Source organism: Pelecanus crispus, chromosome 5 (assembly GCF_030463565.1).
Source record: "Pelecanus crispus isolate bPelCri1 chromosome 5, bPelCri1.pri, whole genome shotgun sequence".
In the NCBI taxonomy this organism is placed as follows: Eukaryota; Metazoa; Chordata; class Aves; order Pelecaniformes; family Pelecanidae; genus Pelecanus; species Pelecanus crispus.
This window is the reverse complement of record NC_134647.1, coordinates 56002764-56114067: the sequence shown is the minus strand read 5'-3', so window position 1 is coordinate 56114067 and position 111304 is coordinate 56002764. Positions and strand designations below refer to the sequence as shown.

Genomic DNA, 111304 nt, shown 5'->3' with positions numbered 1-111304 from the left:
CAGGGCCCTGTTGACACCCAAGCCCACCCGTGGGTGCAGGAGGAGAGGCGGCAAGCCGTGCCTGGAGGCGCAGTTCATGGTTCAGCTGGGATTGCTTTATGATCCAGCCTGGCTCCAGCCTCCCTTCCCAGCAGGAGCCCTCGTACCGCCGCTGCTCCCCGCTGCTGCCCTTGGTCACGCTGAGATGGTGTCTTACAGCATGGCAGGAGGGAGGTGTCCGGCAAGGGCTGCTGCCTCCACCCTGCCTCCTCCCCGTCCTTCCCGCCCCGAGGAACCACACACATACAAGCGCTGTATTTCAGCAACGCCACGTCCTCCTGCACCGAGCCGCAGTGCCCGAGTGCCCGGCTGCGTCGCCCGGGCCGGGACACCCTCCCTGCACCACCCAGGGTGCAGCTGACACCCTGATGAAATATGGGGGACAGGGCATGTCCTCTCTGGTGGCCCTGCTTCCCCTCCCACATGGTGCCAGGCTGCTTTGAGGCCACTGCCCGGCTAGGACAGCTGTCTTCAGCTGTGCTCCCTTTTAAGGCAGGTTTTGTGCTGGTGGGCAGCTGAAAACTGGCCTCTTGCAGGTCTCCTCTGGCTGGCCCGGCCCTGCGGCTGGTCCCCACGGACTGCTCAGCCTGCGGCAGGAACGCTCCTGTCCCAGCCAGGCCAGCCCGTGCCCCCGCATGGCACCATGCACCGACTGGCCCAGCTGAAGCTGAGCCCAGCTGCCCCCTCCCCTCGGTTCCTGCATTCACTGGGGACTGTTCACACAACAGAGCGGGCACAAAACTGGGGGCAGCTCTCACAAAGCAGGCACCGCCAAGCCGCACGCTGCTCGCTGCCAGCCCTGCCGGCACAGGGCTTTATGCCTGGCAGCCACCCCCCAAAGCCCCCCTGGTTTAGCGTGGCCCGCCCTGCTGCGGGGATGCGCACACCTTGGGCTACCCCCAGCCTGCTTCACGAAGCGGTGAGCCAAAGCATGGTGTCAGCGTGTGGTGCGCCGTGCAAACCCACTGGAATTACGGTGAACCAGTATGAGGGTGAAGGTTGCCACAGGTCAGTAGCCCCAGTTTCCATGTCCCGATGGGGCTGTGCATGCATCCTGCTCATCGCCACTGCCTTGCTCTCATCCCATCAATCAGTAGGCATGCACGGCAGCAGGGCAGCATGGCAAAGCTGTCTAGTGGAGGGCTCCCGGCAGGGAGGGAGGAAGGGCTGCAGGTGCTCCCGGAGCACAGCAGCATCTTGGGAGCCCATGGGATGCGGCCTCTTGCTCATTTTACAGGGAGTGAGTCCATAAACACTCCTAATGCTGGTGTGTGAAACCCATCAGCGTGCCGTGGCAGGGCTATAAACCAAGTCCCCGCCGTCCTGTGCTGGAGGGAGCTGGCTGGAAACACTGCAGCAGCCCGGTGCTTGGGGTCACTGCTCCTTCTGCCATCCAGGGTTCCCCCGGGAGCCAAAACCATGCTGCGACGGTCTGCAAGCTGTTTTGGAGAAGCAGTGAGCAGCAGCCAGCTCATCCCTCTGCAGCAGGACGCTGCCCACGGTGCCATGCCCACAGGCAAGGGCAGGCAGCGGACAAGCTCTGGTGCTGGGCAGAGACGGCTCCAGGGAGAAGCAGGAGAGGGGCATGGGTGGTGTCTTCAGCAAAGCCAGGTCCCAGCCCAAGCATCGCTTCAAAGCAAGGTTCATAGCCTGCCAGGGAAACAACCCAGCCAACACCAATGGAGAACCGCCTCCTCAGCAAACCACAGCGTTATCTTATCTGGAGACCTTGTTCCAGCTCATTTAACCATTTGAGCAGAGCACCCCTCAGCTGTCTGTGCCCTCTGATAGGAATCTGTGGATGAGGCTCCACCCCGGAGCATCAGGCGCCAGCGCTCCCCGATGGCAGAGCAACAGCCCTCAGAAAAACCTGGGCTGTCCCATTTGCTTGTTTGGGTGGCGTTGTTATGGCCAGGATCCCCTCCCTGGTCCCTTAGCGAGCGCCAGCAAGAGCCAGCACCAGCTAGCTCCCCAGGTTCATCTACAGCCTATTTGGTGCAAGGTTCTCACAGCCCCCAAGGGCCCCCCAAGGGTTTCCCAAGCTCTTAGGGCAGCGCTGCAAGGCAAGAGCACCTGGGCACGCTGGAGCTGCGGGCACACGCTGCCTGCCCAAATATCCCCCTCCAGCAACCTGGCCCCTGGTGATTGCCGGAGTAATGACTGGAAAAGTCACCAGCATTTTAGCAGGCAGGGCGGGTAACATAAGCCGATTTGGGTTTGTTTTGCTAACACAGCAAGAAAAAAACAGCTATTTCCGTGTAGCAAACCAGCCCATCTGCCAGGGCGGCAGTTCCAGGCTCCCCTCCTGCCCCCCCTTGCTGGAGTGGGGCAGGGGCTCCCATGCTTCTCACGTCACAGCCCCCCGAGCACGCTTGCACAGGGGGAAAGCCGATGCACCAGTGAAGGCACAAACCCAGAGCCTGGCAGCACCCTGGACCAAGGGATAGGACACCTCACCTAATTTCTTCCCCAGCCCCAGATCCTCCCGAGCTGGGTCCCCCCCCTACAGAAAATGTGACTAAGGAAAATCCCGGAGCAGCACCAGGGTGCTGCGCTTGCAGGGCACATGGGGCAGCAGTGGGCTGGAGGCACAGCCGGCGTTTTCCCAGCGCTCGTACAGCTGTGAGTCCTGCAAAATCTCCCTCCCTGGCCGTATTTCAGCCCACACTTGTGCAAGTCAAAGGCCCACTCAGCCAAGACAATTTGTTGTAAAATATGCTCTACCCAGCCCAGCCCAGGACTCTAATTTGACAAGAAAATTATAGGGTGGCTCAAAAAAAGCCCAGCAGCAGCTGTGGGGAGCTGCCAGATGCATGATCCCATCAAAAGGCCCGCGAGATGCTGGCGCCGCGGCCCTGCGAAGCGGCACGGGGTACCCCGCAGCGGGGGGCCAGCGCACCCCCCCACCTGCTTGCCCTCAGTCACCTCCGGATTTACACATGGCTAATCCCATTACCGGGAAAACAACAGCACGAAGGTGGCTGTCAGGGCAAATTACACCCTAAGGAAAAACTCTGGGGTATGTCTTCATAAAGCTGACAGGCGGCCGAGGGCTGGGAGTAATTGGGAACAGGACGGCAGCGGGAAAGGCAGTGCAGGAGCAGGGGAAGGGGCTCGGAAAGGGCCACCCTGGGGGATGCTGGCAGGGGAGCCCAGCACACCCACCAGCATGCTGCCACTGGTGCTGTAAAGCCCCGATGGGTTTGAGCCTGGGAAACACGCTCACTGCTGTGCTGAAATCTGTGCTTGCTGCCCTCCTGGACGCGGTGCAGGGTCCATCCCGCTGTGGGCGCGGGCAATCACGTGGCTGTTTCTAGCAGAAACTGTAAAAACATTTCCAGCGTGGTTAAGGCAGCTGGCTGCCCGCAGCCGTCACTTGTCAGGTCAGCTCTCAACCTCAAGAGCCAGGGTGTGAATGATTATCACGTAGTTAATATTACACTGCAATAACGAACACAGGAGCCCCGGGGCCAGCTCCTGGCCTGGCGAGGTGCTGCCACGCGGCACAAAAACTCAGTGGGGATGGGGTGAGCCCCGCGGCCGGGAGGGCATGGGGCTGCCTGCGCAGGGCCACGCCGGGGATGCATCTGGGATTTCCATCTGTGGGACAGAAGAGCGCAGTAGCCCTTGCCCGCCTCTCCAACCCCTCCAAGTCCCAGCTACATGGAAAACCTCCTCCAATTTCGTCCAGGCACCATTCCCTCAAGTCTCCCTGCGTACAGTCTGGCCAAAGTCTCCACTGCCATCTGCTCTTTTCTGCAAGCTTTCCATCAGCGGCAGCCCAAGGAAACCTCCTGGCTAAATCCTGCCGGGGGAGGGTTTGGTGCATTTTCCTGGCATGGCCCCAGCTGTTTCTGTTGTGGCTATCAAATACAGCCAGGATCGTCAAGGAAGCAACGCCCGCTGCTTTGGGAAGCTGCCCAGCACCCATGAGGCATCGCCTCTGCCTGCCGGGGAGATGCACATCCGTGCTGGGAGCTGGTGGGGAGTGTGGGCACAGCTGAGGGGCTGCTTGCAGGGGACCAGTGCCAGGGACCGCCTCCCTAGCCCTGCCCTGGTGTGGGACGCTCGCCTGGCACCACAGTTTGCCCTGGGCTGCGTCCAGGCTGTTGACGCCACACCTTTTATTCCTGGTTAAAAATTCACTGAAGGTGAGGCAAAGGGGTGTAGAGGTGTTTGCTCTCTCTGTCAGCACGTTGCTCGGCGGGGTCATGTCGTGGCGGCAGTGCAGGGAGGGGAGAGGGATATAGCTGCTCCTCTCTGCCTTACCCAAGCAAGACAGAGGGTCAGGACAGAGCAAGAGAGAAGAGAACAAGAGGAGGAGCCACAGGTTTGCACACCTGTTAGCAGCGTGCACACCTCCATCCCACCAACACAGGTATTCCTCCCGCAGCAAGCAAGCCCTAGGGCACTCCAGGAGCCCCCCCAAGCCCCCAGAGTGGTCCCCTGGCTGCTCACCCCACCTGGAAACTGACTGGTGATATAAAGGCTGCTGCAGAGCCCAGCCTACATCCTGGGGGAAAATTCCCTCGTGGATGCCCCCAGGCAGCAATGAGCTGGGAGCTGCCAGCACCTTCCTCGCCAGTGCTGCGGCCGGAGCCTGCACCGGCAGCTCTCCCTGCACAACAGCCCAGTGCACTGCACTGGCAGGGGGATTGACAGCCCAAATCCTCCTCTGCTTGGTTTCATGCTGTTCCTCCTCCTTCATACCTGCCTGCTCTCCTACACCCTCTCCAGTACTTGCACCCAATACTTTAACCTCCCCCTGGGGCCAAGCCAAAGCCTGCTCAAGCCAGGGAGAGCCACACCACTGACTTCAGGGAGAATGGGAGCTGGTTCTTGGCCCTCATGGAAGCAAGCTGTGCTTCCTGGGTCGCTTTTAATATCCCTTCTTAAATCACATCTTCCAGCACTTCATCCCTTTTGGCTCCTATGTAGTGACTTCCCAGCAAATGCTTTAAATCTGTCTTGCTTCGCTGCCCAGCTGTGCTGCTGCGGCCCCTGGCACGCCAGAGCTGTGCTGCCAGCCACAGCCGTGCTGTCCTGCCATCTCCCTGCCTTTCGGGAGCCTCTCCACACCGCAACAGTTGCATCTCCCTTCCCTGCACGGACTAGTTCAGATGTTGTAGCACAGGGCTGCCCTCATCATTCCCATCCCCGCCAAGTCCCTCCCTGGTGTTTTCCGTGCGTGCATCCTGCCGTGCCTCTCTGCCACCAGCCTTTGTACGCTCACCGGTCCCTTTTCTGGGTCACTGATGACAGCGCGAGTGATACAGCCCTGTTTCTGGTGGCAGGGGCGCCCTCAGCCTTCTGTAGAGAAACAACATTAGGTGACAATCCTCCCGCAGCTCGGGGATCCCCAGGCTGGCACCCATCACCCAGACTGCCCTTAAAACAGGTTGACTGCCGGTGCACTGTGGCAGCTGGTGGGATCCCTGCCCTGCGCCCAGCGAGGAGCTGCAAGGCATGGCTCCCTGCTGAGCTCCGCTGGCTCCCAGGAAAGCCGGGAGCCAGCAAGGATAATCGCCCAGGACAAGTTCACAGGGCTTGGGGGATTTCCAAGCAAAGCTGCATCGGCTTTGTTCTCTATTTTCCTCCGTGCCCTGGAGTCCATGTCTGTAATCACCAGAGCCCTCCAACTTTTTTATCCCACTAGCAAGTCCGAGCTGAAAAAAAAAAAAAATATTTGACATCCCCAAGGGGAAGGATGTTTTCAAAGCCTCAAGTAAAGGAGCATTTTCAGCTCACGTAGACCTCCCAAAAATAAATACAAAAATGTACCAGGGATTAGAGGCCAAAGCTGGCTTCTTTGCTTGAGCAAGTGCCACTGCTGTGTTGGTGCCCCAGTCCCCACACCAACCTGGCAACACAGGGACAGCCACAACTCCCCTCGGCACGCACACAGATAACCCCATGTAGGATCCCAAAGCCCTGTTACATCCTTCAGCTTCCTGGTCTTAACACCCGCCCTGTGGGTACCCACTGTACACGGGGGCCACCTTCTGCCATGAGGGGTGCCCAGCCCCCCTGCCACATCAGGGCCAGGGGACAGTGAAGAGACATCACCCACCTGGAGCCTGAGCAGCCAGGTTTTCCCCTTTGGGGTAGCAGGAAGCTGTGATGGATGCAGGCTTCCCGGCAGCCCCTTGCACAGCAGAGCTGAAGTTCGTCTATTTTTAATTTCATTGCATTCCCCCAATAAAACTCTCATGGGGAAAAGAAAATGTAAGCAAAAAAAAGAAAAGCGGGAAGAAAAAAAAAAGCCAGCCCCGAACCAAAATAAAATCCTGCATTTGGTGGCTGCCACCTGGGAGCAGGCAGCAGCCAACCTGCCCTGCCATGCCCCATAACCCTTCACACCCAGAACTAACCTCACTAATAAGTGGTGTTCCCCAGGACTCAGTTTTGGGGCCAGTCTTGTTTAATATCTTTATCAACGATCTGGATGAAGGGATTGAGTGCGTCCTCAGTAAGTTTGCAGATGACACCAAACTGGGTGGGAGTGTCGATCCGCTCGAGGGTAGGAAGGCCCTGCAGAGGGACCTGGACAGGCTGGACTGATGGGCCAAGGCCAACTGTATGAGGTTTAACAAGGCCAAATGCCGGGTCCTGCACTTCAGTCACAACAACCCCATGCAACGCTACAGGCTTGGGGAAGAGTGGCTGGAAAGCTGCCTGGCAGAAAAGGACCTGGGGGTGCTGGTTGACAGCCGGCTGAACATGAGCCAGCAGTGTGCCCAGGTGGCCAAGAAGGCCAACAGCATCCTGGCTTGTATCGGGAATAGTGTGGCCAGCAGGAGCAGGGAAGTGATTGTCCCCCATACTTGGTACTGGTGAGACCACACCTTGACTACTGTGTCCAGTTTTGGGCCCCTCACTACAAGAAGGACATTGAGGTGCTGGAGCATGTCCAGAGAAGGGCAACTAAGCTGGTGAAGGGTCTGGAGCACAGGTTTTATGAGGAGCAGCTGAGGGAACTGGGATTTTTTAGTCTGGAGAAGAGGAGGCTGAGGAGAGACCTTATTGCTGTCTACAACTACCTGAAAGGAGGTTGGTCTCTTCTCCCAAGTAGTTAGCGACAGGACAAGAGGAAATGGCCTCAAGTTGCATCAGGGGAGGTTTAGATTGGATATTAGGAAAAATTTCTTCACAGAAAGGATGGTCAAGCATTGGAACAGGCTGCCCAGAGAGGTGGTGGAGTCACAATCCCTGGAGGTGTTCAAAAAATGGTAGACGTGGCACTTTGGGACATGGTTTAGTGGTCATGGTGGTGCTGGGTTGATGGTTGGACTGATGATCTTAGAGATCCTTTCCAATCTTAGTGATTCTTAGTTTTACTTTCATTAAAAAATAATCCAGCCACCAAGCCAGGAAACATGAAATTAATTATTACTCTACCCTTAATTCGTTTAGTGGTGGACTTGGTAGTGTTAGGCTAATGGTTGGACTTGATGATCTTAAAGGTCTTTTCCAACCTAAATGATTCTATGATTCTGTAAATCAGCCTGTGCAGCCCATCGGGGAAACTCCCTGCTGCAGGGGATTGTTACAGGCTAGCAAAAAGGCTGGCATATTAAGCTCATTCATTAATGATAGTAAGTAACACTTGTGAGGAGAGCTGGATTCATGCCAAGGGCTTCGCCAGCAGCTGTGCGGGGTCCTGGATGGGCAATTGGGACTCCCCACCCCAGCACCGCTGCTGCTACATGGGGCAAACTTGGCAAAGTTTGGCTGCGAGGGCCCAGCTCTCCTGCGGGTCAGGTAAGGCAAAGCGACACCGCTCGGATTTACGCGGAAGCCTTGTACCCTAAGGCATCAGAGGGGTCAAGCCTCTACAGAAACCCGGCCAAAACATGAACACACAGAGCCCATTCCCCAGCCCGGGAACTGCGCTGCCGAGCCTGCCGTGCCTGGGAAAAGGCTGCGTGCTGCTGGGATCGCTGCTGGGAGAGGGAAATCCAGTGGTTCCTGCGCCTGCTGCTCTGCCAGCTGCCTGAGCCCAGGGGATGCCACTGCAGCCGGATGCTCCCTGCAGGCGCGATGCATGGGCAGAGCCAGTGTTCCTGTTCTGCAGCACCCGCTGCGTTTCCTAGCCATGCCCGGGCGAGGAGCGAGGCCAGGGGCTGTGGCCGGCACCCACCCACCCCTCTCCTGCACGGTGATGGAGCAGCTCCATGGCTGAGGCTGCTACAAGGATGCAAGACGTTGCAGGGGGCACCAGGTCCCTGTTTTCCCCAGCAAATGGGGCCGGCGGGGTGCCTGCATCCCCGGGGGGGCACAGCCAGCAGGCAGCCCAATGGGGCTCTTTCAGGAACCTGCCAGAGGGGACGAGCCGGAGCAGCAGTTCCCAGAGCTGGTGTTTGCCTTGGCAGCCCCAGCCCCCGTGCCTTGCTTTCCAGACGCTGAGCTCCTAGGGGGAATAGCTGGATGTCTGAAAGCAGGCCTGGCAGCAGGGCTGGTATCTGGCCAGGGACATGGCAGCTCCCAGGGGTTGCGGGGGTGGCCTGTGCCCCCCCACTGCATTCCTGTCCCGCTGCCGCCAGGCTGAGCTTTCCCACCAGCAGCCCTGCCCAGGTGCTGTGCCTGCTCAGCAAGCCCAGGCTGGGGGGAGCAGTGTCACCAGCTATGTAACATCCCTCTGTTTTCCACCCTGCAAAGCTGGGGAGGATCCCATCCCATCCCATCCCATCCCATCCCATCCCATCCCATCCCATCCCAGCTGCAGGGCCAGCACAGCCTCCTACAAGCCCATCCTGCTCACACCCCGGGGAGCAGCCACGGCCTGTGCTGCACCAAGAGCAGCTCTGGCCTGGGCAGCTCAGGCTCAGCTGGGGCTAAGGCTGCTCTGTCTTGCCCCAGGAGGAGCCAGCTGGGGCAGGACCATAGCAGCAGGGTCCCCATGCTGTCCCGGGACCAGAGGGATGCTGCGCGGCACACACAGCTTCCCCCACCTCCGCCCAGAGCTGAGCCACACAACACATCTCTCAAAACCTTTATTGTCAGCAAATAACAAAAGTCAGCCCCGTGGCGGTGCAGGGAGACCGGAGAGAGCGGGGTGCTGGCACCCCAGGGCTCGCCGCCCCGGCAGGTCCCTTGCACTGACCCCCTCCCCGGCTTCCAGACAGCGGCGGGGCTGAGCGTGCATGAGGGGGACAGGTGAGACTGGGGGTACGTGTCATTCTCCAAAGCGAGGGGCACATTTACATGCTTATAAATAAACAACAACAAGAAGAAACCTCCGGCTCTGGGAAGCAGGTGGGTGTCCTGCCGCTGAGCCGCCAGCCCAATGCGCTCTACCCTCCGAAGGCGGGAAGCAGCCCACCCCCCCCAGGGCTGTGGCCGCCGGATGCCCCACCGGCATGGGCTCTGCCACCGTGGGGGACCAGGCTGGGGCAAGGGGGGGCACCAACCCAAACCAGCCAGCAGAGCAGGTTGGGCACCTGCCCGGGTGCATGTACACGGATGCCCCAGGCGTGCAAGGATGGGGATGCAGGGAGGTGCCAGCCTCTGCAACTCCAATGGTGGCTGAGGTCGGCTGTGGGCCCCAGGGAGAGCGAAAGCCAGGGCATGGAGCCCGGGAAGGGCCAGGAGAAGGGTAGCGCTGCCAGATGGGCCAGAGCCCTCAAGGGACCCACACGTCCCCAGCGGCTGGCGAGGAACAGGGTTGGGCGCCCTGACCACCAGCCCCCAGCCCCACAGGACGCCTGCCCGGCTCCATCACCCTCCGCGTGGGGGGCAGCAAGGAGCACCCTCCCGTGGTGGGTCTCCTGCCACCACCTTCCCCCCACTCTCAGCCCCTCAGCTGCCACCCACTGTCCCCTGCACACGGTGACATCCCCACACCTGCCCTGCTGCCTCCCGCACTCGGGGGGCTGGTGGGAGGGCTGGGGAGGGCAGAGCGCATTGGGAACCACCAGAGACACCTTCTACCTTTGCCTTTAAACACTGAAGCTTATATTAGAGACTATGATATATAACCCGGGGGGCAGGGCCATCCTGCCCTGAGTAGAGACAGCAGAGAGAGCACAGCTCCGTGGCCAGCCTGGTGAGGGTCTGCTCCGGCTGCGAGCAGGAGGTTAGTAGAGGGGCACAGAGCGGGCGGGCAGGGGGACGCCGTCTAGGGCTGGTTCTTCGCCTCGGGGTCTTTGTCGTAGATGTAGCTTCCCACAGCGCCGGTGTTGACGCCTGCACAGGGGGAGATGCAGGAGAGTGAGGACCCGGGTGGGAAGGTGGCATGCTCCAGGGAGATGTCCCCCTCTGGGCGGTGGCACGAGCACCGAGAGCGGCAGCCCTGGCGGGGCGCGTGCCCTCGGACCAGCTCCCCACCCCATGCACCCCCAGGCACTCACCCTTTGGCCCGAAGAGGATCCCGTAGCAGGGCTTGTGGCAGTACGGCTGTCCATCGTGCTGTGCAGGGCGGAGAGAGAAGCACGTCACCCGGGGCAGGGGTCCAGGGAAAGGCCAGTCCCCAGGACACGTAGCCCTGGCTGGGCACCTCTCCCACTCTGCTCGTCCCCTGCAGACCCCCGCACCCCAGCACCCCCAGCGTTCCCCAAGGCTGCAGGAGCTGCTCCTGCCAACCCTGCCCTCTTGCAAAGCCAGGGGCTGCCCAACCGGTGTGGCACAGCACAGCTCAGCTCAGCCATGCCCCGCTGGCATCCTCCCTGCGCACTGCCTGGGGCTTTCGGGGCCAGGACATCCTTACCTCGGCATGGCCCCCCGGGGTCAGCGTCTTGCTGCAGCGCTCGCAGCGTAGGCAGGGACGGTGCCAGTCCTTCCCCAGCGAAGTCACCTTCTCGGCTAGAGCAGGGACAAGGAGGGAGGGTCACGCTGACCCCCCTGCACACATGCCCAGGGGGAGCATGCCCCATGGGGACATCACCTCTGCATACAAAATCCCAAGACAGCCGTGTGCACCCCAGCCACCCGCATCTCTCCCACCCCTCTGCTGCCTCACAGCTGACAGAGGTTGGCCGAGGACAGCTATTAAGCCCATGCCACCCACCTGGGAGGTGACAGCATGGGACACAATGCAGATGAAGCCCTGCACCCAGGAGCTCCTCCAAAAGGACCCGTTCCTGCAGGCTCCCTGAGCACATCCCTCTGTGCCCCCAACCCCATCTCTGAGCCAAAACCCCCTCCCAGCCCCTCTGCGTGCCCCAGGGGTCCTGCATGGAGGCCCAGTGCCGTGGGGCCGTGCCACCCCAGGGCACACACCCACTGCCCGCTTGCCACCTTACCAAAGTAGACTCTCTTGCCGCAGCGTGGGCACATGTTGGGCTCCCCGGTGAAGGTGGTGACGCTGGAGGCTGGAAGGAGAGAGGGCATGGGCATGGGATGTGGAGGGACATCTCAGCTGGGACGCAGAGGTGCAGAGGATCCCCGGCACACACCCCGCACCCCACGCCACCACCAAACACAGTGGCTCTGGACTGGCTGAATGCCACGGCAGAGGGCCAGGCTGCCCGTCCTGCCCTGCCCCTCACCTTTGCTGGGTCCCTTGGGAGGTGCGGCGTTCACCTTCTTCTCCTCCACCTTCACTGGGTGCTCGATGGGTCCCGGAGCGGTCTGCCCCTCAATCTGCGGCTTCTCATAGATGTAGGACCCGGCACCGCCGATGTTCACCCCTGCAGTGGGGCAGAGAGAGGCTGAGGTGGCCTGGGAGCACTCGGGGTCTCCATCCTCCCCCCAGCCCTCTGTCCCACCTCCCCCAGCCCCGCTGAGGCACAGGGCCACTGTGGACACAGCTGCACCTTGGCCTGGCTTGCTTCCTCCTAACCCGGGCTTTCTCCAGCCACGTCTGGGATAGGAGAGCGACTCCACCTTCTGTCTGAATGGGAATTTGTTTTTTAAATATTAAAAAAAAAAAAAAAAAGAGACAGCTGTCGAGAGAGATCCCTCCCTCCCTCCCTCCAGCAGCTCTCCTCTCCCTCTGCACAAGGGGATGGCAGGGTTGGGGCTGCAAAGTGCTGGCTTGATGCTCAGCCCGTGCTAGCCTGGCTCCTGGGGTGCTTTCAGGGCCACAGCTCCCCGCCAGCGGGGATGGGGGGACCTGGCCCCTCCTGCAGCCCTGGGCATGACCACACAGGTAGTGGGGGAGCATGGACGTACCTTTGGGGCCAAACAGCGTGGCATAGCAGGGCTTGTGGCAGAAGGGCTTCCCATCGTGCTGGGGAGAGAGGGGAGTGTTAGGATGCCGAGCGGCGACCACAGTTCCCTTGGGATCGCCTCCATCCCCACTGGTGTTCAGAGACCACCATGGCCATGCCTACACCCGAAAATGCACCCAGCCTGCAGGTCTGCCAGCGACAGCCTAAGCTGACCCGAGCACTCGAGGATGTCACCCTCATCAAACGCTCCGGCTCTTCTGCACATGCTGTAGCGCGGGGCTGGAGCACCGGCACGCTGAGGCAGTTCAGCTGAGAGGCATCTCCAAGCCCCAGCCCGGCAGCGTGCCACCGGCACCCAGTAAGGCGTCACCTTAACACTTAACACTTCAGTGTTCAAAAAACAGGTAGATGTGGCACTTCGGGACATGGTTTAGTCTAGTCTACCCTTGATTGGTTTCAGAGTAGACTTGGTAGTGTAGGTTAATGGTTGGACTGGATGATCTTAAAGGTCTTTTCCAACCTAAACGATTCTATGATTCTTGCCCGTTAAGCATCCTGTGCGCAGTCAGGCCCTTATTATATTAGGCGCACATTGCACCATGGCTTCCACTGAGCCTCGCCTACCCCTCCTCGCCTTGGCCTGAGATCAGAGGCCCCGTGCGGGCGTGGGTCCCAGCCCAGCCGCTATCAGCCCCACCAGCAGCCGGGGGCGATTATCACAGGAAGGCACAAAGCGGGCGATAAGCCCCGGAGCTCCCCACAGACGTTTCTCATGGGTCACCGGGAAACGAGGCCAAGAGAAAAGAAAGGGCGTTTGTGGCTGGGGCAGGGGGCCAGCGGGGCTGCCATGCACACCGCCCCATGTGGAAAACCCACTGGAAACCCATCCTCAGGCACGAACCCACCCCATCGCCTGCTCTGCTCCATTCAGCATCTCAGCCCTGCTTCATGCCCCATGCTCCTGCCCTCCACCCCCTCTGCTGCAAGGCAAGGACACCTTGCCCAAATGGGCAGGGCCATAGCTGAGCAGAAGCAACATCCCTTCCCTCGCCTCCCCGAGCGGTGCCATGCCGAAGGCGAGGGCTGGGAGCAGCCAGGGGCAAGGCTGGGGGAGCGAGCAGGCAGTGGGCTGGCAGCAGGCAGCTGCAAAATATTGCAAGGCATAAATATCAGCGTGCTCGCATGTTACCATGCCAGAGGGGAGGGTAAACATTTAGCTGATCTCTCAGCAACACCTTTCCAACCCAGCTGGACATTCTGGCTTGAAAGGAGGGAGAGAAAGCAGGGAAGGGCCAAATCCTGCTGTTGGCGCAGTCGGTGGGGGCTTGGCTGCCATCCTCCACGGGAGCAGAATCCAGCCTTATATGGCAAAGCAGCAAATCCCCCGGGCTTAACCCGGCCTGAAGCACAGATCCAGCCACGCAGCCCCATCCTCCCCACCAGGACCGGCTCCACTCCCCCCACAGGCTGGTGGTAACCAGCACAGCTGTCCCTGCCACCGCCACCCGCTCCCCAGCTGTGCCACGTGCTAAAACCACGCTAAAGAGCTGGTGACACTCTGGCATGACAGGCACTGCGCAAAACCCAGGGCACGGGGTGTCACGCTGGGGCATTGCACAAGAAAAACACAGTTGCTCCCAGGCCTGAGCACCTGCCACCGCCAGCACGGCACCCTCGCGCTCCCAAGAGCTGGGCAGACGCAGTGGCACGGCACTCCAGCGCAAGTCCCAGTGCACCGAAAGCACCAGTGCCGAGCTAGCATCGCCATGGCAACCCATGTATCCCCGATTTTTGGCGTTTGTAACCACGCCCCGATGCAGGCTCTCGGCAGCCGCACACCTTCAAAGACAGTGCGACGCCCAAACAAGCCTGCCCAGTGCACGGAGCTGCTCCAGGTGCTTGCTGGGGCATGCCGAGCCCTGCCGCAGGCTGCCTGGGAGCCCGTGCTGGGGTGGCACAGCTGGGGCACCGCGCGTGGTGCCAGCACCACTCTGTGGCTTGCCCAGGACTGTGCACGAGAGCTCTTGAGCACCACGGGTGAGAGCAGCAGCAGCGTTTGAAGCCACAGTGTGTGCTCCCAGGCTTGTGTGCCGTGGCATCAGGTACCTGCCCCAGCCCGATTCCTGGGACTCCCTGTCCCTGGGGTGCTGGAGAGCCCTGGAGAGCCCACCAGGCCACCCCTGCAGGGCAGCACAGCTCCTCCACCCTGCCCGCCCCAGCGGCTCTTACCTCAGCGTGCCCGCCCGGGGTCAGGGTCTTGTTGCAGCGCTCACACTTCAGGCAGAACTTGTGCCAGTCCTTGCCCAGGGAGGACACCTTCTCGGCTGCAGGGAACACGAGAGAGGGGTGAGCTGCTGCCCAGCACCTGCTAAAGCCCCTGGGGAAGCCAGGCTCCAGGCACCACGGGGGACTGCGCTCGAGGGGGGGCTGCTCATCGGCACGCTGTGCAAATCAGCCACGCTGCAGGGACCGCTCTGCTGCAGCTCCCAGGACCCCCAGGGCCATTCAGGCCATGGGCATGGGGCCCCCAGCCTCTGACCGCCCCCCCCCAGCGCCGGCTCTGCCATTGCACAGACGCCCTTTCCCACGCACCAGTCCAGCAACGGTAGCGTTTGCCTTCCTACTCCCTGTGTCTATTTTTACCCGCCACATCACCCAGAATGACCCTGCTCCCATTCAAATATTTGGTGTTACCATGCCCACCCCACCCGTTTCGTCATGCTTCCCCCACACATGCCCAGCTGCTCTGGCTCCCCAGTGCTCCCTGGGGAGCCTCAGCCGCGGTTCCAGCCCTCGGTCAGAGCTGCCCCCGGCGCTGCTCCCAGAACACCCGCCTGCCGGGACTACGGGACAGCAGACAGCCTCCAAGGATGGATGTTTGGCCCTGGAAAACACCCATCCCTTGGGCACGTGGGTGCTCCCCCTTTGTCCCCAGCCCAGGAGCAGGTGCGCGCCGGGTACGTGGGCATGGTCCCTGCATTACCCCAGAGTGCCAAGAACCTGCAGAGCAACTCGCTGCCGGCACCAAAAATGGTTTCAAAGCATCCGTGGGCAAATTCAGGGAAGGAAAATGCTTTGAGACCAGTTATACAAATGCACCTCCTCGGGCTGTCCCCGAGCTGTTCATCTCCAGGAGCACCCCGGGAGGTAGCACGGTCTGCCAGTCCTCGTCCTGCATCCCCGGCCTCGTGCCGTCCCCACTCCCTCCCAGCTCCTGGGGGGCTGGGTGCTGCCCTGTGCCCCCCACCAATTCCCATTCACCTTCCCTCTCCCCCACACATGTGCAGAGACAGCTGGAAAACAGCGTGATCCCATTAAAGCCACCGTAAAACTAAATCAGAAGAGCCAAATAAAATATTTAACAAGCAAATAAAAGTGCAACCGGAGCCTGGCCCTGCTCTACAAGAAGACCTCCTCCACAACGGCGGGTTTCCCAGCCCTTTTTCCACCCCCCCGAGGACCTCAGCAAATGTCACCTGTTTGCATCAGGTCAAGATGGGGGTCAAGAGCTCCCTGAGGGCAGGTCCTGGCTTCCAGAGCCATCCTCCTCCCAAGGCAAACAGCTGCGGCCAGGGCACATCGCAGGGCCAAGATAAGGCAAAACAACCACCATCACCACCCAAAAAATCAGCCCCGCTGCAAAGCGGAGCGGCCGGTGGCAGAGGAGGGCAGCGCAAGGGGGCAGAGCTGGAGCCATCGCACCAGGGTGCAGGGGAGAGCCCTGAGAGCATCCTCAAGCAAGCACGTGGAGGGCTTGAGGGACCAGCATCAGCTGGAAGCAGCTCCGAACAAACCTCCTGGCGATGCCACACATGAGTCCAGGCTGTTGGAACAAACCCCGGGTGGGAGCAGACGGCAGGGTGAAGGGGTGCCCCGCTGCAGGGGCCAGGGCCAGACCCTGTGCTCCCCTTCCCCTGCAGCCCTTGGCCACCCCAGGGGCAGAGGACCAGCCCCAGAGCACACAGCCCCCCCAGCTCCACAAGTGCTCCCCAAAAGCAAGGGGGACACAGAGGTCCCAGCACCCCACTGCCTTGGGGCTGTTGCAGGAGCCCTGCGTCCCCCCCAACCCTCCCCGGCAGGACCAGGGAGGGAAATGGAGCGTGATGGGCCGAAAGCTGAGCCAGGGACTCGGGGCCAAAGAGCCGCTCGGCTTTGTCACAGCGGATGCACAGCCAGGCCAGGCTGCGCTTCAGCTGCGTCACCCCTGGCTCCCCCCGCCGCCCCAGCCCAGCGCCGTCACGGCCCCGGGTACAAAGCAAGGAGGAAACTCCTGGCGGATGTTTTCCGGAGGCCATTGCAATTACAGCCGGCCACAGCCCACACCAGCTCCTTCCTGCCCCCGCATGATGAGATGCCCTGTCAACGTCCCCCCCTCCGTAATATTTCAGGCAGCTGTAAATCCCTGCTGCTCCCTGACAAATGCATCCCCCTGCCAAGGTATCCCCAGGCCACACAGAGCAAGAGGGACCTCACTGGCACCCACAGCCCCTGGCAGGGGATGGGGCAGGAGGGAGGAGGTGGCCTGGTGCACCGTCCTGCTCCCGGGGCACGGGGACAGCCCGGGAACCACAGGGGCTGCCCCTTGCCCACGGGTGGAAATGCCATGCAGAGGTTGGTCCGGCATCCTCTGGCTGCAAACAAGGGCTCCCGGGGGCCATGGCCAAGGCCGGCACAGCTGGGACGGCTTTCCAGGCGGCATTGTTCGCACCGAGCAGAGGAAGCAGCTTGGAGCCAGCCCAGCCCATTTCCAGGGCAGCGGCATCCCACCCGTGGCTGCACTGCCCCATAAATCACTGTGGAGGGAAAGCACCGGCACCCAGATTTCCTGTCACCCAGCCACATCTGCTCCACCGTCGCATCAGCTCCAGAGGAGAAGTCTCTGGCCGCGTCCTCCCCCTGTGGCAGAGACCCCCAGGCAGCTGCTGGTGGGAGCCCCACTCTGTGCTCCCCAACTCTGGGGGGCACCCCACCATCAGCACTGCAAGAGCAGCCTGGGGCGAAGAAGCGCCCAGGCTCCGTCCAGCTCCGCACAGGGAGTGCGGGACGGCACGGGGCTCCGGCGCAGGCTTCGCTATCCTAGATGTCACACCCAGCCTCTGCCACCGAATACCATGCCCCGCCACGCCGAGCCACGCCAGGAAGGGACGGGCCAGCGCCCGCGTCCTCTCAGCATCACACTGAGTGCACGCACGTCCTGCCCTGCTCGCTGCATCCCACGCCTACACGCTCAGCCCATGGCAAGATGCTCCCCTCAAACCTGCCAAATTTAAACCAGCCGTGCAGCAACCCCCGGGAAGGGCAGAGTTAAGGGTACTTGGCTGCAGCAATTTGGCCTCTGCCAAATGTGCATGACTCGGGGTTTGCCTGTCCTAGGTTACCCGCATCGCCATGGGTGGGTGCCGGGTGCCCGTCGATAATAAACCTCTCCCCTAGGGGAAACACCCCTGTGGAGGAGAGGTGGAGGCACAGCCGGGTACACGGGCAGCTGCAGGACGGAGCCGTGGGGTGGATTTGCACCGTGCAGGGGGTGCAGCCCACACCAAGGACGGACACCACCAGAGCCAGGGAAGATCAGAGGGCAGGAGCAGGAAAGCGCCCGAGGGGGCTGCCGAGGCAGTCTGCTCCCTGCGGCAGCCCCACCCTGGAGACAACGCAGCTCATCCCTTAATTACCCGCCCTGCCTGGGCAAGGCAGCTGGCGTGGGCCAGAGGTGAGTGCATCTTTTCGGGGTGGGAAGGCAGCATCCCTCCTCCTGGCTGCAGCATCAGGGGCCATGCCGAGCCGGCTCCAGGCCCTCGCACAGGTATTTCCACGGCCTGACGTCAGCACCGCTTCCAGCCGGAGGCTTATTCAGCAAAAGCAACCGTAGCTGCAGCCGCATCCCTGCAAAGGGCTGGGCTGTGCCCCATCCATCCCACCGCAGCCCTGGGAGGACGCAGGGAAGGGCTGACAAAGCCCAGTCCAGCGATGAAGATGCCAAATCCCCACAGCGACCTAGCGACAGGCATCGCTGGAGGAGAGGGATGCTGTCAGACCGACTGCAGATACACTTCAAAGCAGTCGCAGGCACAAAGGAGTGAATAAGAGAGATGAGTGCAGGGAAAGGAGCCTGGTAAATGGCTGGAAACAAAGCTTCGTCCCCTCCCCAGCCCCTCACAGCGCAGCCGGGAGGAGGGACGGCTTGAGGATTTCCTGCTGGACCGTGCCGGCAGCCGTGGTGCCCTGCCGGTCCCCCGGGAAGGGTCTGCGCTGCCTCCCCATGTCCCCCACCCTGTCCCTTCCTGCCCTCAAGCATGGCCAGGCAGCTCCTCTCCCCCGTCACACAGCTGGTGCAGATGGTGACACCACACTGTGATTTTGTGGCCAAGACATACGTATATATTTAGCTCCCCCGCAGCAAGGCAAGGCAAGCCCTCCGGCCCCGAGCCGCTCGCTTGCTGGGCTCCCTCCAAGCGCGCAACAAAGCCGGCTCAGTATGGCCTCGCCGGGGAGTGCAGCCGGAGAAGGAACAAGGAATACCCCAGGCGGGGGGGTCCCGCTTCCCAGGGCCTTGCTTTCAGCCGAGCAGAGAGGCGAGGTCTTCCCCAGGACCCGAGCCCCCGCGTAGCCGAGCCACTCAGGCGCAAGCGAGGGTTGCTTGATTTCCAGCCGCAGCCCTAACGCGCGGCATGGCTCCCATCCACCCCGCCGGCCCCTACCCCTCTGCCGTCAAAACCTCACCTACTGCAGGCACTTTCCTGGCCATGAGCTTTCAACCTCCCACTCTGGTTTACGGGGCCAGGGCAGCCTCCAGAAAGTCCCTCTCCATTTTCCACGGGGCTGCTGTACTTCATCAAGCAGCGTCCTCACAGGATGCATCCCTCTGGCTCTGAGGCCGAGCAGCTTGACCGTGGCTGGGCTGGGAGAGGATCAGCAGTGTTTCTTGCCAGGCACCGGGTTCAGCCAGGGCTGAGCCCAAGAAATCAGCTGCTTTCTTGCCGCGGCGCAGACCCACATGCGAGTGTTGCCGGCAGGACCCCCGGCCAGCGGCAGGAATCCAGGCAGCCTGCAGCCCTCCTCCCGCCCTGCCGCACGGCGAGGGGCAGAGCGGCCAGCGGAGAGCCAGGGCACAGGCAGGCATGCGAGCAAAACCCCTCCCCGGGTAATTGCTGGTCCAGAGCACAGCGTTCCTCCTGCGTGCTGAGATACCATCTCTGGCAGCGCCGGAAGGATGAGACAGACGGTTTCCTGGCCCGTGGCAGCGAGAGCAGGACTCGGACACATGCTGGAGCAGCCAAGCCTGTCTTAAGTGCCCCTCCAGCCCCACGGCTCCTCACATCCCAACCCTGCTGGCTCCCCGCAGCCATGGGGCACATCCAGCTCCAAGCACAGTTTGGCCCAGGGACAGCCCAGTGTGAACAGAGACAGCAGTGGGAAAGGATGCTCAGGACCTCCCTGGGGGCTGCAGCACTGGCACTCCCCACCAGCAAGTGCACGGCAGGCTGGTGGGAGAGCTCTCCCCACCCGCCTGCCAGGACCTGTCCCCCACCATCACCTCCTTGCTTGCTTCAGGGCCTCCCAGCCCACTGGCAGGAGCGACGGGCACCACCACCCCACCACAGCCGAAAGTGGCACCACGGCACACGCTCCAGGCTCTGTATTTGATTGCAACATTGCAGTGACAGATTTTCCATTACCTCTTGCTTGCATGTTCCTGCTCCGCCTTTCCTTGGCTTTCCTTTCCAGTCCCATCTCCTCACCTCTCCCCATCCCTGTGCTCCTGCCAGGGACACGGAGGAAGGACGGGAACACAAAGAGCTCTGTCTGAGACCTGCCTGGGACCCGAGACGTGGGTGCAGAGCTCCACAAACAAGACGCCAAACAGAGTCACTCAGGACCAGCTGGGCTTGCAGAGAGCTGCCTGCCAGCCCCAAGCCTCCAGCACCCATGGCCCCGGGAGCAGCACCTCTTCCCTCAGGCTGGCAGCACAGGAAGAGCGGGGCACCCGGGCTGGCCAGCACGAACCCTGGCACAATCCCTGCGGGCACATCCACGTGGATCCCTGTGTCCCACAGCAGCTGAGCCCCAGCTCCCTGCAAGGCAGGCAACTGTCCGCGACCACGCACACGAGATGCCGGCACCGCACTGTGCAGGAGCTCCAGCAAAGCGTGCGCTTCACAGTGCACGAGAGCAAGGGGGCCAAGGCCTCACACCGTCCCGTTCCGCCCTCCCATAGGTAATTTTCTATAGCTCATGCTATTTTCCTGAGGGAAAAGCTAATGTTAATCAGCCCGTCCTTCAGCTTCCCACAGAGGCATCCCCCCCCGGCAGGGCCCTGCGCGGGGAGCAGGGAACCGCTGCATCCTTAGTTACCGTTCTGCAAGGTGCACGCACGCTCCGAGAGCAGCCGCCCCGGGACATGGGAGCAGGCATTAACCCACGGAGCCCAGCCAGGCTTCGTGCTGGCAAGCCAGGGGCCACGCCGATGCTGATGTGCTAACTGCTACGCCAGCTGCGCTTGAAGAGCCACTTCCTTTGTTAGGGACCGCTGTAATCGAGATAAAGCCCTCCTGCCTCTCCCGCCCGGCCGCTGGCAGGCCACCATCTCCCAACAGCCAGTGCCCACGGCCAATGACAGTGGTTACTTATTAATTGCAAAGCAGCTTCTGCAGCTTAAATTTCTTGCAGGGCTCTGCAGGGAGAGCACCCCACACCTCGCTGCACCCCATGTCTTGCTGCACCCCACTCCTCCGGCACGCTCGGGACACCAGCATGACAGCGGGGTCAGGCACCTGCTGCGGGCCCCTCTGAGCACGCTAGGCTTGGACCCTCTTTGCTTCCCAGCTGGATTCGTCCGTGTCCTTAGTCCCCCTCTGGCACGCTGCTGGCAAAGCTGTCCCCAGAGAGCAGCTTTGCTGCTCCAGCTGCAGACACAGCCAGGACAAGCCCTGGGGCTACTGGGTGACTCCCACACGCTTTTAGAATGCCCTTTCCCAAAAAAACAGCGCAGCAGCCTCCCGCCAGCCCCCAGGCATCCCAGCACATGCACAGAGCTCCCCAAAAGCCACCCGCCGGCAGACCCCACTGCACATGTGCTTGCCACATCCCTGGGGCTTTCACCTGCCTCGTGCTTGGGATGGGAAAACAGGAAACCCCTGCCGCCGTGATCCCCCGCAGTTCCCTGGGAGGAGAGGACGGGAGGCGGAAAGGCTTGGCCAGGGCTCCCGGCGACACTGCAAAACTCATTTAAGGCTAGCAATGCAAAAGGGAGCTGGGGAAATGTGTGGCTGTTTGGCTTCAGGCAACTCTGGTCCCTCTGGCGCTTTCTGCCAGAAGAGATCAACCCCAACCCAACCCCAACCCCAACCCCAACCCCAACCCCAACCCCAACCCGCCGCCACCTGCCAGCGCGGGATGGGAACCGGCCCCGGCAGCCGCCGGCAGCGCTGCTCCTCCAGTTAAACATTCACTTCATCCCTCCAACCTCCCCAAAGCAGGAAAGTTAGCCCCCGCCGCTCCTGGAAACAATGTCACAGACCTCAGCCTGCTTTAAAAAAAAAAATAGAAAAAAGCGCCAAAAACTATTTTTATATTTCCCTGTGCTTTTTAAAGGAAAAAAGCTCATTCTGTAGCTCAGGAAACGCCCACATCCTCCTGACTGCTCAGGGAGGAGCCCACTGGATTTTTCCAGGGAGCATGAAGCAACAGGCAGGCTGGAAATGAGTTTTCCATCGGTACCAACGATCGCTGGCGCTGGTCAGGCGCTCAGGCACTGCGCGGGGCCGGGAACGGGACGCGGTGGCATTTCTCACACACTACCCACGGCTGCAATCCCAGGCATTTGAGAAGTTATAGTTGCCAGCGTTCATTCAGCACAGGCGAGGAGCGCTCCCGAACAAGCGGGGCTTTATGAATCACCTCCCCGTTAAGCTTCGGGCCAGCCGAGGAATTCACAAGCGTTACCAAACCCCGGGCGCAGCACTCCCATCGCCTTCCCGCTGAACCACATGGTCCACGGGGAGGAAACCCCAGGAGCCGCGTCCCGGAAAGGCGGCTCAGAGATTGTGTCCAGTTTCTATGCATTAAATAAACGGACGCGGGTTTATTCTGCTGGAGCCTAGGCAGTTCCTCAAGGAAAAGCTCAAGGTGTCAGCAAGGACATGCTCCAGTCTACCTCAGCTTCAAGCACAGAGAAGTTTTTGACTCGCTCCCATTTCGACTCACCCCCCAGTCTCTCCCAGGGGCAGCGGGGACCACGGGGTCCCTGCGTGTGGGGAGGTGTGTGATGGGGGCTGCTGCTCCCCTGGTGCCGGGCACCTGCCTCCTCCCTGCCTGCAGGGCAAGGCGTCCCACAGCAGGGACAAGAACAGGGAAGACAAGGAGCAGCAGAGACCTGGACACGGACCACTACACCTACAGGAACCCACCCGGGGAGAGAGAGCCGGCACACAGCTGGGGGCATGGGGTACAGCACTGTTCCCCCCCAAGACCACATCCCTGGGAGACCCACAAGTCCCCCTGGGGCACACGGGGAGAGAGAAAGAGCGCGGGCACCGCTGGGGGCTGGCATTTCACCTCCTGGCACAGCCTGGCCTCCTCCGGCAGCGAGGCAGGGGTCCCTGAGCCCGGCCCCAGCCCCCCCCCCCGGGCAGGCTCATCCCCGGAGCGAGAGGAGTGACTCTGACCCCGGGCCAGTGCCCAGCTGGCTGGATGGACACGCTATTTTCTGCTTAAAAAGGAAAAGATTCACACAAGGAAAGACATCCAAGGGGCCGAGCCCTTCCCCCCCCCCCCCCCACAAATAAATTTATTTAAAGGAGGAAGACAGCAAATTCCTATTTCTCTGTGTTTACTTGGAGATGGCCGGAAAGGAATGAAAGCACCAATGCCTCAAACGCTCAGAAACCATCGGGACCCTTTGGTATTTCTCCACCAAACAAACATGCTGAGGCAGCAGGGGCTGGACCCTGGAGCACGGGAGGGAGTCGGGCAGGGAGGTGGGCAGGCAGGCAGGCAGCGCTGGGCCAGGCCAGCTGGACCCCGTGGCCACCAGGTCCCAGGAGGCAGCTCGGGCTGGAATGCTGGATCCGTCCCCGGAGCCACCCTGAGCCTGCAGCGCAGCCCCGAGGATGCCCGCCCCAGGGATGCCCACCCCGGGGCCAGGGGGGTCAGGTCGCTCCCCGTGAGGCTCCCGGCTGGGCATCGCCGTGCAGGGGGGAAGCGGGCCGGGGCAGGCTCCTCAGGGAGCAGCGGTAAGGCACCAAGGCAGGGGATCAGCCCTCGCTCCCACCTCCGCCCCCGGCATTTTCTGCAACCTGGGCGGCGGCGCTCACCCCGGGGTGCCCGACGGGAGACACCCCAGCCCCGGTTCCCAGAGAGCCTGACCAGCCACAACCCCAAGCAAGGCCCTCAGAGACCTGCAGGGACTCGCTGCTGCCCAAACCCGGCCCGGGCATGCTGAGATGGACCTCTGAGCTCAGACGCTGCCTTTGAAAAAGTCCCGTAGAAATCCCAAACCATTCATTAGCTCACCCACCCAGGAACAGCCCGCAGAGGGCTGGGTGAGAGGCGAGACGGGGAGGGGTGAACGGCACACCTGGAGCGAGGTTTGCAGGGAATGGGAACGAATCGGCTGGGAGAAGGTTTTGTTTGCACCTGCCACCGCCTGCTCCTCTACACCAAGAGACCCCTCGGCTCATGGGAGCCCCCTGCCCAGCACCCCATCCATGTCAGATGGGCTGGGATCCCCTATGACCCAAGCCAGCGGATACGCGTGAACACGAGCCAAACCCAAAAACAGGTTGCGGGCGCACACCCCAGCCAGGGCTCCTCACCCCCTGCTCCACCTCCTCAGCGCAGGGAGCAGGGGGGGGTGCCCGGGACCCTCCTGCCACCCCGCCCCAGCCGGCAGCACCCCTCAGCACAGCCCGGGGATGGGGGTCGGGGGGGTGGGGGGGGGTGGGGCAGAGCAGAGGGGCCGCGGCCGCTGCGAGGGGTCCCGGGGGAGAAGCAGCCGCTGCCGGGCAGGTCGCTGGGTGCTGGGCGCGCCCCACCGGGGAGCCGCGGCCGAGCGGGGACCCGGGGATGCGCCCCGGCGCCGGGAGGGAGAAGAGGACCCGGGGATGCGCCGGGGCTCGGGGAAGGGGGAGGCAGGGATGAGCGTCGGCTCCGGAACGGGGGACCGGCGACAGAGCGGGGGTCCCGGGGATGCGCCCCGGCTCGGGGAGGGGGATGCGGGGCCGGGCCCCGGGGATGCGCTCACCGAAGTACACGGTCTTGTCGCACTTGGGGCACTTGGATGCCATGGCGGGAGAGCGGAGCCGAGCCGAGCCGTGCTGTGCCGCGCCGCGCCGTGCGCCCCGCTCCGCCCGGCCCCCGCCCACTGGCCCCGCCGCCGCCCGGGGGGGGCCGGGGCGGGGCTGCCCGCCGAGCGTCTGCCCGGCTCGGCTCGGCTCGGCTCGGCTCGGCTCGGCCCGGCTCGGCGCCGAGCGCGGCAGGTGCACGGTCCCGGCCGGCGGAGCCCCCGCCCGGGGCAAACCTCGCCTGCCCTCTTCCCCACCTCCGAAAGCCCAAAGGATGCGAGTGCTCACGGTTCCCCTTTCCTGGGAACCGCCCCCCCCCCCCCCCAACCCCCAATTACAAAGGCTGCAGTTACGCAACGTGCCTGCTGGGCTTGTAGCAGCTCTGTGCCCGGGCCCCTCCAGCGCACCCCCGAGCAGCGGGGCCACCTTGCCAGTCCCCGGGCGAGTCCCGCGTCCCTGCGGGCCAGCACCGACCCACGGGACCAGCCGGTCCCATTGCCACCACCGCCAGCCCCAGAGCCCGTGCCAGAAATGGAGCAAGCACAGGAGCCGTCTTGCCCCCTCTTTTAGGGACAGCTAAGGGACACTGAGGATCATGGAATCGTTTAGGTTGGAAAAGACCTTTAAGACCATCGAGTCCAACCATTAACCTAACGCTACCGAGTGCACCACTGAACCAATTAAGGGTAGAGTAATAATTAATTACATGTTTCCTGGCTTGGTGGCTACGTTATTTTTTAGTGAAAGTAAAACTAGAATAGAATCGCATCATTAAGAATAGAATCACTTAGCCCCCTCTTTTAGGGACAGGGGAGCTTTCAAACTCTTGGTGCACATGCAGAGCCCTGCACGGTTGGGCTGGTGGAAGAGACGGGCTGTGTGGCCCCAGAGCGGTGTACAGCCGGCCGCTGTGGTCCCTCGGGGTGGCAGATCAGTGTCTGAGGAAGCCCAGCACCGAATGCACTAGCCAAGAGACCACCGGCTGCATCCTTACAGCAGCCACCCTCAGCAAGCCCGGCCCCAGTGCCGGAGCGCTCACAGCCACGGCTGTGCAGGGGCTGGTTTGGTGGGATGGTGCCCCGGTGGGGCGGAGGGCACGGGGGGCTGGCGGCGCGCACAAAGGGGCCAGGCAGCAGCCCCCTGCCCCGGGAAGCGCCGTGCCTGCGCTGGGTATTCTTAGACACATTTTTTCCAGATGGGGTAACCGAGAAACCCAGATTAAGTAGCCAGGACAACAGGACTGATACGGGAGACCTTGGCGGGGGGACGAAGGCGAGAGGCCCTGGGGGAGCAGAGATAGCGGTGATGGCAGGCGGGCGAGGGGAGGAAGGCACGTCTCCTGGCAGCCTTGCTAGCACGGCACGGCACGCGTGGCGTGGCGTGGCGTGGCATCACGGGGCAGCGCTGCCCATCACGGGCACGCCGTGGCCCTGGGGCATGAGCTGAGGGTGCTGGTCCTGGGGCCAGCCCCAGCAGAGGGGCTCGGGCACCTCCCATCCCATCTGCAGGGCGAGCAGACGCGCTCGCTGCCCTGGCACCCTCAGCCCTTCCCCGCCACAGCCCTGCTCTGGCCGCGCAGGCTGCCTTGCCACAGCACCCAGCAGCCCCCTGGTTCCCGGCGCCATTTTGCTCCATTGCCATGGAAACGCCCATGTCAAAAATCCCTCTGGCTGCCGCCGCTGCAAAGGGATGCTCAGGGAGCCATGAAGCAAAGCCGAGGCGGGAGCGCTGGCTTCACCCACTCTAAAATGTGCCCTGTGGTGGGGTGCAGACCTGCTGCACAAGGGGAAGCCCCTCCGCACCCAGATGGCCAGATCCTGCCCCACAGGGCTGCTGCGGGCAGGGGGTGCACAGGAGGGGGTATTCAGGGGAGGCGAGTGGGTCGGCAGGGCCCTTGGCTGGGGTGCTCTCTGCACCCCTGCACCGCCACCCCGCAGGCCCGGGCCGAGTGTTGGTAAACACGAAATCTGCTGCTCCCGAAAGCTAAGCCGTTGCATTATTCATCAGCCAGCAGCCTGGCTCTCCTCTGCCGCCATTGTCATCTAATTCCTCCTTTCTCTGCCGGCAGCTGGTGCGGCTGCCAAGCGCCCGCCCGGCCCCAGGCACAGAGACAGCCCTGGGAAGGGAACCCAGTGCTCCGGGATGGGACAGGGTGACCCCGGCCCACGAGCGCACAGGGCCGGGCAGGACGAGGATGCTTGACAGCGGGTTTCTCCATCGGCAGGACCCAGGCGTCCCCGTCACTCTGCGCCCAGCTGCTGTCACAACAATGCGGGGCTTTGTGGCCTGCGGGGTCCCCGCGCGGGGGCAGGTGCCTGTGGTGCCCCGGGGACGCCCCGGCTCCGCACGGCCCCAGGGAGGGGTAGCGGGACCCCAGGGAGGGGTGGCTGAGCCCTGCGTGCCCTTGGATGGAGCCGGCGCGCCCAGGCCCTGGCCGGCAGCCACCCCCGGCGCCGGCAGTCAGCGGGGCAAGGCAGGAGCTGGGGATTTGTGGAGCTTTTGGTTTCCGGGAGGCCAGCTGCCTCCACCGGCACAGCCCCATGCGCGCTCATGTGGGTCCCTCTGCAGTACCCGGTGTGTCTGCTGCCTGAAAGCACCCCACGGCAGCAGGCAGGTGCCAGCGCGGCGCCAGCAGCATTGCCCCTGCGCCCACAGCGGCTCCTCTCCCGCGCTGCAAGGGATGTCCCAAAAAGGGTCTGCTGCCCAAATCCTCCACATCTGTAGAAAATCTCAGCTGGTGTCCCGGCCCTGAGGGCTGGAGAGGCAGAGGAGGAGGAGGAGGGGGGCTGCACCCACCTGACGGCATGTGTGGGGCAGCCACCGGTGAAACCCCGGGCTCGGCCGCGCTGCAGAACCAGCACCCAGCCAGGCCCTCACCCACCGAGGACTTTTCCCACATAGAAGCTGGGGGGAATTAAGACAAATCACCTAAAGGTGTGAATCCCTGCCTGCAAATGCGCTAAATCCCAAGCGGATATGCACGTTCAGGAGCAAAGTGGCTTTAGCTGGTCGTGCCTTAATCTGCCTTGGCTTAGGCTCGGCATGCTCCCGCACCGAGGGCAAAGCTGTCCTGGGGCCACGGGGACAGCGGGACCGGTGATGCGAGTGGCAATGGCGGAGCAAGCAGGGATGGCACAGCTTCTCTGGGGCCAGCACGGCCGGTGCCCCGCACGGGAGCACAGCTGTGGGACAGCCCCCCGCCAGTGGGGACGCAGGATGCGTGCCGTGGCACGGTGGCACACAGGAGACATCCCTGACCCTGCTGTGCCACGTCCTCAGACAGCTGCATTAATGCCCAGGCTGGGGACACGTCTGCCATCACACCAAGGCCAGGGGGAGCAGGCTGGGGACTGGCCTGGGTGCTGTCACCCTGGTGTCACCTTTGGCAAATGATGCATTTTGCATCAGAAATCTGGGGGCTCCATCTCTGCCCGAGGGCTGAGCCGGGGTTTCCCTGGCAGCGGGTGCCAAAGCTGCTTTTGCAGAAGCCAGGGGAGGTTTCCAGAGGGGGTGACGCACCCCACAGCAATGCTGAGGGGTGTCCCTGCCAAGGGGACTGTCCACCCCAGCCCTCGCCCCTGCGGCGGTGGGTGACCCATTTTCCTCCGATGGCTCCCGGCACTGCACAGCCTCGGGGTTTTCCTGAGCCGCTGCGGCCAGCTGGCTCCCCTGGCCCAGCACACACGGCATCGCGGGGCACTCGTGTTTGGTCTTTGCTGATCTGGTCGTGCCTGTAATTACCCACTTGGGGCGGGGGACAGCTTTCCTGCAGAGCGCCTCGCAGCCCAGCGTCCCCTTCCCGGATAAATTGGGGACCATGCAGTCAGGGCTTTGTAACTCAGCCCCTTCCCACAGGGATGCTGCACGGAGAAAGAGCAGGAGCCACATCCCTCCAGCATCCCCCTTCCCGGGTGGGACTGAGACCAAAAAAAGCCCACATCCTAATGCTGGTGCCGGCACATGTGGCCATCCCGTGGGCAGCAGCCACTGCCCCGGGCCCAAGGGGGGCTGCAAGATGTCGGGGAGGGGGTGGGGAGTTGCTGACCATGCCAGGCCAGCCCTGGCTGTGAAGCCGGGATCGCCTCCACTGGGAGCCTTCAAAAGGTGTGAGGCTGTTTTGGGCCTCATCCTAGTGCAGGTCAACCAGAGCGCTTTGCAGGGAGATTAAGGAAAAGTAAGGAATAAATAAGGAATAACTCCCTCCAGGCTGCCTCTCCTTTGGCTCACCTCTCTCCCTCCCCACGCTGACTCCCCTCAGCTCTTTCTTCTTCCTTTCAGATGCAAATACCACAAAAACTCATGCACTGAGACAGCCGCTTGTACAGGGAGCTGGGGCTGGAAAGCCTTCCTCTGCTCGCCTCTGCTTGTGCTTTCTGGCACCTAGGATCAGTTGGATTTGTTACATGGCAAGAAGAGACTGGGGAGAAAATACCCAATAAAAAAGGTTGAGGAAAAAAACCTGCTGCTGGCTGGGTTCACCGAGAGGACAGTTGTCCGTGCGTGGCCTGCAGACCCTCGGCTGGTGCATCGTGTGCACCCACATGCCCAGCCCTCTCCACCCCCCGTGTCGGGTCCCCCAGGGTGACACGCTGGGTCCTCCCGTCACCCCTAAAGCTCCCGTGTCCCCATATACAGCCTGTGACCAGGTGCTCCTGGTCAGAGCAGCCAGCCGCTGCTGCAGGCTGTGGCGAGCAACAGCCCCTGACCACCGGCTGCCCCGGCTCTGCCTCCATTTTGCCTCGGTCCTTGCCATTTGGCAGGAGCTTCATGGCAAAACTGGTCGGGCTGCCATCTGTGGCCTGGAACTCATTCCTGGCAGATGCTCAGGGATGCAACAGAGGAGTCTTTCACAAAACCAGGCAAAACATTTATTTTATTTTTTTTACTTTTTTATTTTATTTATTTTTTTAAAAAAAAAAATATTTTTTATTTTATTTTTTATTTTACCTTTTCTGCACAGCCCTCCTGGATGTGCAGCACCTGTCAGCTCGGATGTGGCCACCCCTCATCCCTTCCAGCCGCTCAAAGTTGGCTGCGCAGGAGGGTGAGCAGGGCAGCACCCTGCCTGCAGCAGGGGAAAACTGCTCCCCAGCACAAGGAGCCCTGGGCTCGCTGGGATGGGGATGCAGCTGCACGAAGGGGGACACAGCCCACACATCCACGTACCCAGCCTCGCTGCAGAAGGGTGGCCGTGGGATAAGCACACAGCTTGGAAAGGGGAGCCCAGGGGCTTAGGAAGGATTAGCAAGAGAGGGGAAGATGGAGGATGGGAGCAAGGGTGTGCCAAGGGGCCGGCGGGAGCTGGGTCTCGTCAGGCAGCACATGCCACCGGCCAGGGCTCTGCACGTCACCGCCTGGCCCTGGCGCCCGCTATCTGGAGCCCTGACTACCCACTGGCCGCTTCTCTCCTTTAAAAGGCGTCCGAGCCCCCACCATTATCAGGGAAGGCAGATAGCACTGTCATGCCTGTGATAAGCAGGTTTACAGACATCCCACTTGTCCTTGCAAGCAGGCATAGATGTCCCCATCGTCCCTGTGTCCCCTTCCAAAGGGGCTGTAGCTGCCAGCCTGCCTAGGGCCAGCGAGCATCCCAGCAAGCTGCATGCAGATGCCGAGGATGTGGATACTTGGTGTGGAGCACGTGAACCTCCATCAAGCGGGCGTGACGTCTCTGCTGGGTGGGATGCAGGCACCTGAAAAGCAGTGCTCTAACCAAAAAAAAGGCAGCAAACCAGCTGGAGAGATGTGAGCATGGCTCTCAAACCCCGAGCGGAGCTGGGCGCCGTGGCAGGGTTGCAGCCAAGCCCTGGGTGCAGCGGGGAGGCTGTGGGGAGGGCAGCCAGGTGCGGGGGCAGCTGGCACCGGTGGTTCTCCCCTGGCTTTTCCGGGGGAAGGAAAGGGTGTCCCAGGGGACGGGTTGTGCTCAGAGCTGGGCTTTGGTGGCCAAGTTCAGCTCCCAGCCATGCGAGGCACTGTAGGGTGGTTTGTCATTAGGCTCTCCCAGTCCTGTAGCCCCTCCTGCACACCCTGCGGCCAGAGGTTGGGCCAGCCATGGTGCAACGTGGTGTTGGGGGCCAGCGTGGTGGCAGGACAAGCGTGCACAGCGGGTGCCCAATTTTCATCGTCTGCACCCCGCGTTGCACACCACCTCCAGGACACAGCTGTTGGTGAGCTCCTGGGGCAGGGCTGGCACACATAACTCAGTGCCACGCAGGTGCTGCGATGTCCCCATGTTCCCATACAGCACCATCATCTCCTTGGGCAGCACGAGGGGGAAGATCCAGCCATTAGGATGCGTTTGCCCCCAGTCCCTGTTACACATTACAAGCATCTTCCCAGGATGCAGGGAAACCAAGGGTGCAAGCACGCCCGGCCCGGCTCTGCTTCCGCACGCTCCCCTCTTGTACGTCCTGCATGGGGGCAGCCAAGACACAGGCAGCGGGGAACAAACCCAACCCACTCCTGCTGGAACCACTCAGATGGAAAACCTCCAAACAAGCACGACCTGGCTGAAACCCTCCGGCCAGGACCTGTAAATCTACTCGCTGTGACGCTGCCAGCATCCCACAGAGCACTGGATCCAGGTGCAGAGTCCCCTTGCAGGCGGGAGAAGAGGAAGCTGTCTGCAGAAAGATGCTGAATTTATGTTACTCACTCGCTCCAGGAATGTGGCGAATGAACTTGCAAAGCCCAGGGCAGGAATCAAGCATGCTTCAGCCCTGACCTTGCCTGACTTTCTTCTAGGCTGAAGAGGAGGTGGGGACAAGGCCCCAGCCCCACAAGCCCATCTGAATTTACCGTGTGCCGAGAGCGTGCACGGATGAAATGTGATCATCAGAAGCCGAGTCTTTCACCAGGTTTCAAAGCTGGCCGTGCAGGGCAAAACCCTTCTGTTCAGCCCCTGGGGAGAAAGGGGAGGGCAGCGGGGACACGGGGGACACAGCAGCCTCCTCCCTCAGGGAGGGCACTAAAGAACACACATGCTCAAGATGTTCGTATCCTGAAGATGGGGATCACAGCAGATCCCGTCACTATTGGCTCTTGTAGGCTCTCCTAGAAAAGGACATTTACAGGAAAAAAAGCAACCAAAGACGCTCGTCAGCTAGAGAGGACTGCCATGCCGGGGCTTGCCTTTCTGCAGCGCTCTCTCCTTTCTCCCTCTAACACTGTGCCAATGTTTATTTTAAGGTAAAGGTGTTTTTAAGCCTGTGCCCTCTTGATGGATCAATAAAACCAAAAGAAATGCAGGGCCCAGTTTCTATAATTGTATCAAAACCCTTTCTCCTCCTCCCAGTCAAAATCTGTCAGATTTTATTCTTGGTCTTCCCAGAACCCCCCCAGGCTTGCACACCTTCCATACCACTACTCTGCACACGAGCGCAGCAGTGCCCATGCCATCATTTGAGCAGGTTAACTGCCCCCTCCTCCTCCACAGCCCTACCTCGGTGGTGAAAAGCAGCTCCACCATGACGCAAAGCGGTCATCCGAGAAAGACTCGCAAGCTTCCCAAGGCCTGGCTTGTGTAACGCTTGCACCGAGAGCCAGAGCCCGCAGCAGAGCTGGCATGGGCTCCAAATTTCCCTTTCAAAGGAAATTTCAGCGTGTATTTTGCTTTACAACTCTCCAGTAGTGTCCCGGTTACAGCCCACCTCCCACATCAGGAATGCCAGGTTTGGAATTGTTAGTTTTGGTCATGCTGGTCATGCTTTGCTTTTTTTCCACACAGTTTCAATAGTGCTGTTACAGACGGTGCGCTGCCTTAATGTTACAGCATCAAAAGCAGAGATCACAGGGAGCCGCTACTGACAAGCTGGTAAAATGCAAAATGCAAAGTAAAAAAACCCCAATTTCCAAAGTTAACTAAAAAAAAAAAAAAAAAATCTGTAACAAAAACATTTTGTCATAAAGTATTGTAGGAATGTTTGGATTTTTGTTTTGCTTTTAAAAGACTTTCCTGACCAGCTCCCTGCTACTTTGAAGCCTGTAAAATCGTAACCATCGTAGCAAGTCTGGAGGCCAGCACGCTCCAGCCACGTGAGCGTGAAGCACAGCCTTCTCCAAGGGATCGGAGCTGAGCCTGTGACATGTCTGCTCCCACGCCTGCAAGGCAGAAGAGCAAGTGAAGGATGGGGATGCCAGGGACACACGGCTAAGGGAAAATATCCAAGTGCACATGGCAAAACTTACTACAGACTGGAGACGTGCAGTAGAAATTACCTGCTCCGGGCAGGCAAGTACTTCCAAATACCAGGCTCTGTGCCATGAAGCTAGCGCGCCCAAACGCCAGCCCCAAGTCTCTCACTGCGACTCCTATCAGAATTTGTCCCCTACAATCTCAAGGGCTCTTTAGGAGGTGGAAGTAGGGGTTGGAGGGGACAATGAAAATTAATAACTGCCCCAGCTGTACGAAACTTTTTTTTTTTTTTTTTTTTTTTACAAGGCTCTGCAGCAGGAGGGGGAATAAACAAAGGCAACCCCTGCAGCAACAGCACATCAGCCTGTGAATGTGAATACAGTTTTCAGCAGAAGGAAGAGAGGTTGGTGTAGGAGAGGCTTAGTGAGAGCAGCCGGCTTAAGAGAGTGACAGCTTGGGCACAGGTGAGTGGTGAGAGCACCTACCATTCCCTCTGCACTTCCTGAGAGCCAGTATTTCCTAAAGGTATCTTCCAAACCTTCCTCCCAAGCTGGTACAAACATGAGCCAGTGAAACACAAGGGAGCAAAGCCTGCTACTGCACGCTGAAAAACGGCATCCATATTAAAGGACACGCAAGGGATCCCTCAAAGTCAGGGCAGCACAGGATATTCTTTCTACTTGCCTGGACTCATTCCCAGAGTAATCTCTGGAGCTGCTCCAAGAAAGCTTTTAAGTTGTTGGAAACTGCAGGGCTGGCACCCCCAAGTGGTTACTGAGCTCTTCGTGCAGCCTGAACAGCTTCAGCCTCTCTCAAGTCTCACCAATAGCTCGCCCATGGATAACCAAAGCGCATCTCCCTCAGCACGCAGGGATCTCGGAGCTCCCCCAACACCATGGCAGAGACAGTATGGCTCTCTGCTACAGCTGAGGCATCGGCTCCGAATCCCATTGCAGAGGGGCTGGAGCCAATTCGGACACAGGTTTTTCAAAGTGATCTCTTCAGATTTCATTCTGCAACAGGAAGGAATCCCTATGAGGCCTTCCCCTCATGGAGAAAAATCAAGTGCTACAAAACCTTCCTGCAGTCAGCAATATTTCTTATGTACATAGGGTTGGTGCAGTCCTGCACCATTGCACGCAGCCTGGAAGCTTCCTATCTAGTTAGTTTGGTGCCCTTCATACATTGAATATCATTCAGGAATAGCTGTCCCCTCCTGCTTTTAAGTTATGGCTAGGAAAACGTGATCACCGGTACAGGATAAACTTAAAACATCTGCTAAGTTGCACAGCTACTCACAGCCACAGAGTAAATCTTACCACTGCCAAGCAGCAAATGAAACCAAACGTTGAGCCCGCTTTGCTTATCCCAGTAAGGAGCAAACGTAGAAATGAAGAAGTACTTAAATGTCAGGGGGTTCGGCTGCTGACCCCCAGGGATTTCACTCTGCCACATGCCAGAGTCACGCCACAGATCAGCAGGACACATGAGCCACCACGGACAAAAGGCTCATTCAGAGCTCCAGCATTGCATCTGCTGCTGTGTTTAAAAGGAGGAGGGAGGGAGTCACAGTCTGAAGTGTTAGAAATATTTAAACAGCGTATGAGGGGAATCAAACTATGAATGACTCTTGCCCCGTGCAACATAATGGCACTGGCAGCACAGGGACGTGCTGCAGTTACGCAAACACTTGAGAGCAGAACGCAGCTCTGGGATGCGAAGGAAGGAGCGCAGAGGCGCGCGTGCCAGCCAGATGGCACCCTGAGCAAGGGTCTTGGCAGCTATTTCAGAAGAGACAAAAAGCAGATGTTTCACAAAAGCTCACTTTCCAGGTTTATTAAGTAAAGTTAACTGAATTGTTTTCATTTTGTGGGGATTCCTTTCCGTCTAACCCGGTGGGTTAGCAGAGTTGCACAGAATCACGGTTGGACTGTGATAACCCAAATACAACTTTGGCTCATCTCACCGCTGACACATATGGAATGACTTGGGGGTTATTACATGCTGTGTCTGCTTGAGACAGGTACATGTACAGATCAGCACAAGTTGCAAATGATAGTTTACATCCTTTTGAAACAGAGCAGGGCATTCAGCAAATGCACTGCAATGAGAAGACATATGAAAAAAGAAATTATACAGACTTGCAAATACATAAGAAGTTCAAGATGCAAGAAACCTCAAACACAAGAAATGTCAAGGGGGGAAAAAAACCACTTAATTTCAGACACAATGTGTTCAAATGAAAACCCAGCTGTAATTTAAATTCCCTTCAAAATGGGAAACATACAGTAACGCAATTAAAGAGAAACCAGGTCTCATCCTGGGAGAGACGTGTCCAAAAACACTGATGCACAAACAGGTTCAGAGTTCTAAGCAAAATGTCCCTGGGCATTGGTGTACTTGACTCTTGGAGCCAGAGCAAAGCAATTCATTACACTTGCTGGGCCTACTGCTGGGTCTTGGTGGTATAACAGCACGTAGGATTCCAGATGTCAGAGAGAAGGCAGCACGCAAACTGCTGGTTACTGGGAAAAATGCCACGGCCAGATCTCCCAGGGATTGACTAGAGTAAGGACACCTAATTCTGGCAGCCCGGCCTCCACTGCACACAACGTTAGTGTAATGTTCTGCAAGGTTCTTCAGTTCTTAGCTCACTCCTTTCTCAGCCTGAGTTGTTTCTGTCTTGTGCATGAGCACAACTGGCCGTGCAAAATGATCCAAAAAACATAAGGGACAGGACCAAAGAAAACTGGCTGAACCTGGGGCTGGCTTTCAGCTCCTATTTCCAAATACCGGTTAAAGGTTGGAAATTTATCTACAAAAGAAATAATATAAATGAAATAAAAAATGGCACCGTCCACAAAATTAAAAAAAAAAAGAGAAAGAAAAAGAAAAATCTTACAACACAGCCTCATAAAAACGGCTTTGCAACAAGAGCTCAGTCACAAAATGAAGGGTTCTAGCTCTTCGTACATCAGAAGAGGAAACAAAGCTAAAAAGTACTAGTCCACATTCTCTTAATAAGTTAAACTTACTTTCCCTCCCCCTGTCTACAAAAGGGGTAGAAGCAAAGGGGAAAAGAGGCTACCAAAAATTAAAAAAAAAACCAACCCAACAAAAAACAAAACAAAAAAAAAACAAGGAAAAAGAAAGGAGAGAGAAGGAGAGAGAGCGCGAGAGAGAGAGAGCAGTCTGTGGTCAGGCTCAGAGCAGGGCTGAGTTCCTTTTAAGGGTTTAAAAGATGCAAAACAGTTCCTCAAAAGTTCCCTCTCTTCAACAGTTAGTTCAATGCTGTAGCCATAGAAACTCAAGTATATATTGGAGAAGAGATTCTTTCAGGCAGATCCACTGTCATCCGGAGAGCTGCTCAGCGTGTGTTAATCCTCAATGATTATGGGTTCATCATTCATGGGCTGGCGTAGCTGCACTGCCTGGATGGGCCGGAGGATAATAGGCTTGTAAGGGCGTCTGGCGGCTCGCTTGGCTTCAGAGGAGGAAAGCAGCTTGCGGATTTTCCTGCAGACAGTAAGGAAGAAAGGAACCGATTACAGAGACCGGACACTAAGGCACTGTAGGTTTTTCGATTTCTCCAAGTGAAACCGGGCCTGCACACATAGAGGCTTGCTAACAGGATCGGACAACGCTGTTTATTTCAGCAATGTCTTCCCCGGGGAACTTTTGTTTTCCGATTTATAAACCCACCAATGAAGAGGAAATTGCATTTTCTGTTCCAGAATCGTTCCCCTGCACAGCAGAAGGCATTCTGGTCCAGCCTCGTAGGACCAGGGTCTACTGCTGTAAATATAACACGTGAAATAGTTATGACAGCCAGTTTCCATACCATTAATTTATTTTGATGCACGCAGACACATCAGTTGGACATGCCGCAGGCAGCTTTGTGGGAATTTACAAAGCCAAGTTACAATCAAACCTCTTCTGGCAACGTTGGTCACTTCCCCGCCTGTTAATCCATCTCTCACAGAGCTCTCTGACATTCCCCAGCCCCAAGCAGGTGCACACAGCTGCCTCTTCAAAAGAAACCTGTCACAGCACAAGCCAGCAACATTTGGTCTCCCATGGAGCTCTGTCTCAAGGCTGAGCTGCTGCAGGGGAGCTCCATGACAGCCACTAACCAGTGAACCAATATTGGAGCCTTCCCCCTCTCCACGAGGAACACTAACAGGGTGTCTCCCCCTCTTCTTTCTCCCACACTGCATGTACCCAACCTAGAAACAAGTAATATTCACGTCTTGCATTTGTTAAGAGTTTCCCTATATGTTATAAGACTAGCAACAAGTCTTATCAGACGCAGGAAGCTGTTTTCCATACGGAGAGAAAATAAGAGAGACAATGGAGATAGGACACACTCAAGTTTTAAAATTAGCAAAATAAGGTAGAAAGAGACGATACAAAACCATTACTCGTTTCTTTTTGTCAACACCAGGCTTAGAGCTAAAGGCAGTATCCTTTTTAAAAAAAAAGAAAAAAACAGCAACAATGAAAAATGTGCTGTGTAATTAAAACGAGGAATTAATTTCTAGAGGATGTTGTGGTGGTCAAAGGCATATAGAGATTAGAAAGGAAAGCGATAAATATTCACAAGAGTACCCATTACACACAGCCTACAGTTCAGGAACTGGGGCAACAAGGAGAGTCTGATAAAGAAGCTCTGCCTACCCTTACAGGCTCCCACCTTAACGATTTTTTAACTTACTGTGAGAGAGACAATACTGCACTAGAGGAAGGGCAGCCACATGGCTTTACAGTCCACAACTCAACCATCTATCTTCCAAAGATAATTTTTACATTTTTGGTTACTCAACATTGTTGGGGCCAAATTTTTCATTTAAAAAAAGAAAAGAAAAACAATAAAAAGAGAAAAGACAAGGCACATTCAGAAGAAACTCATTAAAATACTTCCCCCCCCTAAAATTTACCCTCCCCACCACGAGCACCGACAAATCAACAACTTCAGCTGAAGGTTTTGAATCAGCTCTGGTGAGATTTGTTCATCTCTTCACTTGCTTTTTTTGCCCACTGGACAGAGCAAGCCTGCTACATAGAGCTCACACACACAGAGACATGTCTTTTGTTTGCCCAGTGTCCCCATTTCTCCAGTGCCTTCTAAAATTGAAAGGCCCCAGGGTGGGGAGAGGAGAGAACACAGTGGAAAAGTGGTGGTGGGGAGAAGAAAGAAAAAAAAAAAATAATCTTGATGTGACGATTTTTCCAAGACTCACTTAGCTGAAGTTGATCTACTTTTAGCCAGCAGAGCTTCTTACAGTATCCGCATGTGCTCAATTAGACACGCTGCCATCAGAAACACATCTCGTAGCAGTTCTAGATTCTGATCAGGTCACTCGTTGCCTCCGCTTGCATAAATTATAAATGCCGATTTCCTTACTGTGAGGCTTGAATTCAAAAACTTATTCCTTTCAATTGACCAACTTTTCAAACTGCTCCCTCAAAGCTATCCAGCTTTCGAACACCATTCTCAACAGTGCCACACAAAAGGGGGAGGAGGAAGGGTGTAAAACTTTAGGAAAACCTCCTTTCTGTGACTGAAAACACAGCCTGACCCTCAGCTGGAGGATGATATGCAGATATTGCTGCTAGATTGATTGCTATGGAGCCAACACAAAGCTCAAATTGTTTCAGAGCTCACAAACAAGTCTTACATTCTTGACACTGGAATGCAGCAGATGGTTCAGGGAAAAGTTAGAGGTGAAATGCCCGACAGAAAACCCGTGCCGCTTACAATGCTACATCGCTCAGGCTTCCCTGCTTTTCAGCAGGCTGCCAAACATCTCTTTTCAGCACTCATCAGTCAGCTAAGCAGCAAGGCTGTCAGACAAAGAAATCCGTTCTTTCTTTCTTTTTTTTTTTAAATGGAAGAGATAAGGTCTTACTGAGCTGATGTCTATCATTGCACTACAATTTCTGCGTTAGAGATGTGCTGGTTGCTGTGGGACTGATCTTTCCTGCCTCGGTCAGTAGGTCTGTATGAGCAGATGATTCTGTGTCCTTACAGCAAGTTGTTCTCATGACCAACATCACACGATGAATATTCTCACCGTTCTGTACAGATCAAAGGATGGGACCTTGTAGTAGTACTGAGACATTACTACCATGGACCTGCAGTATTTCTTGCGGGTTGGATGATAAAGATGTCAAGTATTTTGTAGATGCAGGACTATGAAATAAGCCTTGAGCACCTAAGGACTGAATTAGAGACTGTATACCTTGCATTCGCAAGGGCACGTGAATTCGCCAGAGCTGAAGGTCTGTAACAGGATCCCAGTACCCCTTTACTGCTTCCCTTGAAAATTAAATACTTCTCTCACTTTATTTTCAATTATGTAAGGGATCCCACTGCTTATTTTCACAGCGTCTCGCAGGAACAGAAAAGGAGAAGGGAAAGACAAGGTAAAGATGTAAGCTGGTGTGAAATACACAGTTGCATTAAAAGTGTCCATAGGAATAAGTCTGTCAAGGAAACTAATTTCATGTTTCTTCTGAGTTCTAATGGCAGGGGTGGGGGTGTTTCCTGCACTGAAATCTGATAATCCAATATCTCAGCGGTCAGTAACTTGAACGTTACCAGTGTCAGTTTGTCTATGAAGCCCATCTTTGATACTAGGCCCACAAAACAGTCACTTGACGTTTGAAATGCTCTGCAGGCTAAAGGAGGAGGTTGGGGATGTGAGGACTCTGACTATGCACTTCTTGCTGAACAAACGAATACTCAGAATAGCACCAAATTTAGTAGTACCAGAAGGGATGAAATACTCAAAACTCCTATCCTCCTCGGTCACTTGTAAGGGCTCAGACATCAGTAATTTGCATGTCCATCTCTGCTAGGTACTGGAGGGAAAGATGGGTGCTTCTCTGCCTGCTGGGGTACTGATATTGAAAGTGTTGATAAATCTAGGCTTCAGGCAGAGGCAAAGCCAGGGAGCACCTCTGCTTGCAGAGGGGGCTGAAGAGCAGGGCTGCGGCTTTGCTCTGACATTCTTGGAGGTTACGCAGGAGAGAGGCATCAAGTTCTTGGGAGGAAACCACACAAGGTTATGTCTCTACCTTTCCGACCACACCCAGGAGCAGTGCTCCCTTCCTAGGAATAACACAGTACTGGGAACACGCACACAAAAGCTTTGCTTTAGGGATCAGGCCACATAGCTTCTATTGCTCTGTCAGCAGCCTGTAAATGGAGTTTCAAGTGAAACTCATGCAAGGGAAGTTTCTTTTACTATTTTTATCCTGCGGCCAGACTAATAAGAAGGACTAGCAGAAGCAGTACCACCAAAGGAGGAAAAGGAGGAAGATGGACACTGCAGGGCTAAATCTCACTGCTACTGGTAGCAAATACAAAACACCAAAGAAATGAGGCAACTCAGCCCCCAGAAACCCTCTGTGTCACTTGCAGGTTTCAGTACTCAGACACACGAGGGGACGTTCCGTGAGGTAATACAAGAGACTTCAGCAGGCAAGAGGGCATGCAGAGCTCTATGTATAGGAGGCTCTGTTCCTCAGCATCACCCGTGCACCAGAAGGCCCCTATCCTCTTACTGAGACACTGCGGTGGGACCTCCAAAGGCATTTATGGGTCTGAACCAGGTGAACTCCCCACCTCAGTCTTCCTCTCCTCATTGCCCATCTCTTACGGGAACTGCTCTGGAAGAAGAAGAATCTACTTTCTCTGGAATACAAGTGCATGATTAGGCACATCAGACACAATTAGGTACAGAACAGCTTTTATCCACCTGAACACCAGCAGTGGTGTCTGCATTCAGTTTGTAGCAACAGATCTGCTGAAGAGATCCTTGTCTAACCACAAAATCAGCTGCAGCAACCACAAGGAACACAAACCAGAAGACCTCCCCTTAAATTCTCTGTAAAGACCAAGTTTCCTACCTGGTTTCTTCAGTGGCCATGTAAAAAACATCGTCTGGTGCATCAATCCAGTTCATCCTCCTCCTTTTCACTGGAGGCATGGATCCACCACGAATTAATCGGACTTTTGTTGGGTATGATTTCCCATTGAGCAGCAAGTTTCGGCTTGGTCCCTAACGTGATACATAAAAAAGTACAATTATGGACTGCAAGAAACCTGCGGTACCATGTGATAAGCACTCAAAGGAAAAGAGAATTAAAGTTTTCATATCAATTGTTCAGAGTTTCTGGTAAATATACCCCCTTTTGCCCATGACCAAACACAAAATTCACATAAAAGCAATTGTCCACAAGCAGTAGAAGTTAGGCACCTTCAATATACAATAGGACAGCAATACTCCAGCGACAGGACACATGGTAAATGGAAGGCATTACCAATAATCTGTTGCTTGTGTCTGAAAGATGACATCAAGTTTGAAAGATTTGAGCATAAGACTTAGATTTCAGCTACTACCATGAATCTAGAGCATCTCTCTCGGTTTCAGGGAAGGAAATCTAGCTACACAGCACATCAAATATAAAAATCAGAATTTACAGTTATTCTGGGGTACCAAACTTACCCATATCCTTTTTGTTCTAGGAAGGTTAATAGTTAATGATATATTTAATATGTTGGTGAAAAAAAATCTAGAACTACAAAGCTTAGCAGCTTTCATCATAAAATCCTTTTAGTGTTTAACACTACAGATTTCCCATATATAATACATTTGGTTTGTGAATCAACACAGGCATAATTTTCCAGACCCACAGTAGCCCCCTTCTACTCAACTGGAAAAACATGAGCTGTTATTAAGAGAGGTGCAGATGCAAGGGAGCAAAGGATTAAGCTTCTCAAATGCAGCTGTCCTTGATCATTTGAAGTCCAGTTCTGCTGCCCCTCTTCCTGCTGATTAGCACATTGAGAAATCCCACTGAAATCAGTAACACTGGACAAGTCAGGGAAGATGCAAAATAAGGGCCCAGAAAATTTCATATGAATAAATTAAAGCTGGTCAGAAAACAGCCCAGTAGAAATTTAATTCTGGTATTTCACAGGCCATCCTCCAAGGTCAGACCATCTCCCCTTCTGCCCATGAAATGGGAAACTGAGCGTATATATGAGGGATGTCTAGCCTAGGAGATCCACCTCAAAAGGAAAGGTGGGGACATGAGGTACTCAAGTCCTTAAGTGTCAGGTTATGGCAAAAGCTCAACTAATTTTAACACTTTGACTTAGAAAGGGAAGATTTCAGTCTGTCAACCAAGAAAAAACCCAACAAAACCCTGCATCTATCTCATTTTCATCTGAGGAGAAAACAAAAAATGATCAATGACTTTTTTTTTTTTTTTTGACCAGCCTTAATCAACTGTGCTAGCAATATCTGCTTCTTGTAGAAAATTAGGGCTTTAGAGCTAAACATACAAAGTCCCACCTTTTAAAAACCTAAGCTCTTTAAAGCTGTTATATACAAGTGCAGTAACAATTTAATTTCTTAGTTGCCCAGCTCCATGTTATATTATACAAGACAATTTCAGCACCACAGCAGACCACTGAAATACTTCAAGAATTGCTTTTATATTTGAGGTTTATTTAGGAAAAGGTTTCAAATAAAAGGCTTTTCTGTTGGTTTTTTTACCCCTTCCAGATTTCTCCAAGAAAATCCTTTCATTAGTTTTGCGAAGGGTATTTTCTCTGCACACACTACATACACAGGAGAACAACTCTAGAGAAAGTTCTTGGAAATACCTAGAAGGGGCACCCCTGTGCTTTCAGGTTGCCTTTTCTCTACCTGCACTGAGCAATCTGTATCAAATGGTACGTCCTGAAAGGTGGACCTTTAATTTTCAGTTCAGTAACACACTTTATCAAGCAACCAGAAATCAAGGCAGTTCAGGGGTTTCACCCTAAAACACCTAAAAAGTGTTAGGTCATCACAGATTTTTCCCCACTGCACTGAGTTGGTTTTTATTCAGCAGACACAAACAAGTAGCCAGTCTCCTCAGTGACAAGAAATGAAGCTGAATTCAAGAAGGAATACAATTTACCACTTCATATCAGATGCTCAAGTAACAAACCAAATAAATGCTTCGTTATTACAAGCAAACTAGCATGCGCAAGTTATAGCCTACCCTCATGATACTGCACACTATCCGAAAGCATTATTAGATTTAATAATGCTTGTGATCACCATTCAGTGACCATCAGTCATACCTGCTGCTGACTGACCCATGTCAGAGTGACTCTACTGATGCTAATATGTCTTGGCAGTTCACCTAATGAGGCAAACTCCACTTTATCGATAAACACCAGAAGATCATTTTGGGGGGGGAAAAAAAAAAAGCTATGCTTGAAGTTCTCTCCCATGAGCCATGCATAAGGGGGGGAAAGTGATGCACAGCCTTTGCGCTGGCCCCTTCACACAGAGGTGAATTTCATGAGAAAGCATTTTGCCAGAGACGCATCAATCAGACTGGCTATTTGCTTCTGTCCTTTGATAAAACTCAGCATAATGGATGATTTTTACTCAAAAAAAAAAAAAAAAAAAAAAAAAAAAAAAATTTGGAAAAAAAAAAAAAAGGCATTCTCAGCAGACAACTTGCACACCAACTTCCCAAAAAAACCCTGTTTTCCAGACAAACCCTTCCATCATATCAGCCTTCCTCCTTCAGTGAAACACATTCCACCTAGAAACACATCCCAGAACTTTGCTATAAACAGCCACTCAGTTTCTGTATGAGCTGAAACAAAATGTTCCATTCAAAACAGAATCTCATTTATATATAGATAGATAAGATAGATTTGAGGTTTAAATTGTACTTAACCACTTCAATGTTTCATATGCTCCAAAATAATTTTTTTTTTAACTTTTCAATTAATTGGGAAGTATGACCAGCTGCAAACAGCAAAGATGGAAGTGAAACACCGGGGTTTAATGGGGTGTTCTATCTAGTGTGGGTTAATAATTCTTCTTTTCCCTGTTTTGGTTAAATGAACATTCTCTTACCATTTGTCTGGTTTGTCCGTGGTTAGGCAGACCTAACAAACAGGAAAGAGAATAGAGCTGGTAAGACCATTGCTTTTCCAAGACAGAAAAAAGTACAAAGTCAAAACACACGGAGCTATGATTGCAACTGTGTCGTTTTGCTAAAACGAGAGTTGTCTACCAAACTAACTTCTCCCCTCCTTGAAAAGGTAACCGAGAAAAGAGCTTCCTTAACGACATGGTTTGAAGTGCAGAGCCCCCAAGTTAAAAACATGTTCCATTCGCTCAGTCTTTTCTCCGTTTACTCACACCTTTCTTCAAACTACCACTAAAAGTACACCTCCTCTTCCAGATCTGAGGTTTTCCTCAAGTCTTGGAGAAAAAAATCTGGCATTCTGCTTTAGTTTTGGAGGAATTTGCTGACATCAAGAAGGAGAAAGCGGAAGGTATTATACACTGTCAAGACAGCAACAAATAAAATCTTTCCTATCATCCTTGGATCCCCAAGGAACTCTTCAGCTCAGACTTTAGCTACAAGCTGTTAGCAAACAGCTTGTATCTGCTGAACCTACCACAAGTAAATAATTCCATAGGCATAGCTCCATCAGTCACAGAGCACAGCAACTCCAGCTATCTTCCCCAGTAACATAAACAACACCATAAAGCACTGAGCACAATGGCTTGATTTTACTAGCTTATTTGCTATACTATCCGATACCTTATCATGTTGCCATAGCGTATGTACTGAACTGTACATATACAAGACGCTGCAGGACAGACAAAGGTCTTGGGGCATCAGACAATGATGTGTTGCTATAAGGCAGCAGGGTACGGCACGGAATGGACCGAGACACCTAATAAACCTTTTTGTTAGCACCGTTTAGTTTTCTAAGATGCATGCTCCCAGAAAACACCATTTCATTAACATCAGTGCAACAAACAATCTTTCTCAGCCCCTTCTGGCTGAGAACCAAAATGTCAGTATATCACATCCAACAGGTACTACAGGACGGGCACCAGCAAACGCTGTCGCTGGCTGCAGAAGTTATCAGTATGAATTCTGCTTTCACATTTATAGCAAGCTTCCCAGCTTGACTTTTGAAACTTCCCACTGCTAGCGAGTTAAGCTGTGATGAAACAGCAAAGCTTTTTAAAGAATCCAGCAAAAATGAACTTCTACAGCTCATGGTCTGCACTCAACAGATTCCTTGAGATTCTCCTTGGTAAAACCAAATACAATGTACTCACAGCAAGTATGCCAGGAAACACATGGCACAGCAACATATCGGGAGGAAGGCGGAACAGGGGACATTTTCTGAGCATTGAGTACCACGACACCACATTAAAATCAACAGTTTATATCAAGTGTATTTTCCATTCTGTGTAGATGTATGCTGTTAGCTACTTCAAACAGGAAGACACACGGTTTCAATTTTTGCAGCAGTTTTGTGCCTAAGTATCCACAGAGATGAAGAAACGGTTGCCAGAAAGATTTCCATCAGATCCGTAGAACAGATGTACCAGGCACCAAGCAAGAAGACCAGCAACAACCTTTGGATGTTGACAAAGGCAATGTAGGCACCAGATAATCACTCCTTTTTACATGGGAGCAGCAATTGCATCCAAAACACAGCTGTGAGCAGCCGTTTGAGACGGATGGACAAAGAGCTCCGTGGATGCTGGGAAACAGCACAGCCAGCAGGAAACAACCTGAATCTGTTGGCTTCAGAGCTAAGCTGTAGCACTTGTTTTTTCTCCCCCCTTCCATAACAGAAAGATAACGTTTTCTCCACTCACAGGAGCTCTGAGAGATGTAAATCAACTCATGCTAGTCCCTGGATCGAAGCCACACATTTCATTTTAACCACACTCCAGATCAGCTTTTTTCTTGTACTAAGAACATTCTTGATGCCAGAAAAGAGTAGCCTACAGGAGCAGCTGATACGTGGCTGCTGCGATGACTATTGCTGGATGTAAAACAGACAGTAAACAGTGCTATTCCTAAGCACCAGAATTAACCCAGAATATTCCATGGTGAGAAGAGATGTTGAGACTGACAAAAACTGGGCGAAGGCTGAGCAGAACTGCTATTTTCTCTGAGCCCCAGGGCTTCAGAGCCCTCAAACAGCAAAGAAGCAGTGGTTACAACAGGGACACACCTCACCCCCTAAGCTGTAACTTCTAGGATAAAGCTGCCCATGACAACTTTTTGCTCCAGTAAAATAAAACACAAAAAGTTACAGTTTCAACACAATATAGAACTCTTGCTATAACAGTAATAAGGTCTCAATTAGCATATTAATCTTAGCTATCCGTGAATTTTTCCTTTAGTCACCCTTCAATAACTGGAGTTTCAAAGAATAAATTATAAAGCCAGACACTAAAAAGACTAGCTTCGGTTTGCAATTTAAAAACAAAACAAAACAAAACAAAACCCAAAAAACCCACACACACTAAAAACACATGCAGCTGAAGCACTGCTATTAAAAGAGCAACTTTTACCCGCAAGGGTCACCAAAGAGATGCAGAGAAACAGCATAACATCTGTAAACCATTGCAGAACAGCTGTCAAGTCTACAGGATGCATCTGTACTGGAAACAATGGATTCTCACCCAAAAGTTTTTGGTAGCTTCTGTGTGAGTGATGAGGTCTGTGAGACAGGCACCTCTAAGAACTAAACCAATCCTCTGTCTCTGGGTAAGGAGTAGTACAGACAGGTAACTCACCATATGAAACTTAGTCCTCTCCGAGGCACTTGCTCCATTTTCAGAAATGAAGGTTTGAGAGAGACTTCTCACACACAAGCATCCACAAGCAGGTTAAAAAAGTAGAACAGCATATGAATATAAACCAGGAGCAACATCCAGCAAGGTTCTGGCAGCTCCTTTACAGGAAAATAACTGTCTTTATTTTATGGAGGGATGTCTAGAGAAGCCACAGGGTAGAAACTGTGAATATATCTTTGGATGATATCTAAGGTCCAAGTGTTTGAATCTTACATAGTTCCACATCAGAAGCAACGCTAAACTCCTCAAATAAGGAGAAAAAAAACGAGAAAAGGAGGTGACCAAGCCTTTAAAACCACAAAGTGCAAAGGTCTACAATGATGAATCTAAGCAGATCTTCCACTCTTTTGCAGCCAAAGAAATTGAAATATATTCTGAAAACTCAAGATTAAACTTTTTTTTTCTACAGCACCAAAAAAAAAATCCCAAACCCTACAAAATCTCCTCCCATTCAATTCCTCCTGCCAAAGTCTCCTCTATACACCGAAATAAAGAGGAAGTCCCAGAGGATAAAATGTAGAATCATAGAATCATTTAGGTTGGAAAAGACCTTTAAGATCATCCAGTCCAACCACTAACCTAACGCTACCAAGTCCACCACTAAACCGGTTAAGGGTAGAGTAATAATTTCATGTTTCCTGGCTTGGTGGCTGGTTTATTTTTTAATGAAACTAAAAACTAGGAAGATATGAAGGAATTACGATTCAGAAAGTGACAACACTCAGTTCTTCTTTATAAATACAACAGCTCATAGGTTCCAGGTAATTCAGTGTACAGTGTTTCAGAGTTCAAATCAATCTGGCAACCCGTAACTGCGTTAAATTCAAGAACAGGATATAAAATTCCCCTTCACTGTAAACTTTGTGGCATAGGGTGAAGAAAACAAATTAATTTTAATCTCATTAACATCCTTGAATATTGTCCCAAATTGTTTCCATTAGGCTCACCAGAAAAAGCACCCATTCCTTGAAGGTGGGCCTGGAGAATTTATTGGAGGTACCTTGGAATCATGGAACGGGTCAGAAGGGACTTTGAAAGATCATCTAGCGCAACCCCCCTGCCATGGGCAGGGACAAATGATATAGCAATTTTATATAATATAGTAATTTTAGTAAGACTAAAGCACTTCATTCCTGCTGTTTTTCACTATGCTTCTCAGTTTGCTCCTTCAAATGCATAAGTGTTAGAACCCTTCAGTGATGGTATCTGTAAGGACATACCCAGGCTCACCCACACCTACACTACAGTAAGCAGATCAACTTATGATGCAGGAACATAAAACCGACTCATGGAGTTTAATTCGGCATGTACAGAACATGCCATCAAGCAACATAAAACAGCTTCCAGGTGCAAATAAAAGGCTCCATTTCCCTAAATCCTCAACCATACCCCAAGACAAGTCTTTTGGCAGCATGCTTTAAGTTGGTTGGTAAATTGAAGGTATGTCTGCAGATAAGCATAGATGTCCTTTGCCACAGACAATTCGACATTGTTACTGAAATGGCAATAAAACAAGTAATAACAGTAGAGATTAACTGACACCCTCATAGCATGCCTCCTCCACTCCCCACAACTTAGTGACAAAGACCTCAGAACTGTTCCTCAAGCATAAGCACAATTACTGAGATTTTGGCTCAAAACCAGACAGAGCAGGTTACTATGCCCCAATGATCCTTTCATTCTCTAAGTATCAAAGCTGCAGATCAATATCCTTTCACCCAAAAAAAGGCAGGTGGGGAAGGACTATCACAAACAGCAAACGCAAGTCTGTTACTACTGTTACTTTGCAGCTTTATCTTTTGGGGATGGGGGAAAACCACCTCTCAGTCAACCAACCTGTTTCTCTTCCAACAATCTTGTATCACTTGAATCTAATGCTTTCAGATTTGTCAAATTTAAAACGACAGAATGCCCAAACTTCCTGCAGCAACTAGAGCACCACCCCAAGAGCATGCTGCAGGAGTAGGGAATAGTTGGGACTCGACAACACAAAGCGGACTGAGGGAGTCTAATTTCCTGATGGGAAGCAAACCAGCACATCTGGTCCCACTGGAAGCCTGAGAGTAGACATGCATGCTCTTTGCTGATCCAGTCCCATTCCTCATGAGTCCAGTGAGAGGACCTTGGCATCTGAATGACAGCATTCAAAAATTACTCCCACTGCACAAATTCAGCCTTTTTCACCAACTCTGCACAATACACAACTGCCATTTTGAGAAGCAGGAGAGCCTAAACCCTCAGCAGTGTGCCCAGCTCAGACTGGAGTGCAGGGATATTTCCATGAAGTTACTACAGCAAGCATCAAGAAGGGGCAGAATAAGCACCAACCATGGCCACTTTTCTACTTGGGTAGAAATCTTCCAGAGCTTTCCCATGCATGAACCATTGCCTGTATATTTACAGACCATTTCATAGTTTGGCACAAGAAGTCTGTACAGAGCAGACCCTAGTACCAAGGAGAAAGGGTAGCCCAGCTTCCAGCCACTGGATATAACTTGGAGTTACTACATTTATACTTACTCAAACTTACTAACTCCAAACTTCAGCATACCCACCACACACAAAAATATGGGTCCTTCATCTCATGTTAACATAATTCATCTTTTCTTTTTTTTTTTTTTTTTTAACCAATCAGGACATCAAGCAATTAGTCACAGATGGCATTTTGTTTTTAACTTCTGTTTACCAAAGAGAAGTATCATGCAGAACATGCAATATGCAGTAACACTGATAAGCACGTCTTCAGTCACAATGAACGTAGAGAATTTAACACGCACTTTCACAACTAGCAAGTTTACTATACTAAAATACACTGCTTTCAAAAATCCATATATTCTTCATATGCATTTTTCTTTTCCAAAAGTAATCCTCCCCCTGGGATTCCATCCTTCCCAGCAGCAGCAAAAACATGAACAGTACCACATTTGTGAGCAAGCTAGAAAAAAATATAAAAATTCATGCATGAATGAGGCTTGATGAACAAGGATTTCACTTCCAAGTTACTGGTTCACTTGAGACTACTCTTGTGTGTTGACATATACACACATACAGTTTTTGCAAGCTTATAAGAATGTTTTAGTACCCCTCTCTTTCTTAAACTGCCAAGAGCATGTTACTGCTGTGAGCAGATTGAGTGTCCACCTTCTAACAACCAAAGGTTATAAACTTTCAGAAACGCAAGTGCAACAAGCAGAACAGAGCATAAATTGTACCAAACACCACCTAGGCTAACATTTTCTTAAAATTCTGTTGTATGTAAAAACAATGTTAAAATTGCAGTTTACTTACCTAAGTAAGTTCCTACCAAGATTGGCAAAGGAAAAGGAAAAAAAAAGATTTAAGGTTAAAAAAAGGAAAGATTCACGTAGTTCAGAATACAGTTAGCCCAGTCCCATGCAACAGACAGAGAAACACAGACTGTTTTGGTTGCAATGAAAAACAGAAGTGATCAGTTCTCTTTTGGACAGATAAACCCAAGACAACATTAAACAAAACAGTAATTCCAAATGAGAGATTCCACAAAGAGGAGCTTTAATTTTGGATGAGTAAGTAGTGGTTCATTACCCACCTCCTTCCACTAACCCCAGCACAGTAACCTCGTTGGATTTGGACAGTACTTCCTAAAACGCTTGGTCTAACAGTTCACATTAATTTGCTTCACAGTACCTCATAGATGATGTGTTTGTTCATGCAAAGCTGTACCTCCTGCTAAGAGTACTTCAAGCACCCTACTAATACTTTCTGGGCAGTGACATCCAACTACAATGAGTCAGTAGCTACCCTTGGACAAGTATGTTGAGAATGGAGAGCCACTATCTATCTTGGTGTTGGGTCAATCAATACTATCCACCTGCATTGCTAGAAGAGCACCATGGTATATTCTGTCTGGCTGCAACACACTAAGTGGTTAAAAAAAGGAGGCAACAAAACCATGCACCTCACTGCTTTAGGATTTGCTGATCCAATCTATGTGAACTAGAAACCACTGAATTACTCACTGTTCTTAGATTTGGGAGTATTACACATCACATACGTGTGTGTGTGTGTGTATAATGATATGTATCACACATGTGGATTCCACTTAATTACAAGTTCAAGCTTTGTGCTATCAAGGGCATTTGCAATTCTGCCCTTGGCATTGTTATGCATCCATTTCCTCTCATACTAACTACACCTGTTCCCTACAATTGACTTGATATGCACTCTCCTCTCCTCTCACTCAAATCAACATTTACATCTCACTCCATGCCATCCCTCAAATGGAATGGTTTTCACTAGCTGATCCATAGAGCATGATGTGCATCTCCTGAATTAATTTCCAGATCTTTCTCCATAACGCCAAAAGAAACTAATCACAGTATCACAGCTAAGCTGAAGGCAAGTGAAAAAAGTTTCACTTAACATCTGAATACAAAATCGTAAGTACAATTCTCAAAAATAATCTGTACTTTTGGCATATAATCTAAAGCAAGGAAATTGCACAGGCACACGGTTCTTGGGGTCTCCAAAAAGCATTTCAAGCAACTTGTCATTCTTCCCAGCTGTGCTGGCAAAGAACAGTCATTCCTTTACAAAGCACTGAACATTTTCTCTCTTGACACTAGTCAGCATTAGTCTGGTCCAGATATCAACAGCTAAAGCCAGGACTTTTCCCCAGTACCCCGTATATCACATTATTCATTAAATGACCAATACTCCCTGCTGTTTACAGTCATTCCTGGATGGGCAGGTTTCCTTTGGCTGGTTATCCTCAACTTTGGAAGGGCAGCCAGGACCACTGCTGATAAAGGTGGAATTTTAATGCAACTTATGCATACAGGTAAGTCCAAATTTTCTTCAAGGTCTAAGTCAGCCAGAAAAAACCTTTAAGATAGGACTGGTCACCTCCATAGCTGATGCTGGAGGACTTCCTTATATTCCCACCTTGGTAGGTGTTTTTGATCAAGAACAGTATTTCCACTTTCATGCTCATCTCTTCGTAATTAAACTAATGCCATGCTAGGCTGATGAATGCTTCCAGTTCTAGGAGTTCATTCACATTTCCCCAAAAGGAGGTGAGAAACAATGAACCAGAACATGTTAAATTACATCAACATTCCATTTTCGTTTACAAATCCCCAGTAGCAGAAGCAAGGTATTCCAACAGTTAATTAACCTCACTCAAAAATTTGCAGCTTGTTTCCAGCCAAAGTTTTTCTGCTGTACCTTCTGGCTACTGCAGCTCATTATTCCATTCCCAGCTAGACTAAAAAGCCCTCTATTATTACACTTCTGCTGCTCCTGTCAGCAGAGACAAACATCTACAACTTCCACTTTGATAAAAGCATTTTCCATTATACGGTGTGTTTTCCAGTCCCTTCACCATTTTCATGGCTCTTCTATAAACCCTCTCCAATTTTCAGCGTACGATCTGCTACCATTTTATCAATGCAAGTTTGTTGCTGGGAAAAGCCTTCCCTTTATTTCAGCTACTCATTCATGTTCTCTCTCTTTCTGCCAATTTTAGAGTGCATGTGATGACCCTGAAAAACAAATTTGATTAGATGAAAGCTAACGTGGTGTGTGTGTGTGTGTGTGGGGGGGGGGGAGATAAAAATCTAACAATGTTTCCTCCCTTCACCCACTAGGAATTTGCATAGACAAGTATCATGTAGACCCCATACTGGATAGCTGTAAGGAAAAAAGTAAGCAGGGTCGAGAACATAAAATGTCTCTGCGTGTCTCTAGAGGAAGTTTCACAGCAAATATTGTCAGCCAAGTTCCAGAACATTAATGAAAAAGCAATAAACTAATAAATTTTTAACATCTCGCTGTATTCGACAGCTTATGAGACTCCATGTACTTTTCATGCTCCAAAAATAGGAATCTGCAGGCGTTTGTCCATGCTAACCTAATGCTGAAGGAGAGCTGGGAAGGCCACTGTATGCCTAATGATACCTCCAATGCAATTTAAGGGAGAAGAGGAAAACAAAACAGATGAAAGGACTACACCCTTATGAAATAGAGTGGAGGGAGAGAGGAGAGATGAGGTTAAGACTATTTTCCTGTTCTTGGAATTCAAGCAGCAGTCAAATCTCTAGGTGCTTGGCCAGACATATATTCAAAGCTTGAAAAAGTTCAGCTCTCCAGGGTTAAGCAGGGATGATTCAGAAAAAGAAAAGTTGAAGACACTTAGCTGGAGTTACAGTAGCAAGAGAAAAAACAGACAAGTAACCAACAAAATTCCAAAGGAAAAATATGAAGTACTCTTATAAGGTTCAGCAGTTTCCAACATTTCCATAATTAGTTTTAAATAGTTGTGGCTGCAGCCCACTAACAACAGTCTCCCTTTTTTTTAGCTCCTTGATACCTCACTGCCAAGGTTCCCCTCTTCCCAGCCTTTCCTTGCTTCCCATTACTACCTCTCTTAACACAGAGTTCAACCTGACCAACCCACATCCACACATAGAGTAAGTCTTCCATCTCCAACCCCTCCACCCTCAGTCATCGCTTGGGCACATTTAGGAATGGTGTTTCCACTCATGCAGGAACTTCACCAATTAACTTTTCTGAGGGCTGAATTCTAACTACTGACCACCCATCATTCTAAATAGGGTGGTAGAGCCTCAGATGGAAATCTTCCAGCAGTGCTGCCTGAAGGAACACCCAAAAACCTACATGAACAGTTCAATTATCAGCAATGTTAAACAGCCTAATTCCAAATGAAGACAGGTGCCATGGGAATTTCAATGCCTTAGAAACCTGGCCACCAATGCATACACATAAATGCGGATCTTAATGCTTTACACTAAGCAAAAATACTAGCTGCTAGTTGGCTCATTCCCTGCAAAGCAATCTCTTGATTTTATATTGCTTTAAGATCTGGCCATGAGAAAAGCCTTACAAACTCATCACATGCAATCAACTCAGCAACCAGCCACAATTTACAGCATACATACTTCCCCCACAAGTTTGGGAGTAATAGCCCAGCACCAAAAGGCTTTTATCACCAGCAGACAGACTTCAGCTAAAGCCCACCATACTAGCTGTCCACTGTCATAAATCAGACTTTGACACAGTGACCTGTCCAAACCATAAGGTATCTTCCAGGTGCCACCAACACAGCACATCAGGAGGAAACAGCAAAATTCCTGGATAATTCATATAACATTGCAGTAAGTTAACATCTTCTTGAAAAGTATTTCAACATAGGTGGACAAAGGGTCTTCCTGCACTTAAATTTGTGCAGAAAGAATATTTTCAGTCTTCTCATTCAGTTGTCTTAACACCCGCTTTTCTTTGCGGTATACGCTCCTACAATGACCTAAACCAGCCAGTACGCCACCGTGTATCACTAAGTGGAGAGGAAAAACATAAAAAACAACCCCCACAATTTCCCACAGAATCTACAGGAGCTATGTAAATGAAGAATCTGACTGGTTCTAACAATTCAGTTTTACTCTCATTAATCTTTTTCTTCTATTTTAGGTCAGTTATAATAAAAAAACCCCAGTCATTCTGGATAGATGGATTTATTTCAGTCCTTTTATACTAACTCATTAGCTCCTAAATTCTGGTCAAAAGCCTTCATCACTCTCGCTGTCATTCACCCCTTCACAATGGTTCCAACTCGTGCTCTTCCTCTCCTCTGACCTCCTCCTCTCCCTTCTCTCCAGCAGCCCCCAAACTAGTAAGCCTGTATGATTCCATTCAGAGCCAAGAAGTCTCAGCACTGTGTTCCCAGTTCTGGCATGGCACAGGAAACTGGCATTAGCCGTGCCCAGAGCCAGCAAAGCTTACCAGCTCACATGCAAGGCAACTGGGAACCAGTGCTAAGTGGCACTGGCACACAAACTGGCTTCAGGCCAGAAATAGATCCACCAAACTTCCACCATCTGTTTCCCTGTGCCCAGCAGATCTTGATCCAAGTTCTTTAAACCTTGTTTCCTTGCAGGTGGTTCCCTTCCCTCTCTGTCTTGGCAAAGCTTCCAGCAATCCGGGGTCAGAAAATATTCCAGATGTCAAAACTGCAGCGTGACAAACATTTTCCATTCACAAATAAACCCCAACCAATGAGTTTAAGCTGAACTGCTCACAAGAATATCCAGTTAACACTCACTACCCCAGCAGGTAAACAGATTCTGGGACTGATTCATAGTCTGCTACCTAGCAGTTATAGGAACAAATACTACTCCAAGTATTTCAGTGGCTGGCTGAGAACAGACTGAGCAGACAAAGCAGCAGGCGCTCGGTGAAAGCCAGCCCCTGCACAACTACACACATATGCTTCAGAGAAACTCGTATTCTGAGCAGCCTGAACAGGTACTTCACCAAAATCTTCTTTTTGCAAACTGCTCCAGCGACAGTTATGACTGAAATGTATCTAACCAAATATGTATACCAGCAGACAGATGTTTTAAAACACTAAAACAAGAATCCTCCGTTTCCAGTAAGTAAATGGTCTCAGGTTATCAAATCCAGTGCTCTACGCAGAGAGCCTGGGGGAAGGGTCAGTTCTTCCACTTCCCTCCTTTGGGCCACAACATCTCAGAGCTTCAGAAGCATGTCATCTGCTGAGTGACTCAGCAGTCCCTTTGCTGATGAGGACATTTAGTAGGGAGCAGCAGGCATGCCCATAAGCAGGTTGTCACTAGGAGCTGTGGAAATTCAGTGAGCTACTCTGTACCTACATCCCTTGTTACTGGACAAAGCTTCTGAGGCAGCCAAACTGACTGAGGCAGCAGGGTTTTGTTATTCTTCCCAAACCACAAAAGTTGAAAAGCACATTAAAAACTCAGCAACACAATATCAAAGTATAAATTCCCAAAGAGGGTAAGACAGTAGAACCATCACTGTCCTTATTCTTACTGTATTCTCCACGTGCACTTATATATGCATGCATGTAAATATAACAGTCATCCACTGTCTCAGCCATTAAATACAAAGCTTAACATGCAGTGTGGGCCATTTCATGGTAACAAGTTTTTGCTTAAGTTTTTGTGTTTGCCTGTCTCACGATGACATTTGTATATGCTAACCATTCAAAATTTGTCTGTTTATTGAATTTGGTTAAGTGACATCATACGTACATTTTCTGCATTATCACAAACTAAAGCTTCCGAGGTCTATTCAGTAGTCAGAACAGATTAATTTTTAACCTGTGGAAATGTTGAAAACCATTTCTACTGCAAGTAGAGAACACGCAGACAGCCTCTCACTAGTGAGACTGTCCATTCACAGCGGAAAATATAGAGGCTTGAACTTGGGACTCAGTGTGAATACTGTCTTCTATTTCTTTTGGTCGATGTGAATTTAAAATAGTTCGGGACACATAAAACTTGTTTTTTAAAAGTCAAACAGTGAAACAACACCTAGTTTCAAACCAGCCATCACAGCTTTCAGCAGTTTCACAAAACTGCTAGAAAACTGTTCCATCAAATTGAGGAACTAGTAATCAATTCTGAACATAGTACTTCATGTCTTCAGTACAGTTGTACAACTCGTCATCTGCATGTGAAAAGCCTAGAAGGTGAGCAGCATAACCATGGGTGGAAACGGTTACCCAAGGAACACTTAGACATCAACACAGAAGGTGCACATAGACTTATAAGCCACAAAGCACAGACAAGCCAGCAGATGAAACTAAAAATCACTCTCCTAGCATAAGCTGAGCGCAGCTTCAAGGTCTTACCCCTGCTAGGCATCAACAGGCGCTTCTTCATGTTGCCTGATAGAGCACAAGTGAACAGAAAAGAGAAAAACATCACATCAGCAACCTGAACAGCAGCAGTTTAAAAAGTTCTTAATGTTAAAACACAAACAATAAGATATCAAATGTTTGTAATTATATTTTAGATAAGCCACATATAAAGTTAAAATTAAAGGTAAAAAATGAGAAAGATTCTCTGTATCTCCCTCCCTGCTCAGTCACCATTAAACCAACTGTTCTTTCCCTCTGTTAAGGAGACCTATCCTCCATGCTCTCACTCCCATTAAGACCATTTGAACAGACCCTTTTATCCTCATCTGAGAAAAAGACCGCACTTTCTCTTCCCCAACACTCTCAGGCAAGAGCAGCTCTTCAGAACAGAGCCCTGGAGTCCATGCCAGGAACATCATGCGTCTATCTCCCACTTCAAACACCTTCCCCTTGCCTTTTATTCTTGAGGAGATGAAGCCCAAACTCCACTGCACAGAGGTGCTCAGTGACAGGGCCAACAAAAGCAAATGCTCTGGTTCTGCGCAAAGCAGGAACAGGTTTATGCCACGCCAGATCTGGCACGTCTGCCTCCCTCAGCTAAGCAGCTGCCTGCCTCTCTCAATGGCAAGCAGCCTCTGGTAGCTTTGCTGAAAGCCAGGTGATCCACAGGTTACAAAGCCACCTGGGAACTGCGCAGCTACTACCTACAGGTTAAAAAAGCTGTAAACCTCAGAAGAAAAAGGAAACATCACTGGAAAAAGCTATTAAGGTTTTCTTCATGCTACTCATTTAAAAATTGAAGGGAAGTTTCTCCTTCGCTATCCCATTTGCAAGGTTGGTCAAGCTAGGCAGAGTTCCACTAGCACAGCAGCTTTATATGCATGCACCACCCAGGCAGTACACATCATGTGTCTCACCCAGAAGGAGAAACAGGACAAGTGACTTTTACAAAAGGAAAAAATCAACCTCCCTCAAGAATAAGAAACTTGGAATTTATAGAAAGGACTACAGTTTTAAGTGAACTCTTTGTATACCGAAAGGACAGAAGACAAAGCCCGTATAGACAATATACATTTTGCAGAAAAATATTTACCATCCATTCCATTGTGTTGTTCATAACTTCTTTTTCCCAGGATAGTTGGGGACCCATTATTAATGACAGGCGTAAACTTAGCAGGAGTCAGATTGTTGAGAGAACTGGACAAGCTCTTTGCAGGATCTGGTTTCGGAGGACACGGATGAGACTCTGTTGTAAAACAGCAAGTTGGGTTTTTTTTTTTAAATTAGTGAAGATACTGGAATTATAAATCTGAAAACAACCTGCAAACTTCCAAGGTGACTGACTGGCCAGTCCCTCAGCCTCCCTCTGTTTCTTTCACTCCCTTTTCCCAGCTCAATAGTCAAATGGACACCCTGACACAGCGCTAATGAAATCTCAAAATCTACTGCTACATTCTGCACATCTGTTAAAAGCAGGATTTTATCCAACAGCAAAACTTCTCCCTTTATTGGCTTTATTTAGTTGCACAATACATATCCAAAGGTTTCTCAATCTGTATATCTCATTAGTATACAATAGAAGTACAACACTCAACAGAGAAGCAGTAAATTTTTAATAAACCCTGAGCCTTACAATGTTTCATCAACAAAAATGTTCAAAGAAACATAAATTCAACTCCAGTGTTTCTTATCAGAGCAAAAAGGCAATCAATTTTCTTGTTAATCTGGAAGCCCTTAAAGTACCACTGTCCAAGCTACCTTTCTGTGGTTAGACTCATGTTAGACTGTTGTAACAACCTGAGACAAGTCTTCAGGGTATCTCTAGCACCTGGCAACACTAGGGAAAATGATTTCGCATTTATTTGGAGTCAGAGCTGGCATGTCACATAGCTAGTCTCTTCCAGCACCTAAAGCTTACACCAAGGTCCTGGACAGAGCTACTCGGTACTCCCCCACAGATCAGCTGATGAGGCCCAAGTCCTCAAGAAAACTGTAAAAAAACCAAACAAAACCAACACAAAAAAAACACACAAAAAACCCCCCACCCAAGAAAAGAAGAAAGTAAAGAATGGAAATATAGTCCCCTTGTCTAGCTCCAGCACAGAACAGCCAGCAACTTATTCACAAGCTGTGGGACACAGTGCTGTCCCTAAACCTGAGAGGCTTCCTGAAGGACCCAACATAACAACTGCCTCCAGACAGCTCAAAAATTGGAACCGGACTGACCAATTGGATCCAAAACATTATGTTTGTGCCTCCATTAGGAGATGGTAACTTGTCCCCACATACATTGGAGGCCACAGCAAACACATCCCTCCCTTCACTTGAAAAAGATTCTGATACAGCTCAGTGAGCTCACAGCGGACTGCTGAGCCACTAGGTCTGTCAAATTAAACAGGAAAAGGAAAAAGGACAAGTTCATGGGAAGGTTTTCATGTTTTGCTTTTTAATTCAGAACCAGCACCTAATTCCAGAACAAATGGAAAATTAAATGGTTAGCAGAACGAGCTAGTAGGGCTTTTTGTTTGGTTGGGGGTGTTTGTGTTTGGTGGTTGTTTGTTTGGGTTTTTTTTTAAATACCTAAATACCGGAGTACTGCTTCTAAAGGCTTTCGAACCACTTGCTTTAATAACAATGGGTTTTCTGATGCCTCAGGTAAACGTGCTGTGCCTGTAAAACAAACAAAAATAATTAGATGGTAAAGACATTTAGATATTATAGTAAAACTAAATGAGTAACTCATGCATCCCGAAAGAGCTTTCCAGTCAAAAGAAATTTTACAGGTTGCAAGCATGTCTTGGCAACAGGACACAAATGCAGGAGAATGTTAACTGTAATAGCAAACTTGAATATTTTAAAACAAACAACTCATGAATTTAAGGTATTCGTCTAGCCTGCAATCAGTTAGAACACTCTGCAAGTATAGCCAGATTTTGTGAAACCATTAGCTATGAGCAAGAGAGCGTCTCAAGAAGTTGCAACTCAAACTTTATAGGAAAGGAATCTCAAAGGGCTCCTTTGCAAGTAGGTGCCCAGCTGCATCACCACTCACATTCTGCTTTGATTGCTGCACTGTTAATAGGCAGATAGGGATGTCTTGCAGCATGCCAAGGGCGCAAGATATCTCGACATAAACGTCTGGCAATTCTTGTCAGTTTTGTTGTATGGAGATAGAAAGCTTGTCGTGTCTTCATAGCAAACTTGGGACTCCCACTGTTTCGTACTGGCACACCATGAGGACTCTAGAAAGAAAGAAAAAATAAATATGGTTTCTAAAAAATAATTATTAGGAAGTATGGTTTTAAAGAAGAGAAAGAGTATCAGATAAAATCACTTTCAACTACTGATTCACAGACATAAGAACAGAAAAAGTATTACAGATTGAAATATTTGCCGCCCAGCTATTCCCCATTTCCCAAATCTTACCCATCAACATTTGGAAGTTTCTTCCAAAATATCTCAAAGGATAAAACGAAGGTGAACATTTTCTCTTCATCAGAAAGTATTTATTTCTGTGCTGTCCCATGTTTTAAGGCAGGGATCCAAAAGCCAGACCTAAAGAAGTTGCCTGATGCTGTCGCCCAATTTAGTGCTTACAGAGTCAACAGAAAGACTCTCAAATTTTGGGTGCTTAGAGTCGCTCTGGATATACAATGCAAACTCCTTATAAAAAAGCATTTGTAAGAGGGAGAGGAAAACCAGAAAGTAGCTGTATGGCTAAAATATACATCACAAATTCACTTCCCAAAGCAAACTTAGAGCATGCAAGAATGTTTCTGTCTCAAAGTTGCAAGAATTTCTCTCTTAATTCTTACTCTGAACTCAATGAATGCATTTACAGAGTTGTCAAATATTCACTGCATGTAATAAAGAATAATACTGAAAGACATTTATCTACTACGGAGCGCAAAAGCAGTATTTCTTCATGAAAAGCAACTAAGTCAACCAATAAAATAATCAAAGTAGTATCTTGTTATCTCAAACCTGCCTACAGCTGGAAAATAGGAGGAAATTTCAGTTTGGGGAGAACAAGGCTTTCCCCTCTTTACATAATTTTAATTAACAAACAAGAGGTATAAGGCTGATAAAACCTGGCACTTATCTCAGCAATTAGGTAGCTTCAGAGGACAAACAGAAGCCTGGAAAGGACAGAGGTTAAACAAAAGAAATAGAATAGAAAGGGAATGATAGCAAAGACTAGGAGAGAGGAAAGACCACCAGAGTTCAGTGTGCACTATCCTTCTGTCCATGTGATGCAGCTACTTTTCCCAATCAGCTCAATGTATGTGCTTCCACACTGAACTTCCACCAAATTCAGAAAAATTCTCAGAATTTTGGTTAAGTAGAAGAGGGAAAATTAGACAGAAGTAGCTCATACAATGCTTACTCAAAACCTATCCAAAAGGAAGGAGGATTAATTAAAAAAATAAGATGAAGCAGAAAACAAGGCAAGCTAGTGGCTTTTTAGAGATCCCTATTTGGTGTATCTAACTTTGAATGTGCCTTGGGAAAGGGAACAGGTTTCAGGAAATAATGAATTCGTTTATGGGGGGGGGGGGGGGGGAAAGGCCTCTTCCCCCTACAGCAAAAATCATGGAAACCAAATACCAGAAACACCGGCTGGCATTTCAGTTTTTTGCATCTTCATTAAGTTATCCCATGCATTTGATTGTTAGTTTGCTAAACAAATTACTTTTTCTTTTTTTTCTCGGGGCAGTACTTGTCAACAAATCACTTCTAGCCTAAGTTAACTGTCAACTTTTGCAAGACACAAAATACCAAACCCAAGGACAACAATGGAGGTTGAAGGCATTCTTTTTGTTATTAAATATTTAAGAACAGTGAACAATTAGTAAGATATCATGGCACATAGCTTTCCAGGCAAGAGCATTGAGCAGTCTGCTTTGCAGATACCTACCAAATTATTGCGGTTTGGTCCTGGTCTCTCCCCATCTAACCGTGTTGGCATTTTCAAGCCACCGTATTTCTTCCAGTACGTCCAACAGGATGCACAGAGGCGACACTGCATGTTAGGGGGACCCCAAGAATACCACTGGTAAGACTGTGTGGCTAGAGATAACAAAGGTGGAAATTATATATATCCTTAAACAGGATCACTTTTCAGAGCTTATTCTCTTTAGAACTATCACAAAAGAAAACCATCACAAAAGAAAATGCACACAGAGACAGTGCAAAGCTCAAACAGACCTTAAAAACCTGATGATGGCTTCACTGTCATCACCACTGTTAAATGTACTTGTTATTTCAGCAGAAATAATCACACATAGAAAACCCTTTTAAAACATTAACAGAAAAAAACCCAACTAGTAGAATGGGAAAATTTCCTGCCAATGAAACTGAAAGCTCTCATTTTGCAAGACCAATAGACAACAATTTCTGCAGAGCATGGGAGAGGGGGAAGATTGTCTTCAGGAACTCCCCATAGATTAATTTTACAACTAAAGAAATCTATGACTTGACTTCTTGTATAGTCCTACATTCCAGCATCTCTAAAGGCTCCCCATAAAGAAGCACAATCATTAGAACTCAGTATATTAATATCAGGCAGACCAAATACAATGATACCACATATTTTGAATTCTACTAAAAATAATGAAAAATTTGTCAAGTTCACACCTTGGTGATTTAAGTCTTTGCTCAACAGTTACCTGCAATTACGTAGGACATTTACTAACTCCCCCTTTAGTACTTCAGAATTTTATCTACAAATGTAACACTAGTAACCCCCAAATGCAGCTTAAATGCTGCTATGTCGAATTCTGTCCCCCCCACCCTTCCAAAGCCTTCTCTCTCACCCCCCACCACAACACAGCTTTTATTTTACTGTTTGCAACACAGCATTCATGCTCTCTATGCACAACTGGCATGTCACTTACTATAACAGCTTTCACAGGCCCGTCCTGCTCCCGTGTTCTGTGCCTGTACTCCAGTACCATTTACCACTCCTGGTTTGACATTATTTACATTGATCTGGTTGGGGTTTGGCTTGTTACTTAAAACACAAAGCAAAAAGAAGGACAAACATTAATTGAGGCATGCAATTTCCTATGTGACTTAAAAAAATATGGCCCAAAACGTTTGAAGATTTAAATTTCGTTCATCATGTGGCTTCCAGAACAAGCTGTACTTACCAGCAATCTGATTTCCGTGAACAGAGAGTCCAATAATATTTAAATAACGCCGATAATAAAAATAACTATAAGAAGTTAGATGCCATTTTCAAGAGTCCAAAACCATTTAAAAACAATAAACCAGTGAGGCCAGGTAGGTATCCTACTCACTATCCCAGACATTCTAAACTAGGTGACAAAAAATCTTATCTACAGATGTCTCTCAGTCCTCAATATGAGCGATATTTTACTTAAGTCTCCATAAAGAAGCCTGGGGGAAGGAGCAGTAGAGATAGATGGAGAAAGTCCAACCCCTGCCTTATTCAGGGAAAGATAACCCTTGACTGCAGTCACAAGTATTTCCACGTCTTACTGCAGAGGTTTGCATCACGTAGCCACAATTTGCACAGGCACGCTCAACACAACGAACAAAATCTTTGGACATAGTGTATACACGGAGATAATCATGAATATGAGCCTTCTGGCAAGTCTTAAACTACGGTCTGCACTTCTACTAAGAAGCATTTAGGTTTCTACTAAATGGAAGAAGTCTGGAAGCTTAAAATCTGCAGAGCAAGAAATGCATTGAATGGCTGTCACTAATACATTCTAATAGAACAATGTCTGAATCACCTCAGCTCATCCCTATACTCTCTTAAAAATGTTGACACAGGGGAAAAAAAAAGCTACTGGCAGGAGCCGAGAACGGAAGGGCAAACAAAACCTTGGCATAGAGAGCAGCACGAAATAGTACAAAATCTCTGCAGAGGAAGAGGTGTTAGAGGGGGAAAAGGAGGCATTCAAAAATTCCTTGGCATGGGAGGGAACAAGAAGGACAGAGAATCGATATGGTAGGGACAGGATTTCTGGGGAATGGAGGAAGATGGGAGAAGTCACATGAAGCTTCAGAGAAGAACACACAAGGAGCTTGTAAGACACATAGGGACTCCCAGGTGCTGTTAGGAGCTCCGCTTATAGAAGCAACAGAAAGCAGGCAGCCTTTGGTGCCAACTTCTGAACATAAGCCCAAATTGTAGTGCTGATAACATTTCCCTCATATTCTCTTACCTAAAGACCGAAGGGAGTGGGCATATTCCTTTTATTTCCAAATAATAACCTCAGGATTTGGAATCCACTTATTCAAGCAGAAATATCTTTAAACGGCTTTCTGAAAACACATTTTCTTACATGTCAGATGCACACTGACACGGGAGTCACAGTTATTTCAGTGACCCAGAATACTTATTACTTTTCACCCTGGCTAGCACTGCAAAAACCAGCATTGTAGGAATATGGCCAAATTAATTTCTCTCTAATGAGGCATCAATATTAGGTTTCACGTTCTCAGCAATGACCCCTGAAAGCAAAGGAGTTCCAAGTGACTGAATTCTGAAGACAACTGGCCCTTGCAGCTCCAGAACAAACCCAAATGCTACTGGAAAGTTTACACTGCCCTGGAAGCCAGCGGGTCGTCCTTCCGCTCATTTGAAAATGTCTGATCAGACACCAAGAGACAGAGCTCAGTAAAGTCCCATTTCTATAGAGACGAAATAGATTCTGCTGTGAATGTCCTACAAGGACCACACACACACATTGCATAAGGAGGTAAGAGAATATTTGCCCAGTCAAAGAAAAACTTCAGACAGCATTCTGATGGTGCTCCTCACTGTAAAGTTCAGGGTCTTTCTGCAGAGGAGAAAGCCTAGGAGGCTAAGCAGCACAGAAATACCGTAAACAGTTTGTTCCTTCAGTACACTAAGCAGCCCGTACACAGCCCAAAAGAAGCAGAGAAGAGAAAAAAATAAAAGCATTTAAATTAACAAGGCTGATTAGGTTTTCTTCTCCTTTTGCTTATTAATTTGGCCAGCTCTTACAAGGATTAAAGTGTTTCAGGGTGCTTGTTAGAATGGCACGAAGGTCTGACACCACAGATGGCAGGAGATCTGCAGACACACTTAACAAAGCGAAAGTTGAAAGAGGGTACATTCACGCTACCCAGCATTTTGCTCTGGGATGTCACTATAGTAACCTGCTGCAAAAGAACTTTTGCTAATGATTCACTAGCAAACTCCATGTGCAAACATTACCAAGATGCTGTAAAACAGTCCTCACAGATGCACACTGTTACAAGCAGTGTTGCTCAATAAACAGAGCAAAAGACTGAAGTAAAGAAAACTAAGGTTCCACTCCAGGTCTTACGGCTCAACATCAGACACGTTGCTTCCTTTCTATACATTTATTTATCTTCTGAAAAATGTGGTAAAGGAGTCTTAAATCCATCAGTAAAGCACACAAAAAGGTTTTGGTTTTTTTGAGCAGCATGCCGGGAAGCCCTGATGTGTCTGGCTGTCAACAGGAAGCTGAGAACAAGACCGCACACACTGGCATGTGCATCCAAAGTACTAAGACCATGTGCAGAAAGGAGGGTGATGGCCTGACCCTGTTGTCCTGTCCACAACCCTTACCAAACTTGTATTTCAAATGCAAGTGAAAGGGATGCAGGGGTGAAAGCCGATGACCAAATCACACTGATCACAAAATTGTCACACTGTAGTTGTGACAGTAACTTCACTTCAGGATTTTGGAACAGTACAATTAACGTAGCTGCAACAAGCACCAGAAAGCGTCCTGATCCAAAGCTAAGGTCTAGTTTCACAGTGCCAGTAACAAAATTTAGGCAGCTAATGTCTTCATCATGTAAGAAGCAAAAAGCTCTTAATTGTTGATGATATGTTAATTAAACTTGTTTGATATCACCAAAGCCTGCTACAGCTATTAACAAGAGAATTAGATGAATAACTGGATGAATCACTAGGCAATTAATGGTGCTGAAGTGAAAGATGCAAATAAGGTAGTGAGAATACTGATGGGTGGTAAACTATCATTTCCAGCTCTTACATCAAGAATGGAAGTCTTTTAAATGGGTTTCAATTGCGCTGGAGCAGTCAGTTATGCTAGAAGAGGGATCACAAAGTGCAGACTTCTGGGCTGTATTCTGCAGGAAATCAGTCTCAACTATCAAGAGACTGAGGTGATAAAGCACATGCAGAAAGAAGGCACTGGAAGCTAGGCATTATGGACTGAGGCCCCTGCCCAAAAAACCCAACCTGAAGATAACCCTGAGCCATACAGAACACTGAAATCCCTTCACTGTATGACTGGCTACCATTTCACCTACAGCACGACGAAAAATTTTAGTTGTCAAAAATAACTATAAACTCAACACCATCAGTGAATGTTTCCGGTTATTCAGGAAACTATAGTAGCACTAGATGCAACAGAACAATTAAGAAATTAAGCCTCAGAAATAAGAACAATGTTTAATACTTTGTAAAGGAACATTTAAGCCACCTACCTCTAGGCATATAATGCAAATGTCTGGATTTCTTATCCAGACAAGAGAGGTGAGCTCTCATCATAGGCTACTGTAAATACCCACTTCAAAGAACAGGTCTAATGACTGCTAAACAGTGCTTTTGAAAATGAGAAGCTTTCTCCAACAAAATATTGCAGCTCTCCATTTTAACTAGCACAGCTACTGAAGAAAGAACAGCATGACACCTTTACATTTTTCACGTTGCAATGGACCTCTGCACAAATAAACAGGGAAGGAAAAAAGTCTTGTTTCTCAGGCAGAGGACAACCAACAAACAGACAAAGGAATTATCTTCAGCTTGTGAAGCAGCTGCCCCTTGAAGTCATCCAAAGCTTTCACCTATTCCTCCAGTTTCCCTATTCGCTTAAAAAAAAGAGGCAGGGTAGGGAGAATAATATTTCCCTACTTTACAAGTGTTTGCAAGGCAGCATTTGCAGCTTGTCAAAGTGCTTAGAGATTTTCAGATAAAATACTGTAAGTAGGATGTATTAATTTACATTTACAGATGTAAATTTAAAATTTACATTTTACATCAATAAGTTTTGGAGACTGGGGATTGTATGGAGCACTTCATTCTTCCCTTTCTGTTATTACCCCTTCTGATATCACTTAGATCAAAGCAAAAGAGAGAAAAGCCACAGAAAATTATATGTCTCGGCCTTCATGATTTGCAGATGTCCTAATCCCAAAAAGCACCAGCTACACAACCAGACCGTCATCAAAAAGCAGCAAGTAACTAGTACATATGATGCCCGTAAGATTAGTAAAACCAGAATATAACTTCCGCAACAGCCTGAAGAATATGTTTGGGTACACACTAGAAGGAGAAAGAGACTAAGACTACATCTGCAACAAGAAAGATCTCCAAGCCCTGCTTCATGCTGATGGATGACAGGATGAAGCGTGTAAGAACATGGCATCTCTTTGTGCATTCAGGCTTCTGCTGCTGCTTTATTTAACACCACTCCCACTGACAGAGAAATTGCTACAGAAAACAACTAAAAGATTTTTATCAGTACTTCCTGAATGCAGAATTCAACCGATTTTATACTTTTTCCTTTCACCAGGAAAGCACATTAGTGCTTTTCAACCTAAGGGATGCATTACAAAGCCATGCATACAAACATTGGGTTCAGTCACATCAACTACATGTCTGTCCCAAAACCAGGGCTGTTCTTGGAAGGAGCACAGAAACGTTTGTCCAATATCTGGGACAGAAATGTTTTTCCAATAACTAGGATGTTGGTTTAGGACTTGATAACCTCACATCAATTACCTGCTTGACTCTCCATGCTTCAGTTACCCACATTATAAATTTGGGGCACAGTCTCAAGTTAAAAAATACCAACTCTAAAGCTTCAGGTAGAGCTGTTCTTTTTCACTGCATAATACATATGTGACATGAGAAATAACCTTTGAAGATTGCTTCTATTGTTTTTCTTATTATTTTCCTCCCCTCTCCCTAGATTTTCCTATTAACATCACAGAAACAAACTAGAGTCCTATCAGTGGAAGACAGCCAGAGACCAAAAAAAAAAAAAAAAAAAAAAAAAAAAGATAAAATTGTTTGAGTCTGATATCCTCTGGGGTCTCTCTTTGCAAACAATTTTACACCAGTTATTGTTAGAATAGGTTTCGCTCAATCAGCTGATACACTTCTGCGTAGGTCTTGTGACAGCCTACATCAAGTAATTTATTTTTGAGGTGACAAGTGGATCATTATAGTTCAAGCCTCGAAACAGGAATGGGCTCAGTAACACGATAAGGACAAATCAATAACATTGATATTTAGATCCCCACACCATGTATTGCTATTACAAGCCAAGAATATAATCTTCTTCTAGGTCACAAGATAATGTAGATGCAATACATTCCCTATATGCCAGACCTTGTACTGAAACTTGAGTAGAAATAATCCAAAAATCTTAGAAATACTTAACTGTTGCCGCATTTGGAGGTATTAATAGCAAAAAAACAGCAGAAGCATTCACGTGGGATTAAGTCAGTCAAGTATACAATTGCTACTTTTCCTGGTACAAATGAAAGGATATTGAAGGAGGAGGGAAATGACACTTATTTTATCAATTAAACAATATGTAAGTTAAGGTATAACGCTCACAAAATCAACTGTGACTGGAAATCAAAGCCAGACAAAAATAGCAACCACATGGGTAGAGACAGAAGTCTTTTCCTGAAGTAGAGACGTAAGTTGCTGATTTGATTATATTCTCTAGATAGCAACAAGAATTATCTTGCTGAGATACAGTGTTGAGGGATAAGATACCACTCTAGACAGCCATTATCAAATGAGCACCATAACCTTTCAAATACAAAGCCCTACCTACATACATTATAATCCAAGAGCAACAGCAAGACTACCAGGCACTCTCGTCTGCAATATCCTTTCGCATCCGCAGTCTAAATTACATTGGCTTTTGTTTTACAAGCTTATCACACTGTGAATTCACATTTAATTTGATGTCCAGTGTCCCCCTGCAAAGTAACACCATCCACAAAAAGCAATATTACACCTAATTTTTAGCAAATTCACCTGAGAGATATCAATATATTTCAAAGCAAAAAAGAGATCAGGGATCCTCTATTTTCACAAGAAATAAGGGGCTATCTTGCAAGCTAAATATGTAAAACTTAGTTTTGCCTTAAGTAACAGAACACATGGTAGAAGTTCATGAATATTTGAAAGGAGATAGCATAAGAGAGTAAAGGAATTATTTGGGGTAATACATATGGGAACAGATCTGGGATTGAAAGTTGAAAAGAGAAAGGACGGGGAGATTTAAAGTTCCACACTACAACAACTGTTGACTGGGTTATGCAGAGGAAATGCAAGAGAAGAAACACATTTTAATAAGTGTTTTCATATATACACACATATATATTTATGCATATTATATATTAGTTTTAATATAGCTCTCTATATAATTTTTATATACCTAAATGACATTAGGAAACAACCACACATTGGTGATCCACTGTTGACAAAAATTAATAAAAACACATATAATATTGAGTAGTTAATTAGCTACCCTTTTGTTCATGACTGTGCTGACCTGCTACCAAGTCTCCAGCTCCCAGTCCATATAAAAATAAAACTTGGAAGATAAGTAACGGTTGCTTCTGGATGGGAACATTGTACAGGATGAAGGAAACGAGCAGCATGACAGCACAGCATCCTAACCAGGAAAGCCCCAAAGGGAAAGTCCTCAGCTGCCCATGGAGGAAATACCCTGTGTTCTGGAAGTGGAAGGTCAGTGTGTGGGAACAGTTTTGTCTTTTACACACTCATAACCAGCAGCGTACACATACCGGGAGGACTGCTGCTTTGTTCTAGCCAGCTTTGAAATACCAGAGGTATCGTGTTTTCTTCCACAGGGCTCCTAGTTGTTTATTAGCATCAGTGGTTAGCATTAACTCAGCTAAAACACAAAGAAATTCAAGCCTATTAAAGCATCAGCAGAAGGTTCGTTATATTGGTAACCTAATTTAATAGTTTTCTGCCATGTTTGTTCAACTATGTTTCTCATTATGTAAATAAAGCAAATACGTAATACTGGCAGGCCATGGAAACTGCTACACCAGACCCTCTACAATGAAACTGAAAACAAACAATATAAAAAGATACTTACTAGTTGGGTATATACACTTGTTTTAGCTTGCTTTCAGCTTCTGCCGCTTTCAATCGTTTCTTTAAAAAGAAAACAGAAAAAAGTTAGAATAAAAAGAAAATAAGGACTATTCTACCTGGGAGTCAAGTAATACACCTGTAAAAACTTTACTGCTTATTGACAAACAATGCAGTTTTCCTTTCACTGAGCAGCTACCACAAAATCCTTTTCCAACAGGAAAAATATCCACTGAAAACAATTGCGGGCATCAAAAGACTACATACACAGCTTTTCAAAAAAGTCAAAGAGATGACAATCTACTGTTTATAAGGACAAACTTTTCATTCCCATTCACTTCAATACAAATTCATGTGTTTTTCCTCCCACAACCTTTTTTTTTTTTTTCTGTGCAGAGGAAGATCTGACATATCTGTGTTTGTTCTCCATGATAATATTCACCAGTTGGACAATAACAGGTATAGTAATGCACCCTCTCCATCATATTTCCTCAACAACTGAACCAATTCAAAGAGTTTGAATGAAGACTTTTTTGTTGATAGTCCTAATTTTTGAAGACTGAGTGACACAGATCTTTAAAAGTTAAAAAGGTCAAGAGCTCAACTCAAAACCAATGCAGAATTGCCCAATACTTTTTTTTTTTTTTTAATTATTGTATGTCATCACTTCTGACTAAACGTTAGCCATGGGCAACCTGTGCATTTGCACTTTCTAAAGGTGAGCAGCTCTAGGTACACAAACACTATGCATTTATCCCCCTTTGAGACAAAAAGGAAACAAACCCCAGACACACGTGCGAATCTCAGGGGACAGGTAGCAAAGAACATTAAGGGGATAAAAAGGGAAGAAGCTAATTAGACCAAACAACCAGCCCCTAATGAAAAACACCATTACTAGGAGATATTAAGGAACATAAGAGATGTGTTTAATGGAAAACACATGCAAGAGGTAGACTTTCAGAGTATGGGGATGCATGTTTAGAAGTACACACCGTTCATGTCTTTATGTGGCCCTACTTCAGTAAAACCATCCATTAACTTCTGTCCACATTTCTGGAGTAAGTGGGTTACAGGATCCTTTCAGTGGGATGTATGAAGTAAATTCCCCCAGAATAGCAGTGCTCCCCTTTTTTTTTTTCCTTTAGCTACAGGTGTGAACTTGCTGATAGCCCACAAAAACATGGCAGAGGCAGACAATTAGCATGAACTTTACTAACTGGCCAAGAATTCCTTTTATAACTCAAACCTTCATACCATTTAAAAAGCAAGAGAGACATTCTGAGGTTAAAGTTTTCTCTTTATTACATAAGCTAAATTAATTTAGGGTGAACCTCTGGAGGCCTCTAGTCCAATCTCCTTCTCAACGCCAGACCCATGCCAACATCCATGCCAGTAACAGCGGTCTGCATAAAGCCACAACAACATTTTCCAGACAAACCAGCAGCATGGTGATATTCTAGACAAATGGATTAGCTTAACATTTTCTATGCAGCAGCCTCAAGGCACAATCTAGGAAAATAATCGTAAAGCTACAGTCAGTGCCTTCATAAACACAGGAAGCACCAGAAAATGTAGTAAAATTCAAGAGAGTGTCACTGAGCAACTGGACAAACATAAAAATCCTTTTTACAGGGACACGATGGACACACGTAGAAACAATGAAATAAAAGTTTCCCGTAAGCATAAAGCTTGCTTTGATCAGAGGGACAGTCTTAAGCAACAGTCTTCCATTTGACAGCCTGACAGTTCCTCACCAAAGCTCTCTAAACTCCTAAAGAATTCCTCTCCTACCTTTTCCTGCAAATAGAAGTGAACCTATCCTAGAAATCAAAGAATGAAGTTGTTAGACAAGAGAACAAGGACCGAGAAAACAGAACTTCTGAAAGTTATCCAAAGACTACAGGTATACCTTCAGAGAGCTGTATCCAAAAGCTGACTTCTGCTGGTGTAGGCAAGTTTCCCAGATTGCTTCTGTTAAATCTTGTCTAGGACAAGGACAGCTACCCAAAAGCTGTCTTCAAGAAAACCCAAATGAAGACTTCATGGAGACGATCCTTATCAATCCCACAAACTTGCGGGAATCAATAATATACATTGTACTGGCAATCGGTGATGGAACTAAAGAGGTTCGCCCTCTGAATACTAACCACAAATTCAAAGTTGAACATTTTCAAAACACGCGGCTAAAGTCTTTTTACGTAAGAAACTAAAGCATCCAATGATGGGCCTCAAGAAAGTGCTGTGACAATGATTCTCCAACAGCATCAGAAACCCTCCTCTATCTTCCAGAGACACACCACCCCAAAAAAATCATCCTTCAACAAAATGCACGCTCTCAGGTGCATTTCTGCTCATGAACTGAAGGCTAGTCCACCCACAGCCTGGACTGAAAAACAGGTCTTCTCTCCCCAGGCACAGACTACCACAGGCAGTTACGTCAGCAGATGAACAGCCACAGAGCTCATACTCTCCCCAGGAATTACAAGGAAGTCCAACATCAGATACTGATAAACAGCTTAAAAGACTGCTTGATGAACTTTGTACAAGAATCGTATTTCCTTGAGGCCTAAGCAGGAAATTTGGGGAACTTCCACTGGTAGAGAACTTTTTTTTTCCCCCACTAGATTTCTAGATTGTGGGGGGAGAAAGCTGCAGTTTTCTTGACAAAAGCTCCCAAGGGGACTCTCTAGAGTCATTACGTTATGACAGTTTTGGAAATCTATGAATGGAAAAGCTTCATGCAAGCACAATGCATTACCAGCAGCTGAAATATTCTACCATCCACGATGTAAAGTCATTTGCCTTGAAGACGTAGTTAATTTAGGGTATTAAGCAACATTTTAGTAAACTCGTGATGAATGTTAACTTCACATCGCAGATTTTCTTTGTCATTGACAACCACGGTGCGAGCTCTGAGCTAACAAGTGCCATAAGTCACCTGGACCTAGCAATACTCTCCTCTCCTACAGCTAGCTGCCTGGGGATCAGCACAGAGCATGACATACAGCATACGCCTTTATTACAAACTAGTATACCAGGAAAACTGAAGGTTTTCAGAAGGTACCACAATATACTGAATAAGAAGAGGTTGGTTTTACACTAAGTACTTGTGGCTATGGACAATCAATAGACCAGATATGATGAGTTTCCCCGTTCTCTGACAGTGACTGATACCAGAAGGTACAAAAGACAAAAGAAAGGTGCCTGAAATGTAGTTATGCACAATTTCAGAATAATCCCTTCACAGAGAAAGTGCTTTGCTAGGTCTTTTGCCAGTTATTAATTGATTTGTGCCTGAAGTGTATTTACGCTATAAATTCTTAATGTTGTCTGATGTAGTTATGAATGTCCTCATCCACAAAAAACCCTGAACATTTGTAACTTTTTCTAGTAGTTTGGTCTAAATGCAATCTTGTCTGAGTTATTTATATATGCACATCTTAAGTATATCCTCTTATTTACCTCATCATATTTTCCCCATCTATAAAAGGGAGATATTACCAGTCTATCCCAGAGGGACCAAGGGATTAAATTACTAAGCACTGTACATTCAAGTTGGTGCAAACATCTGTCCTTTATATATCCTCTCCCTAGATTTAACATCTTTCATTCTACCCACTGAGCTTGAAAGAGTTTTATAATACATGACGTATCAGAGCAAATGTTTGTGGTCATTTTCTAAAGAGTGAACATTTATAAAGAGGAAGTAACAGAAGAAATCCAAGAATGCAGGGGATATTTCAAGGTCGCAACACAAGAGTCGAGTTGGTAGACAGCACAGGGACGCCTCAAACATCCTCAAATATTAAGCCTTTATTAGTTGATGATGGGGAAGATAGTTTCTAAATCACATTTTCTGGATTTAGAGAACTCTCACACTGTTTATTCTTTTTTAAAACTCTGAACACACAAGTGCTGCTGGGAAGCAGGGGAGATGGCACAGAAAAGGTAATTAGTCCATGGTGCATTTGGGAGAAGTGTTTCCAGCTGCTTGTGCTCCAGCAACACATCTCAGCACTGATGTGTGGTACCTACGGTCTCTGTCACTTGCTTGCCAAAACTGCCATAGTTCCATGTTACTGTAGGCTTAACAGGAGGTGTTTTGGGATAAAATGTCCTACGTATGCGGAAAAATATTTCTTTGATGTTATTTCTACTTTGCTAGCACACAGTACTTTATGAAGGCTAGTACATTAATATGTCACTTACAGCTCTTAGCTAGGTACAAAGAAGGCTTGCTTCCCTTAATAAAGATGTTTTCTATCCACATCAAGATTTACCCAGAGCTCCCTCCTTTAAGCTCCCTACCTCATGCAGTAAAATACAATGGCACTTCCACTTTCTCCAGTATCTTTTCAACACTATGCAGGCCTTAAAACTGATTTTCTCTGTCTATTCCTCCTACATTTTTCTAATGGCACTTCAAGAAATAGAACAGTAGAAATTCATAATATTTGATCTTCCTCTTGAAGTTACATGCTCCTCAAGCACGAATAAAAATGCAAAAAGTAAGTTAAAGCCTTCAACTCTCAGAAAGCATATGACTAAATCAAACAGTCATCTGTTACTGCCATGTCCTGAGCTCTTCTCAACTGCATCTCAACAGTTGGAAAGTGTTATGTTTTAAAGTTTTCAGGACTTCCCCTCATGACAGGCAAAACAGTAGAAGCATTTAAAGACCTCTTAAAAAAAAAAAAAAAATCCACCCTGGAATTCACAGCCACATAAGAATTCAACCTTTACTTTGAATGAAAATGTAGGCATACCCAAACATCACATCAACTCTTACTCAAATCACTGGGGGAAGCCACCAAACAGCAGCTACTCAGTGGATGCCATTTCAAACCTTTCTGAATCAGAAATACATGCTCTTGTGAATTGACACAGGAAATCTGTCTCAAGAAAAGGATGCATTCAAAGGAGACATGGGATACTGAATTTAGAATGCATCTCCCTCATTCTCTTCGGGACAACTCTGAAAGCATGTCTTTGACAGGACAACTCTTGGGATCGCTTTGGACAGACATTCAGGAGCCTACATCAGACCACAAATTTTGCATTGACATTGCAGTAGAATTACTCCTTCTAGCAGTTCTGTTCTTGGAGGTCAGTCCTTCTCTTGAAATGACTGAACTCCTACACTGGTAACCTTCAAAAGCATGGTATAGCTGAAGCCAAATAAAAACTACTAGATAAGAGATCCAAGTGCATGCTCCAGAACAAGTCAATTTGCATGGATATCAATCACAGTATCCTACTCACAAGGAAGCCTTTCTATCTTAGGTATACCAAGCATAAGTATACCTTGTTGTTCAGTTCTGAGAAAAGGGTCTTCTGTTGAAGTCAACTCAAAATTTAGCTTCCTCAATGGCAAGAAACAGATGGATTCTGCTTCAGGATTATGACAGTGCTTTCTCGCTACAAGAAAATCTCAAAGGAAATACAGAAGGATGTAAACAGTTCCCAACTAACTGTTTTTCATCAAAGCAGGCAATTGGCTGCTGACAAAAAACTTCATTACTATGTTGTGTAACGCAGAAATAGACAGTTTAAATGGACGTTTTTATGGTCATTCAGCCAAAGATTCTACAAGAATGAGCAAATTATCCGTATTTTTTTTAAAGACAATACCATACAGCCTTGGAATGCGATTTAATCATCCTCTTAGAAGGAGGGCAAGTGAAAGTGAAACAACATGGATACACACTTTTCATATCCTTACTTAGCACATTTTCAATATCTTATGTACAAAAATGCTGTTAGCCCCAGAACAATTTTGTGGTATTAGACTAAGAATCTACACAGACAAAACTCGATGAAGAAACAGATGGAAAAAGTGGCGAGGGATGTGCTTTGCCAAAGACTTTGCACACATCAAGTAAAATATAAATGTAATACACCATTATTTCAACTACAACTTCCTATGCTTTCTTTGTGGTTATATAGAGAGAGCTCTCCCAGGCTATTTATAAATGTTTAATAGTATTATTTGCTTGTACAAGCTGGGAATTTGAGATGAGGTCTTCAGCTCAGTTCAGACTTAATTGATGTGGTATCTCCGTACTGCAATTTCTACCTGTTCAGCTTATACTCATACTGTCTTGTAAGTGCAGAGCCTCTAATTGGAAGTTTTCCCCAAATCCCACTCCCTGGTACACTGGCTGGGCAGCACATGTAAGGCACAGTATAACCATGATAGAAAACCCACTGCATAGGAATGTAGCAAAACAGTACAAGAAACTGTAGGTTTGTTAGGTTTTTTTAATTGGTGCAAGAACAAATAATCAAAGTCTTCCATGCAACTATCCCCTCTGCAATTTTGTCTACATAATAAGAAGTTCAAGAAAGTGGAAAAAGAAAAAAAAATTTAACTAATTCCTAATCAAGGCACAGCTTCTCCAGTTGTTTTGCCTTCCCAGCACATAGGCCTGGAAGCAAACACCTGGGACACTATTCTGATCTGTCTCCTATGGTACCCAAGAGTGAACACCAAAGAAACTGCTCCCTGCCCCTTACGGGGACAATCTTTTTAGCAAGGCCTGTTGTGACAGGACAAGGAATAATGGATTTAAACTAAAGAAGAACAGATTTAGGCTGGATATAAGGAAGACTTTTTTTTACAGTGAGGGTGTTGAAGCACTGGAACAGGTTGCCCAGAGAGGTGGTGGAGGCCTCATCCCTACAAACATGCAAGGTCAGGTTGGGTGGGGCTCTGAGCAACCTGATCTGGTTAAAGCTGTCCCTGCTCACTGCAGGGGGGTTGGGCTAGATGATCTCTAAAGGTCCCTTCCAACCCAAAGCACTCTATGATTCTATTCCCACCACCACCACTGTTACATACCTCAAGACGGGCAGAAACAGAACTTCACCATTGCAAATGTATTGTGGACTTTCTGAGCAGTACAGAGATGCTTTTGGGTTTAATCTTTCCCAAGAATTCCTGACTGCACAGGGGTGACATTTTCATGCAAAAGCCTAAGATACTAGTTTTCACTGACTGACGAAATAACTCTCCTTGCTTTTTCTGATACCTACCATATTGCTAGATGAATTTTTATCACTAAAAGAAGTGAGGTGAGATAAAAGATGCAGGGAAGAAGATAAATGGATTCCTCTCAGTGCAAATATTGAGCACAGAACAGGCTGAGTACACTCAGCTAGCATCGCCTAAACAGCTGTAGTCCGACAGTACAAGCAGCACTCACTGTATCAACGATAGATGCAGTTCAATGGGGAAGGAAAGACCATGACCTCATTTCTCCAGCACCCTTTCTCCCCACCATGCCAGCTTCCATCACCATCTCCCTTTCCTACCACCCATTTCCTTACTGGAAAGAAAAATTTCTATAAAAGAATGAACTTGGGGAAATATTGGAATGAGAATGCAGTTAATATTTTTTAAAAACGTAATACAGAATTGATGCAAAAAAGAGTTCTCATTTGTCCTGAGGATCCCTCTGTAATTTAAACAGTGTACTGATCAGAAAGAAAATGGTAAAAATCCCATTACAGGCCAAGGTGCCCAAATATAGCACATCCCAAATACTGGTCAATGCCTCAGGCATCTAGTCTTTATACCAGCCTGAATCTCCAATGAAGCAAGTTAAGGCTGGACATTTTTATAACTCCAATTTTTCTAATATTTCAAATAGATGCCTAAACATAATACTGACATTACCATGAAAAATCCATTATGTATTTCTCCCTTCTTTTAACTGATTTTCCCATTAAATATTATAACTAGTTTTCAGCAACTGATACTCTGCAACATTTTGCATGCTGCTTGCATTATACTTTATTTAAGGGACCAAGCAGCCTTCGTATTTAAACAAGTAGAGATAAAAATGATTGTAAACACTAGTCAATGTTCATTCTCAAGTATAACGAGTCTGGGAATTTGAGCCATCAACACTTCCCAGACACACACTTCACTCACAGTGCTTACATGGGGGAGCCTCCGTGCATCTGCAATCAAAGTCATGGGCAGGCAGAGGTAGGGAATTAGCATGGGTGGCTGTTGTACAGTTGTACATAAAAAGTCAAAACCAACGCTGACCTTGAACTCTACAGGCAGAAATTAACTGTATTCCCTTCCTCAAACTGCCAAACTCCAAAAAAGACATTTGAAAGCTCCAAAGAAAAGTAACAGCAAACATGAAAAGAAAGCACAAATGCCAATGCTACATATTTGTATCTATGGAACCGCTGATGAGTTTAGGGATGAGAGACTGTTCAGTGCTTCAGATCACTATAGAACCCACCTATTGGAAAGGCTGAACACCAAGAGGGAGAACAAAGCAACAATGCTTGGTTTCAAAGGCAAGAAAAACATCTTCTGTTAGAATGAAAGAAGTGATTCTGACTCTCTTACCTGCTGAACGTATCTGTCTGTAGTTTTCCACATATAGTAGTATTCTATTATGCTTGTTAAGGACTTCCATGGGAGCTAGGGACATAAAGGAAAAGCAGCAGTCATTGCAGGGAGCTGGCACACAGCCTCACTGAAATTCACAGGATTCCTTTGACAGACAGTTTATAGCAGAGTCTTGCAACTACTAACCCCCCAAACAAAAAAAGACAATCCGTGTCTGAATTTCCTAAGGGCATTAGATGCACATGAGACCCATGTTAAATTAAATGCCCTTTCAAAAAATAGTGCTTTCAGTGTAGAAGTAGAGCAGATTACAGGTAAATCTTCATGCCACATTGGCTCCCCAGTAAACCATTCAAGAGAGGCACAATGTGGAAGGGAGCCCACTGACTCAGACTCTCTCTGCTTGAGCAGCAAAGACTGAAGCAAGAGCCACAACTACACTATCACAGTTCCAATTTGCTTGGCTTCTATGGAGTTGGCCCATTAAAAAAAAAAAATAGTAGTAACTACTAACAGAATTGTGCCCTACCAGCTCTGTTCTCTGCGTGAGAAGCACAAGGATTTCAGCAGGACCACAGAGAGTGATGTGCTGTTTCCAAGTCCCTCTGTCTAAAAGATTAGAGCATGGGACACACAACACTGAAACTACTTGTTTTGTTCCAGAGGACTTGAACAGTGATACAATGAAACTTGGCTCTCTTTACAGTGCTCCATTCAATCTGCAGGCTGAGCACCTAGGGTGGAGCTTTGGCCAAGCTACAGGACACTTTCTTCGGATGCCCAGGATTCCTCTTCAAAACATTCAGAAGGCCCTTTCTGAAATTGCACTATAAAAGTGACTAAATTTTCGTGTTTCAGAAGGCCCAGTACTTATTCTCCTTCAAACACAAATTAATCTACAGCAGCTAGGCTGTCACAACACTTTCCTAAACCCTCCCTCAGCTGTAGTGGAGCAGATGATTTTAGATTAACGTCTCGAAAGGAAAACCTATAATCTGTGATTTGAAATTCTGACTGTACAACAGCCTGTCATCAGTATGAGGTCTGCCTTTCCCCAATTTACAACAAGACACATGCTCCAGTTCAAAGCCCTCTTCTTCAACACGAAGAACACCACCACAGTTTAAACAAGCTGTAAACCAGCTCTGTCATTGATCAGAACTGGTCACCATGTGGGCCCTCATTTTATATACTTACAAAATCTTGCTGAATGTCAGTGAAATCTTTTCCATATTTTTCTAGTGCTTCCTCAAAGAGGTTTGCCTCTGAAGCAGACCACTCCTCCATCTCATCTCTGCACAGGACTGGCCCACCTTGTGGCACAAGCGCAGAGATTGCCTTGGAAATGTCATAGACATTTTTGTGCAAAGTGTCCATAGCATGGAACTACATGGTTGTAAAAGAGAAAAATAAATGTAAGGACAAGTATCGGGGGGGAAGATGATGCTTAATGGTGAAACAACAATAACAAAAATTCTACAGCAAGATTTGAGGGTGCAGTATTCTATACCTAACACAAAGTCAGTAAAGCTTGTTCCAGCCTCAGACTCACTGTAATTGTCCATGTCCAGGTCTAATGTTCACTAACAATAGTGGGGTTTGTGGAACAGGAGCCCTTGCATATCAATAATTCCTACTTAGCTACTCAGGCAGCACCACCACTGTAGCACTACTGTTAAGAAAAAGCACACGATAGAGCCCCACTCACCCCAGGACTGAGCAGCCCTGTTTGGTACCATCCACAGATGGGGCATGAAGATAGAAGTCCGAGGGCATATTTTCTAATAAGCTTAGCCATGCACTTTCTTTGTCAAATAATCCACAAAAACGGCATATAAGAAAATATTTTAAGTGCAGCAACACACACATACAGTCCCCCCAAAGGCCAGAAATCCCAAAAAAGATTCAAGTCAAGTCACACATCATAGCTGAGTAGGAAAAAATAATTACTCCCAGGAGCAATTACTTCTCAGAAAGCTGAGCTACGACTGTCTGCAACTTGTGATTTACAAGCGCTGAGAACACATTGCAAGGGAGGAATTGGTATTAGCAAATGAAAGCTTGGCTTTATTTCCTGATTTCTGTAGTTTTAATCGGGATGTTATTCGTCTTTCATCATACCAGTTTTGTGCACGTGCATAATTAATCTACAGTGTTCTATCCTAGAATTTGTTCTGTATATGATTTCACATTATTCCAGTTATGAGGTGAGGCTTTGACAACAGTTCTCTCGAGACTTCATAAATTTTATTCAGATTTTCATTAAACTTTCTGTAGTATAGAAGTTCAAGTTTTCCCTTTCCTCTGTCTACTCATAATCATTTATGATTACAAAATATGAACAATGTCACCACTCCTCAGGTACTCTAAAATGGAGCTTATCAAAGAGAAGACTGGATCAACTGAAATTTCTTATCTGACCCCAAGCTTTTCCCCCAGATGATCTTACCCAAGAATGCCAGTGACAGTCTGGTGTTGGGGAAGTGATGAGGAATGGCATTCTGGCTTTATAACATTGCAGACACGCAGATAATAATTTGCATTCTTCTCAAGATGGCTACTAAGCCCATGCAAGAGACAGGCTGTGAAGCGTGTCATCAAAACATTTTAATAAAACAAACAAAAAATTCTCATAGAATTATCCATGATGGATCACAGGAGGCACAAGGCCAGAAAATGTTACTTCATATGTAGATAAAGGATTCCTTTACAAAGACAGGATCTGCTTCACAGCAGGCCACAATTACAATCCATCTGCCCCTCTCTCTTTGCCAACTGTTATTACTGAGGTGAATATTTTGCATCTTTCAAGAACTTAAGGTCCTCTTAAAAATCTTACCAGCGTGATGTCCCTAGAGGCTGCTGCAGCACTCATGTGCAAACTTGGCTGTCTGACAGAACTACTGCAATCTAGTGCTCGGGCAAATGTACCAACAGACCTGAAAGAAATTAAACAGAGCATTAACTTTGCATGCAGAACAAGCATAAATATAAACACCCAAACACTTTTTGAGATCAGCAGACTCCATTTCTCAGTAACGAGATTACACGGTTTGGCGCTAGTTCTGAGCCAGAGACCAGTCTCTTCAGATGCGGTTTGTTATTATGAATGCTTTACTCTACTTAGCTCATATGGCCAAAGAGGCTTAGACATAGGAGGGGAAACAGTGAAAGACTCAAGGATCACAAATGGGGAGTTTTGAACTACTCTCTTATCCCCTATCTCTCAACAGAATTAAGCTTCAACAGAAACTGAGCACAAGTGAGCTTTATAAATGGCAAAAATCTCTTCCACAACAGCAACAGCAGCACTGCATTGGCCAAAGGTACAGAGACAGATGAAAGACCAGACAGAAGAAAATGCAGTTATGCAAGCATTTTTTCTAAAAGTTTCAGGAAAATTAAAAACAATCTTTATTTTACAACATAATATAGTATAACACATGTTATATAGTCTGCATAAGAATACAGCAATTCTCGAATACTTCCCAATGCCAGACATGCCTGTTCATGAGACCACAATCCCCATGGCTCCTCATTTTATCCCTAAAGACATTAGTTGGAGAAACCTTTAAACAGGAACACTGGTTCTAGTTATTCCTACTCTCCTTGCTGCTTGCTACACCACATGGGTGAAACACTTGTGCTCCTGCACAGTGAACTGAAGCTGAACTCCTTTGAGCAACTACAACAACAAAAAAAGGTGTTTTTTTCCTCCACTCAGATCACTTCCCCAAACTAGTTGAGTGCACAGAGGAACAAACTAGTGCCAAGCAATGCAGGAGTAGAAAAGGTAAATGCTTAAGCAGTAGTTGTCATCAAATATCTAATTTTGGCCAAAATCCAAGACAGCCTCCCCCACCCAAGTTTCTGTGGCGATTCACACTTCGCCCTCTCCCCAGCCTCCCAGTCACTGTCCCCATCCCCGCTTCACAACTCCTCTGTCCTCAGCTTTAGCTGAAATTATACTTTTTTTATCCTGTGTGTGGCATCTAATTATAAACTTCATCACTTTGCTGATTCCAGACTGAAGCGATTTTTATACTGATCTTTTCAGTGATTCTCATTACAGCACACACACTCAAGCATCTGTATCAGCAAACACAGTGGGCAGCCAGAAAGCATTACTAAAACCAGCTTCACCACCAAAAGCCTACACAAGGTGGAAACCCCCTTAACAAAGCAGCTCTATGGTCACTCTGAACCAACCCACATGCAAACCCCCATCTGCCGGGGCTCTTCTACCCTCTCGCTTCCTGCTGGGTCTTCCTGACACCAACATGAGAGCACTGTATGGTTGAGTGGCAATTTGAATCAGTCCTGCTGAAAATTAACGCAGAAAACAGTTCTTAACTTTTCGGTGGTGTCATATATTTCACTTGATTAGAAGCAACTGTGAAACAGCAGCCTTGTCAAGAAGGGTCCCATAAGAAGCAGGAATACCCTTTGCTGGAGACACCCCAGCTCGACCCATCACTCCTTCATCTGTTTGTTCCGCATCGCTGGTGGAGACTATCCTCTCCTCACTTTCATCCATTTCCCTATGTCCATCTGATCAAGTAGAACTAATTTGCTGCATGTAAATCACTTAGTTCAGCCAGTTTGACTTTACTTGGCACAGGTCAAGGGAAACAGCAATATATCATGTAAGAAGCACAGTGAAACTTCCAAGAGCCTAAATTTTATGGGGATCCTTTAGTGTAACCAGAATGCTATGAACTTCATGAACTTTAAAGAAGTCTATACCACAAAAAGCACATGTTTAACCAAAGGCAAAAATGTATTAATGGATTCTGAACTGTGAGATTTTCTTCAATCTGGACTGCAGTTAACATTTTTAATCTTAACCAACCTAGTTCACTCTTGGCTCCCTGTTACTGGACTTGCACACAAGGCCCAAGCAGCCATGCAGAGTTTTTTTAAGTGCTGCAATTCAGATTAGCCATTTTTAAAAATTTTGGCCAAAGTTCATAATAATGGCAAGGTTTATCTCCAAAGTACATAGAAAAATTGATTTGGGTGTGTATTTTCAAGTATACACACTTCTCATCTTGAGTACTTACAACATTGCATTTCATCATCTCCTTCATTTACCTCAATCCACCACCCCCTGCCCCAGTATTGCCCTGAGCTTGTATCATTCAGCATGTTGAACGCATTTACTGCTGTTTGATATTATACAGCAGTAAATACATTTTTTATCCAGCAGCTTCAATCAGAACCGGAGGGCCCTGTCCAGGCAGATTCTTACACAGAAGGCTCTAGCGTTGCCTCTCTGGCGAGCATCCCATGAACTTACTCCACAATGGGCACAGCAATACCACACTCAGGAAAGTTCAGGAGGAAATTCAAAGCATGATAACTCAAGAGGGGAAAAAAAAACAAGAACCAAAAGGCTGACTGAACCAGGGCCTGATTTAACAGAGTATCTGAGATATAGGCTTCACTCTGTTTTCCAGGGCTAAAGCTCTTGGCTGAAGCCGGCAGCCCTGCGAGCCAGGGTCCATGTCTATCGGATACCATGGCCAATGAGTAGAACTCTCAAGACCAGCAAGCCAGGTACTACTAGCAGCTTGTAACTTTTCACACCCCTTTCTTAACCGCATCCAATGATAACTTGCTCCACTGACTAAAAACATCAAAAGGTCCAACTATCCATCTACTCACACCACTCTCCTCCCACACAGCCCTACAAGCTCACCTAAAACACAGAATTTGAAGAGTGTTAGCTTTTTTCTTTTTTTTAAATTATTCAGTCACCAGTTGCTATGAGAGCCTAAAATTTAGTATAGGCTTCTGTTCATATAAATGTATACCAATGAAGAAGTTCAAGAACAAGTTGATCAAAGATTGCTTTGGGCTTAAATAAAAGCACAGATTTCACCATCTGTACAGATTTGCAGGGTTTTACTTTATTGTGCCTACCTATTGGAATCTAGGCATTAGAAAGCATCCACGCTCCATCAAGAACACTTTACCAGACTTCTCAGCAAACTATTAACGGATGTTAAAATGTCACTGGATTTGAAAAAGGGAGAAAATGGACAGAGCAATGAACTGTTAAGAATTTAGTTCACTAAGCCTTCTGCATGTGGCCAAAGTATTTGAAAAACCTCACCAATTACAGGATAGTTTTACATGCCATTTCCTTTTCTTTTATGAAAGCGATTAAGTTGTAAATCTGAGTAGCTTTTCCTGAAGTCATGCAGTTCCCAGGAAGACATGCAAAATGTCCATCATTTCAAAATGTAGCAAGTGAATCAAGCAACCAAAACCAGCATTCATAGTAGTAAAGCAAAAAGAACATGAAAAGTGCTTGGAAAAGTTATTAACATTTACTTATTCAAAGGAGAGGTAAAATGCTCTTACCGTGCTACCACCAGGAACTGGTCTATCTGCTTGTCTACTAGCGGGTTAAAGGCTTCCCAAACTTTTGTTTCAAGTTTTGACTGATCTCTTCCATCATCCTCACCTGGTTGAGAAAGAAATTAGAAATGCTTGGTATCGCTGTTTTAAATAAAAGTACTTTCTAGATTTTTTTTTATCTCACAATAATTTAAATGCTAACCCATCTCAGTTACTCTGCCTAACAGGCCACTGTGAAAAAAATTCATTCACCTATTTGTCTGCAACAATTTCAGCTTGACAGACACAGCAACACAGCTCATCTGAATCGGGCAATCAGATTTTCAAGAACTGGTTTCAAAGGGCACATGTAATGGGAAACAGAGTACATCCTTCTCCCAACTAGACAGTCTCTCTTCAGCCCCTCTTCCCAGCTCCTCTCTCTTTCTCCTTTATCTTCCAGCACTTCCAGGAAAAGAGGCACACTCCCAGCTGCTCTGAGCAGGCAGAGTAGCTGGTTCAACTTGCATCGCCTGCTTTCTAAGGGGAAAATAGTGGCATCAGACTCTCTTGCTTTTATTTTCCCGACTCTACACAAACCAAAATACCCTGGAAAAATACAAGAGCTACTGAGACTTTTTTTCTGCTCCCTTTAAAACATCTGGAGATTGTCCTTCTCTGAAGCCCCATGTTGGCCTGCTGAGGGAAGAGAATGCCTTTCAAATTAGTTCATCCTCACTTCGGAGGCTTGCCCAGCTGCTGAATAAATACCAGTCTCATAGACAAATTAAACAAGAGTCCTGACCAATTTGTTTGTCTGTTCTAACATGAGGCTAACAGTATCCACAAAGCTCCTAAGCAAAGACAGAAGCATTTCATTGCTTTCACATCTCTGCCCATACAGTCTGGAGAAGGTCTTTCCAACATGGGTCACACCCCCTGCTCTCTTAGGAGAAGCATACCGACAGACCTTTCCCCATGCATGACATGGGTCTCAGAAAGGAGCAATCCAGTTGCCAATGTTCCCCATCCCTCTCAGTTTTTCCACCCACTTTTGAATCTGTAGGGTAGTGCAAAGACAAATCTAAAGTTAGTTACTATTTGGTAACTAGTACCAGTTATTGCTATTACTCCCTTTCCTTGGGCCAGGGTCTTCGTGGTCCTACCGCTCTGTGACACAGTGGGGGCAGGCTGAGGTCTCAACACATTCAGGCCAGCAAATTCTTCCTCCTGCCCATTCTGCAGGTGAGAAGTCTAGGCTGGCAGCCAACACCTGGGATGGGGAGAGGGCTCCGAGGAAAAGGCACCCAGCAATAATGGGTAAACTGATGAGGGGAGACAGCATTTAATTGGCAGTAATTTGGGAGGGGTTCTCATAGGGAAGTGAGGCTTGATTAAAAACACAAAAGGCTTTACAGATGCAATGGAAATTTGTGTCTCCCATAGAAATTCTGAAATCTCTTTTAATAAAAAGAGTGCAAGCTCTGAGAGAGCCAATTAATTCAATTTGTTTCAGCAACTTCTATGATTTGGACAAATGCCCATTTAAAGACTGGTTTGAGACATAACTAATGGCATCCAGTTGGCAACAGCTTCAGTCACCAACAAACCAGGCCATCGTTGTACGCATGACCTGGCAATGGAAACCTCCACCTCCTACACCTATGCAGGCCGCACATGTAAAAGTGGCCACATTCGACATGGCCTCTTGACAATTTAAATAAATTATGGAAATTACCCTCTTTTAGTAAGTCTGTTATGTCTGCCTGGTATCTGTTTCCAACTCGAATCTCTCCTTTATCAGCAAGTAGGGTCTTTTGTTGAGGATCATATACTAGTGAATAAAAGAAGAAATCCTAAAAATAAAACAAGAGCAAAAAAGTAAACAGTATTATCAGCTTTTACTTTCAGCTTTGCATACATACTAGTAAGCTTTTACATTTTGAGTTTGGTTTTATTACCTATATATAGATTTTAAAATTGGGTGAACAAACAATAAATGAGCCACCAGTTTTAAAACCCTACATTAAATGTTGCTACTTTCTTCTATATTATAAGTGTAACAGCTCTCCTCAAAAGCAGCTGTTCTCTTAATATACAGTCTTTGAAGTTGAAGTGAACAAAGCTCCTCTTGCACAAACAAGGCTCAGAAGGGCCAGGAGATAATTTTTAGTAATATCAGCTGTTTCAGAACAAAAAAATTACACTTTCCTGTATACCACAATAGCAGTACTAGATGCTAGTGACTTACCCGCACAGAAATATTGCACAACTTCAGAGTGTTACAGCCATACCAGTGAAACACTCCATAGAGACATGAAGCCCCAGACCACCTCTGTGGCCTCCACTGGACTTGCTCCAGTATGTCAATGCCTCTCTTGTGCTGTGAGGCCCAAAGCTGGGCACAGCACTCCAGAAATGGCCTCACAAGTGATGAACTGAGGGGATGAATCCCTTCCCTCCATCTGCTCGCTACACTCCTAGACCTCGCTAATATAGACCAGGATGTGCTTGGCTTTCCTTGTCACAGGGATGCACTGCTGACGAACTTCTTGTCCGCCACGTTTCCTTCTGCTCATTACTGGGAGATGGGTAGCAGATTTGGCAGCAGCCGTAATTAGCTGCAGGTGGCAATACATTAATTTGTTGCTTTTGTTCAAGTAGATGAGAAAAAGGCTAAAAAAGCTGCTTGGCTTCTGTTACCTGGGTGTATAAAATTAAAGCAAGAAGTCATACCAGAATGAGAATGTCCTGCCAGGGTGGAGAAATAAAACAGCCAAAATTTTAACTAATTAAAACTGCACAATATAAGTAATTAAACTTTTCTGCATGGATAGGTACTTAGCTATAGCTATTGAGTGACACATCTGAGACCAGGTATGCTCCATCAAAGTACAGTGCGGGATACAGGGCAGGAAGAGAGCTCTGGCAGGACATGAAATAACACATCTTTTGTAACCTCCGTCCACAGCAACACCGTCACCAGGAAAGAAGAGTGTTTCTGAACAGAAACACAAGATGTGCAATACGCCATTTTTCACATCTTGGGTTTCTGGCTCATTTTCCCTTTCCCCATATTTCTGTGTCAATAGCAGGCACCTTGCTTAAATACATCTCATTTCATGCTCACCTCGTTTTCCCTTTCCCTATATTTGTATGTGTCAACAGCATGCAACAAAAATTAGGACAAAACCAGCCATCAGTTTCAAGCCCTGTTCATCTTCATGAAGAGGTGGCAAGGGAAAAGAGAGTCTCCCAGTCTATCATACAAAGGTCGAAAAAGGAAGAATCACTGTGAGTTTCCCCAGTAACATGGCAAAAATTCTGAGGGCTAGGGCTTCAAAGGCACATACTATTTCTGTTCCCCAGCCCTGCACATTACACATATTAATCTAAGACTGATGCCATAGAAGTAAGGTCTTCTGTGTTTTCTTTATCTGTATAATGCATCCAGCATCCAATTACAGAATTTAAGTGTTACACGGTAACTTTTTATTTCCTGCTCCAATTTTAATAAAAATCAGCATTCTTCTGGGAAGAGATCAACATCTGTAGAAGGGAGGGAAAAAGCAGAAACTAGCCAAGCAAGCCAGCCAAACCTGCTTTGCTACCTGAGAAAGCTACTGTCCAAAAAGGTATCACCCATATAGCACGGCACAAGAGGCTGGACAGGAATTCACACCAATCTCCTCCAGCAGAAAACATACCGTTTCCCCACCATGAAAGCATGAACTCCAAGGGGAAGAACAATCTCATGTTATGTCACGATAACAGAATAAAAGTCATAGCTAGCACTTTGCAAAATGCTATTCCAACACCCAGCCAAGTCAACTGGAAGGGCTGTCTATGGTTGGGTTTGGGGTGGGGGGGATTCAGTTGCATCCTAAATGAATGACATTTTGGACAGAATTGATCCCTACTCCCACAGGCAGCAGGGTCAAATTACACCAACCTCCCAACAGAAGGGAACTTCAGAGTATATGAAAACTCAATTTATATTATAGCTGTGTAAAGAAATCTGGGTCTCTTGCTCCCTGACATACACAAAGTTCAAGATATTACAATATTTGGAGAATGTATTGTTGCATAAATAAAATGTAGGAAAAGCTTTTGTCTTGCAAGCTTCCATGTTATAAATGCAGTGTTTTATTTGTTCCGTCTCCAAAATACCTAACTGTAGGACAAAGTATATGCAGTGCAACATTAATGCTTTTCAGGCACGTTGCCCAGCAAATACGCAAACCAAACACTGCAGTATAATAACACAGTGGGCCCCAAGGAAGGCCAATTCTACAGGCGATTTTTTACCACAGTCTGTCTTGGCCAGGGAAAGTCATGCATTGTGCAGGGGTTTTCTCCCATGGTATTTGACTGTTAGATGCCCTATTGCTTCTCTTTTATTGATTATCACTATGAATTTTCTCTACAAAATAAAACCCATCCTTCTGTACCAGTCTCAGGTCATATTTTTATATCTTGCCCAGTCTTCTCTTGAATCAAGCAGGTTCAATGAAAGAAGCAAAAGCCTCTGGGCTCTTCTCCCCAACCAGAGCCTCCTCAAAAGAGAAAAGATGGAAGTGGGGCTCAAGTGTAAATACAGGACAGACTGTAGTCTCCAGAGGTAATGCAACACCACTACCATCTTCCCCCATAGAAGCATGAAATTCAGCTCATGCAAACCGAATGGGATTTCTGAAAACATTAATAAATGTCAGTTTAGTGCCAATGCAAACTATAGTCTAAGGAACAAAGCAGATCCTTATATACTCTAAAGCACATGTGAGCTCTTGATCACCAGTACGTGATAAGAACAGTTTTTCAGAAGGGTTTCCACAAGAAGAGTGAAGTTCACAACAAAATAACATGGCTCTTCAAAATTCTCCATGCTCATTTTAGCTGTCAAAACTGTGTATGCTGAGTTTGCAGCAGTGAAGAAAAAGAAGGGTTTTCTCTTTTAATTTCAGATCCCAGAAAACACCCAACATGTTTAGAAAAATTAAAATGACCTGCCAAGAGTTAAAATTAAACCATGACTTTCTACTTCTCCAAAGTGTTATACAGACACATATGCTCAGAGCTTCCCTACCCAAGCCCCTAAGCTACCCATAGCTATAGCCAAGAACCAAAGCCACTAGGAAGCTGCAGAGAACTGGAAAAAGAAAACAGGCTCAAAGTGAAAGTACAGAAATAGTGGTTAGTTCATTACAGATTGCAAACTTACTTTCATTAAGTCAGTTCGGGTGAAGGGGAGGAATATATTTTAACTATATAGCCTTTTATTTTTAGGGGGATGCCAAAATGTACCAAAATGCCAGACATCTAACCAGCAAGCAAAATTCACACAAGCTTCTGGATAATATCCTAGCAGAGCAGTAAAGTAGATGGTATGTATAAAATGGTTTCCTGCAGAACAGGGAAATGTAATGCTTTTGCCATAACTGGCTATGTGCTTCTCTTGATCTCCCTGGGTATCTACAGGAAATTCAGGTTTTCCAGTTGCTTTTTTTTCTTTTTCCTCCTATTCCTCACTCCTTCTACAAACCCAATTTTGCCAGGCACAGTAAAAAAGTCACTGCTGATCCCCCTTCAGTTCCCTCTCCAAATGTAACAGAGCAATCTTCCTGAAGAAGATGACAGCGAGAGGGTGGAAGGAAGAAAACAGAGATAACACAAAAGTAATTTTGCTGTGCTTACTATCTCCCTAAAAATTTCTGTCTGCATGTTTAGGCTCCTTTTGAGGCAGAGAGCCTTGGGCTGAAAACCTACTTTTAATGGTCATAACATACAAGAAATCAAATGACAGATTCCCTACAACTGCTTGACAGAAGCCATGTTAAAAAAAAACCCCAAACATTTTGAAAGCAAAGAACAGATTAAGAAGGGGGGGGGGGGGGGGGGGGAACGACACTGGGAACACAAAAAAACAGTTCAAAACAGTACCATCCAGTGCTATGAATTCACCAGGCAACAACCATCTCCTTTTCTTAATCTCTTTAGCCTCCACCCAAGCACATTTGTGTTCCTGAGCTTTTAATTTCTTTACCATCTGTCCAAGTTAGTTTGCACCACAGCAAAATACTGTGCTAAGTGACAGGACACATTCAGGGAACTCTCTCATTCTGTGAAATCTCTAAGTGCCTGTTCAGTTTTAAAAATAACCCGCATCACTCATCTTGCATTTTGAGAGTTCAAAAGGATGAAAAAGAGAAATCTCTTTCTATTCCTACATCTGCAACTGAACTGTGCATGACCAGAGAAAGCCAGTTCCCTTCTCTGTCTCAATGTACCTACCTGTAACATTAGTGATAATAAATACGTGTTGGGAGCAATTGAGAACGAATACTACTTAGAAGTTAGGTACTAATAAATTTAAATTCATTTCAGTTTTGATTAACTTTTGCTTTCAAATTGGCATATCCTAGGCTGCTAGCTGGTAACAAGCATTTCTGAATACAACGGCCCTCGTTTGATGCACTGCCATTTGGCAGCATGAGCAGACTTGACATGTTTTTGGTTTCACATTCCAAAGAGAAACCCGACTATTTAATCCCTGTGCTTTGTTTAAAATTCTCTTAAACTAGAATATCAGATTAAAATTAATCTTATGCTTAAATAAATACTAAAGAAGGCTAAAAAAGCATTTAGAATGCAAGGCCAACTATGAGAGAGACTACAGTATGCTCATTGCAAAAAAAATGACCTGCCTTCTCCTTGTTTCTTAAAGCCCGGTTATGACGGTTACCCTACTGTTTTTAATTACAAGGTTTCCTCTCTTGTATAACATTTTAATGTTTTCAAATGCAAATGTAATGCTTGCAGGTGTATTAAAATAAAAATATACTGAAATTGTTTGCTAATCTCCCAAAGTAAAGCTCCCAGATTGTCAAATTCCAGGACTGTCTAACCCAGCTTGCAGCCAGAGGTCTAGCCACAATTAGAGGCATATAAATAGGTTTAAAAGAATTACAATTGTAATTTTTAAAATCCAAAAATACCTGAAAAAGTAAATCCCAAGGTTTATGTTCTGAATAGTGATTAATAGTGCCACACAATTCCGTTCCGAGTGTTCAGTTTGAGGTACCTTTAAATAGCCAGACTGTGACAATTTCTGCAGGACTCGGAAGTTAACTGACAAGTAGCTTTTCAAGGACCTAAGTGTCTATGGTGGCATATGAAGACTACAGGAAACACAAAAACCAGGGAACTAAGCTCCTCAGAAATCTGAGGCGAGATCAAGCTTAAACCATATCAACATAAATCTGTAAGATTTCAGGATAAAGCAAATATACAGAAATACAGCTTGCTGGCTTGCTCCCTCTTCACATTTATTCCATTTCCCACCCTGTCTTGTCTGGGCATGAGCCTCCAGGTTTGAATTTTCAGACTGCCAGGCTGATGAGCAAGTAGGGCTCTCTTTATAGAAGGAGAGGCAGCTTAATGTCACAAGGATGTAAACAGCAGCTCTGGCCTCTAGATCCACAAAGTCTTACATCAGAATGAAAACTGTATGGAGCCTAAAACTTCCCACTGTCAATGCCTGTATTGTACGTGTAGAAATGAAAGAGCCACCTTCTTTTCAGAAAACTTGTGAAAAGCCACCAATCCAAAATTGTGCCAGAATAAACCGTTCAAGCTTGACAATTCACAAAATGGTTCATACCTCCCGTTCCAGATATGATTTAAGGGATTCTGTCTCATTTAACAATGTAACGCTGCATTTGCCTCTAAAAAAAGAGAAACACATTTTATGAAAAAACATCGTAAATGATCATGTGATTCACAAGATGGTATTACTGAAGTTGTACACAGAATTTAATCTTACTTAATAATAATAATACCATTTTGTTTTTGAATAAAAAGCACTGGAAGAAAATAGTCATTACCTAATGTGTGTGGCTGGCAGAGATTCCAGCTGTCGTGAGAGAAACAACTCACGATGTCGTAGCTGATGCTTCTGTTTCTCTGGTAAATCAACCATTTCTGGATTTTCCATCTCTTCTTCCATTTCTCCTAGTTATAAAGAGGATTTTAATTGATTATCAAGATCAATTATAATTGATCATCAAGAACAGAGCAAGTATTGATTCTGAGCCAATCAGGATGAGCTGCTCCAAAACCTTTGCTGAATAATACACATTATTTAGATGAAATCTAACTTCATTTGAATCCTCACATTTCAGCCAACTGAACAATTAGATAATTAGTATAGATCCTTTAAATGATGCCTATGAAGAACTGTATTTATCCACCACTGGGATCAAAGCATTCCACCTACACACAGGTCACACTGGCTCATCAAGCTGAAAGACACAAATCTGCTACCAACAGGCAAGCTCTGAAGAGAGCTGCTCTTGGAGACTACCACTGCACCATTAGATTAATCAGGAAGAAGCTGATGCACAGTGAGTCAGGCAGCAAAAGCCAAATCTTTCCTCTTTGCCAGGCGTCAGCTATCTTAGACCCTACTCTTCTTTCAGGATGTCAGACTGTCTCATCCCAACTTCAACAGCTTTTGCAGGAAATGCCCGCTGAAAAGGTTAGTTTATTTATTTAGTGTATTTTATTCTCTTCACCCTGACCACAGCCAATGGATCACAGTCACAAGATTAACTGGAATGTAACCAAGTGCCTAAGGCCAGTCTTGCAACCCGCCCTACACTAACACTCCACATGTGTTGGTCTGCAATACTGCTGCATTTCAAAAGCCTACTTTATTCTGCAGAGAGGATCCACTGTCTCTGGCTTTGAGCTATCCAATCTCCATCCAACCAGTTTTTAAATGAATGCCAAAGTAGATATATGAACTCACACCCACACCGGTACAAAACTGATCCACAGCATCTCTAGGCACCTTTCTTGTAAGAAATAAATTACTAGTCTGTATGTGTTTATTAGCAAGCATCCTGTCAATTATGCAAGACAAAGCTGTAGAAGGCAAAATACTCCAAGAAAGCGGCAAAGCTTCTCCATGGAGTGTGAAAGGAAACATCAGACTTTTTCCTTCCCTACAAAATTAAGGCAGCTACTGTTTTTTCCAAAACCATGGGAAAAGTTTCCCAGACTGTAGTAGAATGAGCTGTAAAGTCTCATACATGAATAGTAAAACTCTAATTTTACAGCAGCAGTTCTCTTTTAAAGAGCAGACTTATGTCTGCAGCTTAATTCAACAGTTGTTGCCAAGAAACATTTCTAGTCAGAAACACATACAGGCACAGTTATGACTGATACACCTTTAAGATTAGTTAACTATAATCCTCATGGTTATCTCAAAAGAAAACAAATGGAAAGGAGAGATCTCCGTTTTATAAAACACTAAAATTGCATTTAGTTTTAAATAGGCCACCACTACACCAAAGGGGGTGACAAAAATTATGTACCCTTCAGGTTCTCCACAATTTGTCACTGTTTTACTGTCCTGGAAAAAGACTTGTGGTTTATATGCCCCTCAGGTAAGCTGCTCCAGCAACGAAGGAAAAAAATAGTAGCATAATTAAACCAGACTGCAACATACAATAGCTCTTACACCACATGAGCTGTTAAGCATACAGCAGCACGCACTTACATTTCAGTATTTTCCTAGGAACTAGAACACCAAATTTACATTTGTGCCACAGTTTCATGGTTCTGCAATTTATTTACTGAAGTGGATTCTGGTTTAGTTGAAAATTAATATTGTGGCTGCTGACCTACACTATAAATATACCAGCAGCAATCCACAAACAAGTCAGCAAGTTCCAAGCTAGCTTGCCTAAAAACTGAAGGATGCACCAATGAAAAGGCATTCATGCCTGCACTTAAAACAGTTTTTGGAGAATGAGAGTAGTGCACTGTGTAATGCAGGAAAAATACTATAAGGAGCAACCTAAAATACTTAATATCTTCAGTGTATTAAATAGCCTACAGCTTTTAAAAATTTCATTCTTTTAAAAATACATTAACAACTATGTGCCAATCATATCTACAAGCAAAATGAAACTACCCAGCACAACCAAGCTGATCTCAGGAACCTCATCCCTTCAGCTAGGCTCGTCTTCCAACTAGTGTTTTATTTATGTGTCTAGCTTTTGTAATAAAATAAGGAAGGTGGGAAGCACATATCTTCTTCTCATGCCAGCTCTGCTATGCACAGCCTTTCAAAATCAAAAGGCATATTTTTTTTTTAAAAAGACAGACATTTCTACATGTAACAAACAACTTCTCCCCCCTCCCCCAAACATAAAACTGCCATAGTTCCTGAAGACAGAGGAATAGTCCAAGAAATAACAAACAAATCTACACAAAGCATCTTCCCTCCTTTTCCACAGCCATGATTTAGTACTGAAAAGAATGAACCTGGCAAATGCATTCAGAACCAAGGGAAGGAGGAGAGTATACAGGGCTGGATCCAGCACAGGAACCTTTGTCTCCCTGAAGTAATGCAAAGTGGCTTTGACAAAAAACGTAACTAGTACCACCTCACCGCCTCTGCGCAGATGGCAAAGGCTTAAGTCAGACTGTAAACCACAACAGGGGCTGGCCCAGCCTCAGGTTCCAGAACAAGACTGTCTGACACATCTGCATTTCGCCCTCCTATAGCTCAAGCACTCAAGCTCTAAGTGAAGCAGACTTCATCCTTGAGAATGGTGGACCCTAAGAAATAAGGACCATAGCCTTTAAAAAAAACCAACCAAACAAACAAAAACAAAAACAAACCACCAAACGAAACCACGTATGTTTTTAGATATATATAAAAATAAAAATCTTTTCAGAAAGACTTGCCTGCGTTTATGACAGTACTGAAAAGTAAGTGGTATGGGAATGCAGTAGGTGCAGTATATTGGGACTTTAATGCTCTCATAAAGCCTTACTTCAGAATTAACCTCCCGGCTTGATAGATGTGCTCGTGCAGATTTAAAACTAAACATTTAGTCTTAATACAAACAGTAATACATCAGCTATGGAGAAGTAGCCAGTGGAATGCTGCAAGGAGTGTATTACATTAAGTATTATTTGATATTTGATGACAGAATCATTAATAGCACACTAACAAAGCTTGAATACGACTTATATTGGGAACAAGGGACAGGCAGATTGGACACAAACAGCAAGACTCGTGTGAAAGCTAACATATATAGGGAAAAATAATTAGAAAGAGTAAACTTTGAGTTGGCAGGAGAAACCCAAGAGGCAGTAATTGTAATTTAAAATGACTGGGTGTGTGAGATGCGAAATTAAACATCAATATTTGCTAGACACTAGAAAGAATAGCAATTTGCTATAGATCAGACTGGGCTCTCTAGAACATCAGAGGTAGAAAGCACCAGCCCTTTCTCCACATTCTGGGTGTCATACAAGCAGCTACACAGCAGAACTCAGAAATGCACAAAGGCAAACAAGATACCAAAATTAGGTTAGAGAGCAAACTAGGATGTCCAGCTTGGGAGACAGTCTGTAGTTACAGAAGAATTAGAATCATAGAATGCTTTGGGTTGGAAGGGACCTTTAAAGGTCATCTAGGCCAACCCCCCTGCAGTGAGCAGGGACATCTTCAACTAGATCAGGCTGCTCAGAGCCCCATCCAACCTGACCCTGAATGCTCCCAGGGGTGGGGCATCTACCACCTGAGTGACCTGTTCCAGTGTTTCACCACCCTCATCGTAGAAAATGTCTTCCTTATATCTAGTCTAAATCTGCCCTCTTTTAGTTTAAAACCATTAACCCTTGTCCTATCGCTACAGGCCCTACTACAAAGTCTGTCCCCATCTTTCTTACAAACCTCCTTTAAATATTTAAAAGCCCCAATAAGGTCTCCCCAGAGCCTTCTCTTGTCCAGGCTGAACAACCCCAGCTCTCTCAGCCTTTCTTCATAGGAGAGGTGCTCCAGCCCTCTGATCATTTTTGTGGCCCTCCTCTGGACCCGCTCCAACAGGTCCATGTCTCAGTAACAACAAAGCCAAAGAGTCATTAGTGGATTAATGAATTCAACTCCTCTTAAATCTGCATGTGTGGTGTTGGGAGAAGATGGAGAAGGGGAATAAAATGGAAGAAAAAAAAAAAAGAACTAATTTGTGAGGCTATTGTCAAACTGCATTTAGACTGGTGTATTCTAAAATTTAAAAAAAAAAAAAAAAACCACACCACAAAAAACCCCCCAAGTCCCCCAAACTTAATAGATCCCCTATGTGTTTAGGCACACAGGTCTCATGCTACTCATGGACTGATTGAGTAATGACACCTAACTGCTGCAAGACATTTATTTTTAGAAGCTTTGGCACTTACAAAACCATACTGCCATTTGTGCCTGGCACCCAAACATCAGCTGCTGAAAGCTAACCATAAACCTGCTAAACAGGCCAGCACTAACTACTCACTTCTCCAACCACTACCAACTAGTCACCTCATTGTTTTATAAATCAGGATAAATGTTTTTAATGAAGCAAAAACTGTGGTCATCGGACAGATCACAAGTAACTGGAGGTGGCTGCGGGTGGGTGGTTAGAAGGAGGGACAGGAGGTCATATTCCTGCTGTTGGAAGTATTTACTTAATTATACAAGAAACTATAAGACATTATATAGAATCTATATACAAAGAAAATATATAGTCACAGCATCCAACAGGAGCTTGAGGAGTAAATTATCTTTCTCGCTTCTCTTCCATCAAGTTCTGCCTGCAATCTTGTTTGCATATGATATTCTACCTTAAACCACTACAAAGTCTCTGGGCAAGAACATTAAGTAGTCCCCTACTGGTGAAGCAGGTTCATTTCAGAAACAGGTGGAGAAATTCCCTAGAATAATTTGTGAGGTGATTAAAGAGGCTTATGAATAAAAAGTGCTAACAATGTATGGAAGCCATTATAAGGCTGAAAGATTTATAGGACGGCTCAGACAAGCTTTATATCATATGATAAAAATAGTAAGATCACAGATCAAATCCAAGAATCAGGTTGCACACATCAAGTACTAATTTACAGTCACCAACTACAGAATAAGGTGCTTCCAACTCATTTCTCTTTATAAAGAGTTATGAGAAAAGACAACATATCTCAGACTTGTCTGTTTCACATATCTGATGAACAATACAAGCTAAAGCGTAAGCGCTTTTTTTTTTTTCCCTTTTTTTAAAAAACTTTGCAACATTCATTTCACAATCACATTTTTTCCTTCCTTTATTGGAAGAGAAAAAATATCACAAAATATACATATACTTTTTCCATTCATGTTCTGGCCATATCTTCCCATTATCTGGTTCTCTCACGGCATTGATCTCAACAGTAGGTCTAAAATAAAGGCATCTTAAACAGAAGACTGTGTGAATCCAGAAATGTCTGCAGTCAGAAAGCTCCATTAATCAGCTGAACAAAGGCAGTTAAAAGATCAGCGATGCAGATACGTACATCTACTGCAAATGCATCAAAATGAGGCAACAGGAGACTTTATGGAAATGAACTCAAAGTCAGTGACAGTGTTGAGTATCTGTACTAGAATCTTAACACCCACAAAATTTAATTTCATTATATCATGCAGGATGCAGATTTTTTTTTTTCCAGAGTAAAGAACTAATGGCTGTCCAAAAGCTTAATTTTACTCTCTTCTCCCTCTTTAAAAAGAACGGAAGCCACACAACAGCACATCTATCTAAATAAATGGAAGTCATTTAGTAGCAATTTTACTCTGCACCAGAAAGAAACATAGTGGAAAAAAGTGTTAGTTACTAATGAAATTTACACTAAGAGACAGCCTCAGTTGTCTCTGGTGGCTCTGTTAACAGGATTGTGCTATAGAAGAATTTTCCTGTCTTTCAAACACACATTCATATGAACAATGAATTATTTGTTTGCATTAAAAAGAAAAAAGTTAAATTTCTTATCACAAAAAGAAATCAGCCTTTGCAGGTTCAAAGAGCATTTATACGGGTTCAAATATTTTTAGTTTTCAGCCTCAGACATGTTTCTTTTGAATCATTCCTCCCTGCTTCCTTTACTAAATCTAGTGAAGTGAGACACAGATGAAGGAATCAATAGTCATGTTGTTTATAATGAAGCTCCTATTAAGCTTCAGTATTCTCAGATAAAATTAGTATTGCTGCACTGAGGAGATATCAAAAAAGCTTTGCCTGCTACCACAGTTCTGCAACACAGCCAAATCTCATCTCAGTGCCACACGACTTTTTTTCCAAGGTATGGTTGCAATGGAGAGACTATTTGGACTTGCATCTACAACAGAAAATATTCAAATTTATCAATAAGGGGCTAGTTTTGCTGCATGTTTTCCCCAATGACACTACAGCACTAAGAACACAGCAAGACATTATAGTCATTGTTAAAACTGAATATCTGATTTAATCAATCCCCATGCAGTACAACTATGTAGATCTGTATTACGTATACATCACAGTCTATTCATATATACACCAAGAAGTACATTAAAAGACAATGATGCTTGGCAGCTAAATCATAATTTTGACATGCCCAGATCAGATTGCTTCTTTTTCATTTATGTATGTGCCTACAGGAAAGCCTTGAATTACAAGGATTGATATGGCTGTCCATGCTTTTTGCAAATTTTAAGCGATCTGAACAGCTACATCTCACATACTCCATTGTTTATAAGTAAAAACAGTTTAGTTACTCCACCTGTTTACTCTTTTTCTCCCTTTCAACATGTCTGTTTTGGTAACTGTCTGTTTTGTTAGTACTGTGTCCATCACCCAGTGAGGATGGGATGAGAGGGATGCTGAACTGGCAGAGGAAGGTGTAATGAACCTAAATCTAATCCTCACTGGCAACTAGAATGGAGTCAAACAGGCTGGAAGCACCCCAGATAAAGTACCCAACGACATGTAATATGTTGCACTATTTCTCCCCCAGATATGGATACTACCCTTAAAAGCCAGCTAGTGCACCATGCTCACCTCCTTCTGACTTTAGAATGCACAGATCTACAGCAGCTTCTCAGCTATTTTATGTGCTTTTCTTTAAAACTTTTCTTTTTGGTGCAATATCTTGCCTTACAGATTTATATAGGCAAACATCTCATCTATACTGACACATAACTATTTTTTGTATGCACTTTTTAGAATTTCAAAACTGTTTCTATAATTGAAAGACAATTGCAACACTAAAATTTTTATTTAGAAATAAGCTTCCATCTTTACTCAGCTAGGTATCTCACATGCCTCTGACCTCCTTGGTAGAGGAGTACATGCCAACATAAGTTAACACAACATTCTGTAAAATAATAAAAATCAAGAAATGAGTTACGCAATGCATACATGCAAAGGAGGATGAAGTAAGGTAGCATGAACAACCCCCTAAATTTTATGATAGTTTAGCTTCATGTTTATTTTTTTTTAAATCAGAAAGTATGGTACTAAAAACCCAAAAATTACAGTTTTCAAGTCTCCTCTCAGCCTAGACATTTTTTTTCCCCAACAAAAAGACCCGAAGTATTCAAAGTAGTGATAGGATGTCCTAAAATTCACTGCTTTTAAAATGTATCTACTGAGTATGTTCAGACAAAAGCTATGTCACTGGAAAAAATATTAGTAATATTGAAATGTAAAGAGAATTCCTGTTAGACAAGTTTCAAGCTGGCCATGTTTCAAGTCAGTTTCCTATGATCAGACTATTTGATTTACTCAAAAAGGAAGTCTGAAGGTTTGTTTTTTTAATGTTAACCAAACCAAATCATTCATGAGAAGCAGTATATGAGACAGGGTGAATACTTCACCTCATCCCCAAAATTAAGAAATTCACTTCTGTGAAGCAAATAAGACACCTTTATTCAGCCCTAACTAAAAACTTCTGTCTTGTCCCTACCATGATAACCAAATCACACACCAAATGGGGTTTTAAAAGGTTGGGGGAGAGGGGAAGTCAGCCAAACAAGTAATGCTATTTGCTGAAGATAAGTACAGGAAAAGGACATTTAAAAATAATAATACTGGTACTTGTAACTGCAATATCAAAGTTCTATCTAAGATTGACAATTTTGTGTAGAAGCAATTCAAACACAAACAAGCTTACTTGCATGTTTGTCTGCCAGTACAATAAGTGTACTTGATATGTCTCTTCTTCTGTAGAAACATACCACCTTTGCTTCAACATTTCCATTGGCAGTCTGAAACAGGAAAAAAGAGGAAAAAAAAGTGCACAAATCAAGAACTGAACTGTCCACACTGAAGCAGAAAACTTCATAAATAATTTGGAATTTGCACAAGAGCTACATAGCACCACCTTTTAGCACCCTTCAGCTGCACACACATTATCTAACACACAAACTCTGGTGTGATCTATTCCATGGTAGGGAAACGAGTTTGGCCCTTCCCTCCTAATTGTTTCTGCAGGATCACCATTTTTTAGCAGTTACAGATTTTTCAAGGGGTGAGAAAAAACACTTACCTGCAGTTAAAACATATTAACAAGCCACTTTGCTACTTTTCAGGTGATGCCTTAATTTAGTAGAATTCAAAAGCATCTTTAAAATCCTAATAAAAATAACTGTGAAATATAACAACAGAATTCAGGTTTAGGCTGTTCTCCAAACTCTGTAGGACAGTAGGAAAGCAAGAAAGAACCCAGCCATTATTACTTTCACAAAAGAAATCACATAAGGTTTTCTTTCTCTGATGGCACTGGTGAGCTAAACAATGACTAACACAAAAAAATCATTCCAAAAGGAGAACCAAGGAAGCTGCACCAGGCAATAAACTCTAAACCAGTGACAACATACAAAAAAGTCTGAATTTTTGAAAGGTTTGGGATTTTTTTCTTAAAAGTCTTAAAATGAGGTAGGTGATGAATCTCTTGTAAGATGGTATCTGCCAAATTGTGGAACTGGCTGTATACAAACTCTAGGGGAAATACACCTACTGGTTTGTAATAGCCCCATCCAACCTACTGTCTCTAAAATAAATCAACGAATAATGAAAGTGTAACTGAAGAGAGTTGTATCCTACTACTGAAGAGTCCTTGAAAATCATAATGATGGCACACAGTTTAAGGAACTAGATGACTAAGATACAAATACCCCTTCAGGAAGTCTGCAAAAAAGGGAGTGGACCAACAATCTGTCCACAAGGAAACAAAATAAAAATGGATATATATGCTTGTTGCTAAGATGTGAATGGAGGAAAAGCTTCATCTTTTACAATACCATTTTTCCTAATACAAAGGTGGTGGTGGGGTGTCAGACAATACATACATGCACAAGTATTTCCCCTTGCAGCCTACCAGCTTTTGGTACAGAGCCTGCAGAATTTCTATCCTTTTCTGTTAAAAAATTCAGAACTTTTAAATTTTGAGGAACTAAAATACAAAAGCAGGAGCCATCTTGTTAAAAGACAGCTACAGTGTAGAATTATCTAGTTCATTTAATTGCCCAGGCTTCATTTACACTCAATGGAAAAAAAGGCAACACAAGACATAGGATTCATTTCAACCTGAAAAACCTATTTCAAAGAGTAGGTCAGAAAAATGACAGCTCAAGCAAGAGTTGCACTAAGATGAGAGATCCAGGCTGAAAGTTCTTTTTTTCAAAGGCAGGGAAGAACGAAGAGGGAAAAGCAGAGGGGAAAACACTTTCCTAGAAAGTGATCAACAAATCTGCACCCTGTAACTGACGGAATACAGCTATTGGTACAGTCATGGCTGTGGACCCACTGGGAATATTACAGGAACTCACTCTTGTTTCCTCAACGGGAGAGAGACAAAGTATTGCTGCAAAAGACTTCCACTCAAAAGAAGAGGTTACAAGGATGTCCTAGCCATCAGGTTCTTTATTTGTCATTATATTGGTAAATTTTCTCTTACAAGTAACTGTTTTAGAAAGACATGCTTTTCCATCGCTGAAGAAAGAGACCTAATTTTAGTCAGTTAATTTAAATTCAAACCCAAATCAGCAATGTTACATTCCTTCTGTATAGACTGCAATGGACATGCTGGTATTAAACCTGAGAAAGTGACGTGTTTAGGACACAGCTAACGGTTTCAGAACAGTCTTTCCTCCTTAACTAGGTAAAATTTCAGCATTGAGGACTTCAGCTGGCTTTCCACATACAAGCTATCATGCTTCCCTTTTAGGTCCAATGAAAGGGAAATTTGGCAGATGAAATAATAGAGTGGCTCAAAGGACAACCAGCAAAGACAAAGTCTGGGGAAGCAGATAATAGCTCCAAGCCTTCCTGTTGTGCAAGACTGTCCCCCAAGAAAGGTCAAATTACAAAGCTCTCCATCCTCTAGGCAAACTGTTATATTATCTTCATATCGCATGATCCTGGCACAGAACTGAAGAACTGCAGAAATCTCCTGCCCTACAGGTGGGCATAATCACCTTGAGAATGACCTACCATTGACGCTTTGTCCTTTCATACCAAAGGACAACAATCTAGCAGGTTTCAAAGCATTCCAGAAAATTATCAGAACAAAAGTATTTTTAAGCTTCTAATTACCAGAGAACTGCTAAAGAATTGTTTTGATTCTAATCAAATCAAACAGATCATAAATTCAATTAACTTCCAAGACTTGATGGAAAAATCTGTTTACCTTATTGAGCTCTTCTATTCTTCGTATCAAGTATGGGTTACTTGAAGAATTTTCAAAGTAGACATAATCTGTCAAAAAGAAAAAAAAGACTTTGAAAGATGAACTGCTAAAAATCAAACCAAAACCTCACATGCATACCTGTTAAAGACACCATACCAAATTAATTTCTTGGCACAAGCAATATTTCAAATGTTCTTACTAAATCCAGGATTTTAAGCGAGGAAATACAAAATCCATGCCAGTATAAGGAACATACATTACTGCAATCTGAAGGCCATAAAGTTACTTTTTTTAAAAAAAAAAAAAAAAAAAAAAAAGGAGCTCTACTGTCAGCCTGGAAAGCAAAGCATATGATCTTCCTTCTCTCTCTGATCAGATTATTTCCACTTTGATCACACGGGTTTTTTTACTTGCTTCCTCTTCTTTCTTATCAAAATCCAGCCACTTCTCACCAGCAATACGCGATCTTTCCTCTTCCCCTCCAGCTCAGCTTCAACATATTGCCTATTTACTTAGAATACAAATAGTTTCATTCTTTCTTTCTCTCTTATCTTTTCCTCTAGTTCCTTGTCTCTTACACCTATATTATCCTAGAATACGCTCCAGAAAACTCCATATAGTAAGCCAAACAGGTCAGCAATGCTCATATTTCCAAACAGGATAAACATCTTAAGTTACAGGAAGAAAATGAGTTCTCTACAAAAGGTAGCACCTTGGAAAAAATCAAAGCAGCATCAAGGAGTGCCATATGAATAATTTGGTGTTACTGAGCTCCAAGCTTAAACACTACTCCTTTTTACAGGTAAGGAAACAGAAGCTCAAGAGTCTTGAATGGACATGGCCTTTATCTCCCAATACACCAGAAGCCAAACCCTAAGTCTTAAGTCAGGCAAAAAGAGGGCTGAATTCACCTCCCTGCCACAGCCACCCACCTTTGGGTGCTGACCTTGAGTGCAGATCTAACAACAATTCCTTCCAAGACTATCTACTAAATTTAAGACGATTTCCCTCCAGATTTCCCAGCTCGTTTGTGTTTGGAGCAAAACACCCATAGCCCCTGGGCACAACTCAGGAAGTCTGCAGTGAACTCATTAGCATGACGCTCCACCACTGAATGGGCGTTTAATGGTGCTAACCTTTTGTAAATAGGGACAACTACTGAAGCCATTAGCCTCAATCTCCCCGAAATGCTCGTTAAATGGGCAGTCAGTATCAGAGATACTGTTACCTCCTCAGCCCAGAGGAAGGAAGACACCCCCCAGGGCCTCTGCTCCTCAAAAGCTGCACCATGAGGGTTAAGGATTCCCCTCTTATCTCCAGGGTGGCCAGGGAGACACCAGAGCATTCACCCACCACGGCCTACAGCAGCCCTTCCAAACCCCCATGTAACACTACTCAAGCTCCAGAAACATTTTTTTTTTTTTCAGACTACTGCTTACAGCTCATGCTATCCGTACGTCTCCCTGGAGTTAACAGACCAAGCTACTTGCTACGCGAGACTCAAGAGCACAGCAGCGAGTGTTGGGCAAATGACCCGTGTCAGGACCTGCAGCCCTCACCAACTGCAAACAGCTCAAGCGCCCTCATGTCCCTTCAACAGGGCTGAGCTGCCTCAGGAGAGCGGTCACAAGTCAAAAATCCCACGGGTTACAACCCCACGAGCAGAAATTTCCCAAGGTCTTGTCTTCCCAAGCCATTTCCCAAAAAAATGTGTCAAATGCCATGAGTTGCAAAGACACCTTGACAATGAAGTCCCAGCACGGTCTTGGTTGAAGTGGTAAGTGACAAGGCTGTAATGCCAATAACTCAAACAGTGCACATCTTGGGTTACCTAACCATAAACGGTGTAACCAGGGCTAATAAAACATAGACATACTACACCCAATTTTTTTATATTTTTGTGCATTCTGTACTCCAGACCTCTCAGACTGATCATCAGCCACCTTCACACACACTAACATGCATCTGAGTGACTGCAAGAGTTGGTTCCTCTTAAATGTCACTTCCCTGCAGGCTTTAGACTGAAGAATGATCTCATCTAAGGAATTCAGACTGGACATCTGGTTTGTGAAAAAACAAAGTTCCCAGAAATGGTTAAAACACCCAAGTAAACAGATCCTAAATTTCCCCTCCCAAGCACCCACTCCGTGCAGCACACCAAACGGGAAACAACAGGCTCAACATTACTATGACCAACTCTACCAGAAGTCACAAAACCAAGCAGGTATTTGGTAGCTTCAGCAATAACAACTGCTGACTGAAATAACAAATGACAGGCATTAAGTAAAGAGAAACCTTTTCTCCCACAGCAGAACCACCCATGCCCTAGAAGGGCGCTGTAGTGGAGGACGTGGAAGCTTTGAGGTGCCTCCAAGCTCAGTGGCCACCTCTCATCTCAAGGCTCCATCACCTGAAGAAAGGATGAGTTCTTTCCCTCCACCCCTCTCATTACTCCCAAGACAACCAGCTATGCCTCACTTCAGGTACTTTGGCTGAGGCTTACGCAAAATCTTAAACTTCTGAACACTGTGACTGAAAATTAAAAATGAAAACTAAAGAGAATGTCAATCTCTGTCTTGAAAATATAAGCTTGTCTTTAATTCCATAGGTTTCAGGTAACCATTACAAATCTTCACAGTTCACATAATTTTTCTAACAGTTTTTTAGTGTGCACATATGTGCATATATTCTCATAGACACGTTTTCTACCTCAAGTGAACGTTAACTCAATCTTTCACGTAACTACAGTTTATTGGTTGTAAAATCTGGCATGGATTTAAAGAAAGTTTACCACAGATGAATGGTTTACCAAAGAACAGCACACGGTGATATCCAACAATTTTGAATAATAAAACCCCAGAAACATTGTTTTGCTCAGCAGTGGGAACATCCCCAAAACCACACTCCATGATCAGTAACTGCAAACGAACCTCACACAAAACAGCCCACTGCACACTGCTGGCAGAAAGGCAGAACCAAAGCTGTCCCACGGGATGCTTCAAGAGCTGACACATGACACAGTGTAGGGGTGCATATTTAGACCGCTGCTTGATGATTTCATCACGTCACAAATGCACAACCCGGTACATCTCATCCATGTTTTAGACTAATCCCACAACTATGTTAAGCATTTCAGTAGTAGCTATGCAACTAATGGAGACCTATTTCGCATTACTCAAATTACCTGGAAAAGGGTTTCTTCCTCTCTGCAAGTAATGCAGAGCGCACCACAAATCACATAAAACAGAATGTGAGCAGATCAGAGGGGAGTAATTTGCATTTTTCATACAGATTTTAAATACTTTAACTAAAATTAAAATGCTGTCCTGCACAGAGAAATGCTCGAGTTACTCACTGTTCCACACGTACAATGGAAATTTTAAGTTCAACAAACTTCTCTCTAAACTGATGCTTTAGCAGGCGAGAGCACTCCTCTTAAATTATTCTGTAAGCAACAAAACCAGTGAAGGCTGGTTTCCTACACGCTGGGTTTAAAGGAGGCACAGCACCATGCCCCATTGACCCCTACACTCCAAAACACCTCCTTGCCCCTCGAGCAGCACTTCCCCTTCATCTCCAGCTTCCTCCCATGCCGTGGAAGTGCATCCTTCTCATACTGCCTACCCAACTAATAGTATTCTCAGTTTGCATTCAGGACAGTAGCTACAACTGCACGCGCACGCACACACACACTGGATAACAGAAACCCTCTACAGGCTCCCAAAAATCCAGTTGTCAATGGGAGACATCCTGTATGTGCACAGCTGCCAGAGGCTCTGTGTGCCCTAGGCTGAAAGAGAGGATGGGGAAAAAGACAAAACTAACAAACCTCTAGACAACAGGAAGACACGCATCTCGGCTCCTACCACAGAGCAGGAAGGAGTACACTAAAACAAAAAAAATAAAGTCTAGGGACAGAAAAGTAGAGCTGATAGCAAGCAAAACAAGTCAGACTCTTCAAACACAACAGACTGTCTATCCTTGCTAATTTATTGGCTTTCCTACTTACACGACTGAAGAAAAGGACTAGCCTATCCGCTCTGCACCCCATGGGCACAGCACGTCTCCTTACCAACAGCAACTGCCACAAACCCACGAAGCTCACCCCTTACCACCCAACTGCCTGAACAAAGGTTGCAGACTTGATCCCGTACCTTCACAAAAGCTTGTAGCTTAAATTCATAACCCCTGCACTAATCGGCCATGTATCCACATCACGATCATAATTAAGAGCATCACTCGTGCACGTTATGGAATTCCCTATGACCAGGCTAAAGCAGTGACTGAGGAGTGTGGCAATACCACAAGCCAGTAAGAACCATCATGCATATCACCACCTTCTGACACAAACTCAAGATTTATTTCTTCCTCTTGCCTATACTGTTACAGAGCAGAAGTACCCACATACATGAATCTACCCCAAAAAAGCCTTTCTATCCTATAACTTCTTTTTTTCTGAAGTTGAGAATATACATAACTTACTAGAAAGCAATGCTGTATTACACAGGTACTCAGCTGCTATAACACACAAAGACAAGCGCACTTGCAACAGTACAGCAGCTAAAACTGTAATAACAGCCTACAGACCACAGAAGATGGAACTTTTCCACAAAGGCAGTAAACTAATTGTTCTCAATTACCAATAAGCATAACAGACATTTTTTTGGCTCTCATATACTTTTAAGACATTATTGCAAAATAGCTTCCCCCTCTGCTCTCTTCATGTCAGCTGTTGATTAAGTCTACATTGGTCCATGGAAAAGAAAATCAGGAGGGGGTACTGCAAAAGAAAGAACACACACTGTCTAGAGGTCATATATTTATAAGATTAGACATGTCTGAGCTACCTAATAACCTTAGGGGCTTCTAGGTGATCAAGTTGCAAAAATGCCCAAAAGTATTTTTATCCTTCCCAACTTACATTTGCCTTTCAAGTTAACAAGCACTTTCTGAGGACTGACCTCACTGAATACTCCCCACCTTTCCTCCAGAAAGTCTTACACGCTGCATACTGCATTAGCCTACAGATATGTGCAGGGCACGAGGGAGGCTGAAGCCTTCCTCTTCCCACACTCACTACCACTGTTGGGTACAATGTGCATTTCTAGACGTGTGATAAAGAAGAAAGAAGTAACTTCACTGTTGCAAGTATTTCCCCTGCCCAATCCACAAAGCTGCTGCCCTGAATTAAAGATGAGTGTCAAGAGAGTGCATAAACTTACAATGACCTGCTTACTTTATGACTTATCTTCTGGGAAATATATGCCATCTCATACTCTGGATTTCCAATTCAATTTTGGGCTAGTTTCTTTCAGTAAGCTCCAGTTTTCAAATTATTCAGCAGCTTGGTCCTGAAACTGTCAATCACTTTACATTTTGGATGATACAATCCCTCCTGGTCTACGTTCTTGTGAAAGAGGAGGCTGGAGAGGCTAACACTGCTTTCAGCCTACAAGTCAAGCAATCTCACCTGGCAGAGCCCAGGTCCCATTGCCTTCTGGCTGTTCAAAAAACAGTATCACTCACAGCAGCTGTCACCTGATGAAATGTCTAGTTACAGAACAGATAGAGTTTCAACAGAGAAAGCCTTACCAGCACTGTATTTTCATTACCAGAAATGCAAAACTGAAACAGTTGTTTCTGTTGCTGTAAGAATTATGAGGTCCAATACACCTAGCAGTATACATGAACCAGGTATTTACAATTAATGTCTTTCACAGATCGACAAAGGTATTAAAGATATACTGTCTGCACAAGTTCAATTCATACTTACTGGACAGCAGTATTTGTGGCTACTGCATGCACAGGATACTTGCTGCCACGTCCTCAGCTTGCTTGCTGCTTGCACTATGGGCAACACCACTACTACCGCTCAACTCCTTAAAAAAGGAGTGGAAATGGAGCAACAACCCAAGCGCACAAGCATCTGAAATACCTATAGTCATTTAGTGAGGGACGTGGCAAAAGCAAGCACCATCTCCTGCAGAAATCTCCACTCCATACAGTTAACAGCAAACCATCGCTAAATTTAGTATGGGTAGGTTGAGGCACCCCAGCTAAATCAAGCTAACCAAGTCAAAAGGCTCATGAGGATAGAGATCAAATCTTTAACCGAGATACACATCTCAAAAGGGACCATACTCGTGAGAAGAATCCACTGCTCACACCATGTGCTCCTGAGACTAGCTGCCTGGTCTCAATAAAAAGGCTTAGCCACAACAAAACAGGGAAAAAGTACCTACGTGACAAGTTCTCACTGCTAAAGCAGAAAGCCTGGCTTTCACCAACGGATCAAGATTAACACACCACTGCACCACTTCCTTAAGCCCAAAGCCTGCAGTAAACTTCCTAGATATAAATTAGCAATGACAGCTCAACTCGGTGCATGCACATCCATCCAGAAGAGTGACTACCCTGTCCCTATATACACAATGAAAACAGTCCCAAGTCAGGTAAAAACAGACAAGGCTTCCTTCAGCAAGGAAGGCTGCCATCCTCAAGAGCTACCAGTCACAGGGCCCAGAAGGCTCTGGCAGTTGGTCAAATGTTTTAGGTCACCATCAGGTCTACAGACATCACAAAGTCCGTTCAACGAGGGTGGGATGGCTCCATGCACAAGCACAGCAATCCACAGCCAAATTCTCCTGATATACTTGCAGCTTCTCAGACTGGAGCCAGAAAACACTCGTAAAGGAACTGTTGCAGCCCTACCCTTCCCTTTACGATTTCCTACTTCAGCCTGGCAATTAATAGTCTTCACTTGGGAGTTTCTACAGCATGACTCCTCTGCTAGCTCCCATAGCTCTCCAGGTTCAGTAGATGCTGAGAGTTGGCCTACACAGGGAGTTACATGAGCACACTCCCACCAAAAGAGCAGTTATGTCTAGTTAATTACACACTGAAATTATATGTATAGAAAAATCTTAATTTACAATGCTGTTTTGTAATTATGTAAAATGTTTGTTTCTCCTACAAGGCCAGCCCTTACAATGGGAAGTTGCTTTTACTCTCCTGGAGGGTGTGCAGACAGTGTAACAAGGGTGCCTGTATAATCCTGAGCCTATAGGGATGTACTGGGAAGAAACATCCTAGATATTAAAACACAAATACGTCATCATAACATCCATGTGCCAAGCACTTCAGCAGTGAGCAAGCATACAGTCTCTCCAGATTCTATCAGCTCATATAATATACTGTAAAACCTCAAAAAGAATTTATAGATGTACATATACAAGGATATGCAGTATGTTCAGCTCAACTTCCCCTTTCCACCCCTTCTCCAAGAAAAACAACATGACTTGAAAGAACCCTGGAGCTGTAAAGTGAATGAGTCCGGATACATGCAAGGAAAGGACAACTCAGTTTCATTTAATAAACTAAAGCCTCTATAATGACAATCAAATTCCAAGCATGCATCTACACACATACGCACGCAGAAGCACCGCTCAAGATTGCTTTGTACTAAAGGAAGTTCAGCCTCACGTATTCAAAACGCATGGCAGAAGTCCATGTTCTCAGTTTCATGCCAGCTTCTACTCTTATTTTCAATAATAAAACATAGAACAAGATGCCATTCCGACCCCCAGCAGTGAGAAGGAAAAAAAGTGGCAAATATACAAATGAGAAACCCATGTACTTTTTGCCAAGTCCCCATGAAACACACACACACGTACAAAAACGGGTAAAAGCTGATAATCCATGCAAATATCAATACCTTATTTTATCATACTTTAACTCAGAGTCAGCATGCTTGTAAGAAACAGGTAGTTGATTTTTCTTGAGTTTGTAATTCATCTCTTTTTCTAATGGCTAAACTCTTATTTCTAAAGATGGGCTGCCCTAGAGAGTGTGACCAAAGCCATGAACATAAAGAAGCAGGAATAGGCTTTTATCTCCTCACCTTAAAAATTCCCAAACTGTAAAATGATCAAGAAACAAGTATTAATCCACACATTCATATGGTAAACAAAATGTTCACATTATATTTTCTTCCAAATGTGCAGAACTTGTATCTAGAAAAGGACAGCCAAGATAACTTGGCTGTTTTGAGATGAAACCTACCTATCAGTTTTTCTGACTTGCCTCCAAAAATCCAGGTTCAATATTCCCCAAACCGTGACCCTAAACTAGAAGGAATTCATGGCAAGGTCCATGTAACAGGACTACAGATTATGCACAGACTTATAAAAAAGCCGATACAAACTTCTATCAGTGTAAGCTCTTCTCATGTAGTAAGAGATACTACACAAAAAAACCCACCCAACCCAAAACGAGCAAGACCAAACCCCAAAGCCAAACCTCTGAAGGACCTGTTACAAACCAAAACCTGAAATATCTACCACAGAACTCTACTCAAGCTAAGAAATCTTCTCTACCTTTTTGGGGGGGGGGGGGGGTGGAATCTAAGTTAATTACATGCAACTTGCTTGGACAAACTGAAAGTTGTTGCTTGATCCAGTTTAAACTCTGAAATGCTACCTTCCCAAAAATCTTCTGTTCTTTGTTTTCTATCTTGTCAAAGGGGGGAAGAAAAATTCCTGTCCAGCTACCGCATATAATCTTTTTGTCTGATTCTTAGTGAAACAAGGTTTATGCAACGCCATTATCCATGCATTAGTTCTTCCCTATTAACTCCTGAACCCTTTGTTTGATTTAAAACATTTCACAGAGGGACAGAAGTCTCAAAGATAATTAAGTTCTGATCACTGTTCCCCATCTTAAAAACATAGATACTAAAACTATGAGAGAAAGTGAGAAAGGTAAAAGAGACAATTAGAGATATGAAATGGTACCCATTTCAGAAACAATTAATAGACTAGGTTTTTAAGCAAATCACTGGAGATTCCACAGTGTTTGGGGGAATTATCAAAAGTGCTTGCTTTCTTATGCACCTCCCAACACCTCTATTGTCAGTGCTGTTCAAGCCCCGTCCTGGGCTCGATTAACTTCTGATCTGATTCATTA

General features: G+C 46.7%; 2 protein-coding genes across 2 annotated transcripts; both read right to left on the bottom strand.

The window, feature by feature from the left end:
* Window positions 1-9946: 9946 nt before the first annotated feature.
* On the bottom strand, window positions 9947-24447 carry CRIP2 (cysteine rich protein 2). Its single transcript, XM_075710604.1, has 8 exons — window positions 24391-24447; window positions 14379-14473; window positions 12151-12208; window positions 11526-11666; window positions 11280-11348; window positions 10745-10839; window positions 10389-10446; window positions 9947-10224 (listed from the first exon to the last, which is right to left on the bottom strand). Exons 1-8 carry the CDS (start codon window positions 24431-24433, stop codon window positions 10157-10159), a joined length of 627 nt encoding a protein of 208 aa, XP_075566719.1. The 5' UTR covers window positions 24434-24447; the 3' UTR covers window positions 9947-10156.
* An 11494-nt stretch (window positions 24448-35941) lies between these two features.
* Window positions 35942-99855, bottom strand: MTA1 (metastasis associated 1). The gene is made up of 18 exons (XM_075710120.1): window positions 99824-99855; window positions 91699-91825; window positions 91476-91539; window positions 85554-85671; window positions 83840-83942; window positions 80310-80409; window positions 78668-78856; window positions 77468-77542; window positions 69101-69159; window positions 61844-61959; window positions 60865-61016; window positions 58999-59188; window positions 58527-58616; window positions 57040-57192; window positions 55938-55973; window positions 43502-43533; window positions 40479-40630; window positions 35942-36080 (listed from the first exon to the last, which is right to left on the bottom strand). The coding sequence occupies exons 2-18, from the start codon at window positions 91818-91820 to the stop codon at window positions 35942-35944; spliced, it is 1890 nt and encodes a 629-aa protein (XP_075566235.1). The 5' UTR covers window positions 91821-91825; window positions 99824-99855.
* Between the last annotated feature and the right edge of the window lie 11449 nt (window positions 99856-111304).

Bases quoted from the DNA above. Each gene is read 5' to 3' on its own strand.
- MTA1 (XM_075710120.1), bottom strand. From the start codon at position 91,820: ATGGAAGAAGAGATGGAAAATCCAGAAATGGTTGATTTACCAGAGAAA. The intron at 83,943-85,553 runs GTAATTTCCATA...TTTCTCAACCAG, and splicing joins AACAGACTTACTAAAAGAGG to GTGAGGATGATGGAAGAGAT. The intron at 58,617-58,998 runs GTGAGTGGTGAT...TTTGTTTTACAG, and splicing joins TGCAGCAATCAAAGCAGAAT to GCACAGCACGTTTACCTGAG.
- CRIP2 (XM_075710604.1), bottom strand. From the start codon at position 24,433: ATGGCATCCAAGTGCCCCAAGTGCGACAAGACCGTGTACTTCG. The intron at 10,840-11,279 runs GTAAGGTGGCAA...TCCCTGCTCTAG, and splicing joins CGGCAAGAGAGTCTACTTTG to CCGAGAAGGTGACTTCGCTG. The intron at 10,447-10,744 runs GTAAGGATGTCC...CGCCCTGCACAG, and splicing joins CCCCGGGGGGCCATGCCGAG to CACGATGGACAGCCGTACTG.